Source organism: Strongylocentrotus purpuratus, unplaced genomic scaffold, assembly GCF_000002235.5.
Source record: "Strongylocentrotus purpuratus isolate Spur 01 unplaced genomic scaffold, Spur_5.0 spur5_scaffold_7, whole genome shotgun sequence".
NCBI classification, from domain to species: Eukaryota; Metazoa; Echinodermata; class Echinoidea; order Camarodonta; family Strongylocentrotidae; genus Strongylocentrotus; species Strongylocentrotus purpuratus.
Genome location: NW_022145613.1, coordinates 24,315,159 through 24,453,255, shown reverse-complemented (window position 1 = coordinate 24,453,255; position 138,097 = coordinate 24,315,159). Strand labels below are relative to the sequence as shown.

The following is a 138,097-nucleotide window of genomic DNA, read 5'->3' as shown; positions in this document are numbered from 1 at the left end:
TAAATTAATGTTTGCCTGAATAAATTGCACATTTTGAGTCTATGTTATTGTTTTTCTCCAGTCCCACTTCCTCTGAAAATTTTAAATCTCCAAAAGATTTATGTTTAAATAAACCTTGAAAAGATTTAAAGGTAAAACTGAAAATATTTAAATTTTAAATCTAAGAGACTTATATTTTAAGTCTTTTGTGGTTTTAAAATTTTACGTCTTAATAAAGACTTATTTTAAATCCCAAAGGGTTCGTCACTAATATCAGTCTCTGTTAGATTTAAAAGTAAGACTTTAAGATTTAAAAATAAGACTTTCAAATTTAGAGAGTACAGCTGCTTCAGGGATCTTAGCAGTAGATCTTCTCCCTCTAGAACTCGACTGCACTGTCTCTGATTCTACTTCTTTTGGTAGCTCTTTCTGTTGCATTTTCCTGGAAGGTTTTGCCAAGGCCTTGGGCACAGCAAACACACCAGCATTGGAGCTGCTTGTGTCTTCCGCCTCCTGCTCTAAAGATGATATGTGGCTTCCAGGAGCTTTATCTTTACCATCTGGATTAAGAAATCTTGCAGGTATTGTTCTCCTCCTTCCACTCTGCCGTACATTGGTCTCCCCCGTTTCTCTTGCAGACCCTTCTGGGCTTTCGCTTGTCTTCCTTGTCTTCCTGAACTGAAGTTTCCACATGGGTACCTTGTTCCTTATCTCCTGCACGTTGGGTTATTGCTTTGCCTCTTGTACTTGGCTTAACCACCTTAGACTGAATTTCTCCCCTTTTCGTACTTTTATTTCCTATAGGTTCCTCTTCTTGTACGTCTGGTTCTACCCCTTGAGTAGTATCTCTCCTAGTTCTCTTATTACTAACCTCCTCATCATTCTGAGAGTGTATCTTTTCAGTCTTTCCTCTTCTTGTAGATACCTCTCCCTGGCAATCATCCTGTGATGGTGTCTCATCTCCTTTTATAGCTCGTTCACTTCTTTGTGTCCTGCTCCTACTTTGTGTTGATTGCCCATCCACCACGGTCTCAACAGTTTCCATAGAAACTGCTCCTCTTCTTGTCCTACTACCAGCGTCCTTCTCACTACCCTCCCCCCCCCCCCCCGCGATGTCCGTTTGTGCTAAAATTTTGCACACGTATTAGGCAATATGTAAGGAACATCCCTATGGCGTTAGTTTTAGTATGCAATATTAATCTTTTCATAATTTATGCAAATTAGTGCTTATTATGCGTATCATATTTTTGGCTATGATTCACCTTTAAACTACTACATAACCAACATTGGGCACAAAGATTGTTTTGATAACTTGGAACATTTGTGTGACATAAAAAATCAAAAGTTTGCCCTTTTCACTTTTGTTTTTCATTTTATGAATTTCTTATGTATTTCATTGTTTTTTAAGCTTATGTTTTTCTTTGTTTTTATAATTTCAATTTTTGCAGGACTCATTTAGTAGCACAATGGAACATACCAAATGCTTAGAAAAGGAAATAAAGCTATATTTTTGTCTAAATCTGTAGAATAGCATATTTGTACACAAAACGTGAAAATGTCCTATTTTGAACTTGACGCACGAACATAATAGGTTACGTAACAATATGTTTTTTGCAAAATTGGTGTCAAAAGATGCGTGAAACTTGAAAGAAAAAAGTCACTAAGCAGCAAGATGCAATTCGCAGCCGTTGCAAAATAATCGCGAAATTCGTTGAGGGGGGGGGGGGGGCTTTCATGACCCCCCCCCCCCCCCCCAGTCCAATTAGGGTTAAGCAGTGAAAATAACATGTATCAGGGACAAGCAAGTTTGAGATCAATAATTGATAGATTCCTTTATGACGGGACAAAGTGAAATTGGAACCATAGAATTTCCAAGTTAACTTCATGATCTGCATTACTCTTATGAAAGACTGCATTGTTATCCTTTTTGTAAATGAGAAATTGCTGATGGTCTGCGCCTAGAAATGTAGTATTAGGCGCATTGTAAATGTGAGCTATTATTTTTAATTACAAAAGTACTAGATGTTGAAAAAAAAATTTTGCTTCTTTTCATTCCTAATAACTCAAAAAGTCTGACACAGATTTAGCTTAAAATAATTTATGAGGAATAGCGTGAAAGTCATTTTAACTCGCAGTCTTGCTGCCATATTGGCAGTTGCAATGACTTTTTTTATAAATAATTAATCATGCATAATGATTTCAATAGAGGGAATTATATATTGTGTTTATGCACATAGAGACCTGTACACTTAATTTTCACTTCTATTCAGCAGGATCTTTTGGAGCAAAATTTGAAACCCAATTTTAAAAATTGAAGGTGAATTGTGAAAAACTGAGAACAGATTTTGCAACCAAACCAAACCCGCAAAAATTGTACACTACTAGTATTTAGCTGTTTGCTGTGTGAGTTTGAGCTAAATCTGTGTCAAACTGTTTTGATTAATTTAGGAATGAAAAATAGCAAAGAGTTTTTTTTAACACCTAGTACAAGATATAGTGAAATATTTCTTAACTTTCAGTTACTGTGAGTGCTTCTTACATCAATTTGCTAGTTCCAAAATGACCCATGCTAACGGCAACAAAATTATTGAAATTTTGACATGCATATTAATGCCTTACCAGTTCTGGCGTGTCCTTAATGCAGAATTTTTTGTTAAGACTTCTGTTATAGAAGGTGCTCCCTTTCCTATAATGAGCCATCTCCTATACTTGAAAGTACTGGTGAAGTACTCACAAAGACTACCGGTAACTGCATTATTCAACCTCTAAACAGAAATGAGATATGCGTTAAGTGGGCACATTATCTTGTGTTGAACCAATTTAAAACAACAGAGCTATTAGGAGATTTTATATTATTATTTTTTAATACCTTTTGATGTTATACTCTCATAATGCTGAGAATTGACGGATTCCCGCCAAACTTGGGTCATGTATATATTTTGCCAAGCCAATGAACTGATTAGATTTTGGGGTCACGACGTCAAAGGTCACAGGGCTCATTATGTATGCAAAAATAGCTTGTGACCTCATTATCATTAGAACCGATGGACGGATTACCATCAAACTCGGGACATGTATGTATCTTGCTGAGCCAAAGAACTGATTAGATTTTGGGGTCAAAGGTCATGGAGCTCATTATATATGCAAAAATAGCTTGTGATCGCATTATCATTAGAACCGATAGACAGATTACCATCAAACTCAAGACTGTATCTTGAGTTTGATTGAGCTTGAGCTTGAATTGATTAGATTTTTGGGTCAAGAGGTAAAAGATCAAAGGGTCATACATTTAAATGAAAAATAGCTTGTAATCACGATATTTTCTGAGAACCTGTTAAAGGATTACAATCAAACTTGAATTTTTAAATTTGCTTCTGTTTTGGTTTGTAAAATCGCTCTATGGCGGGGGCATCATTTTCGACTGCGCGCAGTCGAAGATCCATGAGATTATATTATTAAAAGGGTCAAATTTTCAGCAAGGAAGCTTGGTAAAATGGCCATTTTACCTCCACTCTTGCTTGATCCATACATCGATCTCTATCTGTATCACACAATATATAGATTTTTTGCTGAATATTGTTCTATGGCATATCTATAATTCTTGTTCAGATGTCAATGAATTTTGTCTGTAAATATTTTGATCTATGTGGTTTGATCCATACATCGATCTCTATCTGTATCACACAATATATAGATTTTTTTTTGCTGAATATTGTTCTATGGCATATCTATAATTCTTGTTCAGATGTCAATGAACTTTGTCTGTAAATATTTTGATCCATGTGGCTTGATCCATACATCGATCTCTATCTGTATCACACAATATATAGATTTTTTTGCTGAATATTGTTCTCTGGCATGTAATTCTTGTTCAGATGTCAATGAACTTTGTCTGTAAATATTTTGCTCACTTGTAACTTGCTCAATTTGGAAGAAATAAAGTGTATATCATACATGCATAAAGTGTACAAACTCGCTGTTCTTTATTTTGAAATGAATCCAAGAATGGTTTATGAGTAAATCTAAAAGACTTGAAATATAAATACAATTGACTTAAACTTTAAATCTTTCAGGGACTTAAAATTTTAAGTCTTAGCTTAGACTTATTTTTTAAATGAATCCAAGAAAGGTTTAAAGTAAATATTAAAAGACTTGAAAAATATATCCAATTGACTATTTTAAACCTTTTCAGGGACTTGAAATTTTAAGTTTTAGCTTAGACTTATTTTAAATCCAAGTCTTTTGTCACTGATTACAGCCGCCCTTGGATTTAAAAAATAATTTTTTTGGACTTAAAAATAAATCCTAAAAATTAAGAGAGTAGACCATGTGAGTTCTTTACGCCCTCTTTGATGACCTGACTATCAGCTGCTTATTGGCAGCAGTGGACTTCATAGGTCTGCATTTTCAAGTCTATTTAGGTATACTTTGATGTTCTCTTTCTTGTAGAACTTTGTAAAATTTCATTACCAACACAGAAAAGGCCAACAATGGCGGTGTGTTACTGAATTATATGTTAGTCATGCTTTATATGTTAGTCATTGGCCTGCCAATGTTTGAAAATTAACGTAACTCCAGTCATCAAAAACGATTACTATTGATGTTTACAGTAGTTCGGATGAACTTAAATTGTAATGACACTAAAGGAAAGCTATATATATATATATATATGTGTGTGTGTGTGTATATATATATATATATATATATACGTATCAAATATTGTGTTGTTTCAGAAGTCTTGGACGTGCCCCTCTCCATGCAGTGTTTTACTCATGATTTCATTAATTCCGATTTAAAACCAGTACTGTTATTTGTCAGATGGGTCTCAAGAAAAGCAAAGACAAATTATACATACATTTTTTTTCTCCTGATTTTTATTCTTTCAGTATACATGAGGAAGTGCTGTTATATTTTCAGAGGAGCACCATTCACCATGCCAAAGAACACAAATAAACGGTGAGAATAATAACTAACCCCAGTCATATACAGCATAACACTAGGACATTTAGTACATAATATTTTGTTACAAACATGTAGTATGAAGAATGAAATTCAGAAAAGTTGTTTGAACACATACAAGCAGTAAGTAAATAATCTGAAGCAAATCTGTAGGAATCACACCTACATGGTTTGTAAATTGAATAGTTATAACAAACGCATAAATCAATTTACTGTATGTCACCAAATAATGCAGTCGAGGAAATGAGAGTAAATGTAACTGGTATTTGTACACAACAATTTAACTGTCATTCCCTTCATTTTAGTAAAATAAGAATACTGAAACACTTCTTTATTGTCCCTCCCCCCCCTTAAAGGTTGGACCCAACAATTGACATTTATGTCAGATGGATGAATAACAGCACTGAGAACATTGTATCCAGCGGGGATCTACAATTCAACTCTCCACTGAAGAAGGGCTCAAGGGTCATTATGATGTGGGATAATGTCACTTGGGAAGGAACTGTTATTAATTTCGAGGGAAACTGTTCTAATTCTTCAGATGATGATTCGGATGATGATATTCCACTGGCTTCTGTTATTCAAAGAGAATTAGGTATGGATGCAAAAATACATATCAACATGTTTATTTGATTAAGTTTAAATCATGGCTTTTCTCATTCTGAATATAGAGGCTTGGTTTATTTCCCATTTACCTTTTACCTTTGAGTTGTGACACTGTTGTTTATTTCGGTCAATTTCTCATATGTTTATTTTCATTCAAAGGAGATGGACATGTATAGTAACGTCAAGTGTAACAGTATTGTGAAGAAAAAAAACACTGTGATCTTGTGCATGCATCGTTAGGAGATAGGCAACTGTCATCATTGATCATTGAAATTCAATGTATACAAATTTGACAAGGGTTAAAAAAAAAAAGGAATAAAGAAAAAGAAAATGTGATAAAGATCCCATCAAGGAGATGTAAATTATTACTCGAATCAAAGTGGTCCACAGAAGTCATTGGCTGCGATGCTAACCATTAGGTTTGCAGCTGTTAGGACACTGCATACTTCCTATAATGGCATAATAAGAATTGAACCTTTCTTGTAAAAGCAAATGAGCAAAAAAAAAAAAAAAAAAGAAAGAAATCTGATAATTTCAGTAATAAAAGTATGTTTTATCTTTAAAACATCTGTTCTAGTGATATCCATAAAAAAATAAAAAAATTCTTGTATTTCCGAATTCGCATGAGCTAGAGATTTTTTATCTGACCATTAGAAATCTAAACCCTTATATCATGTGTCTTTTTCAAAGTAAAACAAAAGAAGACATTTATATCTCGATAACTTCCTTCTAAAGATGTATATTCATCATGTTCATAGTCATCTATTTTTTTTTTCAAATTTGCTTTTATTAATAGACTCTAATGCAAACACAGACGTTACAACTCAGTTACAGAAAGAGAACCAACTACGGTGCGGCCACGAGGTTCAACCACCTCAGTCTCCATCAACTTGTGACAGTTTTGATTGTCAGGAGGAGGTGTGGGCTGCATGTTACAAATGCGAGTGTCTTCTGTGCTTCAAGCATTTTGAGTGCCAGTCAAAAGTGTATTTTTCATAATGCAGCTTTCCGGGATAATGGAGTAGATGTTCATATGTTTGATGATAATCAATGCGTGGGTTCAACTGTTAAGGACTGTTGTAATTGGGGGGGGGGGGATTATTATCGCTGTAGATGTTTACAAAGAGACAGCTAAATCACTTAGTGAAGATATCTTTCAGATAGATGAATGTTTGGCTAATGCTATGGAAGTAACTAATTGCCCCAGTGGTAATGTATCTCATTTGAACTCCTCAGTTGACATAGTAGGCCTTTCTGCTGAAGAAATCTTTCCTGTTGACAATGATAGCTGGATGAATATGACCATAGATGAAGTTGATATTCCAACTGATGAATGCCCTCAGTTTTCTGAGAGGATGTGTTCATCATCTGTTACTGATGGTATGGATGTCACACCTGAAATAGCTGGAAATCATGCTGCATTTCCATCCAGTGCTGCCAGAGTACCAGATAAATTTCATCCTGTGGACTTTGATGTAGATGGAGAGCCATCACACGTGTCAAGACAAGCTCCCAAAAGGAACTAGATGGACCTTCGACCGCGCGCAGTCGAAAATGATACCTCCGCCATGGAGCAATTTTACAAACCAAAACAGAAAGGAGCTATTTTTGCATACATAGTGAGCCCTGTGACCTTTGACATCGTTACCCCAAAATTTAATCTGTTTATTGGCTCTGCAAGATAAATACATGACCCAAGTTTGGCGGGAATCCATCAATGGGTTCTTGAGATAAAGCGATCATGAGCTATTTTTGAATACATGAGCCCTGTGACCTTTGACATCGTTACCCCAAAATTTAATCTGTTCATTGGCTCTGCAAGGTACATACATGACCCAAGTTTGGCGGGAATCCATCAATGGGTTCTTGAGATAATGCGATCACAAGCTATTTCGCACACAAAATGAGCCCTGTGACCTTTGACCTTGGATCTCGCGACCCCAAAATCTACTCAGTTCATTGGCTCTGCAAGATACATACATGACCCAAGTTTGGCGGGAATCCATTAGACGGTTCTTAAGATAACGCGATCACGAGAACGGGACGTACAGACTCGACGTACGGACGGACGACCCGAAAACATAATGCCTCCGGCTACTTCGTAACGGAGGCATAAAAATGAGAATGTAAAAGAGCTTCGAAATAACGGTGAAGCTTACATTAGTAAGAACTCAAAGAAGTCCATTGCAGCCAGAAAAGATGCCCCTTACAACTCTCAGTGCCTTTCCTAAGAAAACTCAGCTGTTGCAACCTGACAATGGAGGAACGTGTCCGTAAAAGGCAAGCCTTTTATGGTCTTGCAAACCTGCATATATAAGCAACGGGAGTGGATTGCTAAACATATTGATGTAATGATATGGATATTCTCGTGTTTACGTTTTCCTCAAAGGATCATTGACGTACATGTACAAGGCAAATTCCTGGTAGATTTCGCTAGAACTATTTTTACAAACATACATGGTGAATTCCTTGTATGCTATTTTTAACACCTGTTCCGAGACGTTGCGCTCTTAATTTTGGCTCTACTTTTTCGGCTTGGCCGATTGGATTAGGTGTCGCTGGGCGTGTCGCCACAGTTGACTTAAATTTAGGAAATAGATTTGTATTACAATTGGAAGGGTTTTTCCTTGTTGCCGGGTCTGTTCACACTATCGAAATAGTATGAGAGAGGAAGTGAAGATTACAGGTGTGTAATAGCCAGAAGCATGTGGGCTCGCTAGTGTGGACCGACATAGCAACATTTATCCCATTTTATATTCATTGAATTAATTTCCAGGGTTGTTGGGTCTCCGGGTGATTTGCATCTCTTGTTTGAAAGATTAGAATGTAAGAGACACAGGTGGGTGCGTGAAAGAAGTATGTGAGGAATAGAGATGCGGATCATCCGGAGCGCCTTATATCCGGGGGGGGGGGGGGGGTAAATTCGCCAAGAAATATAGGACCTTTTAATACGGAAACTAATTATGGGTGGATTGATATTACGCAAAGCGTCTGTGTGACACGCCTCAATTTTTGGGAGGACGAGGCGTGTCAGTTCGGGGGGATAAAAACCGAGTTGCGTCTCTGGAGCGGGACCTCTTTTCCGTTACGATACCGACATGAGTTGCTAATTTGCTTCAATTGGGTTGCCCAGCCCCAAAAGATGAACTTCGTGATTTATTAATTCTACGTTTATTTTAACAAATCTTCAACTCCAATCAAGAATTTGTTTTAATGACTTTGATTTATCTTCGTTTTCTACACTTCAAGAACCTAAGTGATACTTTAACATTTTCTGAGTCGGTACTAGGCGGGGCGGCTTTGGCCACCGGGCCGTCTCGCCGTGGATCGCTTCATTGAAATACCGGCAGAGAAGGGGAAGAGGTTGTCATACTTGTTACCATCAACTACTGACCCATTTCAGGTACAGCCTGCGTGTAAATCAATGTTTCTCAGCACTCTTGGTATCACGGCACGACAGGTGCGCACTGTGATTAAGAAGAGTATGTCTTGTGGAGTTCTTGAGGGAGAAATGAGAGGTGGCAGACATGCCAGTAACAGAGAGAGAGATGAAAGCCTCAGAAATGAAGTGGAAAATCACATCAAGCTATTTCCCAGAGTAGAATCTCACTATTGCAGATCGTCTACGAGAGCATCCTACCTATCCTCTGATCTGAATGCTTCAGTCATGTTTAAGATGTATAAATCAGAGCGCCCTAAAGAGGCATGTGTGTGTGTGTATTTGGTTTTTTACAGACGTGTATCAATCAGATATGATTATTTACGTCTGGGGACCGACCTTTAACGTCACCATCCGAAAGACGTGACTCAGTTTCGAACCTGCGTCCTCGGCTGAATCAGTTTGTAACTTTCACTGTTAGATTGATTACAGGCGCACGCCACAACGCCTAAAGGGGCATCATACTCCTTCTACCGTAAAGTACTGTCATCCTGCAATCTAAAGTTTCACAGACCCAAAAAAGACCTGTGCGGTCTATGTGACAGTTTTCGATGTGGAACTCGAAGGACCTAGGAGGAGCTCCGTGAAGAGTATGACATGCATCTACAGGAAAAAAGGAAAGTTCGTGATCTCAAGCAAGCAGCTAAAGATAAAAGCAGAAAGGAATGACTTCTGCTGTGCAGTCTTTGACTTGCAACAGGTCATCTATCTACTCAAATCAACAAGATCCGAATTATTTTACAGGCGTCGGTTGGCAAACTTTAATTTTACCATCTATGATCTTGGAACGAAGGAAGGTTTATGCTTCCTATCTCGTGAAGGGCAAACTCGTAGAGGAGCTTGTGAGGTGTCATCTCATCTCCATACTTTCTTGACCAGGCAGGATTCCAAAGGAATCAAGGAAGTAGAGTTATACTCTGATGGATGCATAGGACAGAATAAAAATTCTGTTGTGCCATCAATGATGATGTATTTCTTGAATGAAGAAGCAAAGTCTATTGAGAGTATAACTCTACGATTTTTTGAGAAAAACCATGGGCAATCAGAGGGTGATACAATGCATAGTGTGATAGAGCACAAGCTCAAACAACATAAAGAGCTCTTTCTACCTGCTCAACTTGCCACACTTATCAAAATGGCCAAGGATAAGCCTCCCAAGTACCAGGTGGTATCTGTGCAGTCCTCAGACATCCATGACTGGAAGAGTTACGGACAGAGAAGGGGCATTTTGCGTGCCCGTACATCAGAGGATGGCTTGAAGGTAGATTGGACAAAGTTCAAGGCTATTCGTGTAACCAAGAAGGAGAAGGATGCCATCTCCTTCCAGATCTCTCACCTGGAAGAGAACTTCCACATGCCGAGGGTAACCGGGATGAGGAGATCAATAGATGAATCCGAAAAAGTGGAAGTGCAGCCTATCTCTATGTGTCCGGTCCTCCACGACTGCCGCAAGGCAAATATGACGATTTGCTTAAACTTTGTTCTGGTAAAACACCTGTAATTTCCCATCCTGATTATCATGTGTTTTATCAGCAGTTTCCACACTAGATGACAAGAAACTCCTGTGCTCTGCGACTTTCGTTGTTTGATTGTTGCGTTGTGTTGTTTTTACGGGGTCTATTCGCTATTCATAAGGACCGCTATTCATAAGGTCCGCTATTCATAAGGACCGCTATTCATAACGTGTAAATTCCCGTACTTCCGGGTCCGCTATTCATAATGGCAAAAGAGGGTCACTATTCATAATGAAATAAGGTTCGTTAATCATAAGGACCGCTATTCATAACGTGAGATGAGGGTCGCTATTCATAATTCATATTAAGGGTCATTGATCATAAGGACCGCTATTCATAGTATGAAATCAGGGTCGCTATTCATAATACGACGAGAGGGTCGCTATTCATAATACGAAATAAGGTTCATTACTGATAAGGGTCGCTATTCATAACACGGGAAGAAGGTCGCTATTCATAATAGGAGAAGAGGGTCGCTATTCATAATAGGAAATGAGGGTCGCTATTCATAATAGGAGAAGAGGGTCGCTATTCATAATAGGAGAAGAGGGTCGCTATTCATAATAGGAAATGAGGGTCGCTATTCATAATAGGAGAAGAGGGTCGCTATTCATAATAGGAGAAGAGGGTCGCTATTCATAATAGGAAATGAGGGTCGCTATTCATAATAGGAGAAGAGGGTCGCTATTCATAATAGGAGAAGAGGGTCGCTATTCATAATAGGAGAAGAGGGTCGCTATTCATAATAGGAGAAGAGGGTCGCTATTCATAATAGGAGAAGAGGGTCGCTATTCATAATAGGAGAAGAGGGTCGCTATTCATAATAGGAAATGAGGGTCGCTATTCATAATAGGAGAAGAGGGTCGCTATTCATAATACGATAGGAGTAAGGGGTAGAAAGATATATAGCGGAAAGAACGTACATATTGGGCTTAGGGATTCTTAGAGTGCATAATGTCAGCATTCAACATTGCAAAGTCTCGCTTGGTCGCTACCCCCCCCCCCCCCCTCGCCCAATAACACAAAACTATGTATGATATGACACTCGGCCCACGCTACCGGCCGTGATTTATCCATGGTTGTTGCAATAATTTTTGTTCTTTACTATTTCTACTAACATTATTGTGTGCTATCACAATCATGATTGTTTCATTTTCCCTTTAAGGCAGGCGCGTAGAGTCGAGAATGGAACAACGAATCGTCTTCTTTCTCTAATAATTTCATTAAACTATGAAAGGTCAAAGCTTCCGCGCTTCGCGAGGGAGGGGGTGGGGAAACTCAAATCAGACAAGGAAAAGGCTCGAGAATGGTACAACGAATCGCGGGTGGGGGTGGGAACTGAATTCAGACAAGGATTAATAATCGAGAATGGTACAACAAATCCTCTTCTTTCTCTAATAATTTAATGAAACATCAAAGCTTCCACGTTTTGCGCGGGAGGGGGGAAACTGAATTTAGACAAGGATTAAGAGTCGAGAATGGAACAACGAATCATCTTCTTTCTCTAATAATTGCATTAAACAATGAAAGGTCAAAGCTTACGCGCTTTGCGCAAGAGGGGGAAAACTGAATTCAGACAAGGATTAAGAGTCGAGAATGGTACAATAAATCGTCTTCTTTTTCTAATAATTAATGAAAGTTCAAAGCTTTCGCGCGTAATGGGTGGGGGAGGGGAAGGGGGGGAGGGGGTACAGCAAGCTGCCCGAATATGAATTTTTGATATCTTTTCTCGTTTATCTTGGTGATAAATAACACTTTCACAAAAAACATATAATGCTCAAATTTTTGCTCGCTCGTTTCGCTCACAAGCAGAATTGTGAACTAGAAATTACCTTTTCGGGCAAGAGGCTTTAGCCCCCCCCCCCCCCCCCGATGAAAATGTCAAAAAAATGTATATCTTAAAAACGGGGAATGTTGATATCGGACAAGAGACGTGAAGTGAGCTTGCACCCCTTTCCAAAATTGTTCCTGCTTCTAGGTACCCGTATCGTGCTTCTAATATGACCTTGTCAGTATTGGTATGTTGAGTTGAAAAAACGTTCTGCGCATTTTTCAAATTTCCGTCCCCCCAAAAAAAAAAATTGGAAAGTTCTGGATCCGCGCCGGGGCGTACTGATGAAGGGGGGGGGGGGGGGGGCTCGGGGGATCGGTAGATACTGGGCTTAGGTCCAATTGTCAGGTTCAATTCCGCTCAGTAATTTGTAGGTCCATAAGTCCTAATAAAAATTACTTTCTACAAAAACATTATTGTCGTATAAACAATTACTAGTTTCTTAAATAGCAAGCTAAAATGGATAATGGGCCTGCTTGGCGTACTTTATATCTCAGTGGCGTAGCCTGGATAAGATCAGTCGGGGGCAGGGTGGTGGGGCAAGATTTCCAACAAGGAGGACAATTTACGATAGGATTACATGTGTGTTATGTTTTACTTTTTTTTCGTCACCACATGAGCGGGGGTGGCTCTATATAATTAGAAAAGATAACAGATAAAATATAATTACTTTAAAAAGAGACAACTATTCAGGGCTATATATCGCCCCCCCCCCTACAGGACCAGGAACGTAGCCGAGGGGGGGGGCGTATTATGAATAGCGAACCTCATTTCGTATCATGAGTAGCGACCGTCTACTCCTATTATGAATAGCGACCCTCATTTCTTATTATGAATAGCGACCCTCAGTTCGTATTATGAATAGCAACCCTCTACTCCTATTATGAATAGCGACCCTCATTTCTTATTATGAATAGCGACCCTCATTTCGTATTATAAATAGCAACCCTCATTTCATATTATGAATAGCGACCCTTATTTCTTATTATGAATAGCGACCCTCTTCTCCTATTATGAATAGCGACCCCCTGCTCCTATTATGAATAGCGACCCTCATTTCCTATTATGAATATCGACCCTCATTTCGTATTATGAATAGCGACCCTCTACTCCTATTATGAATAGCGACCCTCTTCTCCTATTATGAATAGCGACCCTCATTTCTTATTATGAATAGCGACCCTCTACTCCTATTATGAATAGCGACCCTCTACTCCTATTATGAATAGCGACCCTCTTCTTCTATTATAAATAGCGACCCTCTTCTCCTATTATGAATAGCGACCCTCATTTCTTATTATGAATAGCGACCCTCTACTCCTATTATGAATAGCGACCCTCTTCTCCCATTATGAATAGCGACCCTCTTCTCCTATTATGAATAGCGACCCTCATTTCTTATTATGAATAGCGACCCTCTACTCCTATTATGAATAGCGACCCTCTTCTTCTATTATGAATAGCGACCCTCTTCTTCTATTATGAATAGCGACCCTCATTTCTTATTATGAATAGCGACCCTCATTTCCTATTATGAATAGCGACCCTCTTCTTCTATTATGAATAGCGACCCTCTTCTCCTTTTATGAATAGCGACCCTCATTTCTTATTATGAATAATGACCCTTATGAATAATAACCCTTATGAATAACGACCCTCATTTTGCATTATGAATAGCGACCCTCATTTCGTATTATGAATAGCGACCCTCATTTCGTATTATGAATAGCGACCCTCTTTCTGTGTTATGAATACCGACCCTTTTGTAATATTATGAATAGGGACCCTTATGAATAACGACCCCGATTTCCTATTATGAATAGCGACCCTCTTTTAATATTATGAATATCGACCCTCTTCTTTGATTATGAATAGCGGTCCTTATGAATAATGACCCTTATGAATAATGACCCTTTTCTCCAATTATGAAAAGCGGACCTTATGAATAGCGGTCCTTATGAATAATGGACCTGATGAATAGCGGACCTTATGAATAGCGGTCCTTATGAATAGCGACATTGACCCGTTTTTACAGTGTACAGGCCTTGTCATCTTTTTAAGCAGGTCATCAGACCTGTTTGAATCCAGAGAGAAAGATGAGGGAAGATATTTGTCATGGGATCAGGCTGTAACAGTGATTGTCGCATAGAAAAGTCTGAAAACTATTCAATCCTATAATCTTAGTGTATATACTGTATATATTTATTTTTAATCATTTGATTCATCTACTTGCCAGTTGGTCCTGTTTAAAAAGCATGTTCTCATCCCTGTCTTGGGATAACACCAGTTCTTGCCTGCTTTTTATCGGTGCTTGGTCTCTGCTTTCTGCTGGATATTCTTTGTATGATAAAGTCTATTGTCGCTTCTCTGTCCACCTTCCTTAATGAGCCACTATACTTGTTCTTTAGCATGTGTGCATTTTGATCTGATTTGTTAGCAAATTTCTATCTAACTAGTACTCGGGGACACCTTGCCTTTAGAGTCAGCCCCATGTTTTAAGTAATAGCGTGACCATACTATCTTACCACTAACAAATGCCATCATTAGAGCTGACAAACCAGGGGTATTCCGAGAATTTACATTCACGAGGATTGATTCAATGTATTTTATATCATATACTTTAACTGTACTGTTTGATATTCTGAATTGTAGTAAATGTAAATATCGAGTCTCTTAATGTATCAATGTATAAAAGTCACATTCCTACAGATTTCATTTATTCAGATGAAACGTGAAAAAGCAAAGAGAGGAGAATGTTAAAGGATTATCATGTTATATTCCATATGACCATGGTGCATTGCACATTGAACATAAATGTGTACATTTTCTTACTGTGCATTATTCCAACTTCATTTAATTAGCAAAGGACTGAAGTTTATTCAATAATTTTGATTTAGATGTGATTTTCTTTGCCTCGATCTAGTCATGAACAGAACCAGGGGCTATAATTTATGAAAGTGAGAGAAATGTCCACTACTATAAGTGGCTGACTCAATGGAAATGTATGCAATGTTTAATTTTGAGCTTAGTTACAGGAACTGTTGATAAACCACAAATATCATATTCATGCATGGCAGTTGAACTAATCTGGACATATTAAAACATGTTCACTATTATTGAACATGTATTGATATTGAGTTGACACGATATTCCATTCATTTTTGTTAGTAAAAGGGTCAATTTTACTCTGCTTAGGAATACAACATCACTGAAATCCTTACACACCACGCTAAAGGAAATGAGGTCCTTGATGAGCTAAGGGGAGAAGGAGTTCTGACTGTACCAAAAAGGCGTCTCTTCATTAAATAGTCGTGGCTTTCCTGGTTGAGAATGGACGGAGAAAGCTGTAAGTTCAATTATTCAAACTGCAAAAGGGCTGGGAATGGGAGATCTACTCCATGTGTATGTTTTGTGTGACATTTTCACTGAAGTGAGCGTAAATGACTATATGTATGTGGGTCAATCCACGTCAAATTAACCAATTGTGTCACCTGACCCCCTTTAATTTTCTTTAAAAATTCACACCAAATGTTCCCCCAAGTGTCTGATAGACAACCTCAATTTTTTTTTGCCCCAAGGTCACACGGTTGCTAAGATATGGCCTTGCCTAGTAACCAGCGCTCAAAATACACGGGGGCGGTGGGCGATTCGCCCCCGTGAGCTACATAATCTCCCCCGTCAGGTTGCTCACGGGGGCGATTGCAAAATTAAAAATCGCCCCCGTGGAATTATAAAATAAAGATTATCTTTTCTGTTATAAATTTAACACAATATTGAGTTTCAATTTTTAAACCTTAAACCAATGAAATAGAACTTAGATTAGCGTGCAAGATTTACCGTTCTATGAGTAGGCCTATTATTACTGATTCAGCTCGCAGTGCAGTGCCGCCATCAGCAGTGGTTATAGGCCTACTGCGCCGTTAGTAACGGCACGTGTGCACGCTGCCGCGCCATGTCTGCTGGAGCTGGAGGCAATCGCGCAAGGGCAGAAACCCCGCCCCCCCCCCCACTCAGTGTTATTTAGGGTACGCATTATGCTTGTTCCCTCTTTTTGAAAGCACCCCCTATCTGAGGGCTGCCAACATTTCCGAACCCCTCTTTCGCGGGCTTTTCGCGGGCTTTTCCTGCCTCGGAGACCCCCTTATTCATGAAAAATGCTGTACTCACCTAAATTCGGAATAATTTCTCAGGAGTCCAAAAAAAACACCCCCTTTTTTAAGAAATCTCCGGGTGAAATGTTAAAACACCCCTTTTTTTTTACAATTCTCGGGCCGGACTTTGTCGCACGAAAAGTACCCCTTTACCGGACATTTTGGTAACACGCATAACCCCTCCTCCCCCCCCCCTCCCCCGGCCCCCTTGGGCTGCCAAGTGAAAATGTGATGTTGAAAATGTGATGTGCATAGAAAAACGTAGATGCCAGGAAAATAATACGGGGGTTCAAAATAGCAACAACAACAAAAATCGCCTCGCCGCTATGCGGCTCGTGGACGATGCTTCGCATGTAAGTAGATGCCAGGAAAACATCACTTACGGGGGTCCAAAATCAGGGGCGAACCAGCCGGCGGCAAGAGGTGGGGGGGGGGGGGAGGGCCAAATCTTGAGAAAATATTTAGCGGCGAATCAGCCAGCCGGCGATCGGCGAATGAGCGGGGGGGGGGGGTCTGGATAAAATTAATGCACATATATTTGTTTAGGGGGGTCCAGTTTTTGGGGAACATTTTTGCGCCGACTCAGCCGGCCGGTGAATATTAAAGCGAGAGGGGGATGCTGGACAGGAGGACCACTAATCTATTATATTTTTTTCAGGGGGGGGGGGGGGGGGGGAGGTAAAGCGCCGTTTTAGCATGACTTTCTTTTTAACTCTTACTTTCACCTATCTCAGGTGAACGTTTATGAAAGTGGGGGGGGGGGGCTAAAGTATTTACGATCAGGTAGAGGGTAGCGAGCGTAAATTGGTGTGTGGGTGGGGGGTTTCGGGGGTTTTAGGCATTTAATTACGGTCAGAGAAGCACAAATATTTTGATGCCGCATTTGTGTCACTGGCAGGTCAGGGGGGGGGGCGTTTTTTATTTAATTTTGTAAGGTAAAGTTTACGTTACTATCCTATTTTTTTTACTGGTTTGGGAGGCTAGGGGGGCGGTAGAATCGGACCGTTGATCCGCGCCTGTCCAAAATAGCACACACACAAAATCGCCTCGCCGCTACGCGGCTCAGTAAAGAAATAATGTAAAGGTTGCTCCGAATAATGAGGAGGAAATTATGTGCAGAACGAGAAAAAATCGAGAGAATGTCTTCACGGGATCAAAGTCAGGAACAGCTATGTAGCTTGTAAATTTGTAAGAGGGAAAATGCTGATTAAAGTGATAATGATGAAATAGCAAATAATTGAAGAGTATCATATGTACCAATTCAATGGAAAAGAGCCCCCGTCAGTACTAAAAGAGCCCCCGTGAGAAGGCTCACGCCCCCGTGGACAAAAAATTAATTTGAGCCCTGCTAGTAACCAATGCACAGTCATAGAAATCGGTCTTTAAAAAGCCAATTACCAACATCATAATTATCATCGAAGGGAGTCGGGTGGCAACTTGTTTGAAAATTTGTTGACTTGACGTGGATTGACCCATATGACTACATCCAGCACTATGTTTCATAAAGTTTCATGAAGTGTTCTGCATAACTGAATCCACATAACTCAGTATAGTACTCTTTGTAGTGCATTAATTGTAGTACTTTGTACAAAAAATCTCAAGAGATCATAATTATTTGAGGCTACTAATTGTACTTGATATGATTCTGAGCAAAGTAACATTTGTGTTAGGGGATGGTGTACTGATAAATGACTACAGAGATGTGAAGGTAAATTATGTCATAAACGTTTAATGATATGTATTAATTTCTTTAATTCACATCCAATGTTTTATTTAGATATCCAACAAGCGAGCAGAAGACGGCACTTGCAAAGGCAGTCATTTCAGAGTTTCCAGCCTTGAGAGACACCTTTGCAAGGGAAATTACAGAAACAATGATCGCACATCTCAGAATCTACTTTGAAGATCATCACAGTTTCATTGTTAAGAAAACTATTTCCAACACTAAGACTCGCCCCAAAGCATCATTTCATTGTGAATTACCCATACACGATGGAGCAGATTGGTCCTCTTATGAATTGCTGGTGCATGTGTTATGAAGGAAAACATAACATTGGGAAGTGTCTTGCAAATGTTGTATGTAACTTCAAGGACATTGCAAAAACTGTTGCAGACAGAAATCAAATCCGGCAGTGCCATAGCTGGTACACAGGAGGAGTTGTACAGCAGCCGGTCGTGCACCATGTTCACAGAGAATCTTTGCAGGAAGCTGAGGGACGTGCTGTACTTCAGCAGAAATTCACAAGCCTGAGTGAAAATGATGAAATAATTGTGACAAGGAAGGTGTCTGTAGGTGGTACAGAGTATCGACCAGGAATGACAGTTATTGTTAGTGAGATGAATGCTATGCCAACATTGGGACAAGTGAAATCAATGTACTAGAATTTTAGATGCATCACAGTGTTCCAAGGCTTGCCCAACATACCTCTAGCTTCTTGAATGCTTGTCCAAGGCTTGCCCAACATACCTGTAGCTTCTTGAATGCTTGTAAATCAAATGAGGATACACTGTATTAATCCCAAAGGAATGCTGTAAAATGTTTCTGTTATTCCAAACTGAACTACATGTAAGATAGATATCAGTTTTTCTAAACTGCATGTGAAAGTTTTGTGTCAAACTTTAAACATGGGCAGCGTACAGTTGAGAATATAACAATAAGCTGTGGGGGGGGGGGGGGGGGGGGAGACGCAGCAGACGCCCATTGTTTGTGAACAAATAATTTGGCCTATTCTTGGCTATACAGTAAACACTATACAGAAACAATACTGAGATGTGCTTATTTGTGCTTATAAAAATAATTGCTTCCTCATTTGTTTGTTTTGTTTATTATCTTTACAGATTAGAAATGGCCAGCTGTAATTTCTGTATGAGTTACGGACAAAAAAAGAAACTGTTGACTGTATCCTCTTCAAGACCTGAAGAACTTCTCCAGAATTTGAAGCCCAAGATTGAGTCCAAGTTTTCTCTCGGCAATCAGGCATACACCATGAAACTGAAACTGGAGCAATTTCAGACATATGTTGATATAGATGAAGATGACATGGACGATGTTAAGTTGTTGCAAAATGGTGGTACCATTATTCTAGAGCAAATTATCACCAATATGAAGCCATCATTGCAGAGTCCACAGAGATCACCAGCAACTGTTGATGCTACACCATCAGCACCTGCAGACGGTCAAGTCCTTCATCTCCAGTGCTCTACCTCATCAGATGTGTCAACTTCTCCATCTGACAAAGATGCTAGTACAGCGAAGAGACGCATCAATACAAAATACCATCCCTACCATTAAAATTAGGGCACACTTTGCAGAAAATGGCCGAAGTACAACAAGGCAAGGGATCCGAAAGTGGAGATGACAATATGTACCACAATGCAAAGAAATTCAGTGAGTGTTGCACAAGTGATTGGTCGTGCTTTATTTCCTCCAATGCCCTCACAACGCTGCATGAACAGAAAAGGAATCGCGTTGAACTTCTCCCTCTCACAGAGGATGTGGTTCATCTTACTAACTTCTTGAAGGAAGGGGAAGAAGAAGTTATCACAGACTGGCTGAAGATATGAGTGATTCAGAAGCATGGAATGACTTGAATGAAGTAACTCTAGTCCAAGTTACCATGTTCAATAGAAGAAGGACTGGGGAGATGTCCAAGATGAAGCTTAGTGACTACAAGAAAATAGATGGAATACCAGATTCAACCGTTGTCAAGTCCCTTTCCCAACTTGAAAAGGAACTGTGTAAGAAGCTGTCTCAGGTGGAGCTTGTTGGGAAAAGAGGCAGATCGGTCCCTGCCCTACATGTACTAACATCTGAGATGGAGGAATGGATTTCTGCTCTAGTTGATAACCGACAGCAAGCAGGAGTCAACACAGAAAATGAGTACTTGTTTGCTCGATCTCATAATATGTCACTGGGGCATATTCAAGCTAGTAATTGTCTACGCAAGTTTATTTGAGTGAGGTCAAGCATCCAGAAACAATTACAGGAACACTCCTGAGGAAACAGCTGGGAACTTTATGCCAGCTTCTTAACTTGAAGGAAAATGAGATGGATATTGTAGCCAATTTCTTAGGACATGACTTGCATGTACATCGAGAATTCTACAGACTCCCAAATGAAGTGCTGCAAGTGGCTAAGGTAACCAAGATCCTACTTACGATGGAACAAGGTGGGGAAGGACTCTCTCAAGGTGAAACACTTGATAATGTACCTGTGCTTAATGAAGGTAAATCAAAGTTTTCATATTGTGGACATCGGACCCACTGCCACGCAACATTATGCAATGATCGACGTGTAGAGCCAAAATTGAATGAAACTTGACATTTTGCATACATTTTTGTACAAAATACTGCTTTTCCTAAATTCCTCTATAACACTTCTAATTGTGTCTTCTAAGCCTTTTGCCTTATCCTCATTGTCTTGAAACTCATCAAGATACATGTCTGAAACAAAAAATCACAAAAACAAAGAAATACATAAAGATAAAAAATACAGTTTCTTTGTGCACATATTCCTCTACATATATAACTATGTAGTCTTTTTTATGCAATTGTTAATTTGTTGTTTTTTCGGTAGAGCTTGGCAATGATGACTTTGAGGTGTCAGATGCAGAGGATGCCATAAATGAGTCACATTCTCCGTGTCTGGATGCAGAGTCTTTGGGGACTCCAGAGAGACATACAAAGAGAAAACACCCACCTAAGATGAAGAATCAGAATATCAGGAAATGGAAGCAATGGAGTCCAGGTGAAAAAGCAGCAGTACAATGTCACTTCCACCGACTTCTTTTGACCAACACTCTTCCTGGCAAATCACAAATTGAGCAGTGCTTAAAAGAGGAGCCCATCTTGCATAAAAGAACCTGGCGTAATATCAAAGATTACATTCGCAACAGTTTCAAGCAAAAGAAAGGCTGCAGGTAAAAAGACTGTAGACTTCCATTAAACACTAATCTTTAGTTTACCTTATGTTTACCAGTGAAGATTGAATTTCCAATGATTACCATTGTGTAAAGTGCTGTGTAAAATAAGAATTTTTTTCCACTTTGTCTATGCTTTGCTCATGCATTAATACCTATTAATGCATGATACTTTTTTTTTTACTTCTTTATTTGAAAGTTTGCAATGGAACTCATTTTTGATAAGTGATCATCTGTCCAATAGTCATTTATTTAACAACACAGTGTAAGTAGATCATCTACAATGAAAGACTTGCACACTGCATTGGTACACGTCATCAAGCAGTATGCATTAAAGCTACAGTCCCATATACGTCCCGGACCGTCCCGGACCATCCGGACCCCATCCGGGGTGATCCGGGATTCGGTCTGTGTTGACACCGTGTTGGCACCGGGGTGGTCCTGGATGGTCCTGGGCAGTCCGGGAGTCGACCCCGGATGTTTTTGACGGTCAAAAACTGCCGGGGTGGTCCGGGACGGTCCGGGACAATAGTTTGATCCGGGGTGATCGGTGTAGCCACCGTGCTGGGTCCGGGGTCATCCGTAGTGGCGCCGGGGCGGTCCGTGTTGATCCGTGGCAGTCCGGGAGTGAGTTATTGACCCCGGATCACCCCGGCGCCCCTACGGATGATCCCGGACCATCCCGGACCCCATCCGGGGCGTTCCGGGATGATCCGTGTTGGCACCGGATGGTCCGGTGTCATCCGTGTTGGCATCGTGTTGGCACCGGGGTGGTCCGGGACGGTCCGTGGCGGCTCCGTGCTGGGTCTGGAATGATCTGTACTGCTGCCGGGGCTATGCCCGGACGGTCCGGGGCGGTCCGTAGTGGTACCGTGTTGGGTCCGGGGAGACGGTCGGCGGTTGCGATTTTTTGAACAAAACATCCCGGATCACCCCAGACCATGGTCCGGGATGGTCCGGAGTGGTCCGTGCTCGTCCGTGCTGGTCCGGCTTTATATGGGACTGGGGCTTAAGTGCTTTAATTTTTAATATTCTTTGAGTATTTATGTAGTATGCTGAGAGAAAAGTGTTTTGTTAGAAAATAAGTATTGGAAAGAATCTATAGTTTATTCTGTCATCTGGTTGAAGAGATTGTTACCTCGAAAGGTAATGTTTTCTATACATCTTGGGAATTTTAGCACAAAAAAATCCCTGTTCAGCAAGTATCTTATCTTATACAATATATAAACAGGGACAAATCAAGAACCAAATTGAAATAAACAAGCTATAATTATGGGCTTGCAGATGCAAAGAATAAGCCATGTATTTTTGCACAAAGCACTATTCGAAATCAAGATGGAGTAGCAAAACAAAATGCAGCTCAGATGTTGTGTCTCTTCAGGAATATGCCCATAATGTTAGGTGATAAGGTCCCTGAAGATGATGAACACTGGGAGCTGGTACTGCTGTTGCTGTCCTGCATGGACATCATTTTTGCACCTGCAATTACCAAAGGAGATACGACATACCTAAGCCAGCTTCTCAAAAGCAGAAGTGTCTTAGGGGCTAAATTTTCTAGTGCTTATAATACATCCACAGGGGTATAAAATATATCAAAATGGTAAAGAATCATCATCCACCAAATTTTCAAAATTTACCAAAACTTTGTATTACCTTTAAAGTTTTAATGTGTATTTTGAAAAGTGTGGTACCAGCGGTTTGAAAAACATATGAATTTGACAAATACAAAGTTATGGCAATTTATTTTAACCTTTTTATTGATTACATCGATTAGTAAGAACTTTTCAGGACTATTTTTATTTGATGTTCATGTGTTATGCAATAAGAAATTAATTTTTGTATTGTGTTCTGATGTACATTTTGACTGTATTTACATATGTTTTTTAATTACTTAGGTATTATGTTAAATGAGTACATATATTTTATTAGTAATTTGTTATGTATATTAATATTTGACTACTGGTTTACTTACACCCTTGTAAAAAAAAACCATGGATCCATGGTACGGTAAGACCATGGTAAAACCATGGTCTTACCCTACCATGGATCCATTGTAAACCATGAAATAACATGAGTAAATTGGAACAGACATATTATGGTTTTACCATGGATTTTCCATGGTTAAACTGTGGTTTTTCTATGTTTTTACCACGGTAAAACCGTGGTAAAACCGTACGGTAACCGTACGGTAAAACCATGGTTAACCCATGGTTTCACCTTGGTTTCACCATGGTATGACCACGGCAAAACCATGGTGAAACTACAGTAAAACCATGGTTTTACCATAATATGTCTGTTCCAATTTACTCCTGTTATTTCATGGTTTACAATGGATCCATGGTACAGTAAAACCATGGTTTAACCATGGTTTCACCAAGGTAAAACTACAGTAAAACCATGGTTTTTACCATAATATGTCTGTTCCAATTTACTCCTGTTATTTCATGGTTTACAATGGATCCATGGTACAGTAAAACCATGGCTTAACCATGGTTTCACCATGGTTTCACCATGGTATGACCACGGCAAAACCATGGTAAAACTACAGTAAAACCATGGTGTTACCACGGTGAAACCGCAAAGTAAAACCATGGTTTAACCATGGTTTTACCATGGTTTCACCTTGGTTTCACCATGGTATGACCACGGCAAAACCATGGTGAAACTACAGTAAAACCATGGTTTTACCATAATATGTCTGTTCCAATTTACTCCTGTTATTTCATGGTTTACAATGGATCCATGGTACAGTAAAACCATGGTTTAACCATGGTTTCACCATGGTTTAACCATGGTTTCACCATGGTATGACCACGGCAAAACCATGGTAAAACCACAGTAAAACCATGGTTTTACCATAATATGTCTGTTCCAATTTACTCCTGTTATTTCATGGTTTACAATGGATCCATGGTACAGTAAAACCATGGCTTAACCATGGTTTCACCATGGTTTCACCATGGTATGACCACGGCAAAACCATGGTAAAACTACAGTAAAACCATGGTGTTACCACGGTGAAACCGCAAAGTAAAACCATGGTTTAACCATGGTTTTCCCATGGTTTCACCTTGGTTTCACCATGGTATGACCACGGCAAAACCATGGTGAAACTACAGTAAAACCATGGTTTTACCATAATATGTCTGTTCCATTTTTTTTTACTCCTGTTATTTCATGGTTTACAATGGATCCATGGTACAGTAAAACCATGGTTTTACCATGGTTTCACCATGGTTTCACCATGGTATGACCACGGCAAAACCATGGTAAAACCACAGTACAACCATGGTTTTACCATAATATGTCTGTTCCAATTTACTCCTGTTATTTCATGGTTTACGATGGATCCATGGTACAGTAAAACCATGGTATTACAGTTTCACCATGGTATTACAGTACAGACCATGGTAAATCCAAAGTGAAACCATGGTATGACCACGGTAAAAACCATGGTAAAACCATGATATGTCTGTTCCGATTTACCACCTTGATAACATGGTACTACAATGGATCCACGGTACAGTCAAACAATGGTATTACCATGTTTTCTCCGTCGTTTAACCATAATTTCACCATGGCTTTTAGGTACAAACCATGGTGAATCCAAGGTGAAACTTCTGAAATGTAAATCATTTATAGAAAAGAGAAGCTATTTTAAATGTGTAAGAAATACATAATATATGTTTGATATCAGTGATGGGAGACACAATGAATGACCTGCCAAAAGAAATGGAAAATTGTGTTGAAAAAGATGAATACTTTTAATAAAATATATGTCACACACGTTTTAGAGTAATACATGTAAATGTGTTTAAACATCCTAGTCTTTAGACGTAAAGTAGCAAGACTTTATGCATGTTCAAATAAATATTTGTAATAAACTGTCTTACCGGTACACATAAAAAGTTAATTAGTAAACTGTTTGTAAACAGCACACACTTAGCAAGCTTATATGTATGAGGTATAGGCTAATGAGGAATAAAAAGGAAAGACTAAAATATTTCAATTAAGAGTACCATTACACTGACCACAACACCATAAAGCTGTCAGTAATAAGAACAAATATGGCAAGGTATCTGAGTATGCAAGATTTTTTTTTTTTCCTGAGGTGAGGTCCTATTGCATATATGTAATAATAAAAACTGTAAAGAGGGCATGACCCCTAAAAAAAACACAAATATACAAAGATAATTTTACCAACTGCAAACATTTGATTTGTTTGAAAGGTAACAAGCTGTATCCCAATTAGGTATTTGGCTAGTCAGTCAAAACAAGTTCTTCCCCTTCTTGTTTGTACCCTTTATTGTAATGCATTTCAGATGGTCTCTATTTTAACTCTATAATTCCAGCAATTGTTTGATACAAAAAACCTATAACTATATTTCTTCATTTGAAATTGAAATGTACTGTTTGAGAGGGGAAAAAATTGTAATTAACACTGACTTAATGAGACAAACATAACAAACTAACAAATGGTAATGAACATCTTGCAAATAACTGGATCAATATGGACATATAGTGTTTATAAAATGCCTTTTCACACCTATACACCCATATCCCTCCCTACACACAATAACAAGACCATCTCCTTGAATAATTGAACAAAATGGCCTAAGGATCAGAATTAAAAGCCTTTTATTTGAACCACTTCTATTCTAAAAGCCACCCACCCCTCCCAAAAAGACTTTAAACCTGAGTAACAATAAATATAGGATGTACCCTGAAACCCTTACAAGCAGGTATAACAATTGTAAAAGAGGAAATATGGCCCATCTTGTTCAACTTTTGGAACTATTAACAATGTGTTCATTTGAAAACTTGTATAATCCGATAACGGATATAATCCCAAATTTATCTTGTATGCCGGCAGAGCACTGAATAATGTACTCTCCGTCTCTCCGTTGTGCACAGGTTTATAAGGCGTGTGTATGAGTGTGCATAGAACGGCAATTATGACGGAAACCAAGTATTCGTTTAGTACGACAGCTATGGTGTAAAGTAGTGCACTATTGCAAAGAATCATATTACAAAATAAAAATTTATTTTCCCTTTATCTTTTTTTAAGAATCCTTTTAATTAGCTTGGCATGCATTGAAATGGCGAAGCCGCACCTTTCCTTTCTAATATTTTTGAAAACTTTTGGACATCAGATTGTTACCTAAAGAAACACATGATTGCTCAAAATAATTAGCGGGAAAGTATAAATGTGGACCGTAAATGGAAAGAATAGATTTGCCTTGTAATTCAGGAAAAACTTCAGAATGTTCTATATTTTGTTTCATAACAGAAGATCGTATACCCGTACCCGAAAAATATGAATCCGGTATTCGACATTCACGGACGGATACCAGATTGCTATCTGTTTTGATCCAGCACTAGATTCAATCACTCAAGATTAAACAGGAATTACAAAAAACATAACATATATGTATGATAAATTACACATCATATATTTAACTGAGTTTTATTTTTGTGGATTTTGTAAATCAACAATGATTAGCGATTTTAACACCCGAAAATATTTCCAACATACATACGTGTAATACACAATTAAATATTTAGTTAAGATGTATGGCCAGAGTAGCCATGCCGCATGCGTATGTAGCTATATCATGGAGCTAGCAAGGGCTGCGTGCACTAGTAGAGCAATTCAGTTTACACATGAGAGGTTAAAGGAGAATGAAACCCCAAAAATATTATGGCGTAAGATGTTGATCCATACTTCACTGATAAAAATGGTTCTAAAATTATGCCAAACTGTTCCTCAAATCCCTAGAAACATTTTCGCAAATTTCTTATTTTACCGATATTTGAGTGTACTGCGAAAACCAACGGGAGTCGTCATTGCTCATGAATATCTTCGATTTGTGACGTAAGAATTGTACAGCTCGACTTCAATCTAGTCGCAAATTAGCAGCTGTCTGTTTTCGTTTCACGAACATATACATTATTTTTTAGATGGTTCTGTTGGTGTAAAGAAAATAAATACCACATTTTTCTCTCAACAGTTGAAATCGCATAGGACTGATATTTGCACATTCATTTCTGTAAAGCTACTGAATTGCGACTAGGCTGAAGTCGAGCTGTACAATTCTTACGTCACAAATTGAAGATATTGATGAGCAATGGCAACTCCCATTGGATTTCGTGGTACCCTCAAAATGAAAACTTTGCGTCAACGTCTTGAGGGATTTGAGGAACAATTTGGCATAATTTTAGAACCATTCTTATTAGTGAAATAATGCGATAATATTTTTTGGGTTTCATTCTCCTTTAAGTATATAACTGTGTTGTCTCTCGACCCAAAATTCAAAACTTCAATACATCAAAATTGCTGTAGGTATATTTGAGGATTTCTGTTCACAAATTAAACTACTGTACTTGTGAAATGGTCTGGGGGAAAAATTATCATCTCTTTCCCAGAGATGCCAACCTCCAGAACAGAAAATCAGTAATCATAAGGCTCAAAATCAGTAATTTGGGGAATAAATCAGTAATTTCCTATGCGGCGTCATGAATCTAAAAAGAATGGCAGGCAGACGCATGCGCGCATGATTATCTGAAATTTTTTGTGATTTTACTCCCACAAAGTTGCTAAATATTGACTTTCAGTTCATCACAACACATAAGTTTTCAATGAAAAATTGGCTTCTATTAAGAGAATACTTGATACTTTTCCATCTTTCTCATGGATGGCCACCATAATGCACAGCACTTGCTACGATAGATCCCTATGCGCAAAAAAAAAAAAAAAAAAAAAAAAAAAAAAAAAAAAAAATCCGTACTAGTTGGCATCTCTGCTTTCCGTCTTGTGCTTCATTCGTTTTCATCTCTTGCAGATGTGGGCTGCTGAACATCTCCTTTGAACTGCAAGTGAAATTTAACATAGAAATAAATTGAGGAAGGTCAAGAAACCATTGAACCCTACCCATTTTCTGGGAATAGAAATTTGAGAAAACACGAGACTCCCTTACATGTACATCTATTTTTGTGTAATTTTGGCATAGCTCTTTATCTAAAAAAAAATGGTTTCAATAATGCAGTGTTGCACCCATGAATACAGTTGATTTGGAAGGTTATTGGAATACTCAATGCTGAAAGTTGGTATAAGCATGGAATTTTAATAAATTCATATCATAAATGGTGCAATTCTTTAAACACATTTAAATTTAATTTTGATTTTAATTCATTCAAACCTAAACTTGAAGCTGAATATTTGAAATCACTCAACTCATTGTAAATAGGTAGAAATTTTGATAACAATTATAATCACTACAAAATATGCCTTCTCTAACGCAATTTGCTACTTACTGAAAGCCTGCGTCTCTCTCTTTTGGCCTCATTTGAGAGTTTGTTGGTCATTACAGACCTCAAGTAAGATGGGGGAGATGCCGGGAATTTCTGTTGAACATAGGCTTTAAGAAACAGAACAAAAAATAAATAAATAGGGAGTTGACTAAAAATCAGATCTTAACTTTCGTAATGAAAACAAAATTACACACATAAACAAAGAAATCTCAATAAAATTGAAAAGTGCTACTGTGGTAGTTTCTCTCCTCATGCTCCCCCTCCCCCCTCCCCCCTCCCCCCCCCCCCCCCCCCCCCCAACAGGGTGACTGTAAGGACTGAAGCTTGGCATGTTACAGGACATCAAATAATGAATTAGCCTAATTTAAGCTATACATCTATATCTTACAGTTTTTAAAATTTACACTAATAATATAATCAAGACAATTATGCATTTTGTATAATACATGTAAATTTCCATTTGTATGATGGGCAATGACTGATGGTTCAAATATTATAAATTATGTATGAAAAGATGGGTAAAGCTCTAGCCTGTAGAGTATGAAAGTGTATGGCGCAAACACACAAAAAACATCCTCAAAACCTGCAACGTATCATGGATTCCACTCTCAACACTCACTTTTATGATCAACTTCAGAGTTAGCCATTATTTTGATATTCATCACCATCTAACTGTGGCCTCTGACTGTATGAAGGGAAAGGGGCTACAAAATAGGCAAATTCCAGTGTATTCTCTACCATTACATTTTCATCAAATGTAGATCAATTAGCTTTACACTGCAATAACTATAATTACCAATAATGTCGGCAATCTTTTCGTGGTCCAGAGGGGGTTTGCTCTTGCCTTCTTTGTTTTTTCCTCCTGTCAGAGAGGAATTGAGGAGTCCCTCCCGTCCGAAAACGGCAACCATCAGATCCGACGTTAGCTTCCCCACATCTAAATGGTTGCAGTTCAGCAGGGTCCTCTTCGTGAGTGTTACATGTGGACCAACTTGGACCTTCAAGAGTAATGATAGAGAGATGAAAAATACAGGATATAAACTTCTTGAAGTTTTAAGGATATGTTAGGCTAATGCAAACAGCTTTCGTATACGTGAGGTGTGTCACACCATCAATGGCACTGAGCTTGAAAGTACAAAAAGCAGACAGTGTGAGATATGAATTCATAAATGAATAAATAACCCAATATGTCTTGATTACTCAAAATTTGTAAAGATCTAAGTCCAGTCTACTTTGTAGCAAGGATGGCAACTAAAAGAAATCTTACATAATTATTAATATAATTTTAAGTTGATTTAACACAATCTACACTGGTTGAAATGCATACCTATAGTATACAGAGCAAAGGATGAACTATTGGATGTCCATTGAAAAAAAGATTAATATTTCACATATTCTGCTCTGGCTTTGCCAAATTTAGTGAATATCAGCCTCGGGACAACAAAGACACTTTCTGTATTGATGATATTAATCCCGAAAGAGAGGAAATAAGAGGATTATTTATTACTTACTTTATCTATTGGGGCCTCACGTACAGCTGAAGTTGAGGGACTCATGCACAGTGCTAATCCTTCACTGTCCGGCAGAGAGGATGGTGGTGAGGTTGGCAATTGAGGCTGCCTTGATTTCTGAGAGTATGATGCAAATACATGTATACAAGACAACATAAGAGAATTATTTATGAATGAATTATAATGCTAATTTTGGGGAATATCCACTTCAATACATAAGTTGTACATTTCAGACTGGTATATGTGGATCATGGAAAGAGCACATGACCAACAAAGAACTCTATGATAAAACTGAAAAGGTTGAGGAAGGCCGAAGATGTAATGGAAGAAAATGGTCAGAAGAGAAAGTGCTCAAGTTGGATTGAGTGAAGATGATGTTGGAGATAGAGTGAAGTGGACAGAAGGAATCAATAGATGGAAGGAAGGATTAAAGTCAGAAACCCCCCGTAAGAAGGAAAATGCTAACTGTAACAAATGATGATAATGAAAAGGTTGGATGAATAACTACAAATTCGACGATAGGAATTCATTAGACAATGTTGGGAGAAGAAAAGAACAGGTAATAAGCAAAGGGACCAAAACATGGCAAAAGAAAAAGAGAGAGACCACCTGCAACATACCTAGATCAACTGAGAATACTGGTTTTAGGAGCGAAGATTTGACGACGATAAAGAAGAATAGAGGTGTGTGGATACAGCTTGTATATGGTGTTTGAGTGCGCATGAAATTAGTCAATATATCACAAGTTCAGGTTTACAAGACTAATTTCTAAATTGTTAAGTAAATTACCATGAGACTATAAACATAAAACTGTAGTCCCTTATTCCAGTGACATGGGTTTAATAGTATACTAACAATAAAGCATCACACCTACCTTAATTTTGGCACGAAGAGGCTCCATGTCAGTCATAAAGTTGTCCATCCTCTCCATTAACTTTGGGATCTCTGATATACATGTAAGTTGCATGTACATAAAAAAAAAATTGAATGAGGACAGTGGTAGTGAAGATTACAAATGCTAGTACACATTTTTCTAAGTAGAACAAATTATAGCATTCATCTTAAAGCTGAAGTTTTGAGAGAACAGAAAAAATAATTGTTGTAATTTGCCACTAAATCTATTTAAAGACCGAATTTGAGCAATAAAATAATTTTTATCTTCTGGGCCACAAGACTTTTATTACCTCAAGCCGACCACATGCAAAACAAATGAGCAAAGCATGCATGCCCACTGTTCGCATGATTGCACTGATTTGCCTTGCCCAGAGCTCAGGGTAAATAGCTTAAAAAACATAGCCTCAGTTTCATGATCCTCTCCAGACATTTACACTAAATTCTTTGGAAATCATGCACAGACCATTAACATATTTAGCACAGGTATATTTAAAGGTAAATGGAACAAAATGAGGACACATTTGATAACATTCATTCATATTTACCTTTCACTAGCAGAATTAGAATTGACCTTTTAAAGTTTTTCCCAAAATATGTACAGTACTGTTTTACTTGGAATAGTGGAAACTCAGCATAACAAGGCCCTTGGGACAATCACAATTACCTTGTTATAGCAGAAATCTAGTTTCAAACGGTTTGAAAAACAGCCGAGACCATGAATATTAACTCATTATCAGGAACATTGTTACACCATCATTAGTAATTCTCTCTTTATGCTGAGTTTCCACTGTAATGCTCAATCAAGTTTTACATTTTATGGCATTCTTATTATACAACACCCTTAAAACAAACTTCAAACAAATGCAATATAACTGACAATGACACTGAAATTAATTCATGGCATGCTCAATTCTTTTCCTTTTCCACAAAATATTATTGTTATTCTTTTGGAAACACAAACCATCTATTGCATAGCAAATTGTCCATTTTCTCTCTACTCACCTTTTACAAAACTGAGCGTCTCCTTCAGCTTCTCCTTGAGCTTCTCCTTGTCCATACGCTCCTGAGCTAGTTGTCTTCTTAACTGCTGTATGGTACCACCTTCCTCAAGGTCAAGGTCAAGGTCTGATAGTGGTGATGATGGTCTAAATACTTCCTACAGGTTATCAACAACATATAAAATTAAGTTATGCAACAGTTGCCTTCGCATTAATATTTTGTATTTACAGTGCTCATGCACCAATGTCCCAATGGCAGACTGAAAACCAAGCAATGACATAACCCCCCCCCCCCCCCCATGCCCAAAATGTGGTGTACCTGACGTATAGAATGGAATTTTAAAAAAAGTGAATTGAGTTCCTTTATACATTGTTATATGTTGTGTTGACAAGGTTGGTACATGTACAAAATCTTAGCTATAGATCTTTACCAAGTCTTCTTTTGTCCAGGTTGAAGAACACCATAGCATCACAGCTGAAAATTATCTGTATCCCAGCAAACAATATGTAATGACACAAGCTAACTGACTACTGACTACATGCAACATATTATTTATTCTATTATTTTACACAACTGACTTTGTAGTTGGTTTTGAGCTGAAAATTATCTGTATCCAAGCAAACAATATGTAATGACACAAGCTAACATTAACTCACTTGGCATGGCTTTATGATCACGGGATCCTCAAGTTTCTTTCGCAACTCTGTTGCCAGCTTGCTGCAGTGCACAATGTCCTTTGTTTTTGTCTTCTTTGTATTCTTAGGACACATAAAAAAGGAGAAAATTAAGGATACAACATAAAAAGCAATCCTTAATAATGGGGGAATAATGTCCCAGAGTCATGACCAAATTACCAATTTGTCTCAATAGCATGGTGATTTACATTAATTGGTTCTTATTTCATTATAAACTTCATAGCTTTCTTATCAGCAATGCTTATCAGTCATCCACTTTTCCTATGAACTTTTCAAAAATCTGCTCTCATTAAAAACAAGCTATTCAGGGAACAGAGTTGGCCTTAAAGCCACACTACCCCACTACTCAGAAATAGCTCCATCTCGAGTCCTAAACTACTCATATTGTTCCCGTCAGCTTTCCCAGGATGAAACATTCTGATCTCGTAGTCTTAAAATATATGCCCACTAGGTGAATAATTACAAATATATCTGCAACTCTTTACAACATACATACCACTATAAAAGGAGTATTATTTCTCTTCCAAACATACCCGTTTTCTGATGCAAAGCCCATTATTGGTTGATTTATTGAGACATATATTGCCAAACATTGTATTAAAAGGTATAAGGGCTGTTTATCAAAACTAAATCTTAATCATTGTACAAATTGAGCATTGCTCACAAGCCTCCTGGTGTAGTGTGGCTTTAAATCAATCACGACAATTGCCCACATTTTGTGGTTTGGATCAATAACTTTTGATAAAGATCCCTGAAAAATATACTAGATGCATGAGCAGAAAGAGCAAAAATTTCTGCTCATGATGTATTTGTTTATAATGCATTATCACATGGCATTTTACACCAGGAATTTTAAAAAGGAAATTAAGCATGAAAATCCTTAAATTGGTAATGTTCTGAAAAAGTTAAAAATCAGTGTTTTTCCATGCAAATTGGCAATACTTAAACTCTAAAACATCGTGTTTATCTTTGTACATTTACTTCAGATACATGAATTTTTGTTTCAAGTATGTAGCAATAAAAGAAAAATACCAGTGTTGCCAATTTGAAGAAGAAAACCTAATCAATTTAGCCCTTAAATAATTCCTGTCCTGTGTGAGTTAAATGAAAGTTGGTATCATGATTCAAAACAAGTGAGTTCTCAAACATTTTTCATGTGGGTTTTATTGAGACAATGAAGAGGATACTTTTCACTTAAAGGTACTATGTCCCATTTGCAGGCCCAAAAAATGAAAAAGTTAAATTCCAACTGCATTTGAAAGATAATACTAATTTAGAACTTCCCTAAAAAAGGTGGGGCTTGAAAATGTCTTCAAGTGGGAAAATAACGATTATTAGTTGTCAAATCGACTTTAGGGCTATAGAGCCCAAAAGTAATAGTCTTGATTTTCAGACAATTGTACCGAATGGTCATACGTTTTATGCTGCGCAAAGATTCAATCAGTTTAATCATGGCCATCACAAGAAGTGCGTTATTGATGTAGACAAATGCTCATGTACCCATTACAACTCTTTTCATGTATGTTATTACTAAATAAGAAAAAAAGCCAGTTAGTCACTCAATAGTGTCTGACAGTGAAGTCTAGCAAGTAAACAGGTTTCCTTGCATAATTTGAATATAGGACACTGCTAACGTTCAAATTTCACAGATAGGACATACATGACATATTCATAATTCCTGCAAAGTTCTACAGAATTTGAGGTTAGCTGCAAAAGGGAGTTAAGGGACATAGTACCTTTAAAGCTCAATTCTAGTTCTGGTAGCGAAAGGTAAATTGGAATGAATGTTATCAAATATGTCCTCATATTGTTCCATTTACATATAAAATATACCTGTGCCAAATATGTCTATGGTCCATGCAAGATTTCCAACGAATTTAGTGTAAATATCTGATGGGTTTGACGAAACCGAGGCTAATTTTGCTAAGCTGTTCAGCCGAAGATCTGGGCAAGGCAAATCACCGCGGTTCGGTGCGAACAGCGGGCATGCAGCTCGATCATTTGTGTTGCTTGTGGTCGGCGCGAAGTACTAAAAGGCTCGGGCCCAGATCGAAATTATTTGTCAGTGTTATTGCTGATCAAATTCGGTCTTAGAATATATTTGGTGGCAAATCCTTTTGTTCATGGGGGTTTAATGAGATAATCTTCCATATCATTGTACAATGGAAGCAAAATACGACAATTATTTTTTTCTGTTTTCCCAAAACTTGAATTGAGCTTTAAACTCAGCAGATGGAATGTTGATGTTAAAATTAAATAAAGTCGATATCTCAGTTACTGAGGAAACTGCATCAGAATAATTTGCAATATCGTAATCAGTGATAAATTTACCTCTTAGTTAAGTAGGACGATCCAATATCTTATTCCATTATAATACTTCGGATTGAATATTTTTATCTTGTTTATGTAGCATTTTTTTGTGGCATTTTTATGTGGAATTTTTTTGACCATGCCAGTTGGCGATCTACCTCCTTGGCCTCCAATTAGTCTGGGGTTTAACACACACTCTCCCGTAGAAGGAAATCCCCATTGTATAGCGGTTTAATGTACGAGGTCAATCTATAATTGACCTTGTACAAGTAACAGGGGTCCGGTACACATTGGCCCAACATTTCAACTTCAGATCAGACCCCAAACTTTTAAAATTTTAACACAGGGCCCATACAAACCTCAAAATTTTTAATCTGGACCCCTTGTGAATTGTTTAGCGTAGAGCCCTGGTACATGTACTTTAGACCAGAGTAGGGTCTGTAACACTTAAACAAAATGTCAAAATTATTATGCATTCAAAACCAATTTAGCCAAGAAAATAGATCTAGATCTATAGTAGTGAGAAAGAAAAAAAAAATCATTTTTATTTCCAAGAGCTTTTTTAGGATTTACCATTGTAAAAATGAAAATAGATAATACCTTTTGTGTTGTTATGACACCAATATCATCCTCCGATTCACTCATACTTTCCTCTGATGTCCACGCTTTTCGAGGCCTCCTTTTCCTTTTCCCCCTACCACTTCCTGTATCGGTGTCTGTCTTCAGGCTGTCGCCACTACAAAATTTATTTCTCTTTCTAAGAAGCTTTTCCTTGGAGTCTGAAAAAAAAGAAAAGAAATAGAATCCAAGCTAGGTCTACGTTTTATATAGACTCGAGTGAAAGAAGGAGTTTCTCAGCTACTTAAGCTTTTTTTGTAGATTTTACTTAAATAAATAACAAAAACCAATTTGAATATTACGATGCTTCCTTAACATAAAAGATATGCCACTTATTACAGTAGAACTAAAAGATAGTTCTATGACAACAGCAAAAATGTGCAAAAGCTTACAAAGGAGGCAGTTTTCGGCTGCCTGAATCAAGCCTTACAAGGTCACATACAGTCAAGTCTTTGTACACCTACGTGTGATTTTTAAAATAATATTTTAATACAAAAGAATATAGAGGCTGTTAATATAAAAAAATCAAACATAGATCAAGGTCTAGAGACTAGAGTCAGGCTAGTATGAATCAGTTTTCACCTGCTTTATTGGTGCAGGGTATCTTATGATCTCTAGACAATTAATGACATTAATTTTGGGCAACGCAGGGAATAGGGGACCAGATAATTTCAGTACACTATCAGTTCTAATTAATGTTCAAAATCATAATGGTCGAAATAGTCACATACACATGTACCAAGTCTCTGTGATTCTCGTTCATTTGATGGAAATAAAGTACATTTTGGACAAAATTATTGGCAAAAACACAGGCGTTTCACCACTGATTCTCGTAACCGATGATATGCCAGCAGTGCGTATATGTGGCGCACACACTTTATTCAAATATTGAGTACCGGGTAATGAGAAATTAATAAAAAAGACCTGTTATTAAATAATATACTTCTGCAAACAAATACTGACGAAACAACACCTATGTAATGATTTAATTCAAATTCATTCAATCATAAAATCAGGTGTAGATCTATTTATAATTAATTCCTATAAATTGATAATTCATTAAATTTTAATTCAATTAATCTATTATCATTACACATGTAATTGTAATTGAATTTGGACAACCCATGATATATATTATTGTTTGTACTCAATTCAATGCCCTATTAAAAAAGTATTAAGGGTGCCAAAGGAAAATAAACACTCGTTGTCATCTCACTGTCATTGTCATTGGCCTAGACTTAATTTTTTTTGGAATAAATATGACTGAAGGAGCTACGACTACAGTACAGACACAGTCAGTACAGTAACGGTAACTCGACTACAGTAAGACTCAGAGCCTAGCCTAGTTACAGCCTCTCTGATTTATGATTTATTATTTTTGACATTATCTAGTATCAATCATATGATTGATAGATATGATTGATAGATAATGTAAAAAATAATAATTCATAAATCAGAGAGAACGTCGTAAGGCTAGTCAGCTCAGAGCCCCGACGCGATTCGCGTAGTCGACTAGACTAACTTGTTAGGCCTAACGTTAGACAACAACAACACAACAACAGATATTTCACATTTTCAGAAAAGAATGAAACATCTTGTAAAATAAAAATAAAACCAAACAACCAACACCACCAACACCGTCCATGGCTTCCATAACTTTAATGTTATTAAATGAAATTGTGATAGATTAACTCCTAGTAGCAGGCGCGTACGCAAGGGGGGGGGGGGGGGTTTTGGGGGGTTAACCCCCCCCCCCCTTTGGTATTTTTATGTGTATAAACCCCCCCAAAACCCCCTCCCCCCCCCCCTTTTGGATTTTTTTTTTTTTTTTTTTAAAAAAGGTGTCCTCTTACCCCCCCCCCCCCCCCGCTTATTCAGCGGTCAGCTGAGTCGTTGCGATTTGTTTGCGACCAAAAAAAAAAAAAAAGTGTCCTCTTACCCCCCCCCCCCCCCCCCCCCCCCCACCCCCCCCCCCCCCCCCCCCCCCCCCCCCCCCCCCCCCCCCCCCCCCCCCCGCTTATTCAGCGGTGGGCTGAGTCGTTACGAAATTTTCGGCCCGATTTATAAATGTTAAAACACCCCCCTTGAAAAAATCCTGCGTACGCGCCTGCCTAGTAGTACCGTATCTAATCTAGTAATGTACATACCGCTTACTGCCAACAGTACAGCCGAGCACATGTCGGTAGTCACCGACGCCATCGGCCCCGTTCCTCTTCCCCGCTGCTGTGGCCATTCCACTTTCACTTTTTCTTCACTCCTCATCAGCTCCTCCAACACTTCGTCATCGAAGTTTGAGGCTTCCAGTTTCTCATTTCTGATCCACTTAACCTCGCCAACTTCCACCGATGAATCGTCAAAATTAAATAACGCATATTTGGTCCCCGTACTACCAGAACTTGAAGACATTGATTTCGCCATTTTGAAGTCAAAATACGCGCCAGTACAGTCTACGGTATACCGGTATGAGCACATGCGATATGCCTAGGCTATAGGCGCAACAACATAACATGCTGTGTATGGCGCGCCATATGCCCAATAACCCCGAAAAACATTGTTTATCGCCGATAAACAAGGTTTATCGACGAAAAACAAGGTTTATCGAGCGAAAAACAAGGTTTATCGAGCGATAAACCTTGTTTATCGTGAGAAACTCTGTATATCGACTGATAAACACAGTTTCCCTCGATAAACAAGGTTTATCGACGATAAACAAGGTTTATCGAAAAACAAGGTTTATCAAAAAACACGGTTATTCGTATTTCGTCAGGAGTGGGCGCTTTTTAAAGTTGCACCCAGCTCAGAGCACTGCTCCGCACGTGCGCTTTACACCGTAGAATATACCAACACCGTAACACTTGCTCGCGCTCATGACCACGATCGACATTTTCTGAGTGGAGGTATGGCGAAGTATTCTTAATTCCAGGCTTTTTTCCCAATTTTTGAAATGTTATGTTTATATAATCTCTCTCTAGCCCTCTCTCTCTTTCAAACTTTCTAGGTTTTCCCCTTCTCTTATCTCTCTCACTCTCCCCCTTTCTTTCTCTCACTCTCTCTTTCTCCTACCCTCTCAATATAACCCTTCTGTCTTTCCCTCTCTTTCTTCTAATTCTCTCTTTCCCTTTCTCTTTCCTTTTCTTTTCTGCACTCCCTCTCTGCCTCCTCCCTTTTATCTATTTCCCCCGGTATGAGAAATAGGGTAGAGATAGATGGTTAATGGAGAGAGAGGAGAGATACAATCAGATAAAGGACAGATAGGGTAGAGATGGATAGATGGAGATAGAGGAGAGATGAAAGAGAGAGAGGGCTAGAGAGAGATATATAAACATAACATTTCAAAAATTGGGAAAAAAGCCTTGAATTAAGAATACTTCGCCATACTTCCACTTCCACGTCTTTCGGATGGTGACGTTAAAGGTCGGTCCCAGACGTAAATAATCATATCTGATTGATACACGTCTGTAAAAACCCAATTACACACACACAACACTCAGAAAATGTCGATCGTGGTCATGAGCGCGAGCAAGTGTTACGGTGTTGGTATATTCTACGGTGTAAAGCGCACGTGCGGAGCAGTGCTCTGAGCTGGGTGCAACTTTAAAAAGCGCCCACTCCTGACGAAATACGAATAACCGTGTTTTTTGATAAACCTTGTTTTTCGATAAACCTTGTTTATCGTCGATAAACCTTGTTTATCGAGGGAAACTGTGTTTATCAGTCGATATACAGAGTTTCTCACGATAAACAAGGTTTATCGCTCGATAAACCTTGTTTTTCGCTCGATAAACCTTGTTTTTCGTCGATAAACCTTGTTTTTCGATAAACCTTGTTTATCGATAAACCTTGTTTATCGTTGATAAACCTTGTTTATCGAGGGAAACTGTGTTTATCAGTCGATAAACAGAGTTTCTCACGATAAACAAGGTTTATCGCTCGATAAACCTTGTTTTTCGTCGATAAACCTTGTTTATCGGCGATAAACAATGTTTTTTGGGGTTATTGGGCATATGGCGCGCCATAGCTGTGTCTAGTCTGCATATATTTGGCCTGGCGCCGGCGCGGCCGTGCGCGCGCGAGGGTCGTAAAGGTTGTGACCCCTCGCACGCGTACGCCATTGCAGCACACGCACCCCGTAGCTGTCATTGCATTGACCTAAATATCTGCCGTTACGGTAGCTCGTTCGGGCATTTTTTAATAAATTTTGATTTTTCACTTACTACTCCCTAGGCCTATACCGTCGATCAATATCGAGCGAAATGGCAGATGGAACAGGAAGCAGACGTCCGTACAAAAACTACCTTGACCAAGATGTAGATCTAATTGATTTTGACGAAGAAGATAGTTGTAAGCTTCTCCCTCGCAGTACAGCTCACAATAGAAAAAGGAAGGCTAGTAGGCCTACTGTAGTCGAAACAGATTCAGAATTAGAGTCGGATGAACTTGATCTTGAGTCAATGATCTCCACATGTAGCTCTAGCTCTACACCCACGACTATTAACATTAGGCACGATCGAGAGGATGAGCTCGACCATGAAGAAGCTGATCGTGAGCATCAAGCTAACTTTGTTAGTGGCAGTGCACACGACAATGCTGAAAACACAGACACCGGCCCCGACGATCACGATGATGGAACTGATCATGGAGCTATGCCCATGGATGGGGCAGTGCCAGTGGCAATGGACCCAGTCCCAGAATTGGTAAGTAAAAATAAATTTTAATTTAGGCCTAGACTCTAGATCTAAGGGAAAGTCTACCCTAAAAGTAAGTTGGTTTTGATAAAAGCAGACAAATGAGAGAAATAGATTAGCAAAGCCTGGCAGAAGTTTGACAAAAATCTGACAAACTGAATTAAAGCCACCAGGTCCAGGAGGCTCACAAGAATTGACCAGTTGGTTCAATGGTTAAGATTTAGTTTTAATAAATATACCTATGCCTTTTGACACAATGATTGACAGTTTATATTTCAGTAAATTAATCTATAATGGGTTTTATATCAGAAAACAGGAATGTTTAATCCTCCTTTGGGCAAACCCCTTAGAATAGGGGACCAGGCAATATTACTTATTATATTAGACCCTAGTATATTATCAGTTCTAAATAATGTTTGAAATCATAACAGTCCAATAGTCACATACCTAAATTCTCTTTGATTCTCGTTCATTTGATGGAAATAAAGTACATTTTGGACAAAAATATCGGCAAAAACGCAGGCGTTTGACCACTGATTCTCGTACTCAATGATATGCCAGCGGTGCCTACGCGGCGTGCGTGCACTCACGGCTGGTCACGATCACTAGAGCATGCATGCAGTGAGTGCGCGCGCGCCGCGTTTGCACCGCTGGCATATATATAAGCCATCGGGTACAAGAATATTTTTGTCCAAAATGTACTTTATTTCCGTCAAATGAACGAGAATCAGAGAGACTAGGTATGTGACTATTGGACCATTATGATTTCGAACATTATTTAGTACTGATATTGTACTGATACTGCCTGGTCCCCTATTCTACGGGTTTGCCCTCCTTTGTTACTTGCATGGTAACATATTAGTGGTATGTATGTTGAAAAGAGTAGATCTAGTGCCATGGATATAATTTTTAATCATTTAAGTGGGCATATAATTATTTAGACTACAAGATCAGAATGCTGCATCCTGGGAAAGCTGACGGGAACAATATGAGTAGTTTAGGACTCCAGATGGAGCTATTTCTGAGTACTGTACTGGTGTAGTGTGGCTGTAAAGGAAAAAACAATAAATGAGAAAGATGAATTTTCAAAAGCTCAGATCACTAATGCTATGGAGATCCTCCTATTCTCATTTCTTTTGTACATATTTCACTAAAGCCCTGTATTTTCTCAATTCTAATGGTAGTGCCGAGATTCATTTTTTGGGAGGACATGTAAATATTGGTTAGATCTGCACATACCGTATACGGTTATATATCATGGTCAACAAGTCTGTTCTATCATTAAAATGAGGGAAAATGGTATTTTGAAGATTTTTTGTACATGCCATATGGGAGTGTTGTTCATGTCGTATCTAGATCTACATGTATGACACTAATAAAAAGAAAAGTTTTCAAGGTAAAGTCTTTAACCTGCGGAATTCCATGATTTTACTTGTTAGACTTTGTAGTCTACCTCTACCCGGCAAGTTTGCATTTCATGCCAACTTCAGTAGGCAGCTATCATTGATCTTACTTATTTTATTTATTTATTTTTTTACAGATTGAAGAAGAATCTCACAATGTCCATGATGCAGGGCCTCTACATGTACCTGAAGAAGGCGGCATACTTGGTATCATTCTGGTGAGTTTGTTAACTCGGCTTCCTTAACTTAAAATAGTGAAGTGCTTGTAACTGCAAGAAAAAGGTGCACCTTTGTTTAGAACAAAATCACTTAGAACCAATAACCCAGTTGACGTGGCCAGTTTGACATCACACTTTCCAATCCAATCCAATCCAGGAATTTGTAAAGTGCCAATATCTAGTTGCCTAATCAAAGGCGCTAATGAGACTGAAAAACTACCCAAAATGTCTGTTCATGATTCTAACTGGGAAAGATGAAAATAATGACTAGGTGTAAGCAATCTGAAAAAGGTGTGTTTTTATTTGAGTTCTAAATGTGGATAGCTGGTCACAAGAGCGAAGGAATTGGGGAAGACCATTCCACAACCTACACCATGTGGATGCACAGGCAGTAAATGATCGATCACCTAAAAGAGAGCGTGTACGAGGACTCTCAAGCAGGTATTTACCTGCAGATCGCAAATTAGTTCGAGGATGATAAGGGGTCAACAAACCTGAAATGTTCACAGGGGCAAGTCCATGCATTGCTTTCCATGTCGTCAAAATGATTTTATATTCAATTCTCTGTTTTACAGGAAGCCAGTGCAGTGCAATAAGTGAAGGGGTTATGTGGTCAAACTTTCTCCCTATTGAAAGAATACGTGCAGCAGAATTCTGAGCATACTGTAGTTTCTGTAAATGATGTTGAGTTATACCATAGAGCAAAGAATTGTGTATGACCATTATCAGGCACAAAGAAAAGGAAATGTGATGATGTACAACTTCTTTTTATATGCTTTTCAATTAGGATGAATTTCATCAGCTGCAGAATGAAGCAGACGAGAGCGATGGAGGTGAATTTTCAGAGGTGGAAGAACCTGAAGCAGATGCTGGACAATGTGAACCAGATGCTGGACACTGCCAAGAGGTAATTTAATTGTTCTAATTTATTTCTGTGTTTAAAAAAAATCTGTTAGTGGACATGACCACCAATCACTTTTCATTCCTAAATATATGCTATTTGAAGATGCTTGTCCCTATTGATTGTAATTTTAGTCGATGGAAAACAAAATTGTAACACTAATGGTTCTCTTTTCTTTGAGGAGGGCGTCTTGTTCTTAATTCATCTGTATGTTTCTGTGGATACACCAGGTAGACGAATAACAATTTATATTATAACTGAAATTATTTGATTTCATATTTATTTAACAGAAATCTTTTTTATTAAGATTGAATGCACAAGATTTATGATAATAGGCTATTGGCTGTTGAGTCATTTCATATTTTAAAGAAAAATACCAGATCATAATTTGTAAGGATCAAATATAAAGTCTTGTTTCACGAACCATTGTCTGTTTTCTGTTTAGGACGGAGGTAACATTCACGTGCCAGGTGGTGATGAACCAGTTTCAAGTGAAGGTAATGACCTAACTAAAATGGACAGTCTCCTGGCTGTTTTAAGTTTTGCTGTGAATCATCATCTTTCAGGCGTGGGTCTTCAAGATCTTATATCATTAATAAATTTACATTGTCCTAACACTCTGCCTTCTTCAAAATACTTGTTTGGCAATTCAACAACAGATTACAGAGGTGTCTGTGAATTCCATTTCTATTGTCAACTATGTAAGCAATATGTTGGGAAACTCCATGATACTCCAGACAGTTGTCCAGATTGCAATGCAGCATTTGACCATAATCAAAACATGAGGAATGGTACGTTTTTTATGGTCTTGCCTCTCACTCAGCAGCTGAAGCATTTGTTAGAACATACTGAAGTAGGGGAGAAACTTGTTAATAGATTGCAACAGAATAATGATCAAGTAGACATTTCTGATATTGTAGATGGTGATCTTTATAAGAATTTTGCCAAAGACCACATGCCCACCACAGATGATTTTAGTCTTTTGTGGAACACTGATGGCGTACCCATCTTTAAGTCGTCCAAGAGTTCCATATGGCCAGTCCTATGTTCTATCAATGAACTACCAATAAGAATTCGGAAGGATAATATTCTCCTAACAGCCCTATGGTTCGGGGACGAGAAACCTAATATGAAGCTCTTTCTAAAACCATTTGTGCAAGAGTGCAATGCCTTGTCGAGCGTGGGCCTAGAGTGGCAGTTTAGGAATGAAAAAAAAAGGTCCAAAGTCTTCTGTTTGATGTGCTCTGTTGATACCGTAGCTCGACCTTTGCTGAGGAACATGGTCCAATTTAATGGATATTATGGTTGTGGGTTTTGCCAACAGAAGGGAGAGTACTCACATAATGCCATGAAATATCCATATGAAAACCCCCCTGCCCCAGAAAGAAATGAGCGTCAGACACAAGAGCAGAGTGTTCTTGCGGAACAAACAGGAAGAAGTATAGAGGGAGTTAAAGGCGTGAGCATTTTATCCTTTTTGACTTTTTTCAATCTTATTACTAGCTTTATACCTGATTACATGCATTCCGTTTGCCTTGGGACTGTTAAACGTATAGTTAGTGCATGGCTTGATCCGAGCAACAGAAATAAGGACTTTTATATAGGTACTAAGAAAGAGGAAATAAACCAAAAAATCAGATGCGTAAAGGGAACAAAAGAAATAACAAGGTTACCTAGGTCTCTTAATATGATGAAATTTTGGAAAGCAAACGAGTGGAGGGCTTTCATTTATTTTTCCCCTATTGTATTGAAAGGTATCCTTCCATCAAGATACTTGGCACATTGGTCAATGCTTGTGTTGGCAATCTTCCATCTAAACTCGACTAAAATTACTAGAGAAAGACTAGTACAATGCAGATTTTTGTTGAGGAAGTTTGTTTTATTTGTGGAACCCCTTTACAGTAAGAAAGAACTCACATTCAATGTCCATCTTCTTCTACATCTGACTGACAGTGTTCAGAATTGGGGGCCCTTATGGGCAACTTCTGCCTTTTCTTTTGAATCGTTCAATGGTTTCATGAAAAAGCTTTTTGCTGGCACAAGATATTTGCCTCAACAGATATTTCAGTCGATGTGCCGAATTCAGGATCTTCAATCCAACATGGCCAGAATATCATCGAATGCCACTTATGAATATATTGCAAATATGATGAGGGGACATCAGTTACTAAAACATGCACAAAGAATTAGATGTGGGCTAGATGAAGTAGTTTTTCTAGGATGTTCTAAATATTTGACTTTAACTCAGATTTACAAGACTATGCTAGAAGATCTCTTGGGAGAGAATCTGCTTATTGACAGAGTGGAATGTTTTGACAGATTCATTTTTAATAACACACTTTTCACAACAAAAGAATATTCTTCGAAATTCAGACGTATTGATTCGCTTATTGGTAATCTTGGTGGTAGTGTGTTTGAAGTACTTCATCTGTTTGCCTTTCAAAATCACAACTGTGTAAATGTTAATTGTGGATGCACCCAACATACTGTTGTTTTGGTGCAAAAACTGGATGTGGTAAACATGCTCACGTTTCAGGATAGCTGTGAAATAGGATGCACTATAGACTTTATTACTGAGGTGACTAGGGGTGCCCTAAGTGTTATGCATTGTAGTGATATCTATACTAAATGCATGTCAGTAAAGATTGATGCAACTGAATATGTTATTTGTCTACCTAATTTGGTTGAGGGGGATTAAAGGTGACCTGTATGTTGAATACTGGCAGTGCCATTGTAATTTGAGAGAAACTGTCATTGAGGTTGTAGCAACAACAGAATTATGATGAAATTCAAAATTAGGAATTCAACATCTCAAATACACACATACATGTATGGGATGAGATGAAACCTGATGATGCATAATGATTTGTTCCCAGTTAAATGATGGCAATTCCTCTTGTGTTAAATTACATGTATATGATTCATGATGAATTACAGGTCATTTTTTAAACCTCTAGTAAGGTATTGCTGGGCCCTGTAAAATGCATTTGCTAGCATTCTTATATTTTCAAGTTGATGAATAGGGATATACATGTACTAAAAATTCTTAAAAAGAAATAAGCAAATAATAGTAAAATAATGACACCTGGTTGTATTTCTGAAGTAGCTTCTGTTTTGTTTGTTTTTTAATTTTTTTTGTTAACCTTGTCAAATATTTTCACAGAAATATTTCAGTAAATAGCTTTTGTTAGGATGTTGATATTTACAAGACAAATGGGATTACACATTACAGGATAGACTGATTTACTTTTAAAACACTGACCGCCATAACTTGGGGGCTTCCAAATACAAAAGGAAAGATTCTTCAGTGAGTCAGGTGCTAGTTGTGACATCAGTGCACAACCTTTCTTTTATTCAGCAAGCTTGAAGCCCCCCCCCCCCCCATTAACACTGTATGGCTGATATAGATATTAACATAAAAAACAGCAACCAAACGATCACTGTATATTTCTTTAGATTATTTTTTAATAATTGACATTACTGTATATGTCCTTTTGGGTGAAAGATTTTCAATTAAAATTCCTATTGTTGTTTGGGAGAACCTATGCCTTCTTCAAATTCTTTTGAAAGCGAACAGACACAAATACATGTACAGATAAAAATTGAGGTCCTCAACTCCTCATTTTAATTTATGGCTACTTTTATGTACTTTTATGTATGCAATTTATGCACCTATGCCAAGCCAACATGTATGTGTTCCTTTTGACGTTGCAAGTTCTTGCAAGTATGCGCTGATCACAGTGTTCAAGGTCTTATTTACATTGATAGAAACTACTGTAATGTCACCATCGTCACTGTTCCTATTATTCTTGTCACTATAGATTGAAAATTTGTTTGATTTGGGGCTACATTATGAATTTTTAAAACTAGCTGCGTGCAAGTCCTTATAATCAGACAAGAGACAGAACTTGCTGGACATGTAAGAAAATCGGTACAAATTGAATAGCCTTTTTGCTCTCATGTACATGTAGTAATAGTTGTTAAATGTTTTTAAGCTTAAATATGCTTGAGATGATATGATGCATATCTACCATTTTCATATTAAACAAAATTTGTGCAAATTACAAATAGGCCTGTGAACATTGGAGTAAACTGTTGTTGTAGTCTTGTTTGATTGTATTCATGCAGACTGTAATTCTTTTAATTTGTGAAGTTCAATGCTCAGGTTACAATTTTTAAGAGACATTTTGAAACATGGTCAAGAATCATGCATTGATATATTCATAATACTTTTACTTCAAAGCATTATTCCGCAAATAAAAAAACAATTGACTGTATATTTTATAATTTGGTCAAAGTCTATCAGTTCGCTGTACATGGACAAGACAGTTATGTATCCATTCGAATTTAATTTATTTCAGTAATGGTGTAGTTTCAATAAAAAAAAGTTTCACAGTACACAGACCAAATTGAACACGCTTTTATAACAATCAACATGAAATGATTTATTCCAGTACAAAAATAGTTCAAATTGCACACTATAATTGTTATATACCATGGGTTCCATTTGATAAATTACAAATCATGGATATAAAATGCATTTATTAAAAAGCTGCTGTAAAACCATTATTACAAGTATAAGTGTCTTTACATTATCTGTGAGATTACACATACTAAACAATGGAGACGTGAGAGTTTGAAAGACAAAAAAGTGTCCTTATGGAGAAGGTGATTTTTGCAGTGGTAGAGAGAAAAGAAACATTTTGAAGAAAGAGAGAGGGAATGTTCAAACAGGTACTCGTGTGAAAGAGAAATTACATGAAGAGGGGAAGAAAGATGGGGAGAGAACGAATTTGATGAAGAACTGGGTAACCATGTATGGTTACATCATGGTTTCTTAACCATGGTTTTTTAGCAATGGTTATCCAATGGTTCAACCATGGTTTTGTTACCATGATTTTTGTACCATGGTAAAACCATGGTTTTAAGCATGGTTTCATAACCATGGTTTTTTAACGATGGTTATTCAATGGTTAAACCATGGTTAAAAAACCATCGTTAAGAACCCACGGTTAAACCATGATATTGCCACGGTTAAAAAACTATGGTTTTTGAACTATTGTAAAACCATGGTATAACCATGGTTCAATAACAATGGTTTTTCAACGTTGGCAATATCGTTGTTTAACCATGGTTTCTTAACCATGGTTTTTTAACGATGGTTATTCAATGGTTTAACCACGGTTAAAAAACCATCGTTAACAACCCACGGTTAAACCATGATATTGCCACGGTTAAAAAACTATGTTTTTTTAACTATTGTAAAACCATGGTATAACCATGGTTCAATAACAATGGTTTTTCAACGTTGGCAATATCGTTGTTTAACCATGGTTTCTTAACCATGGTTTTTTAACGATGGTTATTCAATGGTTAAACCACGGTTAAAAAACCATCGTTAAGAACCCACGGTTAAACCATGATATTGCCACGGTTAAAAAACTATGGGTTTTGAACTATTGTAAAACCATGGTATAACCATGGTTCAATAACAGTGGTTTTTCAACGTTGGCAATATCGTTGTTTAACCATGGTTTCTTAACCATGGTTTTTTAACGATGGTTATTCAATGGTTTAACCACGGTTAAAAAACCATCGTTAAGAACCCACGGTTAAACCATGATATTGCCACGGTTAAAAAACTATGGGTTTTCAACTATTGTAAAACCATGGTATAACCATGGTTCAATAACAGTGGTTTTTCAACGTTGGCAATATCGTTGTTTAACCATGGTTTCTTAACCATGGTTTTTTAACGATGGTTATTCAATGGTTTAACCACGGTTAAAAAACCATCGTTAAGAACCCACGGTTAAACCATGATATTGCCACGGTTAAAAAACTATGGTTTTTGAACTATTGTAAAACCATGGTATAACCATGGTTCAATAACAATGGTTTTTCAACGTTGGCAATATCGTTGTTTAACCATGGTTTCTTAACCATGGTTTTTTAACGATGGTTATTCAATGGTTAAACCACGGTTAAAAAACCATTGTTAAGAACCCACGGTTAAACCATGATATTGCCACGGTTAAAAAACTATGGGTTTTGAACTATTGTAAAACCATGGTATAACCATGGTTCAATAACGGTGGTTTTTCAACGTTGGCAATATCGTTGTTTAACCATGGTTTCTTAACCATGGTTTTTTAACGATGGTTATTCAATGGTTTAACCACGGTTAAAAAACCATCGTTAAGAACCCACGGTTAAACCATGATATTGCCACGGTTAAAAAACTATGGGTTTTGAACTATTGTAAAACCATGGTATAACCATGGTTCAATAACAGTGGTTTTTCAACGTTGGCAATATCGTTGTTTAACCATGGTTTCTTAACCATGGTTTTTTAACGATGGTTATTCAATGGTTTAATCATGGTTAAAGAACCATCGTTAAGAACCCACGGTTAAACCATGATATTGCCACGGTTAAAAAACTATGGTTTTTGAACCATTTTAAAACCATGGTATAACCATGGTTAAATAACAGTGGTTTTTCAACGTTGGCAATACCGTTGTTTAACCATGGTTTCTTAACCATAGTTTTTTAACCATTGTAATACAATGGTTTAACTATGGTTTCATTACTATGGTTTTAGTACCATAGTTAAACCATGGTTTATTTATGGTTTTGTTACCATGGTTTTTGAACTGCTGTAAAACTATGGTTAAACCATAATTTTGAAACCGTGGTGTAATAACTGTGGTTTAACCACGGTTTAACCATAGTTTTTAAACCATGGTTTATTAACAGTGGTAAAACCATGGTTTAACGATTGTCTAACCATGGTTATGTTGGTAAAACCATGGATACTCACGGTTGGATCCTGAAAACAGTCGATCCATTGTAAAACCATGGGTGAACCATGGTATTACCATGGTTATGATGGTAAAACCATGGTTTTTTTTTACAAGGGCAAGAGTTAGTCAATATTTATATTTTTATTATACAGTGTGATGGCTACATGCGGAAAGAGGCTATGTTAGAGGCTATGTCAGATGCGGAAGATGGGTAAGGGTTTTATATCTGTATTCTGTGTTCAGGGTGGTAGTGTAGAATGTGTGTTTTGGAATGGTAATTTAATTTCTAATTTAATTGTTCAAATATTTTGTCATATTAAAAAAATTATTAGTTGCAAGTAATGTTAGCATATTTTGTTGTAATTTAAGTTATTAATTTTTCATATTTAGTGTATTTTTTTAAATAGAACACCCTAATTTTGAAAATTTATGAGAGAAATCTATTTTTATTATTATTATTTTATTATTATAAGTCCTTGCATAGTGGGATTTTTTTTAAATGTCCCGTATTTTTTTTTGGGGGGGGGGGGGGGGGGGGGGGGGCCGGGGGGGCAATTATCTGCAATAAAACAAGATTTCCTGAAATTTTTTAAATGTTTATGAATGTGAAAACAGTGATCTATGAATTTGAATGATAATTAGTTATTCAATGTTTTTTATGTTAATAATTTAAAATTTCTGATGCTAATCAAAAAGTGTTTTGTTTGTGTTTATTGTATTTTTGTGTTTTGCATTAGTTGCCAATTGTTATTGGTGATTTTTGTTTGTTTTAGTTTTTTGGTTAATGTTATATTTTATTTGTATGTATTTGTTTACCCCCCCCCCCCCCACTCTTGCTATTATCTTAGTCTGTATTTGTTGCTAAATTTAATCAATTTACCCATCTTTCTTATGTCAAATACTTTTCTGTTAACATGCTACAGGAGGGTACCAGCATTGAATTCTACAAAGAAAATGTCAACAAGGACGAAAAGCCTCAGCCATTTGTGCTACGTACTGCTTGGTGGACAGCGTTGGAATCCTCACAGGCTTTTGTCCTTGTGGAGCATAGAGCAATACCATGTCGTATAGTGCACACAGCCATTGACATTTCATTCAAGATGACATATGTGCTGGATGTCAGTTACCAACCACATTGTTATTCTGTTTGGCAGTACCTACAACACTCGGTTTATAAGTTAGGTAACAGTGGAGACCTAGCTATCAGCATTGTCAGTGTTGAGATTTCGCTCTTGGCTCAGTCAACAAGACCAGTGATTGTGTAATTCATGAATGCTCTGAAGAAATGTTATTTTTTCATTGAATTATAAGATTCAGATGTTATCAAAATTATGATTAGTCACTCCAATAAAAACCCTTTTGTAACTTTCCCATGACTGATATTAAGCTTTGATAATTGACCTTTAAAAGGGAGTGGTGAATTTGGTAATCCTCTAAACCTTACAGGGAACTGTAGGAAATGTATCAATTTTATTAACATATATGCTATGATTGCTGGCCAAATAAGAATTGAAATAACTATTCAGCAATATAATTGCTTATCTGACTTTTCTTTCCTTTTTTGTGGAGAACATAGTTTCCAATGATGTAAAAGTTTGATACAGCATGCCTTTCATTATCTGCTTTTGTAGGATACATGGAAAGAATCGCTTTGGACAAAGTTCAAGCACGAACGAGCGCCCTTGGTAGATGAAAGGGTTGCTCTTCAGAAGGAGGTGTATGGCCACAAAAGAAAGAGTACCGATAACGCAGAGAAACCACTGTCTCCAATGAAGAAGGCAAAGGCAAGGAGTGCAACGGAGGTACGTGATACATATTTAGGTTTATACTATTAAATATTTGCTTGAATAGAGAATAGAGAAAATAAGGGGGGAATCAGGAAAATCAGGATAAAAAATCTGGTAAAAAAAAAAATTTAAATAAAAATCTGGATATTTTTTTTTTTTTTTTAAATCGGGAAGAAGAAAAAAAATTGGGATTTTTTTTTTTTTAACAAACCAGGTTTTTATCAGGTCTGCAGAGGAGAGATTATTAGGGCATTGTTACACTTCTAGAGTAAATCGAAAAACAGGCCGTATCGAGCAAATCCAGAAGAGTGAAACATATCAATACGTGCCCATGTCTAAGTTATGTGTATTATTCAATGCAACAGTACTGCAGCACATGATAACATATTACGGTCATACTGCGATGGTCAGTACTTCCAGACAACATTTCATGAAGGTGGAGATATAATCGTTCCCCTTTTGTTATACAAACTCACGGTTAAAGAGATGCACAGACGCTTCATTGAAATGAATGACGTTCAATGCTCATATGACTATTACAGAGAAGTTTTCAATAGTCTAAACATTTCCTTTTCAGCACCATTGAATGATCTATGCACTCAATGCTACAATCATGAACAAAAACACAGTCAACGTTCTGCTGAAAATGGACAAGCATGGGAACACAGCTGCGAGGAGTGTGGATGTGAGCTATGTGTAAGCTTTGAGGAGCACAAAGAAAACGCAAGAATGGCAAGGGAATCGTTACGGAAAGACACGCAAAGAATGCAAACATCCCCAAACAAGGTAGTCCTTGTGACAGTAGACATGCAAAAAGCGATACCCATGCCTCAAAGACTATTAAAATTAGACTATTGGAATGACTGCGAGACGAAGGACTTGATTGCCATTTGGTCGGAGGACAATATCCAGGCACAATTTGAAGGTTGCACTCGAAACCTACCTGTCTATTGGGATATATCAGCTGAAATGTTAAAGAAGGGGCATGAAAAATCAGCACCAGCTTGTCAGACAAAGATCAAGAAACTTTGGGCTGCGTACAAGAGTGCATCCAACAAAATGAAAAGAAGTGGATCTGGCAGAGTGGTCTGCCCACATTATGATTTATTGGATGCAGTTCTGGGAAACCGTCCAGAAGTAACACCAGTTGTGAACTCCCATCTTGGAGTAGAGGAGGTTGAGGAGAATGAAGAAGAGGGAGAAGATGAAGGAGATGATGGAATTCTACCAGGCTCTTCACAGGCTGAAGGTAAGATAATTATGTAGCAATGTTTGGACTACTTTTAAAGAATCAGTTCAGACTTGTGGGATGAGAATCTGTGGTTGGTCTAAACAGTTTCAAAGGAGAAGTGGACATAACTGATGCCCAAAGGGGTAAGGTGGTGTAGTGTCTTTAGTCACAAATAGTCTAAAATTGGGGATGTAAAATGATGAAAATATTGAAGATCCAGAATGAGACTTTACTTTCTATGCAGAAAAACATGGGATAAAATGGAGATTTTTAAGTCTTGCCATCAAGTGCAATGTTTCTACTTTATTTAAAGATGTTCCATGCAAAGTTGTATTTCCTTTAATTTTGTTGTCTCTTAGACATGGATCAATCATAAGACAGTGGTACTTTGGAGATGTTGCCCAGCAATTCTCACAGAAGCTTCAGAAATGCTCCCAACCCTGATGGACACTCCCGAGGTCAGTGAGTTGTGTGCAGGAAAAAAAAAAGGAACACATGACTGAATACTCCATGATCAATCTAGAAATAATGCTCATGTTGCATTATAGAGAATTGAAGATTGTCTTTATGTTGTGGCCCATACAATGCATGGAACTTAGCCAAGTGCGCAATTGATAGGGAAGGGAGATTTCTATTTTTCTTAGGAGCATTTACACTGTTGTGAGAGGAGTACTTACGTGTTTGTTCATTTTTTGTCACAGGAGACGCAATTTCCATATTCTTAGAAAAGTAGGGCTATAAACACAGTGTTTCGTTATGTGTCGAGAATCAGTGGAGTAATTTTATGATCATGTCATGTAGGGGTGACTTGTACATGCACTGCATAATTAATTTTATATTTTCTGTTCCTGTTATGTTGTCAGAGTTGGACCAATCATCCAGCGATAGTGTGACAGAGATCTCAGCCAACAAGACCGACACTTACACCAGAAGCGTGCCTAAGCTTGATGGACACTCCCAAGGTCAGTGAGCTATGTGTTAAAAAAAATGTCATTAACACAAGACTGAAAGCTTTATTGTGATCTAGACATACTGATATGGTGTTATAAAAAGTACATATATGTAATATAAAATACTTCTAATGGCAATTGCTGTCCCAAAGGTTACCAGGTTGTGTGGAGTTATGTTCACTTTATATTCTGTCCAATCTATAGTAGGGCTGTAGAGGATGACATGCTGCTTTTCATTTCACAATTAAAGTCGAAGGCCATTCCAGAAACGTGCATACTGAATGTAACACAAAATGTTCGAGAAATACTTGACACTGCAGTTGGTTGTCTTGAGAGTAAAATAGTTTCCATGAAAGAACACTATAATGATGGTTCTTTAAACGAGGGGACCTTTTTGGAAGCACAAGAATTATCCAAGTCTTTGAAGAATACATGCAAAAAATCAGGGACAGGGACTGAATATAGTCAGAGTAAGCGTCTAGTGGCAAAGGGGGTTCTTGTGGTGCCGAAAGAGCGTTTCTTGGGTATTTGCCATGCTGCCAGCATCTATAGATCAACAGGCCGTGTAAAGCAGGTACAAAAAAGAGAGAAACCTTCCCGTATGTATATAAGCTTCCCCTGGAAGCTTAGACGTGTCAAGAAGGTTGATCCTCTAAAAGCGAAAAGCCAATCAAGCAAATACCGTGAGAAGGAGCGAAAACAAAATCCATTGCATTACTAGGCACTGCTTCAGAAAGGCAGAGAAAGGAAGAAAGCTGCATATAGAAGTACCAGTGTAATGAGAGAGAATGAAGCAGGTCAGCAGAGAGAAAGTTGGACAAAAGCAAAGAAATCTCAGCGGGTCTCCAAGAAGATGAAGGATATCGAAAGAAGACTAGTAAGCAAAATGAAGAGTGTTGTGTTTGTAAGACTGTGCTAACAGTCAACGTCGAGGGCTCAATCCCCTTTATGTACACATGATCACAATATGATCGGACATCTTGGAATAGATTAAATCATCTCAACTTCTAAATTCATTGTATCTAGTTTTATGTCTCTGAGTTCCTAAATACTACATCTGGCGACGAGAATGGCTGGAATAGGTCTTGTAGCACCTAACCCATTCCTAGCAACCCCAGGAGAACCTCCTGTGCCTTGGTCATGATGGATTTTGAGCTTCAAAACGTATTTGACTGCAAGCGGGTTGGACACAGCGGAGATACCCGACCTCCGCCGCCGCGCAATCCTGATCCACTGTTTGGGCGCAGAAGGGCAGCGGATCTTCGGACAGCTGGAAGTGTCTACTACCGGTACGTACGATAAAGCTGTTGATGAACTTGAGAAATATTTTGGGCCGAAAACAAGTGTGATGATTGAACGATATCGTTTCCGACAGAGAGTACAAGGTCATGGGGAGCCAGTAAAACAATATGTGGCAGCCATAACTGAACTGGCATCCAAGTGCAAGTTTGGCACCTTAAACGATGAACTGGTTAGAGATCAACTAATCGAAAAGACGTCTATTGCCCGTATTAGAGAACGTCTGTTAATGGAGGATGACGGTCTGACACTTAAGAAGGCGCTCGATCTAGCGATCCAGATCGAAGCCGCAATGCTGGACGCCAAGCTCCTCAAACAACACGATGTGACTGTGAGTGCCAGTACAGGACATAGTCATACTGCACATCAGGCAACTCCAGTACAGAACATCAAACGACCATATCATAACAAAGCCCGCTCTAACCATGCTAACTCGAAGTCGTGTTCGAACTGCGGACGGACACACCCTCCGAAAGCGTGTCCAGCGTTTGGAAAACGTTGCAATTCGTGCTCGAAGATGAACCATTTCTCTAGCGTATGCAGATCTACCAAGAAAAGTGCATCTTCAGTTCGACACGTTGATGAACCAATAGAGGGCGACATAGCAAGCAGCGTGTTCACACTCTCAGACCGGATTTCTTCAGCAAATTCAGGTCAGTTCAAAGAATGTGAAGTGCAGATTGCTGGTACTAACCTCTCTTTGATGATTGATGTGGGGGCCAAAGTGTCAATTCTTAGTGATAAACTGTATCATCGACATTTCTCACATTGTAGCCTGTCATCGACATCGAGCAAGCTCATAGCATATGGTGAACCACCTACACTGATTTCCGTTCTGGGCACGGTTGAGCTTCCTGTCGGGTACAAGGATGTACATCTCGACAGCTTTACGTTCTACATAGCGAAGGGCGAGAGCCTTATGGGAGTCAATCTGTTCGATGCCCTAGGATTTCAGATGAACGACCACACTGGTGAACGCATTCGGCTCATAGACAATGCGTATAGAGAACGCTATGCTGCACTTTTCAACGAGTTTGGTAAATGCAAAGGATATTGCCATGCACCAAGGGTGGATTCCTCAGTCCCACCTACTGCACAGAGTCTCCGTCGACTTCTGTTAGCTGTCAGGGATGAAGTCTCAAAGGAACTTCATAGGCTTGAATCCGATGGCATCATCGAGCGCATCGATTCATCCCCGTGGGTGTCTAATCTGGTCATCGCACGCCGTAAGAATGGAGATCTTTGACTTTGTGTAGATTTGAGGGCAGTCAACAAGGCAATCATTCCGGATAAGTATTCACTTCCTACTATGAATGAACTTTCAGCTTCATTCCACGGAGCTAAAGTTTTCTCTAAACTAGACATGAGACGTAGCTATCTCCAGGTTCCGCTAGCAGAGCAGAGCCGCCATCTCACTGCATTCAACACACACATAGGCATGTTTCAGTATCGCCGTATGCCCTATGGACTGAACTCAGCACCTAGCGCATTCCAGAAAATCGTTTCTTCAGTTCTAGCTGGAATCGAGGGCACGTTGAATCTCCTTGATGATGTGGTAGTCTTCGGAGAGGACAAGGCTCAGCACGATCAACGATTAGCAGAAGTCATGACGCGCCTCGCCAAGCATAACTTGACGCTCAACGAGGCCAAGTGCACGTTCGCTGCTTCGGACATTGATTTTCTGGGATATCATGTCACTGCAGATGGTCTGACGCCTACACTCGACAACGTTGCAGCTATCCGAACACTCCCAGCCCCAACGAATGTGAAGGAGCTAGCCTCATTCTTGGGAACAACAAACTTCTACCGCAAATTCGTGCCACAATACGCAGAAATCGCAGAACCTCTGCAGAAGCTTCTCCGGAAGGACGCGCTTTGGGAATGGCACAACGCACAAGAGACCGCATTCAACACGCTCAAAGGAAGAATCCCAGAGCCGCCAGTTCTCGCTCACTTCACTCCAAGCGCTGAAACGTACGTGACTACAGACGCGTCAGCGTTCGCTATCGGAGCAGTGTTATCGCAAACGATCGACGGCAGTGTACGTCCGGTCGCATTCGCATCTCGAGCGTTGTCGGACACAGAGCGAAAGTATTCTACAGGAGAACGCGAAGCTCTCGCATGCATTTATGCCTGCGAACACTGGCATACGTACCTCTACGGTCGCAAGTTCACACTTCGTACTGACCATCAAGCCTTAACAACCTTGCTGAGCACTTCAGGATCTGGACACCGCCCACTCCGCATCTACAGATGGTCAGATCGACTGCACCAATATGATTTCAAGGTCGAATATCTCGCGGGTTCACGCAACCGAGTAGCAGATATGCTTAGCCGTACACCGAACGCGAATAGCAATCACGATAGCCATGCAAGAAGCGACATCGAAGACGACGTCGAAGACTACGTTCTTATGGTGATCTCTCACGTGACCGCAAAGCTTGTGACGCGTGAGCAGCTGAAAACAGAGTCAGCCGCAGATGCAACTCTACAGAAGGTCTGTCATTATCTCCAAACAGCATGGCCTAGAGAGATTTCCGAAGACCTCGTTCCATATCATCGTGTTCGCAATGAGCTAGCTATCTTCGACGACACGTGTATCGCCCGTGGCACCCGAGCGGTAATCCCGAAATCGCTTCAACATCGTGTGTTACAAACCGCACATGAAAGTCATCCAGGTGTTGTGAAGATGAAGCAACGATGTCGCGAAGCAATCTGGTGGCCAGCGATCGATCGACGCGTAGAAGATCTCGTCAGATCTTGTGAAGCGTGTACTCTCAGCGAGAAAACTCAACCGCGGCCAGCACCACTGCAGCCGACCCCATGGCCGAAGAAGCCATGGCAGCAACTTCAAGTCGACATCTTTGGGGAAGTTCAAGCCGCTCCTCAAAGTCAGCGATTTTTGTTAGTTGTACACGACCTCCATAGCAAGTGGCCTGAGATAGCAGCAACAAGCTCAGTCACTACGACATCAGTCATTAGCATCTTGGAGAAGATGTTTACCAAGTGGGGTCTTCCAGAATCTATCACCACGGACAATGGACCACAGTTCACGTCTGAACAGTTCGAAGAATTCCTAGCCGTTAATGGAATTCAACATCGCCTCACAACTCGCTACAACCCTCAAAGCAATGGCGGCGTAGAGCGTTTCAACCGGGTAATCAAGGAGAGCTTGAAAGCGATTCTCGCAGATGGAATGACCTTCGATAAGGCCATCCAGACCCTACTACGCACGTATCGCTCAACACCTCATTCGCTAACCGGAAAGACTCCAGCAGAGTTGATGTTGGGACGGAACCTCCGTATGCCATTCAACATCCTGAAACCACCGGTTTCAGAGCCTGCAAGCACACAGGCTGAAGCGAGAGAGATTGAGAGGAAACAGCAAAGCATGAAAGCGTACACTGACAAACGCAGACGAGCAATCACACCGAAATTCGCTATCGGTGACTGGGTTCGTGTAAAGCGTCCAAATCGCAAGCACAAACTAGCTTCGGGGGTATCGAAACCCAAACAGATCGTGAAGAAGCTCGGCTCGAATGCATTTGTACTAGATGACGGAACGCGATGGAACACCAGACGCCTTATCGCGAGCAAGCCAGGCAACATGAATGAAAGCGATTGGGAAGACACCTTTCCATTCCCTACAAGCACTGAAGATCAAGAGCAACAGCGAGCAGAACCGCGAACTGTTCGTCGTTCTCAGCGTCTAAGGAGATGACCTGGATATCTACGAGATTACAGATCTTAAATCCTTAGAGCCGACAAGTATTGAGCATAGAAATTAAAAAACTGGAACGTTTAAGTTTTGGACTCATATGAAACAATTGCTCAATATAGGTTAATAAAATTTCAGGCTTGTTGTTAATAAACAAGTTTTATTTTCTGGACTCATAAACTTTTGAACTCATATCTGGACTTAGTTATATAACATTATTCATCTCTTTAAAGGAGGGAAATATGTTGTGTTTGTAAGACTGTGCTAACAGTCAACGTCGAGGGCTCAATCCCCTTTATGTACACATGATCACAATATGATCGGACATCTTGGAATAGATTAAATCATCTCAACTTCTAAATTCAATGTATCTAGTTTTATGTCTCTGAGTTCCTAAATACTACAAAGAGCAGGAGGAAGAAGTCTCTGAGCCCACTCAACCTAAGAAGAAGATAAAACTTATGACCCCATCTGAAAAAAGAGAATACAATAGAAAGAAGAAGAGAGAAAGCAGTACTGAAAGGTCAAAGCAAAAGAAGACAGGAGATACAGGTAGAAAGAAGCAAAGGAGGAATCTGGAAGACACCGGGAAAGCTGACTAAGCTACTGAAAGAAACAAAGGATCGAGTCGTGCATCTTTACACAGACGAGCAATGAAGACCAGACAGAGCATTCCTATATCACCAAAGAGGTTTGCAAAAGTAGTTAATCAGATCATCAGAAGTGCAACACCAAAAAAGGCTGCAGAGCGTGAGAAGCATGGAGTAAATTGGAGTAAATTGTAACCCAGTACCGGCCGCACAGAAAAGATGTTATAGTAGCAGGTTTGTTAGCCCTAACAAGTCACTAACAAATCGGCCACTATAACAACACGGGTAAAATGACCGCACAGGAAGCGCTGTCAGAGCGCTGTTACAGCGCTGTTAGTAGATTTGAGCCATAGAGTTAGGTAAAATCTATGATTTGTGTGTAGTAATCTATTTATAGATTGATGAATCTTGTTGATGCAGCACTACATAGTGCATCGTTGTCTTCGTGAGTGACGTGTATTTTAACACAGTTCGTTAATTATCATCCGTTCATAATGGCGCAAAATAAACCGAAGAGAGTTCGAGCTCCAGACTACACTGACGAAGAAATCAATGTTATACGGAGTAGTTTTGTAAAGCACAGCTCTACATTGTAAGCTAAACATAGCACTGATACTACACAGAGGGTTAAAGACAAAATTTATGAAAGTACGGTATAAGACTAGAAGTGTTCCATTGCAGATGTCTTAAAAGCTTATTTAGAGCAACCAGGAATGATAGACAGCATTTTGCAATCTAATGCTGACATGTCAGATGACAGAATGTTAGCATCATTCAGAGATTGTGAGTACTTCAATGGCAGTTTCAAGGAAGATGGAGATACAAGTATGGTGTTACCTATTCTACTATACTGTGATGATTGTGAATGTGCAAACCCCTTGGATCTCGTAGAGGAGTACATATTAAGCTCTAGTCCTTTTTATATGTCAGTTCTAGCCATTCCAAGGAAACATCAGAGTGCGCTAAATAATATCATGCTAGTTGCTTTGGCAAAGTCAAAGCTAGTGGAAAAGCATGGTATTGATAGCATCATGTCAGTTATCACTGCTGATTTAGAGAAAGTGTATTCAGAGGGTATCTCCACAATTCGAGGACCGGATTAGACCCAAATTGTTTCAAGTTGTTGGGGACAACCTTGGACTACACGCAGTATTAGGGTTTGCGTGTGGCTTTACTGCAAATTTCTACTGCAGTGGATGCAAACAGCACAGGGAAGTAAGTCAAAAGGAGACTGTGGAAAACAGCAGCCTGTTAGTGAAGGGTTACCTGGAACACAAAGTGTTTTCTATGAACCTAGCACTTGCTTTTTTTGTAGCTTTGTTGTTTGGAGAAGAGCAGGTCACACCAGATGTTTTGTTAAGCTCCTTCATGCTGTATTTATGTGATGCAGACTTATCAGCTGTACAATCAGCACTTGATGGCAGCTTGACAGAAGATGAGAAGAAGGCTTTGGTAGATTTGCTTTGACTTGAACTACGAAGGAATGCTGGGGCTCGACGTAGAGCTATGGTTTCTCCCTTGTGCTCTGTAACCATCTAGGTGGGTTCTCTTTGTCATACCTCTTCCAGTGTTTGGTAAGTTTCTGGTTGAAATCTAGGAGCTCCTGTAAAGTGTATCCTGATCCGACCTTACAAAAAGGTGCCCATGATATTGGTGGATATCAGATCCACTTTCACAGTGTTAGAGTATGCCGTAGATGTACTGTTGAGATAAGTGATTTGAAGTAGCATTTTAGATCAGACTCACTGACAAACCGAAGTGAAGAAGCTTATGACCAGCAAGCAGAAGCAGTACAAAGCAACCCATGCAGGATCGGCTAGAATATATTTTTAATGAAATTTGTTATTGCCTGTATTCTTATTTTGCTACTAGGTAACAGCTGTGATCAATGACAATGTCACAGTCAAATTCATGCGCCGAAACAGCAGTGGTCTGTATGAATTTACAGAGGAACGTGAAGCCAATCAGCCCAAAAAAGATGTCATACGTACAGAAGATGACTCTACCCAACCATTACCCCAGCTGGAAGAGCTTACGCCAGTAGGCATTTCAGAGTGATTACGTAATAGCGTTGACCGCTCGCTCCGTGCACAAGCTTGCATAGCCAACACACAGGGCTGTCATATGTTCCTGTATTGTAGCTAAATTCCTAGTGCCTGGCACGCTCTTGCGTGCCTTGACAACATTAACAAAAAATGACATGATGATTTCAATGTCTCGACGTTTGGTCTTCTGATTGGTCAATTGCTATGAAATTACGTCATCATCTTAAGATAGGACCCTCGATTATTGTGTCTGAGTTTCCAACATGCAGCAGTTTTTTATTCGTGATTTTCATCAAAACAACAACTTCAAAGGGCAAGAAAGTACACATCTCATCATCGAATCAGCTGGAAAGAAGGTATGTACATATTTTGATATATTATTCACCGTTCTAGATCAATAACTTTTTGTTTGAAGTTAATTTAAAGCGAACGCAAAGCAATTTTAGATGACAATTCATAACGCAAAATGTTCGAATCGCGGAGCGTGTTGTGGCAATGTTATCATCGTACACCCGTTATAAACCCCTGATAATGGGATGATCCATTTTCGTAACGGGGTAATTTGTGAATGTTACCAATATTTTGTTTAAAATAAATACTTTTCTGCATTCAAACCCTGGCTTATATTATCAAAGCCGGTATTAGATTTATCGAAAATAGTTTGGAATGTATTTTAATTAGGAGTAAAAAGTGGATTTTTCATTATTTCATCTGTTGTAAAACCTGTTCTGATAATCGCCGTGTCCACTTCTGCGTTCATTGTCATAGCGATACATGTCCCCCGCCGCATAACTGTCCGCTCTTATGTCTCAAACTCGTCATTGATAGTCGATGTTTTCATCGCAAATTGTGCTTATTCCCCGATTATTTGATATTTCATGCTATAATTAAAGTATAAGCTATGGAAATATTGACCTATAATTTGTTTGGAACGCATTTTGAACTCGTGAAGACCGATTTTCCAGCATGAACAAAGATGTAAAATTTCAGTCCCACGCGTTCAATAATATGTTGTAAATTAACCCACGATGCCTAATTGTCCCCACACATTATGCGTCATTGATTATCGATGTTTTCATGGTAAATTATACTTATTCCCAATGATTTGATATCTCATGCTAAACTTTAAAGTGTAAACTACGGAAATATTGACCAACAATTTGTTTGGAATGCATTTTGAACTCGAAAACACTGATTTTCCAGCAGAAACCAAGACATGAAAAATTCAGTCCCACATTAAATTTCAACATTTTAATTTTAAGCTGATGATATATCAAGTGAAAAGCCTTCTTTCTTCAGAAGATATTTATTTGCTTTCGATATCTTTTAACTGGCTTCATTTTGGTAAAATTGTATGGCTTCGCCAGTGAGCAGGGCAGTTTATAATATTAATAATGTAAAACAATTTTATTTTGATATCATTGCATGTTAATTTGAATTAACATTGTGAATTTTATGTGAATATTTCTTTTACTCAGAATTCTGACTTCGTGGTTGAAAACTAGCTGAACTACTCACTTGAACTAGCTTGACATTTAGGCAGATGGAAGCACAGGTAAATAACATTCTAATTTTTGTTCTTCAATGAAATGAATGGGTTAAATTATTTTTCAAGAATTTTTAGTAAGCTTGCTATGCCTTGTAACAAAATGTAAAACTTTATTTTTTGTTTAAAAATACTGATAATTTATTTACTAAATTCATTACAAGAAGGCTTTATTTTGTAGTTTGTTTTTTTGTCAAAAATACTGAGAATTTATGTATTTATTATTCCATACTAGAAGACACAATTATGTCAATTTTATTTCCAATTTACAGGTTTCCTCATCTGACGAGTCCGACTTGCCAATGGCACTCCCACCACTCCAACTCCAACTCCAAGGCGAAAGCAACCAGCATGCAGAGGCCTCGTGCAGTACAGTGGAACCAATCCTCATTTCTTCAAGTAGTACAGGTATTTAATATTCATGAACACTTGCTATAAAAGTTATAAAAGTGACAACTAAAATTGAACTTAGAATGTACCTTCTCACAATGAACTTGATTATTTAGATGTAGGCCTAAACCTACGAAGCACAGAGGCTTACAAAATGCTTACCGTATTTATTTACCAGTACCAATAATCTTATTTCAACACTCACATTCATTGTTTGCTAACACAGACTATGATTAATTCAATAAAATATTTGAATATTCAAAGTATTTATAGTATACTAGCAATGTACCTTTTTATAATAAGTATAGACAGTGGAACATAGAATAAATAATTAAATCAGTTTCTTTCTTATTTCAATTTCCAATTTTCTCCAGGTATTGGGCCTTACTGCAAAGCAGCTGGGATAACTACAAGTCAGCTGCAACAGAATTTGGAGGGAGTTCAAGTTCTTGGAGTACTAAAGAATGGACTTGTTCTAGAGCTGTACGATTACTTCATAGTACGTTTCAAATACCAGTTGAAGTCTCTTGTAATTATGTTACATAATATAGCAGGTTGCCCAGAAGCTGACAGTCGAGTTGTGAGCAGTTACCTCCGGTCGTTAGCTGATCAAAGAAAACGAGTGAGAAAGATCAAGAACAGAGAAATGCATCTGCAGGAGCTGTTCGAGGCAGAATTTAAGATGATTCAGAAAAGACAACTAAAGGAGCCTGACACACCTCGAAAAAAGAAATTGAGAAACAGCTTGACCATTGCCAACAAGGAGTTGAAACAAGTAAATAAAGCGAAGAAGAATCTGCTTGCTGAAAAAGAAATGAGGAAAGCAGAAGTTCAGGACCTAACAAGAGAAGTTGAGACATTGACGAAAGACAATGAAGAACTACAATGCACGAAAATGTCGCTTGAAAGAAAACATGCAGATACCTTGCTTGAAATGGAGCAGATGAACACAAATTTCAAACCCCTTGAAGACGATGTGGATCATTATGCAAGAGGATATGATGCAGCAGCTGACAAGCTGAAACAACTCGAATGTAAATATGATACTCTGCAGTCACCAAAAAACTGTCGAAATTGGATACTAGAAACATAAACCGAAAAATGAAGAGAAAAGATGAAAAAATCAAGATGCTAGAGGGCAACCGTTCGAAGTTGGCTGAGCTGGAAAAGGTAACGATTGAAGTGAAAGAAGATTTGCGAGAAACCAAGGACAAACTGATTGAGACAGAAAAGGAATGTGTTCTGCTGCAAGATGAAATCAAAGCGAAACGAGATAAGGCAAAACAAAAAGGAAAGCAGGCTTGGTACTATAAGAAACGCTCTTCAAGTCCTGGTAGAAGTAAGGTGCCAATGAACACCAGCCCCGCCAGTGAAACTCATATTTCACGTATTACAGTCCTTCAACGCAAGGTGCAGGATCTGGAAGGACTGCTCGAGTTACTTCAGGATGATGATATCCAAACCTTTGAGGGAGGGAGGTACACAGACGAAATTTGTGAAACAATAATGGAGCTCCTGTCTCTAAATGTATCAATGTCGAAGGTCTCCACAGTCATTAGACTTGTCCTAAGAAAACTGGCAAAGAAGGATGTTGCACGGATGCCATCTATTGGTACCATTTCCCAATTTGCTCTTGAGGCAAGGCATCTCGCTGACATAGAGATTGCCCAGTCAATGCTTAACAACACTACCGGAACATTAGGGAACTGCATCCATGGAGACGGCACCACCAAGTATCATAAAAAATACCAAAACTGGCAAGTTACCCTACCAGACGGCACGCAGAAGAGCTTTGGCTTGATGGAGATGGCGCAAGGAAATACCGATGCAGTTATGCACTCATTTGAACACAAGATCCAGGAGTTAGTCAATGCACTCGGCGCTGTGGATAAAGGGGATCCCGACAGGTTATACAAGGAGCTAATTACTAGCATCAGTGCCACCATGACGGATCAAGGTCCTACGATGCCTCAGTTCAGTGATCGTGTTGAATCACTTCGCCGTACCCTCCTCCCCGAAGTCGTTGAGCACTGGGAAACACTTCCAGAAGAAGTTCAAAAATCTGCTTCTGACTTTGGACCCTTCTATTGTAGGATGCATCCTTTGATTAACTTTGCCGAGGAAATCAACAGAACATTGAAGGCATTCGAAGACATATGTACAGACGGGAAAGGAACTCGAGCCTTGTTCTCAGGAGAATCTGGTGCAACTCGACTTGTAAGAACTGCTAGCAAGGCATTCCACCATAGGGGCTCAGATAAGTGTGGCATAGAAGATTCTTTCACAGCCTATCTGGAGCATGAGTATGACGTGAAGAATTACCTAGTCCATTACGTGGGCAACCGAGCAAACATCATTTTCGAAGGTGCTAGTGCCCTCTACTTTCACATCGACCACATTGTGAACTTCGTTGGTCTCCTGCCAGATCCAAATCTCCTACTCAAAGCTGTGAGAGCAGACGCTATGGAAAAGGTTTTCCGTGCCGAATTAAAAGCCCTGGGCATCTTCTGTAAACTGGTGACAGATCCCCTGTGGCACATCGTCAAAACTGCCGACAACATTCTCGACTTAAATGATACATTACACCACGCTCAGACCATGCTGCAAAGATTAAAAAATGATGCAAGTTCAATGCTGCAAGGAGAGGCCGTCTTCCCATCAGTTCCTCTGAAGAAGGATGTACTCTTTGACAGACTGTTTGATGAGGAGAGCGACAGTGAGATAGACGTGATGTGCATCCAAGCTCTGGAGCTGATTTGCTGTGCAGTTCTCCTCATCTTAGAAAGCCAGTGCAGGGATCAGCTCCCAGGAGGCCGATACTGGAAGCCATCTAAACAGACCATGGACAAATGATGCACCATGCGTTACCCTGGGGTACCGTAGTACCCCGGGGTACCGCGTTGTGTAGAGCCATCTCGCGTCCACTCGAGTACAATGTATGGAGTGCGTGTACATAGTTCCGTGGTAACTCGATCACAAGCGCACTACGGTGGCTATCGCACACTATAGTGCTAGCTAGCTCCGGCGTCCGGTCCCGACCCGTGGCTATTTTAGAACTTGATGTTATTGCACGTACGTACCGTACCTGTATACTCTTTCGAGAAAAAAAACAACAAACAAACATCGCATCATCGACATAGTTAACGCGCGCGTTACTGTCAAACTTTCAAACTTTGAAAATGCCATGGGTGGAAGGTGATGGTGGATATGGGGATTTACTGAAAGGGAAAGGACGTAAAAGACGGAAGATTACAAGGGCCGAGAAAGTTGAAAGAGCTCGATCTCGTGCTGTAGAGAAGTTGGGGGAGGAGAAGGCCGCTGATGTGGTAGCGGTGTTTAGGAGGGCGAGTGACGGGGGAGACAAGGAGCAGGCTGATGGTGTTATTTTGACCCTGCTGGCCTAAGCCCTCTCGCAAATCGAAGTCGTAGCCCTACTTCATGTTGGGGGCTATAGAGTTGCTAGACTTGCAAGGTATGAATCTGAGGAGGAGGAGCTACGAAAACAACGAAGAGTAGCCTGGCATGCTGCCACCGAGGAGGATAAGCAGGCTATTAAAGATCAGATTGATAGGTGGGATATTGAACCAGGTTACCCTTGCCAACATCGCAGGCCGCTGGAATACCTAGGGTGTGCTGGAAAGGAGTGGCAACAATACTACAACGAATACAAAGAGGAGAGGTTGGCAGGTGGTAAAAGGGTCCTGAGTTTGGTAAGGTGGAGGGAGTATGTTCGTGCATTCCGACCTCGGCTGAGGCTAAAAAGAGCAACAACTGATAACTGTAACAGTTGTTACAAAATCGAAATTGAGCTCAAAGATCCTACGATTTCACAGGAGCGGAAAGCTGAACTAAAGCTTCAAAAGAAATGCACCTGGAGAAGGCAATTGTCCAGAGGAGAGCCATGAATAAAGCGATAGCAGACTACCAGATTGCTTGGGCACCTGAAGAATGCATTGTTAAGGAGGCCCTGTCCCTCGTGGCAGATGATTCAGTCGAGAGTGAGGATCTGGCAGGTAAGTTGTTATTTATTAGGCCTAAAGTTTGCTCTACATGCAGATCTAACGTTAGAGTCTACCAACTTTATTCAGAAAACAACTAAAATGTCTTTATCACTTGCATGCAGACCCACTGTTACACAAAATGTAGTGACTACTGACTAGTGTAATGTACAATTTTTTAAAATTGCATAAAATTATTTTTATTATGATCGATAATGTATCATCACGGGCTGTATTACCGGCAGGCACCTATTACCAGTCAAGCGCTCTATCACGTACAGATTTTTTTTGTACGCTCGGTATAGTATGCCCAGCCAATTCACTGGAGACTTGAAAGTGCAAAATCGGGAAAATGTGAGTATTTTAATTAAAAGTACTTTTTTACATAAAATTTACTGTATTCTCACATTTTTGTTATAAAATATTGAGATTGAGTAGTTTTTACCCCGGAAATTGAGCTAAAATCATATTTTTTCGCAATTTAGCCTAAAATTATTGCAGTGGGTAATTTAACGAAGATGAGCGCGTAGCTTGATGGCGTTCGACGTGTCAAAAATCAATTTAAGAATACATGCAAAGTCCTACACAGGGCGCTGGCCGGTAACAGGTGCCGATTTTGCTCATATTTTTACCAAGCTTTTTTTGAGAGGGGTCATTTCGAATGAGATTTTTGACAAACCAGTGATTGCTGCATCAATCATTTTGCAAGAATATCAAAATAATATAGCACTTCTACTGTAGATTGGTGTGATGATTTGTATTTTACACATTAAAAAGTTCATTTTTGAAGACCTCAGAAGAAAAAAAATGACCGGTAATACAGCCCCCCCCCCCCCCCCCCCCCATCATACATCTACTGAAGTCTGTTTGAGTTTCAGTCGGTAGCAAAACTTGATGGATCTTACAATCGCAGTCCCTTCAATTATTAATTAGTCTATGTTAATTTTTCATTGTTTTTATCTTTATCGTGCTTAGCTACAGACACTAACCAGCCTGGATCTCCAGCTACTGCTACTCCGGACCATCCAAGTTCTCCTGCCATTGACCATCCCAGCTCTTCCCCTCCTAATACAAGTGACCAGCCCAGCTCTCAGTCTGCTACCATTACCAGTGAGTTTACAATCATTATGCTTAAAGATATTTTGTAATCCAAGTGCCTGTACCTTAATCATTAATAAAATCACATGTATTTCCTTTTCAGGGTAATTTTTACTTGATTTTTCAATTGCTTAGAAGTTATAGACATCCTCTCATTAAACATCAATTGCAGGTTCAGATGAAGAAGAGATGAAGTCTCAGTCCTACTCAGAGGGAGTCTTTGTAAGCAAATTATAGTAATTTTCTTTCTACTTCTCTACTGTCCCAACTCCTCCCCCTCCCCCCCCCCCCAAGTAATGAAATAAAATTAAAAATAATAAATAAATGAATTGAGAAAAATAAGAAAAAATGGATTTTCAAAAAATCTATGAAAACATAAAATTTACCCTTTTTTGTCATTGAAAAAAAAAGTCACGGACAAGGATCAGCCTGGGTCTTCTACTAGCACCAACGACCAGGGTTATGACCTGCCCAGCTCTTCCTCTGCTGTAGTTGACAAACCCAGCTCTTCTTCTACTCCAAGTGACCAGCCAAGCTCTTTCACTACCAGTGAGTTGTATTATTTGCTGTTACAATTTTCATTAATAATTACCAATTTATTTTACATGTGTTGATGGAATTGTTAGCAGTAATTATTGTTATCAATACCACTTCTTGTTTCTTTCCTCAGAGAAGATTTATTATTTTAATTCTTATAGAAAGATTAAATTAAATGTGAAATGAAAGATTACGTCCTTTGAGAAAAGTCCAACAACTGTGTAGTACTGTATGAACACAATCTTAACAAGTTTGTCCTTTGAAGTTTATTTTATTTGTATTGTTGCCCTAGCTCCTAATAAACCCTGTGATTCAATTTATTTTTTGCTCAATATTGAACAATGTTTGAACAATTCTTTTTTTTAAAGTTCCCTTAAAAAGCTGCATTTAAAACAGGTGCATGGTAAATGGAAATGACCTGTATGAAACGGATCAAATTCTTTGTAATTTCTTTTGTTGTAAACTTAATTGCTCCAGGCTCCCCTTCAAATTAATGTGAATTTGAAATCATCTGTAATTTTGAAAGAATCAAACAAAATATTACAACTTAAGTAGAAAGATTAACTTGCTGAACATGTCAGTCTTGATTATCTTCTGATGTTTAATTTATCTTATTTATTAAAGCTGAAGCTGCTACCTTAAACCAACCAAGAACTAGATGGAATTTTGACTGCGCGCAGTCGAAAATGATGCCTCCGCCATAGAGCAATTTAAACTAGAGAGTTACTTGACCTATTGTGACCTAAGGTCAAGCAGAAAATTGAGAAATTTGTCATTTTGTGTACAAAATGAATGGCAAAGTGAAGTTTCTAGTTTGGTCTATAAATCAGCATAATTTTACTCTTTAGAGTTTAGTTATCATTTATTCAAGCAAAATATTGATACGTAACAACCTCAAGTATCAGAAGTCCTAAAACAATACAATACATAAGATTAAGAATTAATAACAATAGAATACAAAAGAAGTTCATAAAACAATGAAATACATAAGAATTGAAATAGACATGGACAATTTTTTTATGTGATAATGCCCGATAGGCTTTTTAGAAACTTTTTGCCACAAAATCAACTCTGTAAAAGCTTTATTTATGTAATTGTTAATAAAAATCATTATTCATGAATTTGATTTGCATAAATTAGCATTATTGATAAAATAAGTAATTTTCAGCAAAATTATAGTGAGGTCTCTTCCTTTATGCAATTGCATAAATTAGCATAATTGATAAAATAAGCAATTTTCAGCAAAATAATAGTGAGGTTTCTTCCTTTGCGCAATTTCTCAAGACGCGTGCCAAATTTCGAGGCAATCGGCCCCTCCCCCCCCCCCCCCCAGTCAGGGAGGTGCTCAAAATAGCCCAGTTAAGTACGGGTTAAGTAACGGAACATATTTCAAGTGGTTCTTGACATATCATGACAAGTCCTATACATGTAGTCTGAATTTTTCAAGTTGACCTCTATGACCTTTGACATACATGTACTCCAAAATCTAATCTGATCGTTTTCCTATGGTGATATATATACTATCCTTAAGTTTGAAGTTTAAAATCTCAAATGGTTCTTGAGATATCGCGATAACGAGCTGAAGACTTGGAATTTCACAAGTTGACCTCTGTGACCCTTGACCTACGTGCTCCAAAATCTAAACAGATCGTCTTCCTATGGTGATACATACTATCATTAAGTTTGAAGTGAAAATTCTCCAGTGGTTCTTGAGATATCGCGATAACGATCTCAATGTATGGAATTTCATAAGTTGACCTCTGTGACCCTTGACCTTTGACCTACGTGCTCCAAAATCTAATCAGATTGTCTTCCTATGGTGATACACACTATCATTAAGTTTGAAGTTTAAATCTCCAGTGGTTCTTGAGATATTATGATAACAATCTCAATGTATGGAATTTCATAAGTTGACCTCTGTGACCCTTGACCTTTGACCTACGTGCTCCAAAATCTAATCAGATCGTCTTCCTATGGTGATACATACTATCCTTAAGTTTGAAGTTTTTACATCTCCAGTGGTTCTTGAGATATCATAACAATCTCAATGTATGGAATTTCATAAGTTGACCTCTATGACCCTTGACCTTTGACCTACGTGCTCCAAAATGTAATCAGATTGTTTTCCTATAGTGATACACACTATCACTAAGTTTGAAGTTTAAATCTCCAGTGGTTCTTGAGATATCATGATAACAATCTCAATGTATGGAATTTCATAAGTTGACCTCTGTGACCCTTGACCTTTGACATACGTGCTCCAAAATCTAATCAGATCGTCTTCCTATGGTGATACATACTATCCTTAATTTTGAAGTTTAAATCTCAAATGGTTCTTGAGATATTGCGCTAACAAACTCAATACAAGGAATTTCATAAGTTGACCTCTGTGCCCTGTGACCTTTGACCTACGTACTCCAAAATCTAATCAGATCGTCTTCCTATGGTGATAAATACTATTCCCGAGTCTTAAGTTTAAATCTTAAATGGTTCTTGAGATATTGTGATAACGGTCAAACGGGACGGACGTACGGACGTACGGACGGACAACCCGAAAACATGATGCCTCCGGCACCACCTTCGGTGGCGGAGGCATAAAAATAGATTTTTTGGCAAAGTGAAATGCACTCAAGTTGGGTAAAGTGTAATTGCACAGAGGGTGAAAGTTAGGTCTGCATGGCAGTCAATTAGCTCTAAAGTTGTGAATGATTTCCTTTCTTTTCTTTTTTGATTTTTTTTTTGTACAACCATTTCCTTGCCAGATATCTAATTGAATAACTGAGAAAAGATATATTGTTTTTAATAATGTGTTTTCTCTTTCTTTGATAGAAATCAAAAGAGAACTGGAGGAGCAACAGGATTTTGTCCTGCTACAAGGAGAAGGTAATCTGGAAGTACCTCTTGCCCCACCAGCTCTGCCTCGGCTTCCTACTGCCCCACGTGCCCCAGCCCTGCCCGCTGCAGCACTGCCCGCTCCTGCCCCGCCTGCTCCAGCCCTGCCTGCTCCTGCCCCGCCCGCTCCTGCCCCTCCAGCAACCAAACCGATCAAAAAAAAGTCTAAAGCAGACAAGGTTTTAGAAACGGAGGCAAGGGCAGAGGCACCTGCCCCGCCCGCTCCTGCCCCTCCAGCAACCAAACCGATCAAAAAAAAGTCTAAAGCAGACAAGGTTTTAGAAACGGAGGCAAGGGCAGAGGCACAGAAAGAACTCTGTAGGCAAATGATGGCTGAATCAGCATCTGTGAGTACACATGTTATCATGAAGTAAAATTAAATAGTTTTGGAGCTCAGTAAATACTTGGTGATACCCTATCATTTCCAGACGATTCATTTTTTAATTTAATTTTGCGAATTTACATTATTCATGTGCACCAACGCAGTCCAAATAATCCCTTTAAATATTACGTTTGAAATTTAATGCTGATCCATATCTAGAAATGAAATGCATATTGATAGGTCAGCGTCTGTCTAGAAATATGTCAATTTCACTTCTTTCATAGAAACAAAACCAGATTTTCATCTCAAAATATAACAGTAAACACTGGTAGCTACATGTACAAGACAAATCAGTGTCACACACACACAACGGCTCATCATATTTTCACACAGGGTACAAATTTAAAAATTTGTTGATATTAATATACTTTATTTGTTATCACTTTTGAATTGTTAAATTTTCAGAGTATTTAAAGTCTGCTGTGCCCAACATTATTTTTTTTTAATACTTTTTTTAAAGTCTGCACACAGAGAAGAAATTTCTAGACTAAAAAGGAGGGTTGCTGCCTTGGAGGAGGAGGTTGCCAGGAAGGACACCATGATTGCAGCACATGAACAGGCGAGGCAGGGAGCCGTCTTCAGTGTTGGTATGAAACTGAATTGTGTGTTGCTTAGTATTTAATTAAAGATTTCGTGACACTCCTTGGTATTAATATTCCATATTATTTGGCTTGGTTCGGTATCAAAGTCAATTTTTTTTTTAATATATATTCTTTTCAACAGCAGCATCCTCTAACCCATGACAAAGCCATATCTTCAAACATGTTGATATTGCAATTTCATAGTCTAAGCATTGTAGAGAAGTGGTTTAACTTCATACCATGACACACCAATATCTATCAAGTTCATGAAGATATGTGGTTGTAACTGTTAGGTTAATTTTGATTTATCATGTTTTTAAAATATTTTTATGAATGCCAACAGTCCATTTATATCAATGGAAAGCTGAATGAACATAAAATACAATTATAAAGGAATACAAATTATTTTCCCTTTCATTATTGCAGCAAATTAAATTACGGGTCAACAGGGGTCAAATTTGCCGCAGTTACTGTGATGACATAACATGGACCAGATTGGCTCGCCTATATAGCTGAGGCGATGAGCCATGCCTAATTGATGTCATCAAGTTGAAATCTAGTTTTAGGTTGACAACTTCCGATTTTTCAAAGCTTCGGATTTTGATGTTTTCAGAGAGCTGTTACTCCTATGACAGACACTAAAATAGCATATACCGGTAATTGATACCATTGTAATCTATGGCTTATAAGCTTTCCGTTGTTGAATTTGTCACTTCCGACAGGGACTTTAAGGTATAATTTCCTCTTTTTGTTTCAAATACAGATATCACCCCAAAGAAAAGGAGACTGATACAAGAGATCAGTGATTTGGTCTCTGGCCAATCTGTAAGCAACATGGTGAGTTTAAACAATTTATATAATTAATTATAAAGTGGTGATTAACTGAAAGGGCTGATAATTTGAAGAATACAGCTTGTAAGTCTGTGATATTTTGTATTTACATTTGAATCTTAAAAATGTTTGCACTGTAATCAGATCAAATACGATCAGTCTATTTTTCCTTTTGCAAGATGTGGCATAATTGTCAAAAAAATTGTATTATTTTCTTCTGCCAAACTTGCTCACCAAAGCACCTTGAAAACAAGGTCCTCAAGACCTCAAGACCAGAGACCCAGACCAGACCAGAGACCAAGACCAGAGCAGAGACGAAGAAACCAGAGACCAGAGACCAAGACCAGAGTATGGACTGGTCATGTTCTGTAAGTTGACCTCTTTTGTATATACATTTTTATGCCTCCGTTACGAAGTAGCCGGAGGCATATGTTTTCCGTCCGTACGTCTGTACGTACGTCCCGTTCTCGTGATCGTGTTATCTGAAGAACCGATTGATGGATTCCTGCCAAACTTTGGTCATGTATGTATCTTGCAGAGCCGATGAACTGATTAGATTTTGAGGTCACAGGTCAAAGGTCACAGGGCTCATTATGTATGCAAAAACAGCTCGTGATCGCGTTATCTGAAGAACCGATTGATGGATTCCTGCCAAACTTTGGTCATGTATGTATCTTGCAGAGCCAATGAACTGATTAGATTTTGAGGTCACAGGTCAAAGGTCACAGGGCTCATTATGTATGCAAAAACAGCTCGTGATCGCGTTATCTCAAGAACCGATTGATGGATTCCTGCCAAACTTAGGTCATGTATGTTACTTGCAGAGCCGACGAACTGATTAGATTTTGGGGTCACGAGGTCAAAGGTCACAGTGCACATTATGTATGCAAAAACAGCTCGTGATCACGTTATCTCAAGAACCGATTGATGAATTCCTGCCAAACTTAGGTCATCTATGTTACTTGCAGAGCTGATGAACTGATTGGATGTTGGGGTCATGAGGTCAAGCGGCTCATTATGTATGCAAAAATAGCTTGCATGATCGTATTATCATTAGAACAGATTTATGGACTCCTACCAAACTTAGATCATTTATGTATCTTGCAGAGCCAATGAACTGATTAGATTTTGGGGTCATAAGGTCAAAGGTCATGGGCTCATTATGTATTCAAAAATAGCTTGTGAACGCATTCTCATTAGAACTGACGGATGGATTACTATTTAACTCAGGACATCTTGCAGAGCCAATTAACTGAGTAGATTTTAGGGTCATGAGGTCAAAAATCATAGGGTCATACATGTATATGAGAAATTGCTTGTAATCACGATATTCTGAGAACCTGTTAATGGATTACAATTGAACTTGAATTTGAAAAATTTCTTCTGTTTTGGTTTGTAAAATTGCTCTATGACGGAGGCATCATTTTCGACTGCGCGCAGTCAAAGTTCCATCTAGTTTTATCCTATGTTTTTGCATCAATTGTGAAAAGGTATAGGTTTTATACTATGTATGTGCTTTACTCCACTTCTATGTATTCGATTTGTGCCAGACTTGCCATGGCAATACCTTTCATTTTCTTTCATTTTTGAGAGGGAATTTTTTTTTATAGAGATATCAAAAGTGTGAATAATATTTTGTCAATGTTTTCAGACAGTCGTTATTACATGTACAAGTATTCAGAAGTCTAGCTGCAGCACTACAATGTCATTGAAATGTACTTAAAACTCGGGAAACATTAAAACCAGTTGCTACAAATATGATGTATCATGTATCTTTTGTAGATCTCTGTCAATGTTATTGTCCATACTGTTACTATTATTCCATTTAATTTGTAGCAAGCTTGCGGCAAGCTTGCGACGAGCTAACATCAAGCTTGCATATTTTGTAATTGGCTGATCTAGGTACCATTTGGATTCTTTACCACGCAAGCTTGCGAAAGCATGCAAGCTCGCCGCATGCTCGCTGCAAGATTGCACGCTTCTCTTTTTTACCAGCTTGCGAGCTTGCGCAAGCTTGCAGATTTTTAGACCTGCAAATATAATTCAATATCTGCAAGCTTGCTGTGTGAGCTTGTTTCAAGCTTGCCGCGAGCTTTTTTCAAGCTCGTTACTAGCTTGCAGGGTTCCAAAAATGCAAATGAGTTTCATCTGTCAGCCAATCAAAACAGAGGAAATATATTTTCAGGTCTAACAAGCTTGCAGCAAGCTTGTTGCGAGCTCGCAGGCGAGCTTGCTGCAAGCTTGCACTGCAAGCTCGCGGCAAGCTTGCACCAATTTCCATGAGGGTTGTGTCTTGGCATATTTGAAAATAGTTGTTGGCAGACCATTGATTGGTTACTTTGACAATTTGTATTTAAATAAGCAATTGATCTTGTGAGGAAATATTTCAGATTTTTTGTGAAACACTTGGGGAGGCATTTGGTGTGAATTTGTCAAAATCTGTGGTTTGGTTAACAAATTTATATCTTGAAATTTTATGATTTGATGTAAGGTAATCAGTATTTACTACATTTATTAAGTATATACATGAATAGATGTGTAATTTGCCACTTTTAAGTGTAATGATTTGTAACATTTTGAAGTATTTTTGTTTGTTTTTTATTAAAGGTTTGAAGTGCCTTATGAGGTGATATTCGTCGCGGAAGAACGCGAATACGAAGTCATGATCACTGAAGAGTCAGTAATCGAGATCGACATGGGTAACCTTCCAGCTATGGGTGTAATTGCCATCACGCATGATGGAACTGTTACGGTATGTGTGTCGTTAAGGAAGGTTACGGAGGGAAATGCAGAGTGAGGTCACGTTTTGTTCCTTTTTTTTTTTTTAGTTACATCTGTTTTATGTTTATTTGAAGGCCTATGGTTTGTTGTTATTTGATGTTAAGTGTTAACTTTACAGTTTTTTGAAGTTGAAAGTAAAGTTTATGTTATAGTTCTGTAGAAATTTTGTCAAAGTTTTCATAGCACATGCAGATATTATGTGTTGTGTTATTTCATGCATTTGCTATTGTTGTCAGTGGCGTACGCAGGATTTCTTTTAGGGGGAAGGGGGGGGGGGGTGGTTTAACATTTTTTAAATTTGGCCCGTGATATTGGTGGGGGGGTAAGGTCTGCTTTTTGGGTCACCAATTATCACAATTTTTTTTTTTTTTTTTAAATAAATAAAAAAGTAAAAAAAACAAGGGGGGGGAGGGGAGGGGGAGTTTTCATCCAAAGCACCCTTCCCCTGCGTACGCGCCTGATTGTTGTTCATTAACAGTATTGAATGTTTGTGCTTGATCAAGTGGGAAGTTATATTTGAAGAATTTGTTCAGAGAAAGAAGCTACATCATTGGGAATGTAATGATAAAAACATTATTTCTGAAAAATGTTGTATGCAAGTTACATTATATCTAGGGAAAAGTTGTATGGTAAGATGATAAAAGTAAAATTTGTGGCATATATGATTTGTAAAGAATTTATTACACTATTTATTTGACGGACTATCTTTTCAAAACTAAACGTTTTAGGACTTTGGTTTATTTTTTTTTTAAATGATGTTATTTCGTAAGTCAGACATGTTTTATTTACATAATGGTTTATCTTTTGTTATAATTATGTAAGTAATAATGCAGATGCAAAAGATATGTATTGGGGAGAGTGTTTTTGGATGTTTTGAATCAAAGCAAGCAGGACATATTTTTCTTGTCAATACAATATGTTGAGGTCAATTGTAGCGGAATTAGATATAGTTACAGTGTTACATGTAATATTTTTGTATTTGGCCATGTTGATTTTTTTTTATATTTGTAAGTCGGTTTTTTAGGGTATCAGAAATTATTCCAAAGTTTTTTGCCATTTAGATGTAAAACGTGACAAATCATAACATGTAATAACATTTGCATAGTACCTTTTTTTTATTATTAGAGAAGTGTAAGGGGAAGGGGCATCATCAGGAGATGTATGATAGGGATGTAAGATATTTGTTACATTATGCTACTGATATGAGCGTTTTATATTTGTATTAAAGTTTTATGTTAATATATAATCCTGTCTTTGATTTGATTGATGTTATTGAAAGAGAAAGAGAGAGGCAGAGGGAGACAGAGCAAGAGAAGAAGAGGGAGACAGAGCACTCGGAGAGGAAGAGAGAGAGAGAGAGAGGGTGAAAGTGTAGAGAGAGAGAGAGCTTGGAGAAAAAGATGCAGAGACAGCTGACTGAGCAATATTAAGAGAAGGAGATGGGCAGACCAAGAGAGTGGATGGGAAAAAGAGCAAGAGAGATGAAAAAGACAGATAGAGAGAGAGAGAGAGAAGGAGATGGAATGAAGATCGATCGATGCATTTAATGTTTTCAGCATTAACAGAATTTAATATTTATTATATTGGTGTAGAGAAAAGTATAGACATGTGAACAATTTTAAGTCCATGGATTGGACGTAAACAAGGGGAAGGGGCATCATCAGGAGATGTATGATAGGAATCTAAGATATTTGTTACATTATGCCACTGATATGAGTGTTTTATATTTTTATTAAAGTTTTATGTTAATAGTTAAATATATAATCCTGTCTTTGATTTGATTGATGTTATTGAAAGAAAAAGAGAGAGGCAGAGGGAGACAGAGCAAGATAAGAAGAGGGGGACAGAGCAGTCGTAGAGGAAGAGAGAGAGAGAGAGTGAGAGAGAGGGTGAAAGTGTAGAGAGAGAGCCTTGAGAAAAAGATGCAGAGAGAGCTGACTGAGCAATTAAGAGAAGGAGATGGGGAGATCAAGAGAGGGGATGGAAAACAGAGCAAGAGAGATGAAAGGGACAGAGAGAGACAGACAGAGAGAGAGGGAGATGGAATGAAGAACGATTGATGCATTTAATATTTCCAGCATTAACAGAACTTAATATTTATTATATAGGTGAAGAGAGAAGTATAGACATATGAACAACTTTAAGTCCATGGATTGGACGTAAACATTGCATATAATAATTTATATGGGCTTAATAACTGGAAAATATAAACGCCTCATGGGAAGGAGATTTGATCATAGAAATGGAATGATTTGATGTTGTAGAAGAATTGAGAGAATTGGGAGGTTAATAGACTGGGTAATAGACAAGGATTGAAGTTTATCATAGCCTAGGTTATTGTACGCACACTATATTGACATTACTGCCCCAGAGTGAGAGTTAAAGGACGCAAAATTGAGCATTTTATTTTGTGATTATATATAGATCATGTTAGAGTCTATATTTATAGCCGAAGAAAATGATTAAATCAGGGATATGAGAGTTTATACCCTGATTAAATCAAATAAGAAACGAAAGATAAAACAAAAGAAATTTCCCGCACGGGAACGAATCTGAGACACTGTGGATTGGGAGTCGAGTGCTATAACCAATAGACCCACATAAACCACATTGACGTTTAAGCTATTTAGAGCTTTAATATTTTAACGCATTGCACTTGAACTCTAGCGAGCTTGTTTGTTTGAGGCCGACGTACGGAACAGTGCGTACGAGTCGTCGCCCGCCCGCACGGCGCGGGCGCACGCAATTATCAAACGATCGTACTATGATCTACACACATGATACAGATTTTCGCAGTGTAATAATTCCTGTAGGGTCTACCGTTGTCATTTTGTCATTTTGAGTAATTCAAGCTGTTTTTTGTGGTATTCTGCAATTAAGCGAAATTCAACGTGAGTATGAATTAAGTTTTTTTACTCTTTTATTTAGGACAATATCATGAATGTGTTGCCTTTCCAATTATAAATAGTATTTAGACCTAGATCCAGATCACTCCAGCAAAGCTTAGAGAGTCAATGCTAATGCGTATTGTATGTAGCACTGCACTACGTGTTAATAGGCAGCATTTGAATACATGTATAGTCAATACACTCACAACACGCAAATGCACAAAATCATGCCGATTGGACTGTAAGCAAAGTTTTACAGTAGACTTACAATTGGAAATTTAAATTATTCTTTTTAACATTAGTAAGTTGAAACAAATTTTTTTTTTTACTGTTATTAAGGTGTCATCAATTGTTTCTAAAGTACCGGTTTTGAGTGAAATCAGTCGAGTTTTGTACAGTGGTGTTTGAAATGTAGAGAATCAAAAGCACAACTTTTACTACACAGCCTGGATAGTGATGCTCCTATGTGTGATCTAGATGTATCATTACCATCTAGGGCTAGGCCTATACCGGTATTGTTGTACCCACACAATATGGATTTAGGGTCTGGGTGCATTATTATCCTGGATTCTCAACATTTCAAACACCACTGTACGAAAGTTAAATGATTTTACTAGAAATGGGTACTTTACTTTGCTTTAGTGACATTTGATGACACCTAAATAGCAGTAGATCTAGATGTAGACCTAGATCTAGATTTAAAATACAATTGTTTCAACTTTCCGATGTTAAAAAGAATAATTTAAAAACTCAAATTTTAATTGGGAGTCCACTGAAAGACTGACATTGTCAAACTTAATGATCAGTTGAATCGGTATGAATGAACACCAGCCCCGCCAGTGAAACTCATATTTCACGTATTACAGTCCTTCAACGCAAGGTGCAGGATCTGGAAGGACTGCTCGAGTTACTTCAGGATGATGATATCTAAACCTTTGAGGGAGGGAGGTACACAGACGAAATTCGTGAAACAATAATCGAGCTCCTGTCTCTATGTATCAATGTTGAAGGTCTCCACAGTCATTAGACTTGTCCTAAGAAAACTGGCAAAGAAGGATGTTGCTAAAGATAGGTAAAGGTGACTGGAAGCCATGCCAAACCGGAGTCATGTGGACTACTACATCAGTTCTTAGCTTAGCTGAGGAGCTTCTTGATGCTGGTCACAAATACCTTCTTACAGGTAGACTAACACAAGACTGTTTGGAAAATCTGTTTTCTGTCGTTCGCCTGAGGAAGCCGGTCCCATCCCCACTAGAATTCAAGTTTGCCTGAAACTCATCAGCACTGCCCAGTTTCTCACGCTGCCACGTTCAGGGAGTTACAGCCAAGATGATGGCGAATTCCTCGCTGATTTCCTGCAACAGGACGTGCAGGTCCCAGAGGAAGTCGAAGTCTCAGGCATCATCCTGTCAGACAACCCCGATGTCAGTTGTCTTGATGATGATGATGAACAGCATTTGTATAGCGCCATTTATCTGCAAAAGCATTCAAAGGCGCCTGGCTCCCTCAATATGTCACATATTATTCGCAATGTTGCCGGAAAAGATAGGTTTTTAGGTCTTCCTCCAGCAGAGCGCGCTAGCCTCTACAACCTTGCAGGCTACTGTGCCACCAGTGTTAAGAAGAACGAGACAACTTGCGAAACTTGCATGAGTGAGGTGACAGCTGAAGACACAGAAGACACACATCCTGATGCACAGCTCACCATGCTGAAAGAGTTCAAAACTGGATGCCTTTTTCGTGGGTAGCAAAAGCATGACAATGAGGAAGCTAGCCGCAAAAGTGAAGTGAAATGAATCAAGCATGCAATAAGTAATTTCCATTCTAGTTTTGAACACTTGAAGGGGTGAATATACATATATGAGGGCAATTAGGCAATGAATATTAACTTTTATTTGAGCTAAGTACACCATGTAGGTATACATGTACAGTGTATCCTAATACTGGATTCAGGACAAACAAATGTATATTTGGGGAATCAAGTGTCCCTTTCCACATTTTTGAAGTGGGATATACACACCTCATTTTCCCACGAAACTATTACTACTGAAGGTGGGAAAACTCTCGTCACGCACGCGAGCTGTAATTCCTGCTCTAAATATATTCAAAAAATCAAAAATGACGGGAGGGTGAAGGGCCAGGCTTTGAAAGACATTGTCAATTTCGCTGAGAATGACACCAGCTTCATATCCAGACACACACTAACCAGACACTGCAGCCCTCCTGAGGTGTCAAAGGGAGAAAGCAAGAAACTTGAGCAAACTGGGACATCAGCTGAATGTGATCACATGCTTGAAAATGGAACAGACACAGATCACAGTCAGAGTTTGAACAGCCTTTCTGAGGTGTCAAAGGGAGAAAGCAAGAAACTTGAGCAAACTTGGACATCAGCTGAATGTGATCACATGCTTGAAAATGGAACATACACAGATGACAGTCAGAGTTTGAGCAGCCCTCCTGAGGTGTCAAAGGGAGAAAGCAAGAAACTTGAGCACACTGGGACATCAGCTGAATGTGATCACATGCTTGAAAATGGAACAGACACAGATGGCAGTCAGGGTTTGAGCAGCCCTCCTGAGGTGTCAAAGGGAGAAAGCAAGAAACTTGAGCACACTGGGACATCAGCTGAATGTGATCACATGCTTGAAAATGGAACATACACAGATGACAGTCAGAGTTTGAGCAGCCTTTCTGAGGTGTCAAAGGGAGAAAGTGAGCAATTGGAAGATGATGACTATGTTCCCGAGTCAGAGGATGTCAGTGAAGGTAGTGAAGACAAGTTTACAATTATCCCACGAAAGTCCTTGAGAAAGTCTGTAGAGCAAGCTCCACCAAATCGCACCACATCACAAGAAAGTGAGCAACATAAACAAACTTGGACATCAGCTGAATGTCACGTGTATCGTCAGCCATTGGGCGAGTTGGCGCAAGGATCTCAAAATCACAACAAGTCCGAATGTGAGCAACAGGCCAGTAAAACTGAAAAGGGGACAAAAAAAATAACTGTTATGCGTACACACAACACAAATGGCAAACGATTGTGGGACAAAGGTTCGTATTGTCCCTTCTGCAGGAAGTACGTGAAAAAATTGCCCCGCCATCTTGCTGAATTTAACTCTTTGCCCGCTTCGTTCGGCTAGCGGAACATACAGCGGGCTGCCAACTTCGACTCAAGTCACATTTCATTCACAATACACACGGAACGCATTTAATTCTATTGTACGCACACACACAAAATAGTAACGCGTGCTTCGCATTGTATACACATCACACTTCATTGCACCACTTTCGCAGACATTGTTTACATTGACATTTCCGAGAAAAATTGAGTTTTTGAAACTGCTTTTGCAAATATTCTGATGAGCTAGGATGGCCCCTATTAGGAGGAGACGGGACTTCTTCACTGCTGATCAGGTACGAGAACTTGTGATGGACCCTGTTCCAACAGCCGACTCTGATTCAGAGGAGAGCGAGACTGACTCTGACGAGGAAGATGAGCCTGGTCCCACACGTACACTTTTGCGTAATCCCACAGAACATGATAATGGCGTGGACATCAATCACGATTCAGACAGCGAGTTTGAAGAGGAAATTAGGGATGATGTGTCGATGGTTTCAGCAGAGGATGAGCCTGAGGAGTGGATAAGACTGGAAGATGGAGATGAATGGCAAGCTGACTGGCTAGATGACTTCAGTGAAAATGGTGGACGACCAAAGCTTCTGTTTGATGTAAACCAGAACACAAAACCACTGGACTATTTCTATCAGTTTTTTCCTGAAGAGCTGTTTGTTCTAATGGCGAGAGAAACTAACCGGTATGCAAAACAAACTCTTCAGAGACTCGGAGTACTTCAGGAGCACTCACGCCTCAACAAATGGACCGATACAACTGCCGAAGAAATGAAGGCGTTCACTGGACTACAGATGGCGATGGGATTAGTTACCAAGCCAGCGCTGTCGATGTACTGGGAAGAGACCTGGATCTTCGCCACTCCTGGTTTTGGAACAGTGATGAGTCGCAACAGGTGGGAACATTGAATAATTTATACAGTTTATTTTATTCATATTTGCAATAACTAGTCATGACTATTATCAAAAATAGATCTCTTCAACTGTCAGCAATATGGGTAATTTTTTTATAATTTTTATTCTAAGTAATTTATCAAATGATTGATTAATTGATAATCATTGTGATAAATAAAAATGAAATAGATCTAGTTGTGGATCTATATGAAATAATGGGTTGAAATAATATAGATCTAACCATGAATACCAATCGCATTGTTTGTACATGTATAAATCAGACATTGAACAAGAGTAGGGATATGATATTTTGATTTTCTAAAATAAATGAAAAGTGAAATATGGTCTACATTAGCTTATAAACTAGGTGGAGTGCTAGCTATTTTCTTTTGCTGTTACGCTAAACATAAGCAACACGTCTGTTATATGGCGAGACTAGCAAACCGTGTGTGCAAAGCAAACACCGCCTATACTCACTCGTCCTACACTACTTGTTGTTTTCTTATTATCGCGAAATGGCGACGCAGGTTTTTCGTACGAAATCTAAAAAAGATTTCATCGTCCGTAATAATAAAACAAAAAGTAGCGTAGGATGAGTGAGTATAGGCGGTGTGTGCAAAGCACACACGGTTTGCTAGTCTCGCCATAAACAGACGTACTACTTACGTTTAGCGTAACAGCAAAGAAAATGGCTAGCACTCCGCCTAGTCTATAGGCTAGGTCTACATGAAACCCAGTTTAATTTTCAATTTACTTTTTTAATTCAAATTATCATATCATTGTTCTTGTAGGCCCCTAATCCGTATAAAACAAATGTGTTTGATTTGTGGTTATTTCAAGTAGATCAAGATCTATTTTTATTTCGGGCTGTCTGTTATGCTCATTTATCTTTCCCCCCCCCCCCCTATCACAAAATCATAATTAGAAATTCCAACTATCATGTCAAAAGAGTGCTGTTTCTAAAATAATGCACTTTTTTTTTCATTATAAGTTTAGATTGAATACCTCCATCTTATTCTCTGTTATGTGTAAGCATTGTTGCTAAATTTTTTTCTTCTTTTTCATTTCATGCAGGTTTGAGTTGCTGAACTCGATGCTACATTTTGCAAACAACGATGAACGCATCCCAAAGGGGCAGGAAGGTCATCACATCCTCTACAAGATCAAGCCTGTCATGGATAAAATTCAGCCTACTCACCAAGCTTCAGTTCAGCCAGGACTTTCCCTGTCTATCGATGAGAGCCTTGCTCCCTTCAAGGGCAGACTTCAATTCAAGCAGTACATGCCACTCAAGCCAACAAAGTGGGGTGTGAAGTTTTGGGTGCTAGCGGACGCCAAATCTGGATTTTGCCTTGACTATAATGTGTACACTGGACGAGACGCAGACAGGGCAGCAGCTCCAGGGGGCGTTACATCAGCCATCGTAAAAGGCCTCACTCGTCCATACTACGGTAGTGGCCGTCATGTGTATATGGACAATTTCTATTCCTCTCCTGAGCTTTATGACTCCTTAGCTGACAACAAGCTTGGTGCATGCGGAACTGTTCGATTGAGCCGCAGAGGTATCCCAGATGAAATGAAGGCAGCTTCAGTTCAGTCGAGAAAGGGAGATCGGCCAGCTTTCTTCAGGAAAGGACGTTTGCTGGGGGTATCATGGCATGATACGAAGCGTGTTAGTGTACTTTCAACGATACACAACAACTCAACAGTGCAGAAGGAAATCAGACACAGAGGATCTGAGAATGGCCGCCGATCAATAATCAAGCCGAAGGTGGTGGAGCAGTACAATCAACACATGGGCGGCGTTGACCTGTTGGATCAGAGGATGTCCTATTATCGGTACCCTCATCGCCACATGAAGTGGTATCGAGTAATATACCACTTTCTGATGGAAGTGGCATTGGTAAACGGACATATAGCATCAAGGATCGCTCCAGAAAATCAGTCCAAGGAATGTGTTCGGAGGTTCAGGCAGCAAGTAATCTGCGGACTTGTTGATGGCTACCAGAAGGTGAAAGCTGGGAGACCCAGAGTATTGCGCGAGGTGAATAGGAATGAAAGAACAGCTGTGAGACTGGAAGGTAAACACTTCATTGCCCTGAACCCCTCTCCAAAGTACAAGCCAGACTGCATTGTTTGTGCTAAGAAGTTAGAAGGAAACAAGAGGAAGAGGTCACAGACCCGATACTTCCGTAAGACTTGCCAGCTACCGATGTGCCTCATGATTTGTTTTGAGGACTACCACACCAAAGTGAAGTATTGGTAGGATTGAACAATGGTCAGAGACATGTATTTCAGATATGGTCAACGAGTACTTCAGTCGACAGCCTTGCCAGTATTTTTTCTCAATTATTTTTAATATTTTGTTCCAGATGTTCCGATGAATAATATTTTTTTGTATTGATGTATGATCGATATGTGTACAATGGCCCATTTCATTATCAAATTGATTATTCATCTGATACAAAACATTGCTATTCATGTACCTGTAGGTAGAACCATTTGGGCCATTCCATGGTAACTCGCGTTACACCTAATGGGTACATTGACACGATAATGTGCCTATATCTTTAGAACTGCTAGGATCTGCAAGATACTTTTTTCAAACATGGACAGGGTAGATATAGAACAACTGAATGAAACAAAAAAGAAAATTGAAGAACAAACATTTTTAGATTCTTGGATTATTGAATTTTGGTAACTCGCATTACAAAAAAAGGACATGGTCAATTCTATGAGACCCTCTTTTGGCAAAGTCTCCTCATACTAGACAATCTTGACAAAATCTTTCCTACGTTGATAGTAGGTTGAGACTTACTAGTATAAGATCACAATATTAAAGATAAGAAACAATGGACTAGTAAAATGCAGGAAGCAAATATGTCGGTAACTCACGTTACGGTAACTCGCGTTACGTTTTGTCCGGAGGCCATTTTCACCCCTATGTAATAGATTAAATATCCCAGGACTCCTTAGAAAAGGCTTAGAATATGGAAATATATTCATCTTTTTCAATTTAGCGAAATTTTCAGGAAAAAATATTACAAGAATCCTGTGTAATCTGCAATAATTTTTTTTTTTCCATCTACAGTCCCACATGTACGTTTTTGATGATGGTTTGAGATCTTAGGAAATCAACAAAAATGAAAAATAAATTGTATTAAATTTGAAAGGCCCTAATGTTTTATGAACATCCATGGCATAAGGTTAGTGATAAATCAAAGAATTAACATAAGAGGTACATTTCTTTTTTTGATGTCATGTCCTTCTTCTCATGGAATGGCCCATTTAGTATTTCTTATTGGCGTAAATATTCATATTTTGAATGATAGCACCATAAAAACTAACAACAACAACAACAACAACATGACAGGTTGTCACAACTACAATTCATGCAAAATGTAGTATGTTTCTACTCTTTGTTCACCTGCCATTATTTTGATTGCAAATTATATATATTTATTTATACATATGCAGTAATACTTTCATATTCTGATCTCATTTTGACAAGCAATGCATACAGTGAAAATGTTAAGTTTTTGTTATTCTTTGACATTTATATGCAATGTTGCCTTTGAAACTAAATAGTTACTGACTCTAATTCCGATTCCTACACAATGTAGTATGTTTCTACAGTTATGTAAATAATATGATACTTGCCCGTCTACTGCCCGTAAGTTGCCTAGTGCAAAATATTATTGTTCACTTGCCATTTTTTAAATATGAGACGTACATTTGTATATAATTTATATATGCAACGTTGCCTTTGAAACTTTAAATCCTGCAAACTGTAGTATGTTTCTATTGAAATAATATGATACTTGCCTGCCTAGTGCGAAATATTCACTTGCCATTATTTGAATATGGCATGCTGTCATAGTAACCGTTTGAAACAATATGTTTACATCATATGCAAATTTGCTTTTGAAACTGCAATACTTATAATGAGTCTGAGTCATGCAAAATGTAGTATGTTTCTAATCTGTATTCACTTTTTTTTTTTTTATTTTTTTTACGTGTGCAGTAATACTTTCATACTGCGATAACATTTTGACAAGCAATGCATACAGTGAAAATGTTAGGTTTTTGTTATTCTTTGAATACATAACTGTCATGACTGTGTCAAGTTTAATTTACATAATGGTCCATTATCTAAGCTATGATAAATAATGATAATGCAGTTATTTTGTTATGTGTTCTGATTTGTATACATTCATGATGTAATTTTTTGGTATGCTTTCACCAGGAAGCTGAACTAAATGTTGGGGTTGTGTGGAATAACAATGTACAATTTGATCTGCAATAGATGAATGCCTTATTTTCGGGTTGTGTGGAATAACAATATAGTTACAATTTGATATGCAATATATGAATGCCTTATTTTCGGGTTGTGTGGAATAACAATATAGTTACAATTTGATTTGCAAATTTGATTGTCTTGTGTCGTTTATTATTTTCAAAAAAGTGACTGTTTTTTTTTTATGGAGTTCTTATTCAACACTTTTTAGAGTGTGGTTGAGTTGTGGGATGAGATGAGATGCATGTAGAGAAGTTGAGTGACTAACAAGGAAAGTGTGGATGATAGAGAATTAAATAGAGTGAAAGCGTTTTGTAGCATTGAGGGAATAATTCAACATAAAGTACCCTAGCTCTCTCTCTTCGCCTGTCTCTATTTCTCTATACCTGACTTTCTCTGTCTCCGTCCCTTTTCCTTCTATCTCTCTCTTTCTATCTATCCGCCTCTCTGTCTGCCTGTCTCTTTCGCAATCTGATTGTCTCTTTTCTCTCTCTCTCTCTCTCTCTCTCTCTCTCTCTCTCTCATTTCTCTCCCTATCTGCCTGTCTCTTTCTTCTTCCCCTCTCCCTGCCTATATCTTCTTTTCACTCTCACTTTCTCTATCTGCCGCTATCTCTCTCTCTCTCTCTCTCTCTCCTTGTTTCTTATTTCTCTCTGCCCCTCTGTATCTTCTCATCCTCACTTTCTCTTTCTGCCTTTCTTTCTCTGTCTGCCTATCTGTCTTTCTCTCTCCGTGTCTCTTCTTATTTATATCCCCATCTGCCTATCTCTTTCTTCTTCCCCTCCCCCTCTATCTCTATCTTCTCACTCTCACTTTCTGTATCTGCTTATCTCTTTCTTGCTCTCTGTCTCTTGTTATTTCTCTCCCTATCTGCCTGTCTCTTTCTTCCTCCCCTCTCTCTGCCTCTCTCTATCTTGTTCTCACTCTCATTATCTCAACCTGCCTCTGTCTTTCTCTGTCTGCCTATCTGTCTTTCTCTCTCCGTGTCTCTTCTTATTTATATCCCTATCTGCCTGTCTCTTTCTTCTTCCCCTCCCCCTCTATCTCTATCTTCTCACTCTCATTTTCTGTATCTGCTTATCTCTTTCTTTCTCTCTCTCTATCTCTCCCTGTCTCTTCTTATTTCTTTCCCAATTTGCCTGTCTCTTCGTTCTTATTCTCTTTCTTTCTCTCTCCCTCTCTCTGTCTACCTCTTGTTATAATGAACATGTCAATATGAGACTACATATGTAGACGAATATATTTTATTCTTATTTATTATACATCAGCTTTCTACAATTCATAACTTAGTACATGTTTCAAGCATACATTATGTTCATGGCTTGCCTTATTAGTGTAGAAAATCAATAAGTTCTTCTATTCATTTCTTTCAATTCTAATAGCTTGCACAGCCTTGCAAGTAATAATAGAATGTTACACCATCTTACCTACAGACACAATAAAGGTCATCAAAGTACAATCAAGAGACAGGAAGTCTATTCAAAAGTACCCAGGGTCAATTTCAATAGGAGATTAGTTCATTGTCGGCTTACTCTTTATTCAATCCTAAATTACCAGGCTCATTGTGACCTTCAACACAAGAATTTGGTATGTAGTGAAAGCTCATGAATACATCTTTTCAATGAACTAACTCAGGACATAAACCTCCATAACAAAGTATTAGATATAAGAGGTATAGAATACCCTTCTAAACGAAAACTTGGATACAAAATGTATAGTTGATAATCTCAAAATTTATGATAATATACATTACAAAAATGATACCATTGGCAAGACTATTAATTTCTATACAATATTGCTACACAAAGTTTTTCATTACAGTACACCAATCAAAAGTAATTGCGAGTTGAATAAGCATAGTCCATGCAGAACCCCTCCTAAGGTGGCACCCTAAAAACAATGTGGCACAGGGGGGATTGTGTACGTGGCGGGCAAAGAGTTAACAGTCATTAACATTGTAATTTTTAAATAAAAACTTGAGTGTATACATGTCCTGTATATGTATTTTTTTCTTTCAGGGAAGGGTCTCTAATAAAGGTGCAGTATGTTAGCAAATATAAAGGAAGACATTTAAGTGGGAAGGAACTTGACAACTTAACCAATGAAACGTACCTATATGTCTACCGACTTAATGGCAAACTACATGGGTAAGCAGGAAACTTCTCTTTTATCTTCTTGTCTGACAAATGTTCATGAAGAGAATATTCATTTACATTTGATGTACCGGTATGCAAATCTTTCTGCCTCCATATTTTGTTGTTGTTGTAGTTTTTTTTTTTTTTTTTTTTTTTGTTTTTTTTTTGGGGGGGGGGGGTGTCAGTGTACATGCTGAAGTTTGGATTCTGGGTCATACCATTTGGTTACAATTTTGGTTTACATTTTGATGCAATAAATTGTCTTTCACCTGCACCCCAATACTTTGTTTAGATAAAGATATGATAAAACAGTAAAATGGTCTAACTAGAAGATAGACCATTTAACCATAGTATGGCAATATGGTTTATGGTCTAAAGTTAAGATAGACCATTTTACCAATATGGTAATAGTGTTTATGGTGTATCTAGAAGATAGACCATTTTACCAATATGGTAATAGTGTTTATGGTGTATCTAGAAGATAGACCATTTTACCATTTTATGATGTGTAATGGGAGTGTATTCATGTGCTGTGGTTAAACAGTCTATCTGCACAAAAATCTCATTTATTTTATAATTAAAACCCCAAATAAGCACAAAATTCTTCAGTTATCAGTGTTTAATATGCTTCTTCTTGTCCCATTGCTAAAAATGGAATTACCAATCTCCTAAAAAAGCTCATTTTTCTCAGAACAGCGATTTTCGAGATAGACCGTTTTACCATCTGACGGCCGAGGTAGTAATTGCCAAGGTGCATGATTTTGGCAGAATGCATGACATCAAGCCAGCGATGGATGTCCTATTCAAGTCGCACCACGTGTTTGGCTTGGAATTAGCTCGCCCACTCAGGGGTACTGTAGAACTCCTGCTGAAACACCCAGATATTCATCAGTATGTTATCAGTGACCATATCAGCACTGGTTTTGTTTTAAGAGATTTTCGTGAAGGCAAATTGTTCATGGACAATCTTCTCTTTCAGAAAGACAAAAATGCTTTACAACTGCATTGTTTCTATGATGACTTTGAGACTGTTAATCCTTTGGGATCGAAATCAAGTATACACAAACTTTTTTTTAAAATTTATTTATATGTTTTATTGATCATTAAGTATACACAAACTTGGTGCATTCTACTTTGTTTTGAAAAATTTACCACCAAGATTTAATTCTTCATTGCAAAATATTCATCTCATTGCATTGTGTTACACAGAGGATATCAAGAAATATGGATTTGGTAACGTTTTACAGCCAACTGAGGGAATCCAGCCACCTGATGGAAGTCGGAAGACGGGAACAATTACTCAATTTAGTGGTGATAATTTGGGTGTCCATTCACTATTTGGATTTGTTGCAAGTTTCTCTGCAACATACTACTGTAGAATCTGTGTTACAAGCAATGAAGAAGCACACAGCACTGTTTTGTCGAGGATGAAGATGTATTGCGAAGCAAGGAAACGTATAAACGTCATGTAGAAGAAGCAGAACAACAAGGAGGCTCTTGTCATGTATTTGGGGTCAAAAAGGCATGCGTTCTGAATGAATGTGCGTTTTTTCTTGTGTTAATTGTGTAACTTACTCAGGCTCGACTCCGAAATCATTATGAAGGGTAAATTTGTGTAGGTCTTGTGGTTCTTGGATTACAATTTGTAAAGAATGTTGAAACAAATATTTCATTAAATGTCATACATCCCAAGAACCGCAATACAGTTAGCAATATCAACACCTATTTAAATCTTCAAGTTGTAATTTTCATTAATCCCCTAATGTAAACTGTGAAAATTGAACTTCAGGAGTGACCATGACCACTCCATCTAACTTTAAATGTGCCCTGTGCACATTACTACATTACCATATATTATATACCCTAAACTGTGATCATTATTTCACATTGTTTTCCTTTTCAGGCAACCAATGACACAATGGCAAGAATTGTCTATGAGAGTGAAGCCAATGGTGGAACCACTGACAAATTCCAGGAAATTCTTAATGCATCGTTTACCATCTCAGCAGGGAACAAAGTAATCTGCACCACCAACGACTTGATATCAGCAGTCTCTTTGCTTATATGCTGGTCCATTATAATTTCAACCTTGCATACAACAATAAAATGGTAAACACGCTCACGTTCATTCAGAAGGTGCTAATGAACATTGTCACAAGTCGTTCCCTCAACTTACTAACTCGTTACCACAACTTATAACTCGTTCCCTCAACTTACAACTCATTCCCTTGACTTACTAACTCGTTCCCTCGACTTGAATGCGTGCAGCACTCATATTTTTTTATTTTTTATTCGGTGTACATGTGACATTGACGTAGGCCTATAACGGTGCCAGCTGCGTAGCATAGCCTTTCAGCCATTAAAATGTAGTTTATGGTAAGTTCACAATGATATTCTAGACCAGATGGGTAGTCTGAGTGATGATGACAATGTAGCTGAATCCGAGTGCCCTTCTGTTGCTTAATAATAATAATACAGCATTTATTATGCGCCATCGATCTAGTAAACTATTCTGAGGCGCAGAGGGATAGAATTAGAATGAGATACATAGAGAAATGAGAAGGGGGGGGGATTTATTTTAAAAAAAGAAAAAAAAAATGCGGCTGTGGAGTCTTTGAATGTTCAGAGGATGCTGCAGAATAAGTTCGATAACAGGGGCAGTGGTCCGTTGCAGTCAAATGTTGGAGGTAAACCACCCTGTAATGATAAATTAGTGTCTTTGGAAGCTACTATTAATGACTGTGCCAGTCAACTAATTGCAATGCTCAGGTGCGATCTGGAAGAACTCAGTGAGTCTGTTGAATCCTTTGTTAAACAGTTCAACTCTTAAAAAACCAATTCTGCCCTTGTTGGTGCCCTGAAGACCTTCGGTAAATACACTGGTGCTTCCCTGGATATGGCCTCTTCAAAGAAAATGAAAGGAAGGGAGTGGCCATCAAAGTCCAGCCAGCTGCTGTTAGTCGACGTAAAACTGTTCTTGGGGGCCGCAGATGCCTTCATACTTGCCGAAAGCTAAGAGAATTGAAAAAGCGAAAGACAGTGGACAGTTCCCAGTTGATTCCAAAAAAGAAACCAAGGAAAGCCCCACATTCTCTCAGTCAGTGTGTAACAAACAATGAAGGGATTGGTCAAAATAAATCTTCAAAGTGATAGTTACATTTATAGTCAGCTAGACAGTGTGGGCTTAGCTCATGTATATTCACGATGCGTATATCTCGGAACCAATCAGGAGGAAGGATTTTACGCTCATAGGTAAACCTGTGTGGCGGCCAGGTTGCCATTATCATGAGGGAAAGACAACCACGCATGCACGAAATTCACCGCGCATGGCCTACTGCGCGCGAGTGATCTCTGGTAGATATGAACACATTGCACATTGACCAGCCGCAGCATGAGACTGAAGCTATAGCGCAAATATTGGGGTCGAATGTAATTCAGTACATTCACTCCTCGCATTGCATATTATATCTGTGCGCATGTCCGATGAAGTTTTTTAAAGCTGTGAAGAACAACAAGTTCAGCTTTCACTGTTCAACATGTAATCGAATGGTGCACTGCAACCATATGGGCATTTGTGATGTTTATCGGATTGTTGTGAAAGAGATACACAAGAAAAATGCCAGGCCAGGCCAGCCTGGACCTTTTCTTTTCAATGATCCAATAAATGTGAAATTCTCTTATTGTAATAATTAAGTTAATAAAGTTGCATAAATACAGGTATGCACCAAATCATACAATTTCATCTCCCAAAATAAAAAATCTCCCTACCATAGGAGGGGGGGGGGGGGTAAGGCTATCGACTCTGTAAACTTGTGAATCATATCCGCAGATTACACAGCGATGAGCCAGATTTCTTTATAGTGTGTGGAATCAGTGGCTGCCAGTCATCGTACAGAGTTTTTTAAAATCTTATCTTACCCATCTTAATCGCCATCATTTTGCAGAGTTTTCTTCTGTTTAGCAACAAGTTGAAAATCAAGCCCCTCAGATGAGCTCATCATAACAGAAGTACCAGAACTGGAACAAGTAGATACACAACTGAATGAAGAACTAGTCACTGAGGATATACAAGGTGATGATGATGTTCCAGATGTTCGACAGTCTGTGACTTTGCTTATTTTGTCCCTCAGAGAGAAACATAAATTACCTTTTTCTACATCTAACGCCATTCTTCGTGAAGTTTCAGATCTATGTCTTGTTCATGAAAGGGAACTTACCACAAAATCTAAAGATATTTTAGTGCATCATACAGGTGTCGATACCCAGGTGACAATATCTAGTGACATTTTGCACCATCTGTCATCTTTATCTTTTGAGCAGCAGCAGATTAACTACTTCAGAAGAGCTCTTGGTTTAGTTGAGCCACAAAATGTCAAATTAGGAACAAAAAATAAAGATGTATTTCAGTATGTGCCAATCATTGAATCACTACAGTGTCAATTGAAACATAAAGATGTCGTAGCCCATTTGCTAAATTTTAGGTATAGTTTTCAAGAAGTCGAATACCATGAATTTTTAACAGACTTTCGTGATGGAATATTTTACAAGCAAAACCCTTTATTCAAGAGACATGAGCCCACTATTCAGTTAATCTTCTATCACGATGATTTTCAAATCACCAATCCATTAGGATCAAGATTCAAGACCTGTAAAAATAAGTGCATTTTACTATGTTTTTGGCAATTTAGACACTCAATTCCGTTCAACAATTCTTGTCATTCAACTAGCTGGTTTATGCAGAACTGAACTAGTACAAGAGTATGGGTATGAACTTGTACTGAAACCAATTCTAAGAGACCTTAAACTCTTAGAGAAAGATGGTGTTTGTGGAAATATCGGTGGTGTTGAGCACAGATTCAAAGGTACAATTAGCTTTTTGGCAAGTGACAACTTGGCAGCCCATTCCGTTGGTTGGTTCATTGAAAATTTTACTGCAAATCACTTTTGTAGGTTTTGCATGTGCACAAGATACATTCAAAAGTCTGACCACTCTGCAAGTCAATTTTCGAAAGTAAGGGACAGACGCATTGAAGGGTATGACAGATCTTGTGAAAGAGTGGAGAGAGTTTTCAAGATTTCCTGGATGGCACCAAGAAGACCAAGAGCAAACCGTACCTTCTTGGAACTGGAAATTCTAAGGCCTGTATCATCAATTATTTCCGGATTGTGGAAAAAAACAACAGGAAGACAACTCAGAAAAGTTCTGCCCAACCACTGAGCCAGGTCCCTCAAGTTGTTCATCTGATTGGGAAGATCAATGCGATGTCTCAAGACGTGAGTCCAGGTTGATCTTCCCTAACCTTGTTCAGTCATCAAATCAAACAGCAAGCCATATTGACAGTGATGAATCAAGTCTGTATACAAGATATGATTCTGGCAGTGATGATTCAGATGTATTAGATCCTACGTATCGACCAGATGAATGTAGCAGTGATGAGTCAACTACAACGATTCAGCGCAAGAGATAATCCTCTGTCATGGATGACAAGCCTGCCAAGATTTTGAAGCGATGCTGGCTTGGAACATCATTAGGTCCAGCATTACCAGAAGAACTAGTGGAATGTCGCCTGTCTTCAGAAATGTCTAAAAAGCCTGTCAAGGCTTTGATGCAATGTTTGCCTGGCCCATCTTCTGGCCCAGCATTGCAACATGGACTAAAAAAACAAATGCAACAAGAAGAAACCAAAATACAAGAAGCCATCAAGGACATGCTTGCTTGGTCTCAAGAAATATGTGAGATTTAAAAAAAAATGTCTTGAAACTCTGCACGAACTGCTTCGTTGACATCATTTTATCTGCAGAAAATTTGAATAGGCAGTGTGCAAAAGTAATTTTTCTTTCTTGTTTTCATTAATATTACCTACCTATCCCCCTTAAGAATGGTACAAGTGTGGAATCACACCTGGCTGAAGAGAGGAGAGACAAAAAGCGGCAACAACCTTACCTTTTGGGCATTGGAGAGCGCTGCAATCCCACTCAGTTTTTCATTGTTGTGGATGATCTAGCCATCCTCTGTGGAAGTGACCTTACAGAGGTCGTCGACAAACTGTTTAAGGTACATTATGTTTTCAACATCCATTATGCAGACTAAGTATATAGATTTTTTGCATTCCTTTAGAACTTAGTTTATGGCATATGAAAAGTGGACAAGAAACAGTACCTGTCCGTGCCAGAGAGATGATGGCAAGCATCACTGCCTTGGAACGCAATGCAAACAATTTAAATTCATAATGATTATGAACAGAGCCTGCTGCTTCTGACTTCACCTAGTGCCTGTCCTCAAATGGGCTCAATTGTCTCAAAAGGGTTAGAAGGTCACATGTAGTTGAATTTAACTTCTTTCACAACTTATAAAATGTTGTCTTTCCGTCCTGTCGCGCTTTATATACATAAGGTGACCATTGAAACAGGGAATTTGTTTCTTTTCTTTTCTTGCTGAATAAATGTAGCTTGGAAGCCTCTATCAGATGCAATATCATTTTATTCAACTATGACTTCTGATATGACAAGAAAAGCTCTCAAATTCCGTCCCATCGCTTTTCCCCTAATTTTGGCTTTTGCACATCAATGTTAGTGGAATTTGGGAAGATATTGTTTGAATGTTTATCATAAAGACATTTTCAACTGTTAAATCGCTTTGCTATTTTGAAATGTAATATGTTGTTGACAGAGTTTGCAATGTGATTGCAGTTAGTTTGTTTACGTGTTCGCGATACTTTTTAGAACTGGTAAGTCTGTTCAGGTGGAATGCATAAAATGTCACTTGAATAGTGTGATGTAATGAAGCGAGATGTAATGAAGCATGTGTATACAGGGTTCTTGTTAATAGCCGGCAACCGGATATTTTTCTCGGCTGTAACGGCAATCGTAGCCGGCTGTAAGCCTCTCCAAAAAAAAATAATAATAATACAAAAATCACATCATATTCGGTCAAGTCGCTATCTCAAATTTCTGTTATCACAAGCTTCACGAAGACACGCTTTCATAGCGCGGGGTTGTGAAAACGGTCGTAAAGAAATGAGATGAAACGTCTCCGAAACGATCGTAAAATAAAACCCTATTAAAATATGGACTTGCGGCGCGGCGCACGCGGGGGCAGAGCTATCTAGTATATGCCCAGTGCGCCAGAGCCAAGCGCAGGCCGGCAAGCTAGCTTACGCAAGAAAAGCGCGCGTTGTGAGCCGAGCTGAGCTAGCTGAGTGAATTTATCTCCGAGATCGCACGCCAGTCGAATTAAAATGGAATCGAAACGGCAGACATCGATGTCTTCCTTCCTTACTATTAAGAGTAAGAAGCTACGTACAGGTAAGTTTTTTATTTGAAATGTAAATAATAATGTAGGCTAAATTATAAATAATACCGGTAGTAATAATGAGTGTGAAACTGTGATTGATTTGGCGATGCACGATTCGATTCAGAATACGAGCGCTGCACATCCGGTGCGGCACGCTATACACATACACTGTCACAGAGACTAGACCGTAGACGTACGTTCGTAAACAAGCTCAAGCCAGCGAACTCCGCTCGCAATAATTTAAAGAGGCCAGCTCCAGAGCTCGCTCTGCGTCCAAATGATCACCCGCATTGGCATTGCTATTTATACTTCGTAATCCTAAGTTAGATCTACCGTATTGTGAATAAAAAATGAAAATTTGTACTCATACATGTATGTACTCTTCTTAGCCAGTCCTCAGATTCAGAAATGGAATGATCATTCACTATGTAATTATTGCAAAAAGTTTCAGCCTCAGGTACATGAATATTAAACATGTGTCACATTACATTTCAATATGCGAGAAAAGTTTAATACATTCTGATTGAATTGACAAGATTTTTCCTTCTAAGGTCTCTAGAATCTGAATGGGAGATCTTGAAATGCTAGGGGCTTGCCTTCAGGGGAGACTCCCCTCCAGACTGAGGCACTGCACCTGGACCCTGCTGGGGGCGTAACACCCCCAGACCCCTGTGACAGCTGTCACATACCTGCAAACCATTTACCAATCCAATTTTGTCATATTTTTTTTATGTGTGTTCCAATTTTTTTAATTTTTTATCGCAAACGATTTTCTTCACTGACAAGGTCCTGTAAACGTCAGTTAACCGTTTTTGCCCAGGACTACCTTGTATCATTATCATGTAATTCAAAATTGTAGATTCATCACAAATATGATTGATTTATCAGAAACAATAATGGAGCATTTTCATTTCATATTGTATATCATATGAAAAGTAAGTTATTCAGCCAAAATATTCATGATCTTTATCATTAAACTATGGCTCATACAGTGTGGTCATATCTTCAAAAATAAGGCTAAGATAGCACCAGAGAGCATCTAAAACCCTAAAGCTGGACCCCGGCCGCAAGGGACTTCGCGCTTCGCGCTCGTGATGTGCGCTTCGCGCACATGGTGATGTGCGCTACGCGCACAGAGATTTTTCTTTTGCAATTTTAGTAGCCTCCTGTAAATCATAAATAGCCTGCTATCAGAAAAATTAACAAGAACCCTGGTATATATATCAGAGTTTTTCTAGAAATTGTTCATATTTTGTATGCTTCCACGCTGAATGGCTGAAAGGCAATATATAGGCCCATTGGTATCGTAGTATGGTAGAAAGGTGTTCAGCTATCGCAGATTACTTTGTCAATCAGCAGCACTGGTCAAAACATAACATTAATGAGATAATTGATAGAATAGTGGGGGAGACTAATCGTTATGCAGACCAATATTTCAGGACAGTAGGAGGGAAAGAAAACTTGTCTCCTCGGTCAAGGGCAAGGACCTGGATTCCAACTGATCCAGCAGAGATGAGGGCTGTTTTAGGAATCATCATGTACACCGGCCTTGTTCGCTTGCCGGCTTACAACCAAGTGTGGAGTACAAACGCACTGCTTAATCTTGGCATCAAGAGCATCATGTCACAGGACTATGTGACTGATGAGTCAATTAAGTAGAGTTAAGATCATACTTCAATGGAAAAGAAATCTTTTTTAAATAAATGCTTTTTTGTTAAAGAATCAACAGAATAATGGATTGAATCATGCTAGCATGCCAAAGAAAAAGAAGCAAAAAAGATGAAGGGGAGAAGGGGGTCATCACACACTAGTCTCGGAAATTAAAAAAGGAAGCATTCCAATTAAGACAACTTCAAAAGTTCAAGCAAGTCACAAAAGAATGCATCATTTCTTCACCTGGTAAACAACGAAGATGCTCCTGAAGGTGACAATAGAGATCGACTCTTCAAGGTGAGAGGAGTCATGGACATGTTTACAGATAGATGGGCAGCAAATTTCTACCCTGGTCGGTTAAGCTTGGAGCATTTGCGATGCCAACACCAGCTATGTCCAGAACTGGAACATTTCCACAGGCAGGAAGTCCTGGAGAATGATCGTGGGGCCATGCACCAGGTAGTGATGGATGTCTCGGCTAGATACCTGAACATTGGACACCATATTTATATGGACAATCTGTTTTCTTCACCGAGTATTTTTGAAGAGCTGGCTAGCAAAGACACCGGTGCATGTGGGACACTGAGGGCCAACCGGAGAGGTGTCCCCAGTGCTATCAAACCGAACAAGTCCAAGAAGGACGATACACCTTTAGTGGTAAAGGAAGGGGATATCACATACATTTCATGGGCAGACAAGAGAGCAGTAAAGATTATCACGTCTGTGCACAACGGAGACACGTTCATCAAAGAAGTCAGAGCAAAGAATGGTCCAGACCACATTAGGAGATATGTCAAACCCAAAGCCATGGAGCAATACACACAGAATACGGGAGAAGTCGACCTTGCCGATCAGCTTCTCTGGCACTCCCTGAACATCCACGGATCCTGCAAGTGGTGGAAGAAGATCTTCTTTGCCCTCCTCAAAGTTTCTTTCTGCAAATTACGACCACATCCAAAATATATAACTTCCACAGGAAATTTATTCCTTGCCTGAGTAGAACTTTATTCATTCCTTCTTATCAAGTTGATCATGGCTGAGTACAGGAGGAATTATTTGGTCAGAAGTTGTGATATATGTCGTGATATAGTATACTACTGAAATTCCAAGAGCATTGTTTTATAAGATTGCATGTACATACGTTGTATAGTTTGGACATCTATTACAGGTTCATTACATTGTTACATTAAATTCTAAATTTGATCCAACTTCAATAATTTAACATTTCCCATATAGACGACAAGTGTTATGTAATGGAACTGAAAACCGTTTTGAAATATATAGTTTTTCTGAAAAATTTATTTGAATTTGGGGCTATGTTGGGGGCTTCAATTACATGATCTTCTTATAATTTCTTAAAATTCAGTGGAGCAATGTATTTAAAATGTATTCTTCTATATTTATTTCTAATTGAACAACTAAAGGAATCAAGTTTTGAAAATCATTTTCAAAAAATGAAAAAAGTTTTTGAAGGAGATATTTTTCAATTTTACCCTTAAGTGACGCAATTCCGTTACCAAAATTTGAAAGAAGTTTTACTCACAAAGTTATTTTTTACTCTCTTTTTTTATGGTTGCAAATTCTCTTCCTTTATCTACCTACTCAAAGCCCTACATGTACATATCAATTTCAGAGGTATTTGATGTTTTTCCAATTAAAACACTGGTAACGGAATTACATACATGTAGGTAACGAAATTACAAGGGGCAGCAGCACTAGTAATGATTGGTATGCTTGGCTAGATATGGACCTGCTGCTTCATGTAAATATAATGTATGCTATGTTACAACATTTTAATGGATTTTGCCCCTTTTTGGAAGTATAGGCTTATTATATTAAGTGTCTAATTAAAGACTAGTAATTTGGCAAATTCAATTCATGTTTCTTTAACTTTTTTTCAAATTTGCATAAAGACTACAAACAAGGCTGGGAATTTTTAATGTGTTTGATATTTTCATTCATTCTGAACTTAAAGCTACAGTCCCATATACGTCCCGGACCGTCCCGGACCATCCCGGACCCCATCCGGGGTGATCCGGGATTCGGTCCGTGTTGACACCGTGTTGGCACCGGGGTGGTCCTGGATGGTCCTGGATGGTCCTGGATGGTCCTGGGCGGTCCGGGAGTCGACCCCGGATGTTTTTGACGGTCAAAAACTGCCGGGGTGGTCCGGGACGGTCCGGGACAATAGTTTGATCCGGGGTGATCCGTGTAGCCACCGTGCTGGGTCCGGGGTCATCCGTAGTGGCGCCGGGGCGGTCCGTGTTGATCCGTGGCAGTCCGGGAGTGAGTTATTGACCGCCCAGGACCATCAAGGACCATCCAGGACCATCCAGGACCATCCAGGACCACCCCGGTGCCAACACGGTGTCAACACGGACCGAATCCCGGATCACCCCGGATGGGGTCCGGGATGGTCCGGGACGGTCCGGGACGTATATGGGACTGTAGCTTTTAAAGCATCACACTTTTTTTTACAAAACATCCCGGACCATCCCGGATCACCCTAGACCATGGTCCGGGATGGTCCGGAGTGGTCCGTGCTCGTCCGTGCTGGTCCGGCTTTATATGGGACTGGGGCTTAAGATTAAAATTTAACCAACATCTCTTACGATACCTACTGATTTAAGCATGGAACTACTTTGTATTATTTCACTAAAGGCAATTTTAAACAGTTCCTTTTCTGATTTTTATTCTTCACTGATCTCATCCTATTATACCCCTTTTTTGCAAGCAGCACTGTAGCATGTCTAGCAGTGAATTTGTGCCCTAAATTTGTACCCCCATAACAAAAATGGTATATGCCATCTGTGCACAGCTCAGGTAAATTTGGACTATTCCATTTAAGAGTAAACATGACCTTATTAAGTCATGTGGATACCTTATTAGCCACATCAGGCCATATCATGGGGCCAATGAAAAAAGTTTCCCTTCAGGTCATGCCATGAGGCTAATGGAAAAGCTACATGACCAATGGGGCAGAGGAGAAGCTATGTAAAAGAGTGTTCAGGAAAGATGCAATTTTACCTAAACTAACACTGCTGTATTTGTAGTGGATGCTGGTCATTAATTGGTAGGTTATTGATTATTCTTAATATAAATTTCTAATTTTATGGAACTGTATATGATGGAATTAAAACTGCAACTGATTGGATTCTTATCCTTTTTAAGTTGAATTCACTATTCATAAATTGTGCTAATGCTGCTTTGAGTAGTGGCTAAGCCTCTTGATGTGTGTATGCTTGATCTGTTGAGTTAAAGACACTATTGGGAGATTGTTATGTTTGTATTGCTAGATCAACTAGATTATCAAAGGCCTATCTGGCATATCATACTTGCTGTAAACATTAGTGTACATTTTAAAGGTATCTTCAATATTCTTAACCTGTAAGTATAAATAATAAAATAATTAAAATATCAAGTCAATATTAGAGCAATAACAAACATTATCATAAAGTAAGTATACATGTAGGGTAGCGCGCCGAGTATTCGATCACACCCCAGTATTCAGTCAGGCAGCTGTTTCAACAGCTGTTACAAACTCATAAATTATTCATGAGCCCCAAAACTTGCACGAATCAGACAGCAGAACAACTCATCCAAACTCTCAAAAGTAAATCAGATAGACATCCACGGAAAGTTCTCCAACTTACTTTGAAATCAGTCGGTGTCTCACAAGTTTCTAAACTTCCGGGGGGGAGGGGGGAGGGGGAAGAGGGGGGGGGGCGATTCCGCCCCTCCTTTTGGTGGAGCTTTCTAACTTACATGTATCCCTATAGAGATCTTCACCCCTTGGAAACTCCTGCATCCCCCCCCCCCCCCCTCCCCCGATGTGTATTCATTTTTAAGATATATTTTATCATTTTCATGAAGGTCGAAAGAATGCAGAGGAACAACTACCGGCGATATAACCAGCAGCAGGTGGATGAGGCAGTAGAGAGGGTCAAAGTGGACAAAATGTCGGTTAGGAAGGCTGTGGAGCTCTATGGCATCCCGAAATCAACCCTTATCGATGAAGTGAGTAAAGAGAGTGGGTGAAAAAACCACTTCTATTCTAACCATAAAATTAAGTATCAAAGTCGCTTATTTCTCCCCCTCTTGTATCATTTATCTCATTCTACTTAAACCTTCCAATTTCTCCTTACCTGTATCTACTTAAATCGCTGGAAAGAGGCCAATCAAGTCAACTCAAGGTCCAGGTCCTTACCTGTCCTTGGCAGAAGAGGCGAAATTGGCAAACTGGGCACAGCAGATGGCGAGAATCGGGTTTGGAGTAAACAGGCTCGAGTTGCAGCAGGTAAGCCAACATGAGCTGTGCAATTTGCACCCTTCAACTCTTGTGTTCTTGATAATTTTAATGATGACAATATAATTAAAGTACTGTTAATAATGATAATAAAAGTGATGATGATGATGATGATGATAATAATAATCTAAATAGCAATAGTGATAGGGTATGCGCTAAACATAGGGTAGAATGTGGAGAGCTTTATGGGGACTTTATTTTTGTGGTAGACCCTGGGAAAACTGTTCCCCCCGTTATATGTGATAACATAATAATAGTGATCATGTCCAGAGAATCATGTAGTCTCCCTCTTCCTGTCTTCATTGCTCAATTCAATATAGACTGTCCGGAAAATAGTGGTGGATGACAAGCGACCGACTGTTTTCAAGGACGGGTTGCCGGGGAAAAAGTGGTCGATGGCCTTCTTCCGGAGACACCCTCAACTATCGTAGAGGAAGCCAGAGGCGTAGCAATTTAGCTGCACATGATTCTCTATTTGGGAAAGTCATCTTTCTGATATACAATCGATAATTTAGTATTCCAGACAAGCCCAATGTTGTGAGTATAATTTGAACAATGTTGATAATTAATAATTAGCCGTCAGTTTCAGGTAGGTGTTGGTTTTATACCGTTCATAGTTTTCAGATAATTTGATGTATAAAATTTGTTATGAAAGTGATTTATACGCACAGTAACTTTGTATCATGCATTACACATGCAGTTACATAGTACGGTACATACTGTACGTGTTATATTATAGGGATAGTCTGTTGTACAGACTGTGTTGTGTTATTTAGATATCATTTATATATAACAGGTAGTTGTATAAAGTGACAGAATGAAGATAACTTTTGGTAATTGTAGACATGCATAAGATATTAAGAGGAATTTAGGGTAATTTTTGTAGAGCCAAAGGGGTTGTTTATCATGCACACAAATGCAATAGTGAATAAAGGAAGTTCAAGTAGCCATAGTTTCAGGGTATCATAAGTTTATTATTCATTTATGATGATGCTAAGGAAATATAACATAGTCTTTAGAGGGCATTGATACATGTATTTCATTTTGGAAAAGTGTAATATGTAATTTCAGTAAACAACTAAACATGCATTAATCATACAACTAATTTGATGCAAGATTGTTTGTAATCACAGTTTAAAATTGACATTATTTATGATTGTTTAATTCTGATTAAATTTCAGGTTGAAAGGCCTTTTGTTAACGGTATCACTACAAGCTGTAAATTGTCGCTCTTTATCGATGTGCTGTCAGTCTGATTGGTTAGTTATACGCTACACACACAAAAGCAACACTTGGCAAATAGTAAATGACTTTTTGGAATGTTATTTCAACAAATTACAAATTGTATTTTCCAAATGATACATTTAACATTTTCAATCTAACTTTTTCTCAAATGTTAAATTAACATTTAAAAGGTTGTCACTCCTCCAACCTTTGCTAAACATCAAATCTAACATTTAAAATGTTGGATTTAACATTTCAGTTTTGAGAGTGTATCAAGACATACAACAATAATAACATAAGTAATACAACAAACAATTTGGAATATAAACCGCAAAGAAAAACGGATACAGATATAGGAACTGATTACAATGTTTTTCTTTTTAGTGAGCTAATGCTGAAAACCTCAATCTTTTATAATAATAGCACTGTATTTTCAATCAGTAAAATTTCATTTATCTTTCATAACATGTGGAAAATTGAGCGCTACCTGACTAAGGTCAAATATAATAAATGCCCAATACATGAACGAGTTACGCTTCTTCGTCAATCCATGACAAGCAAGACAAATTCAATTCAATTCACGTTTATTTGGCCAAGATAAAAAAATCAAACAAATATCTCTCTCAACCTAAACAGCACCTGCTTGAACAGTTTGAAGATTGGGTATTGAACTTACATGTATACAAAGTTTTTAATTTCATAAAAATTTATATGGCATGATTCAAAACCGGATGCTTAAAATCAACTTCCGATTTCCAGGGGAAAACTACAAGGACAAGTCTGAAAGTAGTGGTTTTAAGCAACGCTATTGTAAAAGAGAATGGCTTCAAGACTTATAAATAACCTCTGCAAGCCAGCCAAGTATGGCATAAAAGCGTATAAAATATGTGATCCGTCTGGATATACGTGGAAATTTAGACTTTACACGGGTAGAGCCAAGGATACCATTGTTGGACTTGTGATGTCAATGAAGACAGGACTTTTGGATAAAGGATACAGCCTCTTCATGGACAATTGGTACTCAAGTCCTACGCTTTTTTGTAGAACTCATGCTTGTGGAACTGTCAGAGCCGATAGAGTTGAAATGCCCAAAAATCTGGAAAACCTGCTCAAAAGATGACTCCTGGGATGTCCATATTCAGACGATCCAAGGAATTTAATTTGCAAATTTGCAAATTGCCAACACATTCAGTGACACACAGAAAAAAACATCACGTGACAGGGGAAAATGTACAGAAACCGGACATCGTTCTCGATTACATGGGTGGGGTAGACCATTCAAACTTCCTAAGAAACACATATGCAGATATGAGGAAATTCCTCAAGTGGTACAAAAAACTCTTACTTCATCTGAATGGTCTGGCAGTGACGAATGCGTACATTGTGTACTGCCATGCAGTAGATAGAAAGGTTGACCATTTAAAGTTTGTGCTAAACCTCGTTGAACAGATGATTGCCTTTGGGAACATGCTTGCGCAGGACCGACCACGACCACTCGGACCTGGAAGGAGATGTAATATGGAAAATGTACTAAGGCTGGAATTTTTAGAATCTCAATATTGGCCCATGCATATCCCTCCTACAGCAAATAAGCCAGACACAACTCGACCATGTGTTGTGTGCAAGCCTAAGTCCCTAGGAAAACGGAAGCAAAAAGGAGAACAAACGTTCACGTCCTGAATCAAGATTAATGTGCAGAAAGTGTGAAGTCCCTCTCCACATCCTTTGCTTTTGAACGATACCACACTCATGGAGCACCTCAGAAGTTGCGGTCGGAATGCCCCTAACGTTTCTAAGTTATTCAAAGTTGGGTGTGTAATATATTTTTGATCTGGCAATGGCGAAGGCATATGAATGATGGAGGCATACATTTTGACTGTGTGCAGTTGAGAATCCATTTAATTTTTCCTAGCTTTTCTCAGCACTGATTCTAAGACCATCAAACACATTAGTGTGCAGTTATTTACAGATTCAGTAACATACACTTTCTGGGGGAAAGATGTTCTCATTTTGGATAAAAGTAATGTTTCTTGATTACTATTGACAGAATGTATCGCACAATTTATCTTTCTCATTGTTCACAGGCAAACAAGCCCTTGATAGCTTGCACAGAAGAGACTGTGACACGCCAGCCTTCCCTGCTGGTGATGGGAACGAAGAGTCGTGTGGAGCAACTGTTTCTCCAAATTGAAGATGTCACATCGCCCCTTCAAATAACAAGCATTATCAATGCGTTTAATGCACTATTTAAGTCCTACTACGTATTCAACCTCGCCTTTCCTGCCCCCCCCCCCCCAAATAACAAATAAAAAGGCACTGTGGAGTCAAAATTGCACAAGTTCAACTCTTATACTGTATAAGGATTTAAATACATCACAGCAGCAAGATATTTGGTGTGAATTTCATTTGGAGAAAATTTAGAATATTATCTTGTTTTATCTGAAAAGAGAATCATCTGGTTGATTCCTCCAAAACCTTTTCCCTCATCAGATATTCTTGTTTATATTTACATTTCTTGACTTTCACTTCCCTTTCAATAATTAATTATCCATTTATAGAAATCTTACAAAATCCAGCAATTCTTTAAAACTCTGCTTAAAAACACAATGTACATCAAATACCAATTGCACAGTTGTTTGGTACTTCAAAATCAATGGAAGTTGTATAGAAAAAACCTAAAATTAAGAAATAGATGCTAGGTGTGTTGTCTCAGCCTCTGAACTTTTGGACAATTCAGCTTTGTCAAATCGAAGAGAAGACGTAATCATGCATACCGGTACACACTTTTGTTCTCTCTTATTTTACCTGGTATGTGTGTTGTAACTTTGGAATATTATGAGGAAATTGGGGGAAACAGAATTTCCTTTATTAAGGGTATCAGCATGTTGAAAAACAAATCTAGAGTAAATGGCGAAACAAAACTATGGCATGATTCACAACCGGATGCCTAAAATCAACTTCCGATTTCCAGGGGAAAACTACAAGGACAAGTCTGAAAGTAGTGGTTTTAAGCAACGCTATTGTAAAAAAAAAATGGCTTCAAGACTTATAAATAACCCCTGCAAGCCAGCAAAGTATGGCATGAAAGCGTATAAAATATGTGATTCGTCTGGATATACGTGGAAATTAAGACTTTACACGGGTAGAGCCAAGGATACCATTGTTGGACTTGTGATGCCAATGAAGACAGGATTTTTGGATAAAGGATACCGCCTCTTCATGAACAATTAGAACTCGATCAAGTCCTACGCTTTTAGCAGAACTTTTCAAGCAGAGAACTCATGCTTGTGGAACTGTCAGAGCCAATAGAGTTGAAATGCCCAAAAATCTGAAAAACCTGTTCAAAAGATGACTCCTGGGATGTCCATATTCAGACGATCCAATGAATTGAATTTGCATGACAATATATAGGCCTACAGATTAATTTAATTCATCATGTCAAATACAAAATGAGCCCTCAAAAATGAGCCCTTCAACGCCATGGTGAAGTCGTACAACAGGGACCAGCGGGCTGCTCTTAGCCTGATTCCGCGGAGTCCGTTGTTACTGGAGACAAAAAGGTTTCCGTAGAGAACCTGCAGCAGAGCGTGATGTCGGAATGGCAGAAAGTGGGCACCGCTTCAAAGAAAAAAAATTACGGCGGGAGGCGCTATCAAGGAAAGATTTTTTAAATGGCCAACACATTCAGTGACACACAGAAAAAACATCACGTGACAGGGGAAAATGTACAGAAACCAGACATCGTTCTCGACTATAATAAATACGTGGGTGGGGTAGGACTTTCAAACTTCCTAACAAACACATACGCAGATATAAGGATATTCCTCAAGTGGTACAAAAAAACTCTTACTTCATCTGAATGGCAGTGACGGATGCGTACATTGTGTACTGCCATGCAGTAGATAGAAAGGTTGACCATTTGAAGTTTGTGCTAAACCTCGTTGAACAGATGATTGCCTTTGGGAACATGCTTGCGCAGGACCGACCACGACCACTCACACCTGGAAGGAGATGTAATAAGGAAAATGTACTAATGCTGGATTTTTTAGAATCTCGACATTGGCCCATGCATATTCCTCCTACAGCAAATGTTGTGTGCAAGCCTAAGCCCCTAGGAAATGGAAGCAAAAAAGAGATCAAACGTCACGTCCTGAATCAAGATTCATGTGCAGAAAGTGTGAAGTCCCTCTCCACATTCTTTGCTTTGAATGATACCACACCAAAGCAAATTATCGCTCAGGATAGTACAGAACTTGATAGTCTTACCTTATTGTTAGGCTAATCGTCAGTTATCAAAGACACATGAACATTATAAACATTTCTAAAATGACGCAAAATGAGCTGCTGCAGTGCATATGACAGTGCATACAGGACAGCATCACTATGCAGGTTAAAGCTAGTGGTTTCTATGGAATATCAGCAGATGAGGTAACGGATGTTTCGAACAGGGAGCAGATTGGGTTAGTTGTCAGATATCTACTCAATAATCAGACAGTAGAGAAGCTACTCGAGTTTATCGAATGCGAATCTTGCACAGGAAAACAAATACGGTATGCGAGCCCATCATCAGTTGATTGAGGAACCTGGGGTTAAATCCAGAATTGTGCAGTGCTCAAGCGTATGATAGTGGAAGGAATATGGCTGGGTGTGGAACAGCTGTGCATCAAGAGTGTTCTTCAAGGGCCTGTTACTACCACTGTGCAAGTCATGGGTTAAATATCCCTGTATGCTATGCATACTCACGATTGCTCGGTTATTTATTCAGGAACTCATCAAAGCATCATTTTCATTTTTACAAACATAATTGTGTGCTCTCACATGGTTGTTATTTTCCCTTTAAAGAGATTGCGTGCCTGCGGTTTTTGGCATGGGTGCTGACTGGGTCTGAGAACATGCGGGGTTTGAAGGGGTACTTTGAACGATGGCCGCATTCCTACGGGTATAATGTGCCTGAACACTTTCAGCGAGAGGTCCGCCATCTTACCTTGGCGGCGGGATGGTCAATCCAGTCGGACATCACTGTGCTTCCCCCTAGTACTCCAGCCGTGTTAATTCACTGGCGGGTACTTGAGTGTAATGTAGCCAGGCCGGATTATCAGAAGTTGCAGAGGCACTAGTGCAGAAACACCCTCGCCTTGGGAGCCTCATGGCTCAGGATTATACGATTGTAAGACGAGTCTGAGATATAAGATGGGAAATTATTGTACTACAATGCATACTGTGACGGAATGTTACAGTGTTTAACCTGAAGAGGGCGACATTTTGGTCAGATTGATATAAGTGATTTGATAACGCTGCGAACGGGCAGTCCGTGTTTTGTATTGATGCAGTAAGGAATGCAGTAAAGTAAGCTGAAAGATCAAACATCATTGTAAGTTGTCGTTATTTGTCTCGGATATTACTTTGATTGAAGTGATTGATGAATGCATGATTGAGATCCTCGTTGAATAGTTGTGAGTTGTGAGAGTCAACTGTCTGGGAGAGTTGACTGATTTATAAGACGAGACCTGGTTCGTGTCGTTCGGAATTGCTACCAGTTCATGGAACCAGATCTCGTCACAATACCAAGTGGCGTTGCTGAGTTTCTGTGTGAATGCTGTATCGCCGAAGAGACCTGGTAAATATAGCAAGATGAAGTCGATCTCGACACTGTTTGACCTCAATGAGGGAGCAGAAGTCTCTCTACAGATATACGACAGTGCCTGAGAGGACTGGGTAGATGCAGAGGATGACCTTCAAGTTCCTGCAGTCAAATCCAAGTTGCGAGTTCTTGTGGAAGAAACAAAGCCAGAAGTTCCACCACCACCACCACGTCAAAAACTGAAGAAAATTAAGGCCCTCAGAATGATATCATGTAAGTTGTTATAAATATTGTTTAGATATCTTTATTTTTGATTGGTTGATCTGGAAACTAAGAGTACTTTCATAATAATAAATGGCTAGGACACTCTAGTTCACAATTAAATTGTGTGCAATTTGTTTTTTCTTAAAGCTTTTTTAACCATTTGTAACCATTTGTAAAAAAAAAATTGTATATGATTTCAAGGTGGAACAAATTGAATGAGTTAATATTTAGCAATTGCAGTGTATAATTCTTTAAATACAGGAGAGTAAATGGCCATGAGAGAGATGACAACATTTGGCATCTTCATTACTAGGTCCGTACACTACCACATGATATCCAGCAGGTACTGACAAGCAGCAACAAGGACAGTCTAAATTTTAAACTGCGGAGGATAACTCAAGTCCTCTTTGACGACACGGCCAAGCGTACTATGTAAACTGATTTCATCTGTAATTTCTGTTTACTGTGTGTAATTGGAAAAGAAATGATGTTGCTGACTTTCAGACTAACAAAAGTCAAGGTTCTTTAAACTAGGCTGGATGACTTTACTAATGACCCAGTTATCAAGGCAGCAAAACTACGTGATCCAATCGGATATCCAACTGATATCCAGCAGCAGCAGACTTTGGCATAGATGAGATCAACACATTGTGTGATCACTTTAGACCCCTCTTGATGGCAAAGGGCTGTGAGGTAGAGCTTGAGGTTGAGTGGATGAAGCTCAGACAGCAAGAGAAGAAAGAGAAGTTCCAAGACCTGTGGAAAAATGTTCTTGTTCACCAGGGAGATGTGTACCCCAACTTGTGCCATATCATTAGGATACTGCTTGTGCTACCCAAATCAAAAGCTCAGGTAGATCAACAGCTCAGGTAGAACGGCAGTTCTCCACTATCAAGAGGTGCCAAGGTGACTGGCGACTAGGTCTCAGCACTTTAACAATTACAGACTTACTACGGATATCCAACGAAGGTCCAACACCTGAAGAATTTACTCCAGAGGCTGCTGTGCAACGTTGGTTTGTTACCAGTAATGCATCCTGTTGTAACCTCTAAATACTATCCTTATTTTTATTTTGTGAATGCTGATTTTGATTATCAAAGCCTCGGACACCAACTCAATCAAGGAACTCGCCCACAAGTTAACAGATTGAAATTCTAAAACTGTTACAAAGACTTTATCCTACTTGGTGCAATACTGAAAAAGACAACAAAGAAAAGGGGTTCATCTGAATTAAGACTGGAGACTCTTAAGGAATCGTGGTATATTACTACCAAATCTAAGTGTAAGATTGTGCGTGTGGTCAATTGACTCGTGATAGAACCTACATCTACTACTCTGGATATACATACAAAACAGAACTGGATCATTTTCAGTTGAATGTTGGAAGATTTTTTAATCACAAACAAAACCTGGAACCGCTAATCAACTTTGATGAGCAAAATGATGGAAAAGAATTGGACCCACTTGCGTGGTTAATGTGGATCCCGAATTCGAAAATCGTACTCCAACATTATTTACGTTATATATCATCATTTCCAACCCGTTCGTGCGCCAAGAATATGATCATGTGGGTGTTGGTACATTGGGAAGAGACAAACGAAGTAACCGTTACATCAAGCTCATTTGTTCTTGACGAAAAAATGATGAAAGATCCAGAAATTGAAGGCCTGGTGGAGTATGGAAGGCTGGGAAAGAAGCCTCCCAAACATGGTTGGGAAATCTACAAGGCAATGGTCTTGGCTGCTGACCGTCAATAGTGACAATAAGTACTGTATGATGCCTTTGATAGGGGTCCATAACCTATCCGTTTAGTTTTCAAAGGCTAAAGAGTCATCAATATCAATATTTTAAACAAATCTATTTTGATCATATTATTCTACATATTTTTCAAGTTGCATTGTGGAGAAAACTATGACGAAAAAATGTTAACATGGTCAATGTCAAGTTGATAATGATTCCTGTGTAAAAGTTTGTTTAACAAATTGAAGGGGTCATTAGTACAAGTACAAGTAGTAACTAGCGTGAATTACACTCTGTCGTAGGAGGTTGTTGTCCTGGAGACGTTTGTTCGGTGCGAAAATAGAAAGCTCGCTATTTATCCCTCCCTACCTCTGTCTTTGTTTTTTTGCTCTTTCTATTCTTTCCTTTTTTGCTTATGTAATTCTTTGTTTTATGTATAATGTTGATGCATAATGTCGGGGGGGGGGGGGGTTGTTAAACCAATTCATGAAATTATGAAAGAAATAGAGTTGACAATGTATTTTTAGTGTTCATGTTCATTTGCAATCTCGTGTTTATTGCATGACATCTATATACAATGCTTGTTAGATATGATATGTTGAATGAAATAATTTGGAACAATAATTGTTCAATTTTTAAATATTTCTTTCGTACTTGTATAGATCAGTTGGGAAACGTTTATACAGTAAATGTTTTGTTGTTGTTGTTGACATATTAGATGTAAGAATTAGATGTTGATAAATGGTTCAATATAATTCTGATAAATATATTCTAAGTTGTTTTGGGTTGAAATTTCCATTGCAAATCATGGTAAAATCCAGGACGGGGAAAAAGCACATGATTTGTGTTGAAGAGAATATCTACATGTATGTCTTCTTATTAAATGTCATAAATTTGTAACTTTCAAGGTAATCCTGGTGACAACATTTAGTCAGATTTTTGTTCTTATCTCCGCAGTAGAGGCAAAAAGGAGACGAGTGGCAGATGGGAAGTTGAAAGCGGAGTCAGCGATGGCTGCAGCGGCAACCATTTTTACCAATGGGGGAATAATGAAGAAGCTTAAGGCCAAGAGGCAGCAGGTTTTACAATTGGCACCTCCTGTTGTCCAGATTTAATCAGATTTATGTTCTTATCTCCGCAGTAGAAGCAAAGAAGAGACGAGTGGCAGATGGGAAGTTGAAAGCGGAGTCTGCGATGGCTGAAGCGGCAACCCTTTTTACCAATGGGGGAAATATGAAGAAGCTTAAGGCCAAGAGGCAGCAGGTTTTACAATGTGCACCTCCTGTTGTAGAGCCAACTCCCGCCGTCCATGCCAACCACGTCCATGCCAACCACATCCAGACACCTCCTCAGGCTCCTGCCGTCCAGCCACTTCCTGCCATCCTGACACCTCTAGACTTCCAGCCACCTCTCGCATTCCAGCCAACTCCCGCCGTCCATGCCAACCACATCCATGTCAACCACATCCAGACACCTCCTCAGGCTCCTACCGTCCAGCCACCTCCTGCCATCCAGACACCTCTTGCCTTCCAGCCACCTCCCGCCGACAGGCCTTTCACTCCACTGCCACCAGCAGACTTCATGTGTACTGCCCCGGAGTGTGCTGCCAGGGAGGAAGAGCTGACCGTACTGAGACAGCAGTATTGCTTCTTGGTAGAAGACTATAATGCCCTACAGGCGAAACATCAAAGAGTAACTGCAAAAAGAGGTGAGCCAGGGTGCTAGTTGAGTGGCTACAAAGCAACAAAGAGCCCCAGGAGCAAATTAAGGACTACATGAAACAAACAGCTCAACATCGGCATGAGTGGATCAAGAATAGTGACACCAATGTGAAAAACATTTTTGATTTATATCCAAGAATTCTTGAGAGTGGAAAGGTTTGTCAAACATACATTTATCTTACTGAAGTCGATATTTCCAGTCACTTTCAATACTTTTTTACATTTTTCTTTCATGATGATAATATGGTACACTTCCTTTCATGTATTTATTATGTAAATTGATTATATTTCTAATTTGAAAAGATATTAATTTCATTGCGTGAAACAGGTAATGCCATGAATTAACTTGCATACTTCATAACGTCTTTTTATGACAGTTGCCGGTACTCCTTCTATAATCCCATTGAACTGGGCTGTGTTCGGCTTCAAACGCATGGGAAGAGGGCATAATGTGCAAGAGCAAGGAGTTACTACACTAGGAGTGAACACTCTGCCCTTAGGGCTTTTCTTATCACTCAGAGCGGGATTATGAGGGATTAGGGGTCCAACGAAAAACAAAACGACCTCTTACGCAACGAGGTCACCCTGGTCTCGATCTCCGGACTTTTATGTCCCATGCGCGATGCCGTGCTGAACTGGCCCTCTCTAGGAGGAAACATCGACAGTCCAGTCATAATATATAGGTGGTTTATCTAGACTAGCTCTATACACATGTCGATAGCTTCATCACATGCGACACACACTCTGATGTCGTGGTAGTCTAAGAATTCAGCTCTCGATTGGTACAAAGATCTCGAAAATCGGCAAACGACAAGCTGAGTTTTGACCTGATTATTGTTGAAAAATGTCCTTATTTTGTTCCATTTATATTCATATTTCAATGTAATATTAGTGGTAGACCCAGACTACCCCAGATGAAAATCATTTTTTTGGCAGACAAATGAGATTTTCTTCTTTATTTTGATGTATGACTCCACCGATCTTGGCCGTTCTTGTTATTGTGATGACCTATTGGAAACCTGTTAACATCTGCTGTGTCACTATTTTTCTATTGTCCCACTAATATATATTGGTGTGTGGTTTCAGTTCACCTGACGGTATTATTGTGCGTGTTGGACGAGTTGAGGAACTATAGCTGCTAGCTGGGCCGGAGGGCATGAATGAGATGACATGCATATAATTATAAGCGCTAAGCTTGGCGGATAGTTAGGATTATATTTAATGATTATTAAACAACTGTTCTAATACAATTACAAATCCATTGTGATGTCTAGACTCTAGTGATTTCTATTGATTGTCTTTGACTTTTGTGGTGAATAATGATGTTGATTGTGTTGTCAAATATGCAATTAGATCTAGGTCTATTTGTATATAAATAGTCTAATGATAATTGATCCAATGGCCGGGGTAATAGTATATTTGTAAAGCGCTTAGAGACATCTGTATTAAGCGCTATACCTATACAAATTAAATATTATTATCATTAAATTAATATTATTATTACTGGTAATGTCAGGGAGCACCTCCCTGCATATTATCGATGGTAATGCCTAGATGTTTACATTTATGTTTACAATTTAAAGGTGGGGGGGGGGGGTAAGAGCACATGTTTTATTTTGTCCAGTTTTTGAGGAAAAATTTCGCAACGACTCAGTCAGCCGCTGAATAGTCATCAGTCGTCTTCCAAATAGTAATCGTCACGCGAGAAAGCTGTAAACATATCCTACAATGCACCGCACATGCCAGCGGTTCCGGCTGATTAACCGACCTTGCGCATGCGCTATGTGATGTTATTTACGACCGGTGCGACCAGGCGGCATTAATCCAATTTAGTGGAATGGTCGCTTGGGGAGCGCGGCATACAGGATGGGTCGTTTGACCCTAATCCAGTCCCCACTCCTAGTGTAGTAACTCCTCGGCAAGAGTAAAGACAAGGTTACATTGCAGACAGAGTCGAATTGCCCTCTCCATTTTTTAATTATTATTATTACTCTCGATTGAGCAAGACTTTGCAGTGTTGTTCAGTGAAAGTAAGAACTACATGTACCTGTATGAGAAATAGAGCAAATATGCTCCTAAAATAATCAAATATGCAGACAGAATGGTAAAATGGACAATGTCCCTTCATTTGGAGGATGTCGTGATCAACAAATTATCATCTTGTATGATTGCCCACATGGTTATCTATTCTTTTCTCCTGTATAGTAGTAGCCATAGATTGAATAAAATGAGTCCTGTGTTAATTTGTTTTGAGAGAAATATTTAAATGATGTGAAAAATGCAATTATCATTTGCAATGGTTTCTTCACAGCTTACTTTAATACGAATGATGGCTTTATAATGATTTAAATAATGACCAAGTCAGTGTTGCATATTTTATCTCTTTACTGCAAAATATACCAGAAAGACTAAACGATATTAAAAATGAGCCTAATGGTAGATACATGTATCCATGTGATGACGATGTTGAGCAGGAAGAGATGGAGCTACCACATGCTGATGAAGATGCAGGATTTGATGGTGACATTAAACATAGTTCATCAGTGTTTCTTGCTACATCAAAGAGTAAAGGGTTACCATCATTAACTGTGACAATAATTACCAAAATGTTAAAGAACTCCTGGATGATGTCACTTCAAATATGCAAACACAATCACAATGACAAGTTCAATAGCGAAGATCTTGACAATGCAGCTTGTGAGAGCACTGAATGGTGTCAATTCTTTCAAGCCCTTTCAAGATCTACACTCAGAATAAAAGCAAATTTAATATTGGAAGGAGAATGCATGGTGTACTAATATTACCGAAAACAGATCATGATGACGAATCATGTTGGAAAGTTCCATTTTCAAAACAAGCACCATTCCCGATATCTATCCTGAAGAATCCTGCAGGTGCTCTCCTCCTGAATCAGTCAAATCGAATTTCAGCAACCCATGGCATAAATTCCCACGCACTGTGGTGAAAAAGTGTGCCAGTCTGAAGTACCTTACCGCCTCATAGACACGTGAAGTTAAGCGAAATGTCAGTGATAAAATGATGTGAGTACATGTAACTTAACGTGGAGCCATTCCCAAAGCTGCCAAAGCCATTTGAGACAGATCAATATATTGTCTCAGTGACGTACCAATTCGATAGCCTCGTTTAACAAGTTTCTGTGTGTTTTTACCACAGCTGACTGGCGGACGATCATAACAAATCAGGAACGTAACTTGGAAATATTGGAGATCATTCAAATGAACAGGATGACCTCTGATATTTAAGAAGAAATCAGTGACATTTTACAACACAGATGTTCACCTCCCCCTTTCCATTCTCTCTCTCCTAAACCATCTCCATCTCCTTCTCTTCTTCCAAGCATTATTTGTGCCTATATTGATGCTTCATGATCCATGTCTTACCAAGTAACTTCTCGTTGTAAATCGCTCAACTTTCATCTATGTAATATATGTAGACTATGAAAAATGCTCCCAAAAGAAACTTGTAGCCATGCTATTCGATCACTTGTGCTTAGTAGGTTAGATTACTCATACTCTCTATTAATTCATGTTAATAAAACAGATATTAAGAGGTCGCAGGGCATCTAAAATCATACCACCATGATTGTTTTGAAAGCAAGCAAGCAAGCAGGATAGGGCAACTCCTTTGTTGGAGCATTTGCATTGGTTGCATATTGAGAAGAGAATGTCTTACAAGGTTGCTTTAAAGGGCATACATCTATAGTTCACAGAATTAATTATGTCCCCGATAGTATGCCAGGTACGGGTAAATTACCCCTGGACTTGAACTTTTCTCTCTCTCTCTCTCTCTCTCTCGCACCTTATGGTGTTGACCTTGAGGCGTTTGATCTTCTAGAAGATGAGGCAATCAAGTTTATTTATACCACAGCTTGGACCAAGTCTGAAATTTCATAAACAATTCCAAGAATCGTAAGCCTCACATGGAAGTAACAATTAAACATGTTGACATGTTGTTTGAAACAGAACCAGAGCATGTTCATTTTGTTTATCCATATCAAAGAGCATAACATCAATACAAAAACACAAACAAAATTGCTTGTAAAGAACCTTCTTGCAACAAAATTTAATATGCACGGTCAACCTACAAGTGGCATCTACAATGTACTTCGAGACCATAGTGAAGATCATTCCACAAGTGAAGCGGTAACTGCAGAATCTTCTGAAGAATTGGAGCTAGAGGTGTTTGATTCTGATAGTGAGATACCAAATCAAACAACAGGTGTTGAAGAAATAGAAGAATCAATAAAAGAAAAATTAGAAGTGTATATAGCTAGCTTAAAGGCTCCCTCATTACCATCATCGACTGTGAATTTTTTACTGAGTGAGACAAGAGAACCGATTGATAATGTTGTGAGTGCTATAAAAGAAATTTCACAGCCCATCCTTCAAAATATATCTGTCACAACCCATCTGCAGAAAGCATAGATTCATTCCAAGAGAAAACTGAATGTACTAAAAGATCCATTTCAAGCATTTGGATTATCCAGTGAATATCAACAAAAGAAATTTGTTGAGAGGAATGGTGTTCTTGTCAAACCACAACAAAAAGTCCTTGGAACTATTTACAAACCAGCATTAGATAGACAGTCTGGGAGATGAGACCAGAAAGAAGTTGAAGAAACAATCTTTATTGTTATATGCATACAGACAGAGGAAAATGCCATGACTGTGGCGATGATGGTAAACAGCATGGTGGGTGGAATATCTGTACCGGCCCGGGAACAGCTTCCACAGACCAGTGCAGTCAGCGGTAGACCACCAATAGCCCTACAGCCAGTTCTCGGGGATAGCACGGCCATAGAAACCAAGAAGCCAATTAGCTCATATGAAGAGAGGCTTCTTGAGATTGAGGAAGAGAAGTTGAAAGTAATGAAGCGTGCGCTTCATGTGTTTGAATACTTTGTATTTAATCAAAAAGAGGTTTAAAAGGGCAAAACAACCCTAGGGTAAACTGCTTAGAAGGGAATTAAGCAAAATATCACAAAAGCCTCTCTTTTTTTTCTTCCAATATGTAATTTACATTTTATATAAATCCTTTTTAATTTTATTTTGTCATCACTTTGTTTTGATATTTCCTACATTTCCAACATGTGGAGTCATTCAACCTTAACATGGAAAGGCAGGAGTTCCTGCACCATCTTAACGACACGTACAATTTGGATGGTGTTCCTCTGACACTCTACTTTACCACAAATAGAAATAGGGGGCTGCAACCGCTTCCTGAGGATTGTTATTCCCCTCAGGGAATTAGAGACCATCTCAGCGCTCAATACAGAGGAAGGATAGTGTTAATACCTCAACAGCCTCTTCATCTTGCAACAAAAGTAAGGAACAGCCCGAAGAACAAAACAGCACATGCATAATTAGGCTTGAGCTGGGACATCTAGCTGCATTTAGCAAAGGATAATTACGAAGTGTTTGAGACTTGACAGGATCTATCAAAACTTCTGGACATTCCTACAGACAGGGGTGTATGGAATTGATGTTGGCATCTCAAGAGAGAGACCCCACGAGTGAGAGAACGAGGTCTAGGTTGTGTAAATCTTAGATAATGAATTGCTTTAAGTGTAACAGAGAACTGGAAAATAGTGAAAAACTTGTACAACACTTATGTCTGTGCTGGAAGAAAACAATAATCAACTTGCGCACAAGGAGGTTGTGCAAGAACATTTTGTTCTTTTCATTGATTCCAATTAGACATTAACCGTCGCATGAATCTAGAAATAACTATCAAGAGCCTGTTGGAAATGATAGAAATGTTGACTCTGATGATGGTGAACATGTTGACCTAGAAAATGATGATTTTGAAGGAATTCAATGAAAACTATTCATTAAATAGCACCAATCATCATGAATATTTGCGCTCTGTAATACGTTTTAATGAAATATTGCTTGTAAATTACGTCAAATTGCTGTTTTGTCTGGACACACAGCAACTGGGTAGATGGTCTAGATCTATGTCTGTGCGCCATATAAAACATTTGAATTGAAATTAAAGGAGAATTATTACATTATTCCTGGTATTCCAAGGCAAAAGTTCATATCTATCAAAGATAACTTTTGATGCAGTTGGTATTGTACATAGCTTAGTTTTGTATCACTTTATAATGGATTGACCCTATGAAGGAAATCTGCAAACGCATCTAAAGAAAATGTAGATTAGGCCTAGCACAGGCTATCTTTGCACTATGTCTCAGTCACATATAAATTATCAAAGTAACAATTTCCACATCTCGCAGGGCGGCAGGTATGGTGGATGGAGCCACATCTGCCTTAATTCTCACATCCATTTTGGATGGTCGCTCCACCTCACTTAAAGGTACTATGTCCCATTTGCAGGCCAAAAAAATGAAAAAGTTAAATTCCAACTGCATTTGAAAGATAATACTAATTTAGAACTTCCCTAAAAAAGGTGGGGCTTGAAAATGTCTTCAAGTGGAAAAATAATGACTATTAGTTGTCAAATCGACTTTAGGGCTATAGAGCCCAAAAGTAATAGTCTTGATTTTCAGACAATTGTACTGAATGGTCATACGTTTTATGCTGCGCAAAGATTCAATCAGTTTAATCTTGGCCATCACAAGAAGTGGGTTATTGATGTAGACAAATGCTCATGTACCCTTTACAACTCTTATCATGTATGTTATTACCAAAGAAGAAAAAAAGCCAGTCAGTCACTCAATAGTGTCCGACAGTGAAGTCTAGCAAGTAAACGGGTTTCCTTGCATAATTTGAATATGAGGACACTGCTAACATTTAAATTTCACAGATAGGACATACATGACATATTCATAATTCCTGCAAAGTTCTACAGAATTTGAGGTTGGCTGCAAAAGGGACATAGTACCTTTAATACCTTGTCAAGAGGTACAAACGATCATAGGCTTTTTTTGCACTGTGTCTTAGTAACATACATTTTATCAAAGTAATAATTTCCACATCTCACAGGGCGGCAGGTATGGTGGATGGAGCCACCTCTACCTTAATTCTCACATCCATTTTGGATGGTCGCTCCACCTCACTTAATACCTTGTCAAGAGGTACAAACTTTACAGGAAGGACAGGAGAGATGGTTATGGTGGAGTGTTGGTCGCTGTCATCGACAACCTCTATAGCCATGAGGTCTCAGTCAACAGTGAAGCAGAAATTGTAGCAGCCAAGGTTGTTGGTCATCATAACATCATATTTGGAGCAGTCTACCGCCCACCAAGTAGCAACCAAACCTACATGGACAAGCTCAACCAGTCGATCCTCGACATCTGCATGTCACACCATAGCACAGCAGCAATTGGTTTGACCAGTTGCCATCAGATAAACAGAAAGAATTCTTGGACAAGACCCGTAATATGGCACCTGCTATCAAGCAGGCATTTGATGACCAAAGAAAGAAGCACCATGAATCACTAACAGCCCAGCGCTTAGAAAAGGCACGTCTCAAGCGAGAGCAAGAGATAAAAAAAAAAACAAAGGGAAAAGAGACTATTACTAAGTAAGCAGCTCACAGGAGTTGGATTTTGTAGTACATAGTATTTTCATAGATTCATTTCAGGAAATCACACAAAAAAAATATGAAAAAAATCTGTAAGTTCATCACCATTTGTCCAATTTGAATAATTTGTTTGTGTAAAATTTCATATTTTTTATTCTTTTTTTTAATATAAATAATTATATCAAATCAAAACACTATTTGAAATTTTGGCCTAACATGCCTATTCCAAGAAACAGTTTCCCTTCTTTTTCTTGTTTCTGAGAGAATAAGTGTGGTTGAATTTAAGAGACACGGTCACAAAACGGTTTCACGAAAATCAAGTGCCTGGGAAAAATTTCTCAGAAGTTTCATGCCTGATACGGATGACAAGAAGGGGGGGTGCTAAATTTTGTTTGGAGCAATGGAAGCAATTGGAAAAAATAGCGAAGACTGAATGGAGTCAGTATAGACAGGATGTGCTAAAAATCGGAGGAGTTGAAGTAGAGAAGGAAAAAAAGGTTTTATCCTTGAAAGAAGCCATGAATGACCTTGCTCTGCAGGAACACAAGACCAAAATGGAACACATGGAGAAGGAACATGCACTCATATTGGAAATCCTGGAACTTGAGAAGAAGGTAACAATTAAAGAGAATGGACCTACTGAACAGCTAACTTGAAATATAACCATGGTTTACCTGCATCTTTGTTCATCCATTGCTCCAAGATGACATCCAAGGAGACACATGCATAAAAATCAACATGTCAAAATTTGATAAAAAGTCATCCACAACATTGGCAGGTGCAAAGAAGAAATCAGATAGTTTTTCTAACTCTACTCATGCCTGCCCATTCTGTTCCAAAATGGTAACAAACTTTTCTCAGCACTTGCGTGGAAAGAAGCATCAAAGAGAACCTAAGTTTTGGAATTAATGAGCTTGCAGGAGTCAGAAAATGATGACCAGCATATCCAAGATGCCAAACAAGAGAATAGAAATAAATATTTAAATTCTGGAAAACAGGCGAGACAACTTGCACAATATAAGGTCTTGTAAAAAAACAAAAAGGTGAAATGCTGTTGTCACGAAAGATGAGTGAAAATTCTTTTACAAAGGAAAACTATGGACAATGGATTTTATGCCGGCCCTTCCTGGCTGAAATGCAGTGTTATTTCATAACATCAGAATTCATGGAAGAATCTTTTTTAATCTCTCCCTAAACTCTTAAGAAGCAAGCGAACAAAGACTATGGCATATCATCCTGCTTCGAATGGGCTGGTGGAACGATTTCACTGGCAGTTGAAGGCCTCCCTCACAGCTCGTTCTAACACTTGTTGGACTGAGACGCTTCTTCTTCTCATGCTGGGTATTCGCACCACAGTAAAAATCTGACCTGGGTTGCTGTGCGTCAGAGCTTATTTATGGCACCACCATCAGGTTATCTAGGACTTAGGAGGTTGATTGGTAGCTACATAGAGCACCCAAAGTTAGTCCAGGAAGCGCATAGTGGATCCCAATAGCTGGAAACAGAACATCCAAAGGAAGCAACGCAACTTGGGCCATGCATGCATGTTAAGAGATGGGAAGCAAAGAGAGGTGAGAAAGATTGGTCCATGCTGTCCAAAGTCATGTACCGGTAGATTAAAATGCTCGGAGAGAACAAATGAAAATAAGAGGGAAAATATCTTTACAGAATACTAGGCAACAGGATCTTTGAACAATAGAGGGATTTCATTCACTAATGTTGGACGAAGTAGAAAAGGGGAAAGAAAAATGGTACAAAGGAGAATGCATCATGCATCACTAGAAAATATTCTCTTCCTATAGATGGTCGGAGGATTGAAGTGTGCCAAAACTATTTCCTGAACACTTTGGGTATTTCCTAGAAGTCGAGCTTGCCCAAAAGGCTAGTTTTGCACAAGATGAGAGAGGGCATCAAGCAGCCACATAACAAAAGCAAAGAGACTGAACTTGATTGTATCAGGGCCCACATCAAGAAATTCAAAGTTGTCCCTTCTCATTACTGGAGGAGTATGACATACATGTAAAAGAAACTGCAAATCCCAAATTTCTGACCACACACAGACATGTTTTCAACAGTGAATTTAATTTAGGCTTTCATGTGCCTAAAAGAGATGAATGTAAAAAAATGAACAACCTTTGACAATGCCTCACAAAATGAAAAAGGCTTGAAAAAAGATCAGGAAGAGCTTATGGTAATAATTTGATCACATGGGTACTAGAGATATGGCTTGTAATAACTTTTCCCTAAACTTTAAACAAAAACAATTTAAACTTTGATTTAAATATAATATTAAAAAAAACAATTAAACTTTTTTTTCTTTATTTCCCCAGAATGTGTCTTGCGACGATTCAAGACAAAGACCGGACAAGGCTGTTTCACGCCAAAAGAGTTTAATGAAAAAATCAACCAATAATGTGCAACGGCCCGCAGATCAATGAAAAGACAAAAAAAGTAGTAACTTAGGGACACAAACGGTAAATCTCTAAGTTGAAGGCCAGTGAAAGTATTCTACGTTTTTAAATCTCTAAGTTTAAGGCCAGTGAAAGTATTCTACATTTGTAAATCTCAAAGTTTAAGGCCAGTGAAAGTATTCTACGTTTGCAAATCTCTAAGTTTAAGGCCAGTGAAAGTATTCTACGTTTGTAAATCTTTAAGTTTAAGGCAGTGAAAGTATTCTACGTTTTTAAATCTCTAAGTTGACGGCCAGTGAGAGTATTCTACGTTTTTAAATCTCTAAGTCTAAGGCAGTGAAAGTATTCTACGTTTTTAAATCTTTTGAATCCCATGACTTTTACAAGCCAATCGCATACTTGATTATCAAGATATTTATGATTGGAGTTAGAAATTTCTGAAATCGTTTTCCCCAATAGTTTTAAATCTGTAACGGTAACTTCCCTTTAAAAAATTGATTTTTTTTTTTTTTCACTAATCAAATACATATATTCATAAATTTCTGTTCTGGGTTTTTTTTCTGCTTTTATAGAATAAGGCCATTTAAAAAATATACATGATTAGCATCCCCGCCTGCTTCCTGTTTTGTAGCCTATAATCTAGGCGGAGTGCCGAGCTTTTTTCTTTGCTGCTAGACTAACCTTAAGCAGAACGTCTGATACGGCGAAACTACGAACCGTGAGCCGCAAATCTAGGCGGAGTACCGAGCTTTTTTCTTTGCTGCTAGACTAACCTTAAGCAGAACGTCTGATACGGCGAGACTACGAACCGTGAGCCGCAAAGCGGCTCACCGCCTATAATCACTGGTCTAGCTTTAGTCGTTGTTTTTTTTATTATCGACCATGAATCCGTGGCAGTTTTTCGTACGAAAAAACCTCATGAATACGAAATGAACTCAACCAATCAGAAACACGTATGGAGAAGAGTCTATGCATATGCATATTATAAATCACGTGACATTACGTCATTTTCTTCATCCAAGATGGCGGGTAGTTCATGCGACGACGATCTTCTGCGAGAAAGTTTATCATATGCGGCCAACAAACTAGGCATTCCTAATGGAAAATTCAGAGAACTGCAAAAATCCGCTATTTGTAGCGTTATTGAAGCCGGCAGGGATATTTTTGTTGCATTACCTACTGGTTTTGGAAATATACCAAGCAATCCCCTTGTGCTGTGATTTTCTACGCGACCACGGATTCTATGATCATTTTTTCGTTGCGGTTTCTTATATCTGATTGGTCGAACGTAACATAGGTGTACCTTATTTGGTAGGGCTGTTGAATGATTCATAGATCCGCCATTATGAATATTGTTACAGAAATTGGATGCTCGAACGATTAAAAGGGAGGTCTGAATTGGAGACTAGCTTTAATTTGGGCAAGGTTTTTGGGAGTTGTAAAAGTTTGTAGCTGAGGCCGAGATAGTTTTGAGGGGGGAGATTTTGTTAGAACTTAGAGTTAGGAGCTGGGAGGATGTTGCTAGGGAGCATCATCAAAGCCAATTCGGGGCAAGAACCAGTATAAATGTGAGTTAAGTGTAACTGTTATTAGGTTGTGGCAAGTAATATTGGATATCACTACCATGTTTCTTGTGAATAAACATCAGTTACTTAAAAATCATTGTTCGATAACTCCTTTCTCTCAGAGACTGTAATTGTATGTGTGTATGACTTGGCCCTGGCCTTGCGTGAGCATTAATTTAGGCTAGACTATAAAACATCTACCCTGCAGTCTTTAAATTCCCCATTTTCTTATAAAAGAATTCCCAAAAGTTATTACACTGGTGTCAGAAGTGGGATTTGAAAGGTGGAATTTTAGAAGATTGTTAGGTCTAGTTAGGGAATAAGTCATATTTTGATTGTAGTAACTAGTAGTATAAAGTTAAGATAGGTCAATGGCAGTAGCCTACGTTCATTGTCATTGGCATCGTACACCACTGCACTGCAAAAGCTCTGTGTGTATACGGGGAGCAACGCGTTGTATTGGTGTGTGTGTGTGTAGTAATGTTTTAGGATCGGTGTTTCAGTGCATGTGCTGAGCAAAGGGAAAGTTGGTAGTCCCGCAGGCTAGATACAGCTAGTCTTGCTTTGCAGACCCGATAAGCTACTTTTGTTTGGGGAAGTTAAGATATAACTTAGTAGTAAATTTAGTCACTTTAAGTAACTTATTTTGATGGGATTGTTTTATTTGCCATTTAACTAATTAAATAATTTTAATCCCCTTTACTTTAGGATTATATTCTTCTTCATTGGATTTTATTGTGGAAAAGTTTAAACTATACTGAACCTGACGTGAAATTTGTATAGGGATTTTAAATACAGTAGCCTTATAGTTTCCATTTATAAAACTTCTAAATAAAGCAAGAGTAGGCTCATGAAAGTAACGGGTTTAGGGTGATACACAGTTGTTGAAGTGACTATCGACTCTCAACCATGCATCGCTCACGGATCTCGTCACGTACGCGTACAAGAGGGAGGGGTCGCCTTTCGAGTCCTCTAGGAGTTGGCGCCCTCCTACAAGCGTTTGAGAAGTTTGCGGAAAGTGCCGTCAGTAACCAGGCTGAAATTATAGCGCACCTTGACAGATCTTCCACAGCACAGCAGGGTATTGAAAGGCGTCTGCAGGTGCTGGAAGCCAGAGTTGGAGACCAGAGCCCAGTGACATCACCAAGTGTTCAGAGAAAGCAAGTAGAGGCCTCAATGATGGCAGAGGGAAACGGCAACTAGTCGTGTTCGAGGAGCAGAACACGGCTAGAAATGGCAAGGCTCCTGTCATTACATCCCTGGGTGGAGAAGCAGAAGGACTCTTCCTCAGAGGGGTGATGGTTGGCAGGACACTTTTGAATCAGCATACCCAATCTTCACAAGAAGGTAATTGTGTAGGTAAATGTGAGCGAGTTGATGTTGTCATTGATGTTGAATCTCAAGAGGAAAATGTTGGAGAGGCAGGAGAAGTCACAGGCGAGTTCGCTCCGCGTTTAAGGTTGCTGCCTGAAAGAAGCAGCGTAGGATTGTCAACGGGACAACCAGAAGAAACGCGGGAGTTGTTACTGAGACGACAAGACCTGTTCTCCAAGGGATCCATGGACTTGGGACAGACAAGCATAGTCGCACACAAGGTAGAGACGGGTGATGTTGAACCTAGTTTACCCCTAGCTAAGAGGGAGGAGGCTGTCAGAGCTATTAATGAGATGAAGTCACAAGGAGTGATAGAGCCAGCATCAGGAGAATGGGGTTCAATGATTGTACTCGTTAAGAAAGATGGCAGTATGCGTTTTTGCGTGGAATATCGATGTTTGAATCGGGTGACAACGAAAGATTCTTACCCGCTTCCTCGTATTGACGACATCTTAGATGCATTGACGGGTTCCCAGTGGTTTTGCGCCCTTGACCTGAAGTCCGGATATTGGCATCCTCGAAGGAAGAAAGGTATATCACCTAAATTGATGTCAGACTTGTGAGACCCTTACTCTGTTCTAAAGAAGATAAACGATGTAGTCTACAGGATTCAGTTGACGAAAAGGAGTAAACCAAGAGTGGTTCACAGAGACCGTCTTTGCAAGTACAAGGGACAGAAGGAGCCCTGGTTCCATGTAAGTGATGATAACTGTTCTTTTATCGCTGTAGCAACACAAACTAGTAATCAGGAGCATCCCAAGCTCAGCGAGAAATATCAAGTGTGTCAACCTGACGATGCTCTGGATGAAGAACCCTCGAGAGAAAACAGTCACGAGCATCAGCATCGTCAAAGGAAGTCTCCCAATAGATATGGTTGGGATTAGCTGGTAACTTTGACAGCTGTGTATCACGGTTATCACATTGTCTATAATTGTAGTGGGTTACATTTATACATAGTTATGGATTATTATTTGTAATCGAGGATATTGCTATGGTTAAGGACTTGGTTTTCATTAAATTCCTTGTTTGTTAGGTTTTAATGGTTATGCTTACGACTAGCTGGTTCTTTTCACATTAGCAGAGCTATAAATAGAGTGCTTGAAAGTCAGTACCTGCTTCCAGCAGGGATACAGCACAGTTCTGTGTGGGAAGTTTTCAGTGAAGTTGCTGTGTAACTGCTTATGAAACAAATATGGCAGAATTGTTTTGTTTTTTGTATATTGAGATTACAATAAGTTTTTATAATAATATTGCCACAACCTAGTTAGTTGCATTTTCTCTTATTATGGCTATTTACATAAAAGCCAATTTTCTGCATGTGTATACCTAATATACGCATATATGGTTGTACCACTCTGGTACACCTTTTTCTGCAAAAGATGTTATTTTGTTGCAGAAATATCTACTTGGAAGCCAGAATTGGATGGCAGATTTTCTCCATCACGTAGCTGAGGCCTGACGAGCAGATAGTGAGGTACCTTACCGAGGAAGCTTCAAGCCAGGACGCGAGATGCCAGTACCGCAAGACGCCGGGATGCCGTCCCAAAGTATCTTCACACGTGTCGGATGAGCGTATCTGGTCTCCATGGCAACGCGTGTCGGATGAGCGAATCTGGTCTCCATGGCAACGCGTGTTGGATGAGCGTATCTGGTCTCCATGGTAACGCGGTTCGTGTTTATAACGGTGAACAATTTTTATATTAAATGCCATGCAATTTTATGCAGCCTTACGAAATCCATCAAACTTTGAAAGCTTTTATAGTGAACACTTGCATGGACTATTAGTGGAATTTCATCTATTTGCATTGATTAGAGAAACAAATAATTGGTCACCATGAGTGATGACAGGACTCCATTTAGCTGAAGCAACTTTGAAGATGCAAATGAACTTAAGGAGTCAGACACTTATTCCATTGTGCTGCTGAACTTTTCGAATGAACCAGTCGAAAGTAGAACTGAGGGACCAACATTTTGGTGTTATTAGCATTCCTCAATATTGAACTTGTGAAGAGAAACACAATTGTTAAGTGTTCTTATAAAGGAGGACTTGTAGGAATTACATTACTATGATTTATCAAAGAGAGTAGAAAGAATGAGAATACTGAAGTGGCTTTCTTGCATTAGGTGTAATCACAGATGAGCGATTTACTCACCTGAACTCGAAATGTGGAATTGATTTGTGGCATTTTGTGCCGTTCTGTAAGAACAGATAATAGCAAATGGACGCTTTGCCCTTTTTTTCTTTCTAATGACTTAAAGTCATTTTGAAATCTATGGACAATCATGCATGATCATGTTTTTACAAGATCAGGTTATTTTGTAAAAACAATTTTGTTTTGTATAAATTCTTCTATATTGGCAGTTGAAATGAGCGTTTCCGCTTTGGCATACAAATTCAGAGTATTGTTTTTTTTTTCAGGGTTGTACTTATGTGTTGTTGGCAACTCTAATTTTGCTAACCAAACCAGTTTAAAATGAACCGAGATATCCCATTTGTTGTTACCAAAGAGGACGAATACCAGAACTTGATGGTTATACTAGAATAATCTTTAACTTTTGCCATATTTAAAGGTGATGTTGAAGGAAAAAAAAAAAAAGTGTTTTTGTTTATATCCAGTTTGCTTGTTCTATAGTGATTATTACTTACGTGTGCAACAGGCTGAACATGTTGACCAGACTGATGTGGAACAACAATTATATTTCATGTATGATGTGATTTTGTTCTGGTATACTGAGAGTTTAAGTCCAGTTTGTTGTATTGATATTTGAAATTTACGATCAATGATATCAGGCAAGATGCATGCATGCCTTTGTCTCATTTTGCAAGTGCTTTTATGTATGCATTCGCCACAACCTAAGAATTGTTTTGTGAGGCTGAAACAAAGGTAATTTATGTATGTTTATAAATGACTGTGCCATGCTAATGTGCTACCTTAGAAATTATGATGATTTCTTTCAGGTTTTCCTATTCTGTGTTTTCCATGCTTCACATTTTTAATGATGTTGTTATTTTTAGATTCAGTATTTTACATTTCTTGTTATCTTTATTGTTGTTTTACCGACAGGTTCCTGTTTTGAATTTTCTAGTGTTGAACGAGACGTTCAAAGTTAAGGAGGGGCAGTGTTACAGAAATTGGATGCTCGAACGATTAAAAAGGGAGGTCTGAATTGGAGACTAGCTTTAATTTGGGCAAGGTTTTTGGGAGTTGTAAAAGTTTGTAGCTGAGGCCGAGATAGTTTTGAGGGGGGAGATTTTGTTAGAACTTAGAGTTAGGAGCTGGGAGGATGTTGCTAGGGAGCATCATCAAAGCCAATTCGGGGCAAGAACCAGTATAAATGTGAGTTAAGTGTAACTGTTATTAGGTTGTGGCAAGTAATATTGGATATCACTACCATGTTTCTTGTGAATAAACATCAGTTACTTAAAAATCATTGTTCGATAACTCCTTTCTCTCAGAGACTGTAATTGTATGTGTGTATGACTTGGCCCTGGCCTTGCGTGAGCATTAATTTAGGCTAGACTATAAAACATCTACCCTGCAGTCTTTAAATTCCCCATTTTCTTATAAAAGAATTCCCAAAAGTTATTACAATATATATGAATATTGATTAGCTAGACCAGTGATTATAGGCGGTGAGCCGCTTCGCGACTCACGGTTCGTAGTCTCGCCGTATCAGACGTTCTGCTAAGGGTTAGTCTAGCAGCAAAGAAAAAAGCTTGGCACTCCGCCTAGATTATAGGCTACCTCTTTTGGGGCCGCCTCCATTTTTTTCGGAAGCCAACAAAAAAAAATATATATTCTAGCATTAAAAACGGCTGCATTCGAGACTATGCATGACGGAGTCTAGATGGGCCCGCACGTGCGCTGTTTGTGTTCTATTGATAGTTTGTTGACAAATTTAAAGCCTGATTTAAAGGTAAAAATAATTGTATTTTGGAGATATTCCCTTGCCCAGGGGCAGGGATAGAAAGATACACGATGGTTTTTGTTTGTGTGATGTTACGAACGGCAAAAACAGTCCTGAAGCCGTGGTTTGCACGGACTGTGGTCGATGACAGGCAGACTCTCAATGATATTTTCGCCGAGTTCTCGAGTGGAGAATTTGATCAGGGAGACCCAATTGACGACCAGTACCAAACAGCACAGGTGAGTGGTCTACCAACCTTTTTTTAATCTTTCTCCTAAAACATCAGCTAAATTTTTTATGTTGTTAGTAGACCTAGATCTACTTATATTTTTGCATTTCCAACTCATTTCACCTTGCCGTGACGATCATTCATCACGGCATTGCCAGCGCTCAGTCCATGCACTGAAGCTGCTAAACTCCGGGGAGCTCCGCGGCCCCTGCCGCGGCTCGCAGGTACAGGCATCGGCGGCGGAGCCCCCTGTTCTGCTGCATGCGATGCATTGCCCGTTTTTTTTATTTTGTAGTAGTGGCGTGTCGGGCATATGACCCACGTCATCTTTTGAATACATTTTTTTTTTTAAATACTAGATTGTGGCATGTCGGGTACATGACTCACGTCCTCTTCTTTTATAAATACTTAAAGCTTTGTGACGTGCACGTGTCAAGTACATGACCCAAGTCATCTTTTGATTTTTTTTTATAAATACTAGTAGATTTGTGGCGAGTCGGATACATGACCCACGTAATCTTTCATATATTTTTTTAATAGACTGGACTGGCGTGGTGGGTTTACCTTGTCACTTGGTGTGTTTTTTAAAGACTAGACTGGCATGTTGGGTCCAAGTCATGAGTTGTGTACTGTACCCGGCCCAGTCTTCCCCAATTGAAAACAAAATTGCGTGGGTTTTATTAATATACCCACAATTTAAAGAAAAATTTGACGTGGTCGTGTCCCAACACAACAGTTTTGTTTTTAATGATGCGGGTCATGGGAAAAGTCTATGTTTGTGATGTACTCGTATGATGAACAATCCACATCGGTTTCCTTTTTTAATTTTGGGTGAGCCATGATTTTCAAATCGGTATTTAAATTTTTTAATTTAATTAGGCAATATACTACTGGCAGGGTGATCAATTTGTTATGACATTGCTATGGCGTAGTTGCTCAAAATCAAGTCCGGCGACAAGGTACTCTGAAACAGTATATAGGGTAGCAAAGCGTTCATTTTTAGTGAAGACAAACTGCGTTCAATGAACCGCCTGCACCTCGTCTAGGGACTATCAACCCCTTTACACTAATGATGTCAGCACAACGCCAATCCTGAAGCCTTCCTCCACCATTTCCAGAGTTGAAACCCAACACAAGAATGATCTCCTGAAATGGTGCCAGCGCAATGAGTTGGGATGGGCACCAGATGCATTTGACCAAGGAAAACAATTCCTGCACATTCTTTCTGATGTTTTATGGGAGCTCGATGGACACAGAGATACTCTACATAATCGTGGCTGTGGCATTCCTGACATCTTTGATGAGTTCGTCAATTACAACCAGCCAGAGAAGGCAAAACATCGCAAAAGGACACATGGTAATTTGGAAAAGCAGAAACTGGACGAGTTGTCACAACTGTTGTTTGATGTGTGTGGCAAGACCTACATGAAGAAAGACGCATGGAAATCAGTCAGAGAAGCTCTGTTGCGTTTGGCTGTTAACCTGAGGAAGTACTCACTATACCTAGAGAAGCAAATTGGTGCCACCAACACTGTGCATTCCAGAAAGACAGCAAGGTCAGATGTTGATGAGTGGGAGATATACAGTGCAACCCTCTTGATAACGCCAACAAAAGCAGCTCGCTACAAAACTCTACATAATGCACTACTTCATGTTCAGCTGTACACACTAATCCTTCTGAATGAGTATGCTCCAACCGACAGGCGACGTAGAATGGTGTATTTGAATGATTTGGTCTTCCCTAGAAACTAGCAAGATTCTGCATGCATGAAGCCTTTGCAAAGCGTCATATTGCTGTCAATTACAATTATGTTTTTTGAGTCTATCGAGAAAGATGCCCCAGTTAAACTTGAATCATACATTCCTGATTTTGGCAATTCTTTAAATGGGACAAATCGACAGCCAACCTTAAATATGCAGCACTTTGGCAGGAAAAGAGGTGTTGCATCAATCCTAAAGGAGGAAGTCCCTATTAACTAAACAAGCAAGTAAGGTGTGCAAACCAAAGTTTCCCCCAAATATTGCTATTAATGTATGCACATGAAATGCAAAGAACACCTTGAAACTGTTTAAATGCTATTTGCTGATCAAGGAATACTGATAGGAACATATTGCAATGAGTTTAAACTTCTATCACAGGAAGACAAATTACATTATGAGGCATTATGGAAAGCTAAAAGACAAAGAGTACAGGAACAAAGTTGAAAATATCAAAGGAGCTGTGGCCCCTAGACAAAGGAGGGCATTTCCAGCAATCAAGTTAACAAGAGTCGGGCAACACAAAATAAAAATTCACGAAGGAGTACGCAAGCAGCCCAGGAAGGAATAATCCCAAAATGTACAAGTTACACAAGGAGTGTGAGCCTCTGAGAGTCCTGGACTATAGGCAGAGACAATCGGAGGAGGCCAAGCAGAGATTGTACAGGCAGAGAAAGAAAGAGGCGCAAAATTCTCAACCAAAGACACCAAAGACGAGAAAGGCATCAGAAAAGCTACGCACCGCATGGAGGGAACAGAAAATGGAGAGGAGAGCTCAATTCAGCAGCCAGAAGAACAATACAATTAACCAAGCAAGGAGGGAAAAGTACCAACAGAAAAAGATGAAGAAGAAGAGGAGTGCGGAGATGGAAGGGCAGTCCTGCTCTCAGACGGAAGGAACTCCACCCCCTGAATCAATCAGCAGTACGTGGTCGGGCAGCAAAGTCACAATACAAAAAGAAAATTGTTGAAAGTCTGCCACCTGACCCCTCACTGAAGGCTATTGACCTGGATGTTAGTCCAAGCGAAGTGAATGTGTTTGAATAAGTCAACATGATAGCGCACTTACCGATCCGCAATGTGTGTCTCCAGCAGATTCACAAGCAGATCGCTGCAGATGACGTGCTACAGATGCTCAAGGGCATCATTGTCAGTGGATGGCCAAGTGAACGCAACACTCTGCCTGAGCAGCTTACTCCATATTTCAGCTACAGGGATGAACTCACAGTTGTTACCAGCCTTGTCCTTAATGTGACATATCTGTACCTTTTTAAAGGCCTCGGATTTCATTGTGCTCTGAATTAATTTGTTTTTGTTAACTGTTATACATGTATGGGGTGACCTATGTAATAATTGTAATAATATTTATTAAAACAAAAGTCTGATTTATTTAGTCTTTGAGAAACTTGGATTTTGGATCTATGAAAGCTATTTCAAATTTAGAACACTGGCATTTTGAGGTCTTCCAATAATGATGCATGCACTAAGTGTATGAATGACACTATAAATCTTTTTGATATTTTGTTCTACATGTTGCATAGGAAGGAACAGACATAGGGTTCTACGCCGGTAAGTTGGACATACCACGACAATTCATTGTAGTCTTGGGTTCTCGAATCAATCCACTTCAAGTCTTTGTCATGGTTGAGCGCCGTGCAGTTAAAAGGTAGGATTGAGAATTAAAGGGGTTGACTCGTCATTGTACCAGACAAAGAAACTTAAACATCAGCTTCAAATAACTTTCCCTCAGCTGATTTTCCTGTCCCCGCAGAGACGGAATGGTGATGGTGTAGGGGAGATGAACGACACGGGATCGGATGGTGATGGTGTAGAGGATTACTTGTGTCTGTTATGTAACATGCATTGCAGGTTCCCTAATTTGATGAAAGGTGTGTGTTTATTAGTTAGTGAGTGTTAGTGAGAAAATGGAGCGAGGAAATATCTAGTCATGCTCTGAGTACTGAAAGAAAGAAGATCCACATAAAACTCATCCCGTTAACCAAAGATATTGTGGCTTTGTGCACATTTTTTAAATCAGAACTTGAAGGGCAACGAATGGCATCGCAGGTAACAACAGCTTTGGATGGTACTTCAATGCAACAAACATGAAGAAACTGGTGAAGGTTGTGCTGCCACTTACCATCGCATTCGACAGAAGACACCATACCAGGGAGAACTGTCCAAGATGGCAATATTTTAGAGGGTTACCATCACTTGATATTACAGCTGTTCTAGCGATCGCTTGATGAGCTCGCTTAAATAGCTACACGGGTCGAGGGAACTTAACAAAGAACCTATGGTGGTCTGGAATCCAACGTCAAGCATCCAACAGTACTTTCCAAAGGCTTCAAAGAAGAACTGCACAGAAGAAACCGGAACCGGAAAACATAAGAGGGAACCAACAGTGACCCCTGTTACCAATTTGAGCATCGGAAAGTTGTTTTCCTCTACTTCTTTAAACCACTGCTCCGGAGAACCCAGTTGCAAGAAATTTTGAAGAGGAACAAGTCTGCAAAAGCATGGGAAATCCGAATCTTCCTAAAATAAAAAATGTGAAAAGAAAAGTAGCATGACAAAGCGGTCTGCAAAGAAAACCCCAAATGGCAGTGAAAGATTCCTTAACATGATCAAAGTCGTTCAGCGTAAAGATGTGAAATTTAGGAGACACCGATCGCTTGTATGTTTGTGGAGAGGTTTTGGAGAAAATAGACTTTGATTCCTAAGAGTTTCCATCTTGGATTAATGACAGGATTATCAACTCCTACCTATCCGTCCTCTCCAGAAAGCAAAACCTGTCTGACACAATGCATGTATAAGCATTCCTCTCATACACTGCTGTCATGTGGAAGCTTGGTAGATACGAGCAGTGGTTGTGTCGTTTTAAAGGTGAAGCTGACAAACTGCAGATGGTTGTTCTTTCCGGATAATGTGAATGACAGCCATTGTATTCTACTTGCTGTTGATACCAAACCGAGGCAAATTAATGTCCTAGACTCCATGCATGGAAAGAAATACAGGTCGCATATTTATAACGCAGTTTAGGAAGTACATCAGCAAGAGGGCAGCAGTGACAAATGAATTTCAGGAATGGGAATGGGAGTGGGAAGAAGGAAACATCAAGTCTGCAAAGCAAAACTATGGGGAATTTTGATTGAATTTATTTGGCAATTTGGCAAAATGTCAGGCCCAAAGAAAACTGCACATTTGTAAACAGTGAAGATTAACAGACAATGAGGGGCACTCTAGTACATGTATGTAATCAGTTGAGTTGACTGTTTAAACTAACACTGCCCTTCAGTGCCCTACAACCACATTTGCACCTTGTAGAGTCATCTAATTCTTTGTTTCCCCTTGCACTTGCAGAAACCTGTGAGCAGATCACAGAGATCACAGCGGTCTCTTGCAGAGAGAAGCTAATGCTACTAAGAGATATGACCTACCTCTGCACCAGTGAGCCACTCCTGCTGGCTATGGAGCAACAGCTTGATTCCACTATCCAATACATCCGAGAGAATTTGTTCTCGGAAGGAGGCCTTATTGTAGATGAAAGGCTCTGTCAGACAAAGAAACGACACAGATCCGTCTCTACTTTAAATGTACCACAGCTGCCCATCCGCAAAAGGATAAAGAAAGATGGATTTTTAAGCAAATGTGCCATCAGTATCCAGAAGGGCAGCATTCTGAAAAGAACAGCGGTCTCTTGCAGAGAGAAGCTAATGCTGCTTAGAGATATGACCTACCTCTGCACCAGTGAGCCACTCCTGCTGGCTATGGAGCAACAGCTTGATTCCACTATCCATTACATCCAAAAGAATCTGTTCTCCGAAGGAGGCCTAATTGTAAATCAAAGGCAGACAAAGAAACGGCACAGATCCGTCTCTACGGTTAACACAATACAGCTGATCAACCAAGGACGTGTCGTTGGAAGAGCAGGAAGAGATCGCTGACCTACAAGATGGCCTTGAGGAATGTGCCATCAGTATCCAGTAGGGCAGCATTCTAAAAAGAACAGCGGTCTCTTGCAGAGAGAAGCTATTGCATACCTGCCAACATTTGAAATAAAGAATTAGGAATTTCTAGCATGGTGTGCCTTTGAAAATAAGAAATCTTCACCTTAAACAGGCATTCACACATGCAGCAGCAGTGTAACTGACAATACGCCATAAATCTGTACAAAAAAGCAAATACAAAATTCGTTACTCGATGATGCAGCCGTTCAACGCACGCAGTACGTGAACACTCAAATCGCAGCACGTTATCAAACAAGCTTAGTTTGGCTTCAGCCAACATCAAAAATATAAAAAATTGAGGGAGAGACAGAACTTACAAGATGACAGACAGGGAGCGGATTATTCTCTTCAATCACTGAACTTAGCAGTGTGGGGATTCATCCTATGATCTTATGAATCTAGAGAGAGAGAAAGAAACTTACAGGGTAACAGACAGGGCGCGGATGACTTTCTTCCATCACTGAACTTAGCAGTGTGGGAATGCATCCTATGATCTTATGAATCTAGAGAGAGAGAAAGAAACTTACAGGGTAAAAGACAGGGAGCAGATGACTTTCTTTCATCACTGAACAAAGCAGTGTGGGAATGCATCCTATGATCTTATGAATCTAGAGAGAGAGAAACTTACAGGGTAACAGACAGGGAGCGGAAGACTTTCTTCCATCACTGAACATAGCAGTGTGGGAATGCATCCTATGATCTTATGAATCTAGAGAGAGAAACTTATAGGGTAACAGACGGGGAGCGGATGACTCTCTTCCATCACTGAACGTAACAGTGTGGGAATGCATCCTATGATCTTATGAATCCAGAGAGAGAGAGAGAGAGAAACTTACAGGGTAACAGACAGGGAGCGGATGACTCTCTTCCATCACTGAACTTAGCAGTGTGGGAATGTATCCTATGATCTTATGAATCTAGAGAGAGAGAAACTTACAGGGTAACAAACAGGGAGCAGATGACTTTCTTCCATCACTGAACATAGCAGTGTGGGAATGTATCCTACACTCTAAAAAAACGGAGATCGTACGTGGTTACTTTAACGACACTTTTGCCGTGGTTAAAAATTATTAACCACGTTTGCGGTTATTTTCCACGTATTTTGTCCTATTTTTTCTTGAAACAACATCAATACAATTTTGACTGCGCGTGCGCGTGGTCATTTTCGCCGTGGTCATTTGTTGCGATTGCGACTCGTAATTTCATTGGTTAATTGACAACTACGTCAGATCATCGCGCGCGCACGTGTTTTAATATTTGATCGATATCGCGTAATTTGGAAAATGGACGTTGACGGGCTTTTAAAGGAGTGGGGTTTTGAGGAGTATGCCACAGCTTTCAGAGGTAAGTTAAATGTACAGTAATCATCTAAATTACACAAATAAACATTATAGATTATTTGTAGGTATAGGTTGGCATGGCATATGAATCGGTTGTAAAGATTGAAGTGGATTATCTCAAAGATTTTTCTCTGTCTCGGAATCGTGCGGGCTTCCTATGCTGTACCGTGGGTGCTGTAGAACTTGGCCGGGGGGGGGGGGGAGAACTTGCTTTGAAATTAGATTTGCCGAGAATGCAGTAAACATGCGACTTATAAGTTATATCAAACGATTTATTTGCATTTTCCTCATAAAATACTTGTATCTTGCTGTTCTGTAGTCCTCCTGGTTATCCAAAAAATCGCCTGAAAGTCGCTCTCTACACTAAAAAAAGTTGTCATTTTTATTTTTTTCACAATAATTTGAAAATTACAATTTTTTTCATCTTGATTCTCGCATTTGTAAATCGAAACTCAGCAGCT

General features: G+C 39.0%; 8 protein-coding genes and 1 long non-coding RNA gene across 10 annotated transcripts; 8 read left to right on the top strand and 1 right to left on the bottom strand.

Annotated features, from left to right (window-relative positions):
- The first annotated feature begins 19,475 nt into the window (after positions 1-19,475).
- LOC105441828 lies at positions 19,476-21,805 on the top strand. The gene is made up of 2 exons (XM_030974961.1): positions 19,476-20,705; positions 21,056-21,805. The coding sequence occupies exons 1-2, from the start codon at positions 20,528-20,530 to the stop codon at positions 21,400-21,402; spliced, it is 525 nt and encodes a 174-aa protein (XP_030830821.1). The 5' UTR covers positions 19,476-20,527; the 3' UTR covers positions 21,403-21,805.
- Positions 21,806-25,138: 3,333 nt separating this feature from the next.
- LOC105443415 lies at positions 25,139-38,455 on the bottom strand. Its single transcript, XM_030974074.1, has 9 exons — positions 37,884-38,455; positions 35,719-35,897; positions 32,770-32,871; positions 32,117-32,270; positions 31,095-31,165; positions 30,221-30,337; positions 29,506-29,707; positions 28,713-28,816; positions 25,139-28,268 (listed from the first exon to the last, which is right to left on the bottom strand). Exons 1-9 carry the CDS (start codon positions 38,206-38,208, stop codon positions 28,218-28,220), a joined length of 1,305 nt encoding a protein of 434 aa, XP_030829934.1. The 5' UTR covers positions 38,209-38,455; the 3' UTR covers positions 25,139-28,217.
- Positions 38,456-39,970: 1,515 nt separating this feature from the next.
- Positions 39,971-47,510, top strand: LOC100893713. Its single transcript, XR_143635.3, has 4 exons — positions 39,971-40,430; positions 41,962-42,042; positions 42,830-42,949; positions 43,389-47,510. It is a non-coding gene; the product is annotated as an uncharacterized LOC100893713 (long non-coding RNA).
- Positions 47,511-52,117: 4,607 nt separating this feature from the next.
- On the top strand, positions 52,118-53,985 carry LOC105441829 (zinc finger protein with KRAB and SCAN domains 2-like). 2 transcript variants are annotated; one of them, XR_004062112.1, is made up of 3 exons: positions 52,118-52,785; positions 53,127-53,225; positions 53,631-53,985. XR_004062112.1 is itself a non-coding variant. In XM_011673336.2 (2 exons), exons 1-2 carry the CDS (start codon positions 52,266-52,268, stop codon positions 53,141-53,143), a joined length of 537 nt encoding a protein of 178 aa, XP_011671638.2. In that variant the 5' UTR covers positions 52,118-52,265; the 3' UTR covers positions 53,144-53,436. The 2 variants fall into 2 exon arrangements, 1 of the variants encoding a protein (XP_011671638.2); XM_011673336.2 differs by lacking the exon at positions 53,631-53,985 and having other exon boundaries at positions 53,127-53,436.
- Positions 53,986-56,325: 2,340 nt separating this feature from the next.
- LOC115919892 (uncharacterized protein K02A2.6-like) lies at positions 56,326-58,737 on the top strand. The gene has a single exon (XM_030974484.1). The coding sequence runs from the start codon at positions 56,326-56,328 to the stop codon at positions 58,735-58,737; it is 2,412 nt and encodes an 803-aa protein (XP_030830344.1).
- Positions 58,738-60,637: 1,900 nt separating this feature from the next.
- Positions 60,638-66,694, top strand: LOC105441835. The gene is made up of 4 exons (XM_030974620.1): positions 60,638-61,725; positions 62,848-62,924; positions 63,188-63,323; positions 63,680-66,694. Exon 4 carries the CDS (start codon positions 64,407-64,409, stop codon positions 66,156-66,158), a length of 1,752 nt encoding a protein of 583 aa, XP_030830480.1. The 5' UTR covers positions 60,638-61,725; positions 62,848-62,924; positions 63,188-63,323; positions 63,680-64,406; the 3' UTR covers positions 66,159-66,694.
- Positions 66,695-66,977: 283 nt separating this feature from the next.
- LOC583265 (uncharacterized protein KIAA0754-like) lies at positions 66,978-74,051 on the top strand. The gene is made up of 7 exons (XM_030974621.1): positions 66,978-67,318; positions 68,279-68,413; positions 68,813-68,950; positions 71,768-72,177; positions 72,673-72,799; positions 73,557-73,630; positions 73,864-74,051. Exons 1-7 carry the CDS (start codon positions 67,171-67,173, stop codon positions 73,999-74,001), a joined length of 1,170 nt encoding a protein of 389 aa, XP_030830481.1. The 5' UTR covers positions 66,978-67,170; the 3' UTR covers positions 74,002-74,051.
- Positions 74,052-82,610: 8,559 nt separating this feature from the next.
- LOC105441830 (piggyBac transposable element-derived protein 4-like) lies at positions 82,611-85,841 on the top strand. Its single transcript, XM_030974644.1, has 2 exons — positions 82,611-83,318; positions 84,391-85,841. The coding sequence occupies exons 1-2, from the start codon at positions 82,663-82,665 to the stop codon at positions 85,580-85,582; spliced, it is 1,848 nt and encodes a 615-aa protein (XP_030830504.1). The 5' UTR covers positions 82,611-82,662; the 3' UTR covers positions 85,583-85,841.
- Positions 85,842-98,554: 12,713 nt separating this feature from the next.
- On the top strand, positions 98,555-102,733 carry LOC105441832 (piggyBac transposable element-derived protein 4). Its single transcript, XM_030974483.1, has 3 exons — positions 98,555-98,697; positions 99,115-99,622; positions 102,569-102,733. The coding sequence occupies exons 1-3, from the start codon at positions 98,555-98,557 to the stop codon at positions 102,731-102,733; spliced, it is 816 nt and encodes a 271-aa protein (XP_030830343.1).
- The last annotated feature ends 35,364 nt before the right edge of the window (positions 102,734-138,097 follow it).

Excerpts from the sequence above, each read along its gene's own strand:
- LOC105441828 (XM_030974961.1), top strand. The coding sequence starts at position 20,528 with ATGGATATTGTAGCCAATTTCTTAGGACATGACTTGCATGTACATCGA. Across the intron at positions 20,706-21,055 it reads TGTACCTGTGCTTAATGAAG|AGCTTGGCAATGATGACTTT; the intron begins GTAAATCAAAGT and ends TTTTTTCGGTAG.
- LOC105443415 (XM_030974074.1), bottom strand. The coding sequence starts at position 38,208 with ATGTGCTCATACCGGTATACCGTAGACTGTACTGGCGCGTATTTTGAC. Across the intron at positions 35,898-37,883 it reads TGTACTGTTGGCAGTAAGCG|ACTCCAAGGAAAAGCTTCTT; the intron begins GTATGTACATTA and ends CTTTTTTTTCAG. Across the intron at positions 29,708-30,220 it reads GTGAGGCCCCAATAGATAAA|GTCCAAGTTGGTCCACATGT; the intron begins GTAAGTAATAAA and ends TTACTCTTGAAG.
- LOC105441829 (XM_011673336.2), top strand. The coding sequence starts at position 52,266 with ATGGCAAGGGAATCGTTACGGAAAGACACGCAAAGAATGCAAACATCC.
- LOC115919892 (XM_030974484.1), top strand. The coding sequence starts at position 56,326 with ATGAATGAACTTTCAGCTTCATTCCACGGAGCTAAAGTTTTCTCTAAA.
- LOC105441835 (XM_030974620.1), top strand. The coding sequence starts at position 64,407 with ATGAAGAGAAAAGATGAAAAAATCAAGATGCTAGAGGGCAACCGTTCG.
- LOC583265 (XM_030974621.1), top strand. The coding sequence starts at position 67,171 with ATGCACCTGGAGAAGGCAATTGTCCAGAGGAGAGCCATGAATAAAGCG. Across the intron at positions 72,178-72,672 it reads TGATGGCTGAATCAGCATCT|TCTGCACACAGAGAAGAAAT; the intron begins GTGAGTACACAT and ends CTTTTTTTAAAG. Across the intron at positions 72,800-73,556 it reads GGGAGCCGTCTTCAGTGTTG|ATATCACCCCAAAGAAAAGG; the intron begins GTATGAAACTGA and ends TTTCAAATACAG.
- LOC105441830 (XM_030974644.1), top strand. The coding sequence starts at position 82,663 with ATGGCCCCTATTAGGAGGAGACGGGACTTCTTCACTGCTGATCAGGTA. Across the intron at positions 83,319-84,390 it reads ACAGTGATGAGTCGCAACAG|GTTTGAGTTGCTGAACTCGA; the intron begins GTGGGAACATTG and ends CATTTCATGCAG.
- LOC105441832 (XM_030974483.1), top strand. The coding sequence starts at position 98,555 with ATGAGGGCTGTTTTAGGAATCATCATGTACACCGGCCTTGTTCGCTTG. Across the intron at positions 98,698-99,114 it reads GTGACTGATGAGTCAATTAA|GCAGGAAGTCCTGGAGAATG; the intron begins GTAGAGTTAAGA and ends ACATTTCCACAG. Across the intron at positions 99,623-102,568 it reads TCTTCTTTGCCCTCCTCAAA|GTCGAAAGAATGCAGAGGAA; the intron begins GTTTCTTTCTGC and ends ATTTTCATGAAG.